The 108,789-nt window shown below is 42.1% G+C and overlaps 1 protein-coding gene across 7 annotated transcripts; it reads left to right on the top strand.

Annotated features, from left to right (window-relative positions):
- Nucleotides 1-516: 516 nt before the first annotated feature.
- On the top strand, nt 517-100,085 carry PTPN12 (protein tyrosine phosphatase non-receptor type 12). Of its 7 annotated transcripts, none has more exons than XM_084811516.1 (19): nt 517-555; nt 848-975; nt 54,519-54,627; nt 61,469-61,545; nt 63,826-63,921; nt 65,560-65,598; nt 68,829-68,900; nt 70,323-70,382; nt 76,916-77,058; nt 78,770-78,836; nt 79,165-79,242; nt 79,362-79,460; nt 84,948-85,033; nt 87,586-88,565; nt 89,971-90,048; nt 90,995-91,086; nt 92,955-92,985; nt 93,931-94,047; nt 96,144-100,085. In XM_084811516.1, the coding sequence occupies exons 2-19, from the start codon at nt 877-879 to the stop codon at nt 96,203-96,205; spliced, it is 2,385 nt and encodes a 794-aa protein (XP_084667642.1). In that variant the 5' UTR covers nt 517-555; nt 848-876; the 3' UTR covers nt 96,206-100,085. The 7 variants fall into 7 exon arrangements, with proteins under 7 accessions (XP_084667642.1, XP_084667643.1, XP_084667644.1 ...); XM_084811517.1 differs by lacking the exon at nt 517-555 and adding an exon at nt 608-719; XM_084811518.1 differs by lacking the exon at nt 517-555 and adding an exon at nt 20,342-20,501 and having other exon boundaries at nt 776-975.
- The last annotated feature ends 8,704 nt before the right edge of the window (nt 100,086-108,789 follow it).

The following is a 108,789-nucleotide window of genomic DNA, read 5'->3' on the forward strand; positions in this document are numbered from 1 at the left end:
CATGCTTGCACGCCACAAGCAAAATAATAAGATCCCAGGAGCATCCAAAGCCCCGTCAAACACAGCAGGACTTGCTTCTGAATAAATATGTTTAGGGTCATTAGAAATGTCCCATGTATCTCAGCGATTTGACAAGCAGCCCCTGTGAGGGGCGTCTCCAGCCCCCCAACACGAAACACTACTCCTCTCCTCCTCCTCCTCTTCCTCCTCCTCCTCTTCCTCCTCCAGCAGCACCAGCCAGCCAGCCAGCCAGCCAGCCAGCCTCGTACTCGGCCCTTTCTCTCCATCCTCCGAAGGCAGATCTCCCCCCCCCCCCCATCATCAACCCACGTTGGTACCTCCCAGAGCCCTCTTTATCGAGCGCAGGGAAGGTCCTATCCACGGGGAATAATGTAGGGGTGGGGAAAGGAAGTTTCTCCTGAGGTAGGGAGGGCGGGACTGACGCGTAGCTGGGCCAATCGCAGCGGGCTTCTGATACGAGAAGCCAATAGAGGAGCAGCATGCTCGGGCGTGGCCGATCAACACGTTGAAGGGAAGGGAAGGGGGCGAGCGGAGGTCACTGCGTCTGCGCTGAAAGGAAAGGGCGGGGGGGGGCCCGCGTCGTTTCGTTCTTCGAGGGCTCGGTGTTGGCGGCAGCGGCGGCGGCTGCGCGAGAGGAGCGGGAGGGGCAGGCGGCGCGGCGGGGGATGGAGCGGGCGGCCGGGCGGCGCTGAGCTGAGGCGAGCTGAGGCGGGGAAGTTGTTGTTTTCGGGGGGCTGCCTGGGGAGGCGGCTGAAGGAGGGCCAGGGCGGCGGCGAGGACGCCGGCTTGCGGGGCGGCTCCTCAGGCTGGGTCTCTCCCGCTCCAGAGAGGGAAGGAGGGAGCGGGCGGAGGAGGATGGAGCAAGAGGAGATCCTGAGGAAATTCATCCAGCGAGTCCAGGCCATGAAGGGCACCGACCACAACGGGGAGGACGACTTCGCCACCGACTTCATGGTATGCTTTGGGGGCGGTGGCTGGCTGGTGGATCCTGCCCTCGTTTGGGGAGGGGGAGGGGGAGGGGGAGGGGGGCGAGGGGGGATCGTGAAGGGGCCCCTGGGCGCTGCTGTGGAGCCCCCTGCGTATGTCCATCCTGGAATGTAGATCCCCCCCCCCGATTTCTCCATCAGGGCTGCGTGTGGAGGGAGGGAGGGAGGGAGGGAGGGAGGGGGGCTGCAAGGAAGGGCTGCATCCTTTTCCCTTTCCTCGCACAAATGCTTCTAGTATGAATCGGCCTCCTTTCTTATGGGTGTGTGCATGTGCTACTGAGGGCTCGGTGGTGTCCGTGGCATGCGAGATATTACTGCTATTGTCTGCGGCTTCCTTTTTTCTCCTCCAGAAATAAAAATGTGAAAATCCAGGGCGCTCCTGGCTCCATAAGACGTCAAGGTAGTAGAGGCTAAGCGTGGCCGGGATTTCTTTTCACCTCTTTTTAACCCTCCCCCCCCCCCAAGTTCTCTTACAATCTTGGTCCAGGGAGAGAGTGTAAAATATACGTAGCGCAGTCTGATTATCTCTCTGTCTGCAGTTGGGATGTAATGGCTACTTGGGCACTGAATTTTCAGTTCCTACCCTTGTTACCTACTGCAAAACCTCTACTTGGTTTTTATTGGGGTCAGCACTCTTGAAAGAATCTCTTTTCTTTCCTCTGCCCTTCATAATCTCCAGCTGTATCCTTTTTCTTTTATCTTTCCGCAACACTTATGGCCATTTATTTTTGGGATTATCTGTATATCCGTAGATACAGTCTGCAACCATATTTACCAGAATGAATCATTATGGCTCCGTCTTCTTGAAGAGAATTTTTACACCCCTTACTCTTTGGCTAGATGAAAATGATGGGTAACAATAATTTGGATAACAGTGCAAGTTCTTATAAGGATTGCTATAAACACTTTACAAGGCACCAGAAGTATTTAGTAAAGAAGAGTATTTGGTTAAGCAACTGGAAGTATTAACCTAGTCCTGTTGTTCAGCTAGTTTCAGAATAAAGCTTGGTTTCTGTTGAAGACCTGGTGAGCTGATGGCTTTGGAGCACTGAAATTCTGATGTAAGTGTCAAAGTAGGGGTTGCCTGATATGCAGGGAGGTGGCTACAGGATATTGCGCAAGAACAAGGGGCTGTTGAAAGTTGTTTCAGGTCTGAGGCATGGAAGAGGAAGTGGACTTTTGGAAGTGGTTTCCTCATCCCGGATGGGGAGGCATGGGAAAGAGGAATGGCTTTTCTGGCTGAAAGGATTCTATTGTTCCTGAGGTAAATAGAAAAGGATCTAGAAAAGAGGTGACAGCTTGCATGTTTCAGTGAACTTAAAATAGTTAGGTTGATGCACATTCTCCAAGGCTTTAAACTGATTCACAGTTTTGTAATATCTGCTTCTTAAAGCTGCTAATGTTAAGTAATCATAATGTGTTTAATCATAGTTCTTCTGTTCTAAAGCGTAGAATATAAATTGTGAAACAAGCATGCAAATACTAGCATTTGTTCCAGAAAGCCAAATAAATGAGATTGGGAATTGCAATCCTTTTGAAAGAATATTACTGTTCTATTAAGAACCTACCAAATTCATTATTGAAATACAGAGAATATGATCAGGCATGTGCAATTTCCAGGGATTGGGATATGTTGGGGCTGCAAAAAAGGCCAGCCCCCACCCACCCCCGGTCTGCAGGGCACATGTTGCCCAGTCCTGGTCTAGATATTAGTTTATTGTTTACTAAATGATATCAGAAAAGAGTTATTAAAGACCATAAATAATACTGTTTCTTTCTCCCCCCACCCCCCAATTCATACACCAACAAGGAGTGAAAGTGCTAAAGATTGGAGGGGAAGTTGATTACAGATGTGGTACCTTATGTTTGCTTTAGTGCTGTAAATGTACTGCAGCAAAACATAATTACATAGGTTTAGGGTGCAATCCTATGCATGCTGGCTGGGGAATGCTGGGAGTTGTAGGACTTTTTTCTGTCTAAACATGCATAGGATTGCACCCTTAGTGAGTATTGTATATTTTACTGAAACCAAGACTGTTTGTCTTTAAAGTGACCTGCCCCTGGAATTAAGTAACATTTTTTTAAGCCATCTCCTAATAACACAAGCCTTGTTCTAGATCTAGGTGTGGAGACAGAGCATGAAGGAAACAGTCCTTTATCTTTATTTATTTGATTTATATACCACCTTTCGCTTATTTGGTTTCCAGGGTGGTTCCCAACAAAGTAGCCTTATTAAGCTATGTAGGCGTCCATTTTCAGAGCCAGCAGAGGCTTTGTCTGACTAAATCTAATAGTTTATTTAGTCATAATTCTTCTTGACCTATATGCTGCCTCTTACCCTCTGGTTCAAACAATCCTTATTGAACCACTTTCCTCTAAAGACTTACAAGAAGGCCCTGCTCTCCCCTGACTGCCTGTTTGTCCCATTTGTTTTTGTTTTCTTAGGTTATTGTTTCATCTCCCCTACTTCCTTCAGAGGCTTCAGAAGGACAGTTCCTTGGCCTCTTACTTTCCCCCTTTACTAGGGGAGGTCCTCCAGATGTTTTGGCCTAGCCAGCAAAGCCAATGGTGAAGGATGATGAGAGTTTTAGGCCAAAATGTCTGGAAGGCCACAAGTCACCCACTCTGCTCAACACTCATTGATTCTTACAGCCTCTCCTACCGAGGCCCAGAGATACTTTCCTTCCTCTGCCTTTTATGCCCAAACCTGTATCTCCCAACTATTTTGCAAGCATCCTTCCCTGGATATTGCACCATCATTTAAAGTTGAACATTGTCAGATTGGTGCTCTTAATCCACAAACATTTCAGCCAAGACTCTTCCCGCTACTGCACTTTTGACATTGTTGGGACAGCTTATATCTCTTATCTGAGACATAAAATATTGACGCTGTCATTGACTTCCTAGCATACTTCTCCGTCACTATCATGCAGTTTCTAAATCTTGCTTCTGTTTCCTTCTCAACAACTCCCAAGATCAGCCTATTCCTCTTTGTACTCTGATTCAACTCTTTTTATAGAGCTTTTCTTGCTGTAGCTCCCCACTGTGGCCTGTTCAGAACACTTCTGGTAAACTTGTCTTTTAATGCTGTTGGTGTCATCCCTATCAAGTCCTCATACAGGCTTGCTGCAGGGCTTGCCCACGGTTTTTTGCTGCTCTGGGTGAATGGAAACCTTGCTGAATATCTTGTCTTGTGTTTAGCAGCAAAACAATACCACTGGGGTACTATTTTCAGTTTATTTTTCAATGTGTCACTATTACTACTTCCCCTCTACAGCTGTGATTATGCCCTGAGCAGCTGATGGAAATCAGGAGTTCATGATCTTGTCCTCTGGAATGTAGGGGGTATCATTGAGCCAATAAGCTGTAAAGCTGCCTCTGTGTACTTCCTCCAGAAATGCAGGCAGTGTCTCTCTCCAAGATATTTACATAACTGAGGTAGGTGCCCCTGAAATTTTTGTACCCCACGTTTATAGTCCTGACTTAACGACATACACAAGCTCCTGATTTCTCCCTTAACTTCTTGTACATGTTTTTCCTGCTTGGTGCAAGCTCACCTATTGTCTGCTGCATTTTGTTACTACCATCTTAGTGGGCTTTTCCACATGTAGGTGTGATCATTGCTTATGCAGAGGAATCTAATATGGGCATTCTAGGCAATGTAGACCTTACAAACTTGAGTGAACAAGAACTATTTTTAAAGTCTCATTAAAGTGAGCCACTTTTAAAGTGACCTGTGCTGTCTACCATGCAGCTCTCTTTGCCTCATAATGAAGCTTATTTTGTGAATTTCCTGTGTCTTCTACCACTTATTAATTGAAATCCCTTTCTTGTCCAGTGCCTTTTAGAAATGGGTTACTAGTTGTATCTGTATTTTTATTGATTATATTATATGGTTTTATAATTATGCTCTGTGCTGCTCTGGGTACTTTTATTAGATTAACGTTGATGATGACGATATCATTGCCCATCTAATATAGTTTTGTCCATCTTTTTGGCAGTAATTGAGTTGCTTTTGTGGTTCTCCGTGGTACTGACAGCCTTAGCCCTATACTTGTTGCATATTGTGCCAGCAGTGTACAACAGTGCCTTAAGAGTTAGATAGGCAAGAGTCGATGTAGGCAGATTTCTGCTTCTAGCTTACTATCTAAAATAGACAGTGGGGAAATGAAGGAGGGAAGAACATGGAACAGCATTTGCTAAAATTCTTGCCATTGTGTCTCCATGTACGTAAAACTGTGCTGTAGTTAGGAATGAAAGATAAGTCAAAGACCATGCAGAAATGATGGGTTCCTTCTGCTTTTCTCTTGCAGCAGGCATTTAAACACAGCATAACTTTCTCTTTATAATTTTTGTCTTACCTTTTGGGTTGTGAGTAGATGTGAGGTGGGAATCTTGGAACTTCAGCAAGGTAAGGATGGAAAGGGGGTGGTGATTAATACCTCAGTTAACCACTGTAACTGAATGATAGGGGACAGGTATAGCTGAGTGTCACATTGGCCAGTCCCCATTAAAGGATCACTTTGGCCTGATCCCCGTTAACTGATCACAATTTCACTACCCTATTTTGGGCCAGCTAAAATTTCCAGACCATTTCAAAGGCAGCCACACATATAGCACATTGTAGTAATCTAGGCAAGAGGCTACCAGAGTATGAGTAACTGTAGCTATGCTATTCTGTCCAAATAAGGCCGTACTTGGTATATCAGTTGAAGCTGATAAAAGTGCTCTGTGCCACCAAGTCCACCTGTTCCTCTAGTGACAATGCTGGTACCAAGAGCACCGTCCTCCTGCTAGTGGGAGTGGCTAAACAATGACGCTCTGTCCCTGGGTTGTTTAGCCACTCCTTCTGGCAGGAAGAGTCAAGTGGGAGTGATTGAGCAGTGTGAACTAACATGCTAGCCCATTCATGGTATGCTGTTGTGTGTGAACTGGCCCATTACGTACAGTTCTGGTCACTACACCTCAAAAAAGATAGTTTTGGTCGCCCCTTTCTGGAACAATACAATCGAGGGGCTTGAAGAAAGGGGCTTTTTACCTTAGAAAAAAGGCAAGTAATGGGAAGGCATGATAGAAGTGTATAAAATTTTGTATGGTGTGAAGAAAATTGAGATGGAGATGTTTTTCTCCCTCTCTCATAACAGGATGTGGGGTCATCCAATAAAGCTGAATGGTGGACAGGTAAGAGGAAGAACTATTTCACAATGCATAATTAAACTATGAAATAGGATGCCACAAGATGTAGTGATGCCTACCAGTATGGATGGCTTTAAAAGGGAATTAGACATTAATGGAGGATAAAGTTATCAATGGTTGCTAGACATGATGGCTATATGTATTACCTCCAGTATTGGAGGCAATATACCTCTATATACCAATATGGTGTAGTGATGAGAGTGTTGGACTGGGATCTGGGTTCTAGTCCCCACTCGGCCATGGAAGCTCACTGGGTGACTTTGGGCCAGTCAGAGACTCTCAGCCCAACCTACCTCACAGGGTTGTTGTTGTGAGAATAAAATGGAGAGGAGGAGGATTATGTACGCCGCCTTGGGTTCCTTGCAAGAGGAAAAAAGGCGGGATATAAATGCAATAAAATACCAGTTGTTGGGGAACATGAACAGGAGGGTGCTATTGCATTCATGTTCTACTTGTGGGTGTCCCATTGGCATCTGGTTGGTCACTGTGTGAGCAGAATCCTGGACTAGATAGGGCTTTGGTTTGATGCAGCACAGTGGCTGTTACATTTTTAGCATAAAGGGTAGAGAAGAGGCTCTGGGAATTGTTAGAACACATGTAGTTCAGGTGTAGAAATATGTTTTCACCAGATAAAGAGCAATGGAAAAGGAAGAGAGCATGAAGTTAACAAAGCAAAAAGTCAGCTAGTTCTTCTGATTGTCTCCAGTGTTGCTCGGTCGCCCAAGATCATGAGCAGAGATAACAAATTGTGTGTGTGTCTGGGCATAGAATAAGGCAAGGCTGGGAATTAGTGGAATGAATGGCTTGGTGGGACAATGGAACAAACAAACCATGAGTTAAAGTAACTTGGAAACTGCAGATTCAAGGGTGTGGAATGAATGGAGAATTGGGGTGGGGGAGGCAACGTTTCAGAGTCATTGCAGATCACAAGTTAGAATAGGGAGTACTTGGCTAGATAGTGAATTGTCTGGCTTGGTATAAGACATTTACATATGTTTAAGAGTGGACCTCACTGAGAGTGAGGGAGATGGTCCAGAGTCATGGGTCAAAAAGAGAAGACTTAGGGATAGGAGGCTGCTGTTTAGTGTGGTTATCAACATGAATGTTGATGTCACTGAAGAGCAAGGTAGGAATATTGTCAGAAAGCAAGAGAAGCATTGGATAAAAAATTGAAGGGGTGGGGGGTCTGATGGATGATATAGCACAACTCCACTGAGCTGCAATACTGATATACAGAATTAACTTTAAAGGTTAAGTAGTAGTGAGGGAGGAGCAATCAGGGACATGTACTGCCATGATTTTGCCAAAAGGAGGCCATCATGGGCATTAGGATGAGGACTTCGGATGTTCTAGAGATTCCCTACAAGGCATTGTCCTCTAGACGTCATTGGGTAAATCACTCAGCTGGCTCACTGAATCCAGACTTGCTTTAATGTTAATGAAAATAAACTTCTTCCACCACCTACGGAGTTACAGAGAGCAGTAGGACTCTCCCTTGATATGCTTAACATTGTATATCAAAGTGAAGACTCAGGATGAGATGTTACTCTTAGAATCCACCCAGACCAGAACACAGCAGGTAGTTAAATTAGAACATACATTTATTTATGGAACGTAATATCTAGATCATATAGTTATTTGGTAAAGAAGAATTAATAGTTCTATCTGATAACCTAACATAACCAACTCTACTTCTCAACAGCTATGCTAATAATTGTCCTTTTTCCTATACCTTTTCTTTCTCTCTCGTCCTGCTGACTCCTATAACTGTCTCTCTTCCCCTTCTTCTAACTGAAACTTATCAACTGACCCCCACCCTCCATTTGTCACTCACTCTTACCCCACCCACCACTCCATTTCACTCAGCTGCTGTCACTTATTCTTCCACTCACTATTCTGTTACAGGTCTGTTGTCGAGATACCCTCCAATGAGAGGGCAGCAAGAGTGGGTAACCTGATTTCTTTGGGGACAAGGAGCTGGAGAGAAGAGCAGATTGTGGAGTGGGAGAGAGGAAGAAATGGGCAGAGATGTGGATGTCACAAGGTGTAGCTCTGAGTTGGAGCAGTTCAGGCCAAGCGGTCACAAACGGCACCACATATGTAAATAGTCTGAATATATTACTCCAGCTAAGTTTAAAGCAAGTTAGTAGAAAAGAGAATTGCTGTTTTTCTCAGTTCTAGGTCCAAGCCAAATTAAAGCCTAATAATAGAAAGGATTCTATTCTTGATCAGGGGAGAATGCCACAAATATTTTTCCCATGTCCTTTTTAATAGATAAAATGGTTCTGTTTTTTGTTTGTTTAACCAAAGTAAAAGTATGCCCTTGACTTTCAAAAGCATGTTGCAGTTACATGTTTGCATGTCCAGAAAAGTCATGTGCCATGCTAGGCATGTGGAATGAATTGGCTCCCTGGATTATCACTATGATGTGCAAAATCATGCTATGTCTTATGCTGATCATGACATAACTACCCACATTGATACAGTTTTCATGTTTGACTCATTGGTTGCAATAGCAATATATGGTTTTCTGCTGTGTGAATGAGCTGTGGTGAGTCTAGGGCTTCCCCTCTCCACTTTCATGCCTACAAAGGGGAGATAAAAGCGTCCAGTTCTAAACAACCTACAGTTCCCCATGATATCCAAACTCAGGTTTGTTTAAACAGTAAATAGTGAGAACAAGCCATAGTTTAAACGAACCACAGTTGCAAGGTCAGATTTCATTGGGGACTGTGTTTAGTTTTAAAACAGGAAGCTGATGCTTCTGATTTCCTGTTGCATGAAAGAAGAGATCAGAGTGTATGAACTCAAGGCTTGCTGCAGGATACCATCGTTTCCTTAGAATCATACAATCATAGAATAGTAGGGTTGGAAGGGGCCTACAAGACGGTCGAGTCCAACCCCCTGCTCAATGCAGGTATCCAGGTCAGAGCATCCCTGACAGATGGCTGTCCAGTTTCATCTTGAATCCCTCCAGTGTGGGAGAGCCCACTACCTTCCTAGGTCATTAGTTCCATTGTCCTATTGCTCTAACAGTCAGGAAGTTTTCCCTGATGTTCAGCTGGAATCTGGCTTCCTGTAACTTGAGCCCATTATTCCGTGTCCTGCATTCTGGGATGATGGAGAAGAGATCCTGGCCTTCCTCTCTGTGACAGCCTTTCAAGTACTTGAAGAGCGCTATCGTATCTCCCCTCAGTCTTCTCTTCTCAAGGCTAAACATGGCCAGTTCTTTGAGTCTCTCTTCATAGGGCTTTGTTTCCAGTCCCCTGATCATCTTTGTTGCCCTCCTCTGAACCCTCTCCAGCTTGTCTGCATCCTTCTTAAAGTGTGGCGCCCAGAACTGAACACAATGCTCCAGATGAGGCCTAACCAGTGCTGAGTAGAGGGGAGCTAGTGCTTCCCGGGATTTGGAAGCTATGCTTCTATTAATGCAGCCTAAAAGAGCATTTGCCTTTTTTGCAGCCACATCACATGGTTGGCTCATATTCAGCTTGTGATCTACCACAATTCCAAGATCCTTCTCGCTTGTAGTAATGTTGAGCCAAGTATCGCCTGTCTTGTAACTGTGCTTTTGGTTTCTTTTTCCTAGATGCAGAACTTGGCATTTATCCCAATTAAATTGCATTCTGTTGTTTTCTGCCTAGCGCTCCAGCCTATTAAGATCACTTTGAATGTTCTTTCTGTCTTCCAGTGTATTAGCTGTCCCGTCATCTGCAGATTTAATCAGCATTCCCTGCACCTCCTCCTCCAAGTCATTAATAAAAATGTTGAAGAGCACTGGGCCCAGGACTGAGCCCTGCGGTACCCCGCTCATTACTTCTCCCCAGTTTGAGAAGATCCAATTGATAAGCACACCGAGTCCGATTCTGCAGCCAACTGTGGATCCACCGCATTGTTGTTTCATCTAGCCCACTTTGAGCTAGTTTGCTCATCAGGATATCATAGAGCACTTTGTCAAAAGCTTTGCTGAAGTTGAGGTATATTATGTTCACAGCATTCCCACAGTCCACAAGGGAGGTTACCTGATCAAAAAATGAGATCAGATTCGTCTGACAGGATTTGTTCTTGACAAATCCATGTTGGCTTCGAGTAATCACTGCATTGTTTTCAAGGTGCTTACAGACTGATTGCTTTATCTTCTGCTCCAGAGTTTTCCCAGGGATTGATGTCAGACTGACTGGTCTGTAGTTCCCAGGTTCCTCCTTTTTACCCTTTCTGAAGATAGGGACAACATTAGTTCTCCAGTCATCTGGCACTTCACCCGTCCTCCTTGATTTCTCAAAGATGATAGGCAGTGGTTCTGAGAGTTCTTCTGCCAGTTCCCTTATTACTCTAGGATGCTGAGTAAATTTCCTTTTTTAAAAACTCCCACCCGTCTTGGACTCCTTTTCTTGTTAGAGTCGCTTGCCATGGGACCTTACTGATCATTGTTCTGAGTTTATTAAAATCAGCTTTCCTAAAATCCAGGGTTCAGGTTTGGCTACACTTGGCTTTTGCTTCCTTTAGAACCAAGAACTCAAGTATAACATGGTCGCTTTCCCCCAGAGTTCCTGTAAATGCTACTTTATCCATTAAGTCATCTCTGTTGGTTAGGATCAAGTCAAGGAAAGCCAATGCTCTAGTTCCTTCCTATACTTTCTGTAGGAGGAAGTTATCTGCCACACGTCAGGAATTTCTTGGAGGGGCCATGTTTTGCAGAATTCATCTCCCAACAAATATTGGGGAAATTGAAGTCCCCCATTACTACTATATCATGCTTGAAAAATTGGCAATTTGCTTTTCAAAAGTTTCATCCTCTTCTGCTTGATTGGGTGGGTGGTAATAGACTCTGACCACCATGTTCCTTTTATTCTTTGCTCCATTTATTTCATCCCAGATGCTCTCGATGGGGCTACCAAGCTCATCCTCCTATATTTTTGTGCAGAGATCACCGCAGACGGTGACTGTAGCCATGAAATTAAAAGACGCTTGCTCCTTGGGAGGAAAGCTATGGCAAACCTAGACAGCATAGTAAGAAGCAGAGACATCACCTTGCCGACAAAGGTCCGTCTAATCAAAGCTATGGTTTTCCCAGTAGTAATGTATGGCTGTGAGAGCTGGACTATAAGGAAGGCTGAGCGCCGAAGAATTGATGCTTTCGAATTGTGGTGCTGGAGAAGACTCTTACGAGTCCCCTGGACTGCAAGGAGGTCAAATCAGTCCATCCTAAAGGAAATCAACCCTGACCGCTCATTGGAAGGACAGATAATGAAGCTGAAGCTCCAATATTTTGGCCACCTAATGTGAAGAGAAAACTCCCTGGAAAAGACCCTGATGCTGGGAAAGACTGAAGGCAAAAGGAGAAGGGGACGGCAGAGGATGAGATGGCTAGATAGCATCACGGATGCAATGAATATGAACTTGAGCACACTCCGGGAGAGAGCGCAGGACAGGAAGGCCTGGCGTGCTATGGTCCATGGGGTCACGAAGAGTCGGACACGACTGAACGACTGAACAACAACAATGTATTTTTCACATACAGTGCAACCCCACCTCCCTTTCCGTTCCTCTTGTTCTTTTTGAACAAGTTATATCCTTCAATTGCTGTATTCCAGTCATGGGAGTCATCCCACCAAATCTCAGTTATACCTATCAAGTCATAATTTCCCTCCTGTATTAAGGGTTCAAGTTTGTTCTGTTTGTTTCCCATAGTCTGGGCATTAGTATATAGACATCGAAGACCATGTGCTTCATAGTCTGGCTTTCTTCCTACATGTGTCTGAAGACTATTACTGGCCGCTATTAGAGCTGTTCGCTACGTTGTGGTACATGAGTCCTCGTCCATTGTTACCCCCAACTTTACATCTCCCTTCCCTGTAGGATTCAGTTTAAAGCCTTCCTGATGAAGTTCTTCATGCTGTGGCCAAACACATTCTTCCCATCCTTTGTGAGGTGCAACCCATCCCTTGCCAACAGTCCATCTTCCAGGAAGTATAGCCCGTGGCTCTAGAATCCAAATCTCTGTTGTCAGCACCACCTTCGTAGCTGGTCATTCACCTGGAGTATCTTTTTTTCCCTTTCTGTCCTAACGACTGGAAGGATGGATGAGAAAACTCTCTGGGCCCCAAAGTTCTTGGGTTTCCTTCCCAAAGCTTCAAAGTGTGATGTGATTTCTTTGTAGCTCTGCTTGGCAGTATTGTTTGTTCCCACATGGATGAGAAGAAAGGGATACCTGTCAGTGGGCTTTATAAGTGCAGGCAACCCTTCATTCACGTCTCTAATCCGTCCTCCCGGGAGACGGCATACCTGGTGAGTCCACAGGTCTTTGCGACATACTTGGGTTTCGATCCCACGCAGCAAGGAATCTCCCACTACTACTACTCTTCTGTTGTTGTTGTAGGCGTTGGTTTCATTGCTTTTGCTGGACTGACCTTCAGCCTCTTGCTCGCTCTCATGCAGGTTCCCCTGTAATTCTTCCTCTGCAGGCTGTCCTCCAGTCTCATCCTCAAGTACCTGGAAATGTTTCCATAGCTCCACTACCTCCACTGGTGCCGAGTGTCTTCTAATTATTCTGCTCCTGTCACCCTTTTCCAAGGAGTATGCCCTACTTCATTTTTCCACACTACAGCATTTTCCTCTTCTGCCTCTGCTTGCTGTTGCTCTTCTAGCTTCTGTTCTTCACTGTGCTGCTGAAGTTCCACCGTTCTGTGCAAGAACTCTTCGTGTTCTCTTATTCCCTGGAGGGTCGCCACTCGCCACTCCAGTCCTCTTACTTTTTCTTCCAACAACTTGATCAGCTTGCACTTGTTGCACGTGTGGGCCATGTTGTTCTCAGGCAAGAAAACAAACATGGCACACACCTTGCAGGTCACCACCACTGGAGAGTGTTGTCCTTCCATAGCCTCTATTCCCTTTTTGTGTCTGGCTTTCTGATTGTTCTAGAGTAGCCTGTGCCTGGTCCTCTACTCACTGGAGGTTAAAAACAGAGTCCCACTGGTATGGAAGTGTGTGTTACAAGAAAAAGAACTTTAAAAAAATTAAAAGAAAGAAATGAAGAAAAAAAAGTTAGGGGCCTTCTCCTTGACCTCCCCTGGCCAACTCCTGTTTGCTCTCCCTGTCCACTCTCTCTCTGGGAGCCTGTGTGCTTCTATAGTCCCTGGACCAGCTGGAGTAGCTTCCTCTGCTCTGCTCAGCTGGGAGGCAGGAAACAGATTGAAGCTTCCTTCCCACACAGCTGCTGGGAGTACTCAGGCCACACCCTCCCAGTTCAGTTGGAGCTCTCAGGAGCACCTGGTGAGCTCACAGCCATGCAAAAGGAATGATGACATTGACATCATCATCCAGGCTCCAAATATTGCTAATAAACAAGAAAATAAGGTAAGACTCCTTCTGAAAATAAATGCTATTCTAGTACATGTGCTGTTTGTGAATTTAGTCTCAAGCTTAAGTTCAGGAGGCATTGTTTAGGGCAAGCATATATGGGTATATATACAGGGCACATTTTCTGAAAGTAGTTGGGTGATAGTCTCTTGTTTATAAGCTGTAAAGGCTGTGTCTTGCCTGATGCCACTGATACTAGCTGGGAAATTGGAAGTTGTTAACTTAAAAGTTGGAAGTTTTTAGAAGGGGAATAAAGTTTTTAGAAAGTACAGTAAAATATGCAACAAGATTAGATGAGTGGTGCTTTTGCAGCAGAAGGGTTGGTTACAAATGTTAAAATAAGTAAATATTGAGGTGATTACCATCTGCAGTTGTCTTTTTTTCACTATTTAGAAATCTGAGGAATGAAGGGCTAATGTCCAGAGCTAAACACTAGCAGATTAACCAGTGTGATGAATTGCAGCTTGTATGAAATTTTCATTTAAGTCAGCGACAGGAAACGTGTGCTGTTATGCCCTAAAAAGAAGGCACTGTTAAGACCATTGTGTACTCTTAAGCCTAGGGCTGTAAAAGGCAAAACTTAACCAATAAGATTATTGTTGTGTTTGATGTAAACATAATTTGATATAAAACCATTACTACTCGCTGTCCTCAGTGTATATATATTTTAGGGAACTTCCTTGCCAACTGTTTCAGCAGGTGAAAACATACTGCTGACTATCATGCGCATGATAGTATATCCTTATGCCTGTATTAGCTATCATACAGTAGCTGTCAGAGAAGCCTGACGATTTTGTGGTTCCATTTTTGTACTGCCAAGAGGTCATATTAATAGGGTGTAACTAGCAAACTTGCACTGATGCTTAAGTCACCTTTCCCACTTGCTAACTTCAGCTGGCACATAGTTTCTGCAAATTCCAATTGTGGGGCATGCTGTGGATCCCTTTGCTATCGGATGATTTGGCTTAAAAGGTAGGTTGCTACCTTGTGTAAGGTCACACTTGGCCTTATGAAGTATTTTTGGATGTCATAGGTGGTTAAACCACTATCACCCCAATTCAAGCTAGTAATATCACTAGACGTCACTTCTGATAAAGCAGACCTCAACGCTTGTAAGAAACCAGTGGAGGCTGTTGGCTCCGATTTTGGTGGGGCTGTGGATCCATTCTGGGTTTCAGCCAGAACCATCCAGAACTCCAAAGGAGCTATCCAAGGTACTGAATTTCTTTTGGGGATTGGGTTCAGCACCTTGGATAGCTCCTTCAGAGTTCTGGCTGGTTCTGACTGAAACTCAGAACGGAGTCACTGCCCCATCAAAATCGAAATCACCAGTCTCCACTGTGTGAAACATTTTGTGTGTAAGCCATGCTGTTATGCAGGTGCTACTTCATACATGAAGGTCTAAGTTTTCCAAAGCTTTCTGGAACCAAGCTTGTGATACAACACAGTAGAAGGTGTAATAGGTTCCATTGCTATGCTACACAAACAGACCTCAAAGGATGGGCAGAAGCTTACTCTTATTCCATCTAGCAAATGCAACTTGCATGTCTAGTTGTCTAGAACAAAACATGTAAGATCACTGCCTACTGTGCATCTTGCAGCAGTAGGGTTTGCAGTGGATTTTCCATGGCGATGTGAAGAACACTTGGGGTACTTGTACTTACTACTTGTTTTCTGGTAACAAACTGGACAACTTGTTTTGTGAATTGCTCAGAGAGCTTCAGTTAAATGGGCGGTATAGAAATTTAATAAACCAATTGTAAAGTATTGCTGAATACTCTGCATAGCTTCCACATGTGGTGACAACCTTATCTGTTGGGAACTGATCTGTGAAGCCTTCCTTAGAAAGATCCTTTTGTTGGTAGACCTCTGGACTATATATCCTGGAAACACAGCGTCTTATGATCTTCACTTCTATGGGAAGTGGAGTTTGCTAAAGAATCACACTTCTCAGAATCTGCACTGAAGGTTTTTGGAATAAGAAGTGCTTTTATTATTGGTGGTGGTAAAGTATTAAAGTATGTATACTTCCCCATGCTCCAAACAAAGTGGCTGTAGACATTATTCAGTGACTATTTTCTATTATGAATGTACTGCATTAACATTTTTCTAGTTATTCACTGCTCTGGCAGTGACTCTGAATCTGTTGCAAGTTCCTTAACATACATTTATTGCAAGAAAGCCACTGCAAACCTTAATAGTATGTTCTAGGCTCCAATAATTGTTTTAAGAGAAGATGCTTACAAATCTACTCATGCAACAAAAAAATTGTGGAAATTGCAAGTTAGCGTACAATGATCTGGTTCGCATAACACAACTATTCATTGTGGCTTAATTTACCTGTGGGGCCTGTTGGGTGCCATTGTTGCATGGTGCCTATGGGCGCCCTGCTTGCCATGACTTGTCATGTCATACAAACCCAGATGGCAGGGGTTGTTTTGGGGTTATTTGAAGGTTGTCTAACTCTCAAACAGCCCCTGCTACCTGAGTTCTCATGACAGGATGAGCTGGGCGCCATCCAAAAATGACACTCATGCGTGCCTGGCACAATGTGACAGCCGCACAGGTAAATTAAACCATGGTGCGCTGTTGTGACATGTGATGAGGTTGAGTATCTTAACAGTAAACATGTTCTGTGATAGGGGTGTGCAACTTGGTGCCTTCCAGATATTTTGGACTCCAACTTCCATAAACCTTGACCATTGCCCATGGTGGCTGTGGCTGTGGCTTATAGGAGTTGTCCAAAACATCTGGAAGGCATCAGGTTGCCTATCCCTGTTCTATAGCCTAACATAGCCTTCCCTAACCTAGATCCTTTCAGATGCGTTGGACTGCAACTCTCATCAGCCCCAGTCAGCATGGCTTATGTTCAGGGCTGATGGCAGTTATAAGGAATAATATGCTAGACCAGCCTTCCCCAATCTGGTTTTAGCCAGATCTTTTCACCTGTAGTTTGCTTGAATTCCAGTGCAGTCCCATCCTAAAAAGGCATTTCTGTCAGCTCAGACCTGATTGGTTTACATGTGAAATTAATATGTTTTTTGCCCCAATGTGCCTCACTTTATACTTATGTACTTTAAAATGCATTTGCAATTTTATTGCCCATTTACCCAGTTTGGAGGTACCCTTTTAGAGCTCTTCACAATCCCTTTTTGTTTTCAACACCCTTAATAATTTGGTATAATCCATAAACTTGGCCATCTCTGCTCACCTGTAACTCCAAATCATTTATGAACAAGTTGGAAACACAAGTCCCAGTACAAATGTTCTTCTCCAAGTCCTGTGGAGAAGAACAGCTTCCCAGTGCCATCTTCTCAAACCTGCCTCCTGTTAAGATCAGAACCATTGCAAAACAGTACACCCCAGTCCTAATCTTGAGAGGTGATGGTTGATGGTATTGAAAACTGCTAAGAGATCTAGGAAGATCAAAAGGATTACACTCCACCATCTATCGCTTGGTGGAGGTCGTTGGCCAATGCAACTACAGCAGCCTCTCTGTCCAAAGCAGCCTCTCTGTCCAAAGGAAAAAGTGGAGTGAGGAAAAGAAATGCTAGGGTCTGCACTGTCCTAGATAGGCTCTGCTTCTTGTACATAGTGGAAATATGAAACCATGTAGTCTGCATTTGGAACAGTTTGCCACTTTGTTTGGTGGCTTTGCTAGTGAGCAATAGCCAGATGAATATGTTCTATTGTGTCTTTCATTAGTGACACTGAACAACAGGGAAAAGATGACTTTGGATAGAAGCCAGCATCATGTGAGTGGAAGTCCACTCACACAGCAGGACTTTCCCTTTTTCCTCCCTCCCAGAAATGTGCTCTGGAAGGTGCCCAACCTTCCTGAGCAGATTTTGGGGCTGGGCTGCAAAGGGGAGGGGGAATCACACCCTTCCAGGTTCGGCTGACAGAAGCAGTTCTGTAAGTGGGAAAATGGCATTGGATTCATCCTTTATCATTTTGGTTGACTGATTTCCTAACGTTGATACAAGGCATACTGTCTAAGCTGGAACTGCTGTGGTTTGATTCATGGAATTAAAGGACAGACCTTTAACTCATGGAAGGGTATTTCAGTGATTTTTAGTGAAAACTTGTTGTAATCATCACAGTTAATTATTAGAAGAACACAATATTAACTAGGGTGAATATAAAGGTTAGTCTTTAGATTGCTGAATGTTTAAAAATGTAAGCTAAGGTTACTCCACACTTGAAAGCAAGTTGCTCGATTCATTTGAACCTGGCTTCTGCGGGCTAGAAAATTGCTTGCCTCTGAAACAGCCTTTCTCAACTTGGTACCCTCCAGATGTTTTGGTCTATAACACCCATCAGCTTCAGGCAGCATGGCCAATGGTCAGGAATGATGGGAGTTGTAGTCCAAAATATCTGGGGAATACCAGGTTGGGGAAGGCAACTCTAGAACTAATTGCTGTTGCTTCAAATAACTACTCCACCAAAATGCATGTTTTCCGGCTGACAGATGATAAGCAACATAAATAACTCATGCAAATGATTCTCATTCCATTCCTCTCCAGAGAAACACAGGTTGTAACTGAATTGACTTATTAAGTTAATGGCCAAGTGCATAGTAGTGTGCCTGCTTGGCAACTTGAGAGGCAGAAAAGGGACTCCATAGAGCAGGGGTCATGTTGGATGATTTTCAGTGTGATTTCATATATGTGGTTCTGAAATACACATGCCATGTATTCCATAGTACTAAGTAGAGTATTTTGCAGAACAATGAATTGTTGACTTACACAGTCATCCATAGTAAGAAAGCTTTTGGCAAGTTTTGCTACTTCCTAGGGAGCTTTCATTATGGCTGGGAATAAGACTCCCGAACATGAGTGGAAGTTAAATGTCTAATGTGTTTGTTTATAAATTGACTGATCTCAAGTTTGCGAGAAGGATAGAGTAAACTACCACCAAAACACTGCATTTGCACTCCTTTTATGGGCTTCTTGTGACTTCTCTAGTGTATTAGTAGCCATAGCTATATTTTCACTGATTAAAAATTAATTTTACTAGCGTCGAAAAGCATGCTTTGCACTGGTAGGAGCAAACTGTACATTTAGCAGCATGTGTCTACAGGTGAAGTAGTGCAATAAGTTAAGTATTTCGTCTTCTGGAATAGCAAATAAAAATAGGTTTACTTATTTTCACATATTTTGTATTGTAAAATTTGGTAACACCAAAAATCCATAAAGGATATGGGCAACTGAAGCAGACCATCATGTTCTGTCAGGAAAAAATAATCGTGCAGAAAACAAGTTCTTCAAATCCGAAGCTGGAACAGTATTGCTCTTCTATGGATCCATGGATTCTGACCCAAATGTGTCATAACTTAAGTAACTGCCTCAGAATGGAAGAAGTGAGTGAGATTAAACTCCTGTCCCTATACTATTTGGGTAGGTTTCAGGATGGGGGTATGGTATAAAGACACCTCTTTCCTTTCTCCATCTCCAGACCCCTGCCCCCCAATACTATATTGCAGTAATGCACTGAGGTTCAAGGCTGTCAGACAGGCCCACAAGGAAACCTTTTAGTGACTGTTCTATAGCATGGGAGGGAAAGATTTCAGAGGAGGAGAATAGAAAAAAAGATGTCCTCCCCTCCCCTTCCAACTGTCACTTAGCAGCAGCCATTCCATCAAGCTGCAGCAAAGGGAGAAATGGGAAGCGGGGCCCACTCCATTGGCTCTGCTGAGAGACTCGCTCCTTTTGGCTTCTCTTCCTGCACTGTTTCTATCCCAGCTTGTTTTATAAGAGCTTTGCATAAGAACCAGTGCCTGAGTTTGCTTTTTTCCACTCCCCTATTCTTCTTTGTGTCCTGTCTTTTAGATTGTAAGCTTGAGGGCAGGGACTGTCTTATCTTTTATTGATCGTATTTGGGAGACTTTTTGGCTGAAGAGCAGGGTAAAAATGTTGTAAAAAATAGTGCTACAGTGCTCTTGGTCCAGGATGGCTGGAGCCCTGAAAAGGAGCACTCCTGTTAGAGGCTGGGGGTATACTGCAACATCTTGATCAGCTCCCCGCTTCTTAGTTAATCTTGAAAGCAATTTAATATACACGGGAGGAATCCATTGCAATGAGTATCTATTTGAAAACCAGTTTTACCATCCTAGCTTTTAAAAAGCATCAGTCACCTCTCCCTGCCTCCCGAGTGTCTAAAAACATAGATTTTGCATTTATTTTGCTCTGATCAGGTTTAATTTCCTAAGGTCAAAATACTTTGTTTTCTGCACCTCTTTCAAATGCAAAGAACAAATCAGAGTTCACATCAATTCCAGATGACTCTGCCTCAGGGCAGACTGGAAAAGAGTAAACAGAAGAGCACAATAAACCAGTACCTACTAAACTTGATCAGATAATTATGCTGACAGTGAGACAACTGGTTCTCACTGGGGTGGTAAAGGGACAGACAGGCAGCTACAGCAAGTGGGGGGGGAGTATTGGCTCTGTGACTTGCATATCCACACAGAAACCTCATGGAGAAAAACTCGTAAACAAAAGTTGCTTTTTGATGGCATGTGGCATGCTGGAGAAAAGTTTCAAAGAAGGGACTTGATGACAGATCTGGTTGTTCGGAAGGAATTTATACTTTCATCAGATGATCAGGGAAGTGGTTGTTTGCAAGCTTGTAATAAAACAAGGAATACCTTTGTATAAGGCTGGGGTCTCCAACTTGGTATCCATGGACCTTTTTCTTGGTGTCCACTAGGCTGCCTGCTCCTCCTGATCTTTATTTTATTTTTTTAGATACTTGCATTAAAAAGTTTGTTTTAACAGGGAGGGCTGATGTGCTGCAAAATGAAGTGCCAGCTTCCAGCCCCATCTTTATTTCCAAGAGTGCCCCTCGGCTCCATATGGGTCCCAGAGGCATTATTAGAAAATAAAAAGGTGGATGTCTGCAGCCCAGCACGCCCAGCCACCCAGAATAAAGAAAAAGGTAAGCTGTGATGGTAGGAAGTGTCCTGGGGGCTAGAAGGGGTGGGATGGAGTATCCTCGGGGGTGAGAGGGGTGTTTTGCCTGTAACCCATAAACAACCCAGAGTTCTGGGTTTGCGCATCCTGAAACCACCCATTCCTAGGTTAATTAAAAGCGGAAATGATGAGTGTGTGGCTTGTGCATTCCGCCCATCCACACAATTTCTGGGTTAAAAAACCTAGGAATTGCTGTCCTGATGTGCAAACCAGGTCATTGCTTGCTGTGGCCCCAAGAGGTGGTTTGATTATGGACAAGGCAGAAGTACAAGAAAAAAGCAAGAAGATATGGCACTTAACACAAGTCAGCACGAGTGGGATTTATTTGAGAATACTTACAGCTCTGGAGAGAAGCTTTTTGGGGTGTATGAGGGGGGAATCTCCAAAGCTACATTATGATTTCTAGTATAGGGCTATTGCGATATTTAAAGAAGTCTAAGTAGATTGTAGTATTGCCAGACCGTGACACTTCTTATGAATAAAACAGTAGTTGTGGAGAAAACAGCATTATTAATTTATTTTTTAGATGATTCTCCCATGTGCCACAGCATTCTCTCCTGGGTGAGAGGGAGGAAAAATACATTTTCTAAGATGGGCACCTGCTCCTTGTGATTTTTGTCAGTGCTTAACACTTTCCGAAAACTTCTACCCAATTTAATGGGGGGGGCACTTAAATTACTTAAGAGATTTTTAATCAGTTGGACCCTATGGCCCAAAGTTCTAGTGGTCTGGCAGAGGGCTTGTGTTGCATAGTTTCCCATCACCATTCCTCTGCCCTGTAAGTGAGCTAAGAGCAAACAGAAATAGTTTGTTTAAATCTCATCCAAGTCTCGACTCACTGGGTAATTTAGGGAAGGCTATTAATGTCAGCCATATCCTACCCCTCCACATTTGCAATACATAAAGATAAATAAGCCTATCTTACAGGGTGATTCTAAGGATCACTGTGAGGTTATGTGAGATACATTGAACACTTTAGAAAACACACTACACATTCCAGTATTTAGTGGAAGCAGAATAAATCATTCAAAAGAAAAGAATTACATGTAGAAGCTGCATAACTTTCAGAATCCAGATTGTTTTTGGCACAATTTTCTTAGCGAGTACCTCATGGTATATGAGGATGTGTTATGCTTGTACAAAACATGACTGCTACGTTTATCGTCTTGTGCATTGTTATATGCATGCACATGTTGGTGACTTCATTGGGACTTGAATGATCTTCACTGGGTGAAGGATTGCAACCTAAAGGTGTAATCAAGACCATTTTAAAGCTGGGATGTTTTGGATGTAATCATCTATCTATCTATCTATCTATCTATCTATCTATCTATCTATATGTCAAAAATTGTGTGTGGGTTTGTGTGTTTGTGGCTGGCTGCAGGGCCGTCTGGAACACAGGGAATAAGGGGGAGCTGCCCTGGGTGTAATCACACTGTAGGGGCCCACTGAGCCTGCCATTTGGGCCCTACAGTTGCTGCCCCTTTTACTTCACATTCTCACTTGCCAGAGTGTATGAGAGGAGTCACTGGGTTACATTATTACTTTGTTTATACTTTCCCTTACTAGCAAGTACACCCTGTCAATCATGGTGCAGGCCAGGTTTCTGATTTCAGCTATGAGTCATCCTATTGGCCTTCTTTCATTCTACTGGTCTCTCTCCCATTCACTCTGACTTCCTTCACCTTGGATTGGCTGGCTGCCGTTTGTTCCCTCCCCTTTACTCATGGTTTCTTTTCTGACTGTGCAGAGCATTTAGTTTCTCTCCCCTGTTCCTGCAATATCCAGCGAGCAAGCAAGTTAGTGTTAAATATCTTTACCCCTTTCAATGCCAGATGTATCTGTTAGTAGTGTGTGATTAACACTAATGTGAAATGTGGTGTGGTGTGTGTTCGCCTGTCTGAGGGGCTGGGATGACACAGTGGAGTGGAGATTTAGGGCTTTATTCATAAAAGAGTGAGCTGGGGGGAATTGAGAAGGCAATTGCAAAATGAAGGGCAAAATAGCAGAGTTTTACGTGTAGCTGAATTGTAGATTTTTGGGTTTGTGTGTTTGTGGCTAGCTGCAGGGCCTTCTGTAAGACAGGGGATAAGGGGGAGCTGCCCTAGGCCTAATCACACTGCAGGGGCCACCGAGCCTGCCATTTGGGCCCTACAGTTGCTGCTGCTTTTAGTTCACATTCTCACTTGCCAGAGTGTATGAGAGGAGTCACTGGGTTACATTATTACTTTGTTTATACTTTCCCTTACTAACAAGCACACCCTCTCAATCATGGTACAGGCCAGGTTTCTGATTTCAGCTATGAGTCATCCTATTGGCCATTTTTCATTCTACTGGTCTCTCTCCCATTCACTCTGACTTCCTTCACCTTGGATTGGCTGGCTGCCGTTTGTTCCCTCCCCTTTACTCATGGTTTCTTTTCTGACTGTGGAGAGCATTTAGTTTCTGTCCCTGTTCCTGCAATATCCAGCAAGGAAGCCTCTGTTGAACATCTTAATAGTGGTACGCGATTCAGTGTGAATTATATTATCGTAGTGCTTACAGATTAAGTCTCTTGCATTTTTAGTGTTTTTTATTCAATCTGCTCATTATAATTGTTGTGCTTTTTTAATCAAGTCTGGTGGATTCAACGTTTCACCTTTCTTATGGGGCCTTTCCGAGAAGCGTAAACCTACCTTAATGTGTTTCTAAAAATTGGTGCCTATGACAAAATTACATCCTGGGCAACGTCGGGTATATCACGTGTGGGTATATCAGCTAGTTAGGTGTTACACCTGGCAAATTTAGACTAGAAATATGTTCAGCACTACAAGCTCCATACTTGAGTGGGGAAACTAGTAGCGTGGGTGTAGAGGGATGTGGTGGAACCAGCAAGAACTGTAGCAGGTGCTGAACTATGCAAAGCCTGTCGGAGGACATGCTGCAGCAAGTATAAAGCCTTATGCAGTGTGGTCAGGGCTTCCTGCTTCAAAGTGGCTGTTAAAGTGGAGCTGCCATTGCAATGGGGCTAGTATGATGTCAATTATGGCTTTTGCCAGATACTCCTTCCTAAGTCTGTATGTAAGAGTGAGACTGTGGAGTTCAAGCTGATTGGTGGATCAGCCTCTGGGGAATGCTGGGAGTTGTAGGACTTTTTTTCTGTTTAAACATGCATAGGATTGCACCCTTAGTCACCATTAAACTTTCTCTGGCTCTCCTCTGTGCCCCTCTGTGCATTATTTAACTTTCAGTGGAAAGTCTGATGCCTCACTGTCACTATGTAGGTAAAACATGTATGGCTTCAGATGAAGGTTAAATAGCCCTATGTAAAGTGCTTGAGCTAATTATAACATTTTGGAGGGGCATTCGTATTAAATAGAAGTACAGAAACTGAAGAAATTGGCAAAATACAGTGGCCAGAACTTTAACTGGTACAGCCAGATGGAATCATATTATGCCGATTCTGAAGCTGTTGCACTTCTCAGCAGCACCTTGAACTGGGCTTGGAAGCAAGTAAGTGAGCAATGCAACAGTTTCAGAACTGGTGTTCAAGTTCTGGCTTTAAAGCAGGTTAGGAAACAAGTGGCCCCAAATTTATTTACTTTTTGTTTTTTACAAAACAAAATGGCATTCCACAGTGGCTACAGAGTGCTAAAAGTGTCAAATTTAGCTTCTTTGCAAGGTAAATTTCTCCATTTTAGCAGTCTGTAGCTGCTACAGAATACTAAGAGCCAATTTAGCTTACAAAGAAGCTGAATTTAACCCTTTTAGTGTTATGGAGTGGGTTGCTGCTGAATTCTAGCAGTATGCTGCTTAAAATTGTCTTTTGTAACAGTACAGCCTGTGGGGTGGGGGGATTGCAGATGTGAAAATGGCCCCTGGACCTTCTGAAGTTGTCCACCCCTACTTTAAAACTTTAAATGGGACTCAAATACTTGAAGGAGCACATAGACCTACACCAATCTGCTCATGCCTTAAGTTCTTCAGGAGAGGCTTTTCTCCATGTACTCTCATTAGAGGAGCTGCGTTACATGATCACATAGGAAAGAGCCTTCTCTGTGGTGGTAGCCTAACTGTGAAATACTCTTCCCATAGAGGTATGACTGGCACCAACACTACAGTCTTTTTGGGACCAGGTCAATACTTTATTTGGGGTCACGAAGAGTCGGACACGACTGAACAACAACAACAACAACAATACTTTATTTGCCCAGGCATTTTAATTTATTAATTTTATTTAAAACATTTGTATCCTGCCCTATATCATTAAGATCTCAATTACACAGCATAAAACAATACATTATTTAAATAGCTAAAATATATATTAAATCATTAAGCTAGCTAATACCAATTTAAAATCTAAACCAATAAAACAGTTAAAATAGTGTGCAAACTTAGGGAGTCCAATTAGCCCTCAAAGGCTTTGGTAAAAAGCCATGTTTTAACTTGTTGCTGAAATGAAACCAGTGTCTGCACCAGTCAGGCCTCCAGGGGGGGAGTGCATTCCCCAACTGGGGAGCCACAGCAGAAAAAGCCCCCTCCCACGTCCCACCGTAGTGTATATCTCTCACTGGTGGGATGCAGAGGAGAGCTCCTCCAATGGATCTCAATCCTCGGGCAGGCATATATAGGGGGAGACGCTCCCTCAAATATCGAGGTCCCAAGCCACTTAGGGTTATAAATGTTATCACTCGCACCTTGAATTCCGACCAGAAACTCATTGGCAGCCCATGTGATTCCCTTAAGACCTGTGGTATGTGATCTTTACATGATGTTCCATCACGTAAATTTAAGTCTGTTTGTTCTAATTTTGCTGCTCTTCAGTGGTGGTTATGATTATTGCTTGGTTTATCTTCTTTTGTGTGACAGATTTGGTCATTATTTATGCTATATGTCATGTACGCCACCCTGGTATCTGTAAGGATGAAGGGCAGCTTAGAAATACTTAAATAAATAAAATTAAATAATTGCACAAACTTCCAGCATCCAAACTGGAAAGAACTGAGCAATCCAAGTATGCTGGTATGGAGAAACCTATGTTAGATTGAGACACTGCATAGTAGCTGAAATGTAAGTTAAGTGAGAGTTATATTCACTTTGTTTAATAGCAGTAATGTATGGTACCTTCTCTGAAAAAACTTGCATTGTATTGGATGTAACTAGGCAGTATTGAAAGTATATTATCTTTTCCATTGGAGGTAGTGTGTTCATAGCCCTTTCTGATTTACTGAGCAGACATAATTAGGCCCAACGTGTTAATCTTCCACTAATCAAGTGGAAGATTAACACTGCAGTCCTATGCATGTCTACTTAGAAACAAGTCCCACTGAGTTCAGTGGGGCTTTGTCTCAGGTAAGTGGGTATAGGATTGCACCCTCTGAGTTATATTAAACTATTTTCTCACAATTAGCTTACACTAACTTATGGTAGCATTATTCATATTACATGTACTTGTGACATCACAGATGAACCATGAATGAGTGTCACTATGATATTTGTAGAAAGCCAGTGTGGTGTACTTGTTAGGGTATTGAACTAGGCCTGAGGAGGTAAAAAAGGTAAAGGTGACCCCAACCAGTCGTGTCCGACTCTAGGGTGCGGTGCTCATCCCCGTTTCTAAGCCGAAGAGCCAGCGTTGTCCGAAGACACTTCTGTGGTCATGTGGCCGGCATGACTGAACACCGAGGTGCACGGAATGCTGTTACCTTTCCCACTGAGGCGGTACCTATTTATCTACTTGCAATTTCTTGCTTTCGAACTGCTAGGTTGGCAGAAGCTGGGACTGAAGACGGGAGCTCACTCCGTCACGCGGCACTCGGGTCTCGAACCGCTGACCTGCCGACCTTCCAGTCTGCAGTACAGACTGCAGTGGCCCCATAGGCCTGAGGAGACCTTAGTTCAAATCACTACTCATCCATGAAGTGCAGTAGGTAACATTACAGCAATTATGTTTTGGCCTAACCTACTTCACAGGGTTGTTGGGAAGTCATTATGGCAAGGGGAAGAGCCATGTATGTCACCCTGATGAAGGCTGTTGATAAAAAGGTCATAAACAAACTAGACATGCAAACATTTTTTCTGTCTTGCTGGGTGAAACATATTTTTCATTCAGACTTCAGTTCAGACATCTGATTTTAAATGGGAAATGGGACTAGCCACCTAATTTGTTGTACAACTCAAGTAAAATGCAGCACCATGCATTTAATATTTTTTCAGATCCTCTGTGGAAAGCATTTTCTTCCAGTTTGCTTCTCAAGATCCTGAACTAATGACACTTTCTGAACATATCATGAAAAGGTTTTCTTAAAGATGACAGCAGAATGGATGGTTATCAGTTCAGCAATGTTCAGTTCTATACTCAATTGCATGGTGTATGTGTACGTGGCAAAAACTTCACTTGTATCCAGCCATGTAGTCTATTTAGTGTGATACTGTATAGTAGTAGTGTTCTAAAAGACCACTAGTTCCACTAGTTTTACTAAAGTAGTAAAAACATGTTCATGGAAGTGTTTGCTTATATCTCTTTTTCCACTTTGGGTTTAAGTTTCAGTAACTTGGCTTTCTTTTACTCAAACTTTCAGTTTTATGAACTATATCTAGGGTTGGAACACTGATCTATTGGCTACAGTCAAATGGTCAAATATTCCATGAAGCCAAGAGTTTCACTGTATAGTGGCACCTTACATTTATTTCATTGTCATCCTTCGTTAGCAGGGGCAGGAGTGAGGGGTGCTTGCCTTGTCACTGTCAGGGGCAAAGCTCATAGCACAGCAAAGTCTCTCCTGCTGGCCACTGTATAACTACAGACATTTCCAAACAGAAACACAAGTTGTCATCAGTGGTAAATGTCATTGCTCCGGTTTCCCCATGACTCGTTTTGCTTGATGGAGGAACCAGGAAGGTCCCTCCATGTGGTCTGTTGCTTTGTAAAACTTCTATGAGAGATTAGATTTGAGTCTAGAAAAGCAGTGGCGGTTGAAAGAAGTGAAGGTATTGATTGAAATAAGGCATGAGATACTGCTGCGAGTGAGACCTGGGATAAAAGCCAGAGTTGAATTTTTTGCATCTTATAGAAACCTTACCTAACCTTAAATTGAATGATAACTTAATTGTTTCACAAAAATAGCTAAAAATTACAAATATCAGAGCTGTTGATTAAAGTGTTATCTTTTTCTAAGAAAGTGAATGTTTTATAGCAACTTGACCATTATTTGACAGGTGAATCTGAATTGTATTAACTTGTACAGATTTCCCTTTACCCTTTTGCAGTGCTCAGAAAACAACACTTTGCCTGATAAAGCCAAGCTGTGAACTCTCTTCTGGCTTAATTTTTATATAGGGATGTTGCTGAAGTTTGCAGTTGCTTGGTTGGGAATGTGTATTAGTTTAGGACTAGATCCTGTTTTTTATATGTATTGAGCAGTACCCAGTGCGACAAATGTTGACATAAATTACATTGTGTTAGTGTAAGGGACCTCCAGAGCAATATCAATAGTTTTACCTGGCATGGCGAGATTCCTCAGAAAACCATCATGCCAGCTAGTGCTGTTGGTGTTGCGCTAGAGGGCTCTTAGGCTAGTGCAACATAAGTTTTGTTAGCCTTGTATCACGTTGGATATTGCCTAATATGAATAGTGTCACTTTCTTGTAAGTACTTCTCAAGTTCAGAATGTAAAACAAGTCTGCATATGTGCAACCAGTGAGTTTTCAACTGTTCCTCAAATTTTTATCTATTTTATCTAATTCCTGGGCACCAGTCACAGTTCAGACAGATGTGCTGTGCAGGAGTCCCCAGACCTTGAGTTTAACGGCTTGAGGGAACTGTGCCGTCCCTGAGCCCACAGGTTACAATTGGGAACGCAAGTGTTGGAAAGCTCTCTGATATGAGTCTGCTGAAGGTTAGGCAGATTTCCTCTATGTGTTCTCTGTAAGCTTCTCTTCTTGTCCTAGTAGGGAGAGGTGAAAACAGGGACTAGGGCGGGGCTCTAACCAGAGTATATAAAGGGTCCCTGCTAAAGCATCATCTCATTTGGGTCTGGGTGTTTCCTCGAACTTGGTCAGAAAAGCTTGAGTGGGGAAGAGAGGATAAGCCTTTGGAGACACCTGCACAATGCTACTATGTTTAACTTGTATCTAGAGCAGAGATAGACAACCTGGTGCCCTCCAGAAGTTTTGGACCACCATTCGCATAAGCTCCAGACAGCATGACCAATGGTCACGAATTATAGGACTTGTTGTCCAAACACCTTGAGGGCATCAGATTGTCTACTCCAGTCTAGGATTTAAATGAAAAGCAAATGAAGTTTGAGGAGCAGTTACAAGATTGCTGTACAAAGGCTTTCATTTTTTTCAACAAGTAAAAGAAAAACTAAATACTGTTACAGTATGAGCTGGGAGAGGACTCATGGAAAACAGATATACTGACTCTCACAAACCTTGTAAATAATGAGCTGATTCTGAAATAATCCAAGGGGTTTCTCCATCATTTTAGGTCCTTTTTATTATTCATTTATGAAATGTATTACCTTTCCTTAAGAAATAATCCCAAAATGGGGTACAGACCAACTCCTTCCTTTAGAAGAAGGAAGTGCCAGAACAGTTTATATACTGTTTACCAGTAGAGCAGGGGTAGGCAACAAGCAGGCCCACATATGCCCCCCCCCCCCGGTGAATTTCTCATGGTGGTGATTTTTCCACCCAACTTGTTTCTGTGGGAAATTACTAGTTTTTGTTGCCATGGTACATATTCAGTGGCAATTGTGGGGGTGGGGTCTGGCCCCCAGTGGGTTCTGGGGAAGCAGTGTGGCCCCCCTGGTGACTGGCTCTGCCCACCTCTGAAGTAGAGTGTAGGGTTTTTTTTTTAACCTTGAAGGTTGACTATTATACCTCTAATACTAAACTAACTTATTTCCACTAGATCTTGCTGTATGAGTATTAAAGTTACACATTTTGCTCCTCCTTTGAAATGTAGTTCAAGCCACCTTCTTATTAGCAGCTGACTTTTTATTTTTTTATCTCCTATATGTAGAACTTTAATGCACGAGGCTTGGAACGTGTATCTCAAACACACAGCTGTGGTATTTCTGCATTTGTCAAGTTAGTCAGCATCCTCATCTAGCATTACCACTCCAAAAATCATTAAATAAAAGAACTGCCACACCCCCTAAAAGAGTTCCGCAGTTGCTAAGATCTCCGCCAACCCATCTTACTCAGAACAAGTCTTCTGGCAGCTGTGCAGGGAGGCAGAGAAATTGTCTCACTTGGCTATAAGGATTGTTAACACACCACTGAAAGCTTTATGAGAATTTAGAGGGCTACATTGATATAGGGCTAAATTGACAAATGGACTGAACTGGGGCGGGTGTGTGTGCGGGATGGGCTTCTTGCCAGTGCTCATTTGACACTGTACCCGGCTCCTTTCATCCCATCTCATCACATTCAACAAAGTGTCCCTATGTTTCTCCATGTCCTTTGGGTGAATTGCCAGTGCATTGCTGTGTAAATGCCTCCTGTATTTCTTGTGGCAGACTCCATTTTTGGAATCCTACCTATTCAGTGTATAGTACCACCGCATACATTAGTGGACTCTGATAGATGTGTTATAGCAGGGCTGTGCAATCTTTTTGGGTGGGGATGCTGCATTGGCCCCCGTGGTACACTTTGCACATACCAGTTCATGCGCATGGTTGCTGAAGTGCTGGTTGGGGAGGCTTTAACCTCATCCCTCTGCAATGATCAGGATTGCTGATATTGCTCAGGATTACTGGGGGACGGGGAGGTTAAAGCCTCTCTTTTCCCCACCCCATTGATCCTGTTGGGAAACAGTGTACATGAGGGGAGCCATCCCCACATGCCCTATTTCCTTGCAGAATTGGGCTCCTGGCTGCCTGCCAGTCAGCTTTTTGGAGTTTTATTCTGTCAGGAAATAGGGCATGTGGAGATGATTACTTTCCTTGTGTGCCATATCTGCAGGTGGTAGTGGTGGTGATCCAACTCCTCCAAACAGCTAAATACAGTATACTCCAAGGCACATTTTAATTTTTTTAAACTGTTTTTTATTTGAATTTCCATTATAATTAGGCTGACCATATTTCCTTGAGACAAAAACGGGATATTGGGATGACAAAAACGGGACAGGGTTATGTAATATTCCGTATTCATGAAAAACAATCTAAACTCGCCGCAAAAGAACATGGAAAGGGGCGTAAATGAATTAACACTATTCATGTTAAAATATTTATTCATATTTTATATGTATATTTATGACTGGTTTTTTGTATACACAAAAAACAGTCATAAATATACATATATAAAATACTTATAAAATATCACATGAGAAGTAAACAAATCTGTATGGCATACCACACTGAACACTCTAATGCAGGACTGCAGTGGCCAGACTGCAAAAAATCATAAACATACACCAAAAAGAAAAAAAGAAATGAACACCCCAATTGTTATCACAAGCCGGTATATGCTAATGTCCCACCGGAGAGTTCCGCTGTAATAAAAAAATAGCTAACAGCCTGTTGAACCGAAATATGAGTCCGAAAAGTCCATATCAAACTGACTGTAGGGCAGAAAGAATCTCTATGGGCGGAATGATGGTAGAAATAACAGTAAGACTCACACTCCTGGCTCCCACAAGCTGAATGGGGCTTAGCGACCACCTCTTGAATTCCCCGCCACTGCAGACAAGGGGGCGGCGTCTGATGGTTGCTAGCTCAACAAGCTTGGCCCTGACTGGATAAAGTAAATGGAACTTCCTCTTTCGTCACACTAGTAGTTTTACTGCATGCGTTGATTAGCATAGAACCTTATGATAAACGCGTTTAGTTTTTTACAAAAAATTAAAAACGGGACAAAATTGACATATTAAAACGACAGGATGGTTGGGAAACATGAAAAAAAACGGTACTGTCCCATTTAAAACGGTACGTATGGTCAGCCTAATTATAATGCATGTACATTATCTGTCTGTACAACTTTGTTCAGCAAATGAAAAATAAATTGTACAATAATTTACAAGTATCCATGTTACTCTATTAACAATCATAAGATGTACAGATTTTGTTCTTAAGAAGAAATATATAACCTAAACTAAACTTTTGCTGAGTTTTTTAATGTTTGAAAACATGCATTACAATTTGTTAATATATATGCCTTCTGATTTGTTATTTTAATCATGTATAGTACCTTTTTGTGTTCTATGATAATCAAAGAGTTTTGTAGTGAGAGGGAAAAACACTCCATTGTTTCTCTGCATTTGTATAAACAATAACACTGTACCGTTCTTCCATAAAACTGTCCTTTTTTCTTTGTCCTTTTGCTAATTTAATATTTGTTCATTTTTCTAATAACGCAATCCGCCATACTCTGTTGTACCATTCTTTAAGTAAGATTCCTTTTAGATATTTCATTTGTTGGCTATCAACAATCTAGCTGCAGTTGTTAGAAACCTTTTAAGTGTTTTATGTAATAAATCCTCATTATTACCTTGAAATATTCCCAGTAATGCTAATTCTGGTATTTTTGATATGCTTTGTCCTCTTATTTTACTAGAAAAAAAGTCCTCCAAGGGGAGCAATCCTATCTAGATAGGCGGCCACCTCCGAACTCGGAGGCGACCACCTATCCAAAGCAGGGCAGGAGAAGCATGGAGAGAATCATTCCCTCTGTGCTTCTCCTGCCCTGCTTTTTTGGCTAGATGCCAGAGGATGGAGCGGGGAAGGATGTGTTGTACAGGCATTTATGCTCTCCCTGCCCCAGAATGCCCCCAGCCACGCCCCTTTTCGGCCTCTCCACACTCCTTTTGTGAGTGCAGAGCACGGGGCTCTGAGGCAGCACGGAAGTGGGGGGAGGTCAGTTCTCCGGGAACTGACCTCAGAGGGTGGGCTCTGAGGTTGGTTCCTGGAAAACAACATACCCTATGGCCATCTAGCTGCTGTCTAGCGGCCATAGGATTGCTTCCTAAGGCACATAATAAAACAAAGATAGCTGCACTCGTCCATGAGATTTTTTTTTCCTGATGGATCAGTGCAGCAATACTTTTTTAAAAATGTACTTTGTAGAATACCATATTTAGTAGTTCAGGGCAGAAACTACTTTTAGAGGAAAATTTGGTACCACCTGAAGAGGGACTTTGAATTTTCAGGGTTTCATTTCTTCCCACCACTAGATAATGCTGTACAATTTGGCTTCACTTGACTTTTTTAACCATGTGCACCACCTGAAATTAATATCTGGCTTTGCTAATATCAAGACTGTTATGTTTCTTTTTTGCTTCTGGACTCTGCCTACCCAGGAACCTGTGTGTTTAACCCTAGACAAGAGGCAAAACTGAGTTACAGCCAGCTTTTTTAGAAATGGGGGTCAGCTATTGCTTCTTTGTCCTAGAATGCAAGGTGTCATCTGATACGTGCAACACCTCCTAGTGACTAATTCATTCAGTTTGCAGTCTCCATCTTGAGTCGGAGTCTTAAGTTGCAGACCTCATGGCCACAACATCTTGCCTAATCTTTATACTTTTTTTTGTTCTCTCTGCCGCCGCCCCTGCTTTTTGTACTGTCCAGTCTGATGAAGACTTCTGGAGAACTTGAAAGCTTGCACACTCTTTTGTGGCATTGTGGTTGGTCCTACTGAAGATATTTCCCATCTGTGGATTTTGGTCATACATGGGCACTTACATGCAGAAGCACCATCAGCATTCTTCCTTAGTATGATGAAATTAAATTTCTATTGCTGTGGTTGCAGTTTTTTGAAATATTCTCTACTGTAAAAAGCCAGGTGATAAGTTTTTTTTTTCCTTCTGTTTAGGAGATCACTTGGGAAGGACATCACTCCCTCTATCAGTTTAGAAGTGAAATGGGATTAAGACAGAAATAATGTAGTGGTTTCTACATATGTGGGGGGATCTAGGTATGAGGAAGTATATAAATCATTTTAACTAAGCAAAACAAAGCAATTTTAAAAGCCCAACAAAAGTATTATGAGCTCCCAGGAGCTACAGGATTTTGAAGATATAGAGATGAATTTTTCTAGCATTTTCTTAACTAGAGAGGGGAAACTTCCACATTTTGCCTCAACGTTGGGAACCCCTGCTTTGCTGTTACCTATTGTGGGGGTGAGGGGATGCGGCTGCCTAATCATAGGACAATAAAATCTTGGATTTCTCCATAGTTTTCAAGGGAGAAAGTATAAACAGGAGTCCCTAACCTTTTTGCATCCTTGGGGACAGTCAACAAATGGGGATTCCATGGATGGGTGGATGAGGCCAGTTGCAAAATGGCTGCTGTGGGGCCAAAATTTCAGACAAAAAGTCAGTCAAAATTTACTATTGCAAAAAACCACCCACTTCACAGAAAGGGAAACTAATGAGTCTAAAAGATGAGTAACTTGCCCAAAAACCTGTGTGCAAGCTGGAGGTGGGATCTGAGGCCCAAAACACAATACCACTCCTTTGAAACCACAGTTCTGTGTTCCAACAGGACACCTGTGTCACAGATTGTAAATTCTTGAGGCCTAAAAAACAAGAAGCTGAGTACAAGCCAGCCCCCAACCTCCCAGTAAACAAAACGTGTGTGGAGACACACACACACACACACACACACTTCCTCCCCTCCCCCTTATCTGACCTTCCCTTCTCTTTCTTCCTGTGGGGACTCTCCGCTCCCCTCCCCCATTAGTCTCTCTTCTTCCCTGGGTCTTCCTTCCCCTCCTCACTTACTACCCTTTTCTGCTTCTTTTAAAAATGGGGTGGCTGAGCTGGGTGGTGTGATCTTAAGCTTGCTGGCAGAGGCTCCAAGCCCCCTGCCGCCTCTTCCTTTATTTAGAGTGCCTTTGGGGCCATGTGGGATCCACATTCTGGGGATAGGAAGAGGGCAGGTGTCTGGAGCCTCTGCCATTTCTTAGCCTGAGAGCATATCTATACCAGGCTAAAATTCCACAACTTTACCGGGGCCTTTTGGGCTCCCTTTACATGTGCTTCCCTTTCCCACCCTTTCCCCCTTATCTGTGTTCTATATGTTTCATTATACTGTCACTAGATGGCGCTGTGGTCTAGCTCCTCTTGTGGGATTTCCTGTTTGTCCTGTAATTTGATACTTGTTATCTTCGATCTTTAAAAACATGGGATAAAGCTCACTTAGCATGGGAGAGGCCCTGGAGGTTGACAGTGTCATGTAAAGGACCCACAAACTTCTGTGAGTAACCAATCTCGGTAGCAGGTAAAAGCCCTGTGCCTCTGAGGATGCCAGGGAATGCCTTTTGCAGGTGCCAATTTTGCTGTGGGTCCCCACTTTTACTTTCTATTCCCCTTGGCATTACTTAGTGCTAGACAATGAGAGAAATGAATGAAGGGATCAAAAAGCTTTCCCTTAAGATAAAAGCTAAGGTGCTCAGCGATTTACTTATGTGCCAAAAAGAATGAAGGTACAATTAAAGGCACCTGGGCTTAACTTCCACACCATGTAAGCAGTAAATGCATTGTACGGTCTTGCATATTATACTCACTTACAACTTCGCCTCCATGTGCCTTCACTTTCCTGTAGCCTTTCAACTGCAGTTCTCTTCCTTGGAGGAACACTGATGCTTTGGACACTGAAGGCAGTTGTCACCTAGCTGCATATTGACTCTGCTTTCCCTATATACTTTCATTTGTGGGAGAGAATGGCATATATTAGTAGTGATATGCTGTATGGGGTGGTGGCAGGGTGGGGAGAGGGGAGATCAATAGATTGAGGATACAGAGAGGGCTACAGGATGGGAGTCGGATAGGCATTTGGTCTGTTTGCAGCACCATGAAGTGGCCCGAGTCAGCAAGAGGAAAGGGGAGTGATATATCTATGACTGTGGAACATGTTTACCACTTACATGGTGTGGAGGTTAAGGCCAATGCCTTAAGTTGCAATTTCCATGCTTTTTGGCACATGAGTAAATCCACAAGCATCTTAACTTTTGTCTTAAGTGAAAGCTTTTTGATCCCTGAATTTCTTTAAAAGATCTTTGCTGAATTAACTATTGTGGGTAGGGAGCAAGTTCAACTTCACTGCAGCGCTGTAATTTTTCCAAAGTCCATCCCTGTTTGTTTATGGGCTCTTTCTTCCCCCATCCCAAGGATGCCATTCTATCCTTTCTCAGTCTACTTACTTGTTGCTACAGCACTGGCTACAAGCTGGCTCCTTGTTCTTCTGGTAGCCATATTTGTTGTGAGAAGAGATTTCCTCTGGGAAAAGAACAATCAGGCACTGAGCAATGGTTACAAGATTTGCCTTTATTTAAAACAGTGGGGAGTTTAAAAGCTGATAACTTCACAAAGACAAAACAGCTTATCACAGAAATTGGAAGGGCAAGACCTTTGCAATGTCCTCACATTTTTGATGCATTTAAAGTGGAGGGGGGGAATGTCTGTTATTGGGGTGTGTGAAAATGGTCAAAAATAGCAGAAATTTGCACAAGAGGGGAAATTCTTTAAGCTGTTGTATCTCTGGCATATCCTATCTGTCTGAAAGTTGTCCAGCATATGGAACCACATAGATACACTGTGCCAAATTCCAGAAAGTAGTCTTCAGTACCACTAATTCATTTAGATACCTTTTAGATTGTTCTAGGCATTCCATTTTTATAATGGTGGAATGCAATTTGAGCTATCTAGCTTAACTGTGGAGGCACTTCCGTAATATTTCCTTTGTACTTAAAATCTATTTTTTATGGAGGAAGCAGTATGGTTACCTGCAAATCAGTCACCCACTATAACTTACTGCTTAAGTTTGCTGCTGCTGTGCTCAGTATTAAAATAACAAGGTATTATTTTGTTAACTACAGTGAACTGAAAAGATTTCCCCAGCCCTGGTAGTTTGCATGTTAACAGTATTGGAGAGTTCTCATTTATGTAAGCATATTTGTACTGGCATATTTTGTACTGGCATATTTACTGTGTTGCAAATATGCTGTAAACCTCTAGTACTTTTTTTTCTACACAGGGTTGCGATCCTTAGTTTGAATATGGTATCAGTGTCTGCACAGTCTGTGGGAGAGTCCTAGTTGTGCTGGAGTTCTAATTGTTTTAAAGATTGGGAACATTTTCAGTCAAATAACTTCCATCTTGCAAATCATAAGCTAGCTGATCCATGTTAAAATAGTAACACAATGATTAGCACTTCGAAGGCTTTTTTTAAAATACTAAAACAGCACTAGGGAGGAATAGTTTACTTAAATAAGGCAAAGGAATTTCATTGAATAGCCTGTTCTGTGTATCTACTACTTACTACTACTACATGGCTGTTGCTCCACTAGATTTATTTTCATACCAGTGTTAAACTGTGGGATGAGAGCAGCCAACTTTTTCCCAGCACCAGTGTAGTAAACAGAATTCCATGTTACTGACACATCCCATTGATGTGGAATTTGGACTCCATTTGGATACAGAAGTTGCAGCTGAGTAATCATACATGTGTTCTTGTTTTTAAAAGTATCTAAATCTTTCTGTGAAACAGTCAGGGCAATTTACTGCAGAACTACCTTCACCAATAAAGCACTATCTATAAAAAGAGAACTGTATAGCAATAAAACATTAAAAAGACCCAAGAGCGTGTAAAGCTTTTAACTTTGCACCTAAATACTAGTAACACGGCGGCCTGATGGGCCTCCTTGGGAAACTGGTTCCAAAATGGCGGCACCACCGTGGAGGATGCCCTTCTGGAAGCCCCATTAGATTTTACTTCATGCAGAGAAGGACCCCAGTCTCTGTGGCAGACAGTAAAGAGCCAGGGGGGAGACATTCCCACAGATATGCTGGGCAAAGGCCATTTAGGGCTATAAAGTTCATAACCAGCACCTTGTACCTGGTGTGATAAGAAAGGTAGATGGTGTGTATTGTGTCTAATACATTTCCTGCTACCAATCCTTATATATAATTGAACTGCCACATTCTGCACTAGCTGCAGCTTCTGGAGTACATGCACCCCATATAGAGTGCATTACAGTCGTCTATATACAGAGGTTACCAGTGCAGTGATGGAAACACCAGATCCTAAAAAGGCCTAGAATATCACTGATCTTCAAAGATCTAACTATGTTTGCTGTCAAAAGCTGTAGGTATTGTCCAGCTTTGGATTTTGGATTAGTCAGATCGTGAAACTTTTTATAAGGTGCAGAATGTGTACAGCACAGTTGCAAATGGCTTAAGCATACTTAAATAGCTGGGTATCCCTGCAGTAAACATGGAAGTGGCAACAGGGTGTGTGTTTTGGTTTCCCAATTTAAAAAACAAAGTGGACTAAAACCTGAGGGTGGCAACAGGGCCTCAAAGGGTATTTGCACAGAAAATCAGTGCAATTTGTAGTGTTCTACCCACCAGCTATTGGCTGCAGTCCAGCACAAACTGTGGGATAAACAGGGTTTTAGTTTGTCTTTTAGCAGTTTCCTCTGACCCCCACCGAAGATCCAGCTGCTGTCAGGAGTGCCCTGGCGGCCTCTTTCAGTAGACTCCAGTAGCCAACTCAAGACACAGATGGAAGGTTTCTTTTCAAGGCTTTAATCCTTTTACAACTTAATGACTCTTTCAGATGCTAATCACCAGCGACTAAGCAAGGAGCAGCAGAGTGGCCTATGCGCTGAGTAGGCAGTTGATCCCCGTTCGAAAGAGTCACTTGAAGACCCTGAACTTATGGACTAGGGAGAGATCCTCCCTCTTTCCCTTGGGTCCACGGGAGGCGGCCGTTGCTTGCGCGCCAAACGGGCGCTACGCCTCCTTTCCGTGCCCTCCATCGCTTTGCGTCTGCGTTGAGCCAGCAAGCCCCCCCCCCCCGCACTTTCTCACTGCCAGGGTCACTATCTCAGGAATGCCGGCAGGAGGAATCTCTGCCAGCTGCTGTGCCTGTGAGGGATGAGCTGGCTCCTTTCCCACGGATTGCTGATCCTCCTCAGAATCAGAACTGCTCTGGGGTTCCATCGGCTCAGTTTCCACCCTGACAGCTGCTTTTAAAACTTTCTGCATTTTAAAAGGCAGTTTCAAGCTGGGTAGGGTGTATAAACTGCTGAAAAGCAAATGCAGGAAGAAAGCATCAGTTAGCTGAAATCTAGCAATTAACATTGGTAGTCTTATATTTGTAACTGTTTGGGCTGTTGATTGTTTGTCTTGGGAAAGTTCTTGGATCATAAATACTACTTGTAAAAAATACTCCATAAGAGAATTTGGTTCATAAGATGTATCTGTATGCTGTTAGTGGCCTGGTTCACACATAATACTAACCCATGGTATGGATTGTTGAATTCTGGGTGGTCGTGATGTGTGAACCATGGTTTGTTAACAATGAACAACTCAGAAAGAGAACCCGTGGTTTGTTGTTGGGTTAAGAACTCTAGGTTGTTTAAACCATTACTTGTCATCACGTGTGGACCCAGAACCATGGGTTGATTCACCAGCCTACAGAGGTGGCAGGAAGAGTGGTAAAAAATAAACACCAGGTACTCTACATGCTAGTAGTACAGTGCCACAAAGGCGTTTCGGATACAGAAAGGCGTTTCGGATACAGGGAGGGCATGGGCAATAGATGGAGGAAACAACACAGGGATTAAGGAAACAAACAACACAGGGATTGAGACAACAAACCATGGTTTATTCGATCGTCTGCCAGACAAATCCTGGGTGGGGCAACAAGCCATGGGTTAAATAAACCATGGGTTAGTGTTATGTGAGAACCAGGCCAGTGTCTCTTTTAAAACAACAACCCAGAGTTACTTTCAGTTAAACATCTGGTTCACATGTAATGACAACCCAGAGTATTGGTTGAATCATGGGTTGTTTTTGAATCATGAGTTGTTGTATGCGAACCCTGCACTATGGTTTAACTATGGGTTGTTAACCAAGAACAACCCAGGAAGAGAGCCCATGGTTTGTTGCTGGGTTGTGAAATTGGGTTGTTCGTGGTTAATAACCCAGAGATAAACCATACCGTAGGGTTCACACATAATCATAACCCACAATTCAGTGACAACCCATATTCAACCCATACTCTGGGTTGTCATTACATATGAACCAGGTTAATATGACAAACCAGCAAAAATTGAAAATGGATGCATAATATATTAGAAAAGTGGCTTATCTCTGGAAAATGTATAGGTGCTATTGAGCTAGTTTTGGATCCTCTGCCTGTTGTATCTTGACAGGATAGAGTGGTATTTACTTAGTGCATTTCTTAATATTTAATCCAGTAATTTGTAGGAGTACTCCTGTGACGATAGTAACTTTCAAAGTGGCAGGCTATTCATTTGCAGTACTGAGTATGTGGTTTCTAGCATAACACTACTTTGGAAGATGGTCCATCTGGCAAGTTGAATTGTAAGTAGACAACTTAGAGGGAAATGGCCCTTCCCCTCTGTCGTCTCATCCCCCCGATTCTTCTGAACAGCTGCAGAAAGATGTTGGTGTACTTGAGCTGCATTGGATAAGAGAAGAGCAGAACTCATAGATTTTGAGGAAGGAATATCAGGAAAAGAGAAGGAGAGTCCCAACCCACCTTCAACAAAAGTTTGAAATCATCACATTTGGCTGCTGCTACAGAGGTGGAAACCATTTCCAGGCCTCTTCTTACTTTGAGTAATCAAAGGAATGCTCCCAAAATATCCTGAGGGGTCCTTCTCCCAAATGTTTGGTGTGGCTTTCATTCTTTTTACAATAGGAATAATTATAATAATATCCATTATGTAAAGCCCATCTATTCCTGGTAGTGCTAAAAGCTTCTGTGTTCTCTGAACACAGTATTGGCATCCAGATGAAACTTACTACAATTGGATTGAATAGAGTTGGCTAGAGTTAGACAGATATTCCAAATGTGAATCATTACAGCATGGCATTCCTCTTTAATACTCAGTATTAAACTAGTTGTGAGGGTTACTAAAGCTGAAGTCTCAGTACAAACTTCTTTTTTTTACTACTTGCTCAAACTCTATTGAGCTCTAATCACAGATGGGTCTTTTGTAGAAAGTACATTCCTCAGCTCCTAAGCAATAGGCTAAATAGGAAGGGTGCACATTTTCACCATGTTCTGTCCAGTTAAGAGAGAGTTGTGTGTTTTTTAAAAAAGATTTTCTTCTGTTGCTCATGCATTGAGGTCACACTATTATGACCTCAATAATAGGGTATTGTACTGATATATTTAGTCTTGCAGTGCAAATGAAATCTACTATGTTGCTAGATCAGATGTTCTTAATTGCTGTGCTACCAAGGAACAAGTCTGTTTAGAGTACCCTCTATGATAGTGGTCCATCCTAAAGGAAATCAACCCTGAGTGCTCATTGGAAGGACAGATACTGAAGCTGAAGCTCAAATATTTTGGCCACCTAATGCGAAGAGAAAACTCCCTGGAAAAGACCCTGATGCTGGGAAAGACTGAAGGCAAAAGGAGAAGGGGACGGCAGAGGATGAGATGGCTAGATAGCATCACAGATGCAATGAATATGAACTTGAGCACGCTCCGGGAGAGAGCGCAGGACAGGAAGGCCTGGCGTGCTATGGTCCATGGGGTCACGAAGAGTCGGACACGACTGAACGACTGAACAACAACAACTATGATAGTGGTGGTTATCTATAGGGGATGACTGAACAAGTAATATTGATATAAGCAGTGACATTTGTTTCATAGGTGACCTGTACATATTTGTAAATTGTGACGCTGGAAGATTGCATTACTTTGACTAATCTTTTAGCTTAGAGTGCACTTTGACTTAGAGTGCACTTCTATACTACTAATTCAAAGCAAGTTATTGTAACCACTCCTATACCACTAATTTAGAAGCTGTACCCTGTTCTCTCCCCACCCTCACAAACAGAAGCAAAAGAACAGCATGGAGGATCGGGTGCCTTTTGGTGCTGCCTTTGCAACCATCTGTAGGCGCCTGGCCCTTAAGATGGAGGCTGTGGCAGGGTAAGGCATCAGTCCTAGTAGGAACTGCTTGACCATCCTGGGCTTTTAAAAGAAACTTCAAATTTTTCTAATACTGAAAACTCTGGAAAAGGCATTGAAGAAAATACAAACCTAAAAAAGGTAATCCTTGAAACGCTGAGGTTTTTTTTTAGATACCTGAAAATATTGTAGTAGCAGTGCTTACAAGCTTAGATAATACTGCTAAGTTCTTTCATTATGTGTTTTGGCTCCTCTGTAGCTTTCTACAGTGTTTTCTCAGAGGATGTCTGGGCTGATGTGACCTGCTAGAGCCTAAATAACTTATCACTTGTCAAGGAGCTACCAACACTGAATTGTCCTCAGTTTCCCTAAATGGCCATGATTCTAACAGATGAATGTTGTTCAGCACAATGTTGTTATAACTTATTGGGCTTGACAGGTCATGCTGGGATAATTTTCATAACTGGAAGATTAGTCCTGTGGCATCTTGAAGACAAATTCATTATGGCATAAGCTTTCAATATTTATTGCAGTGTGTACTCTATGAAAGCATAAAACATCTTTTTGTAGACAGTGGCCTGATTTGAATGAATGCTAAGCCAGAATTTGTTGTTAACCTGCACAGTTAGGAACATGCCCATGAAAAATGCTGGATTCAAGCACTCCCCTTTCCTACTCCTGCTCAGCCAGGAGGAGGAATAAACCAGAATTTAGTTCCACTTCAGCAGATTCCCCCAGATGAGCCATAATCCCCAGATCCTCAGCTTTCATTAAAAAAAAAAGCAGGTCTCTAGCCATTGTACAACCCAAGATATGAGGCAAAATATGCACCAACTATACTACTCATTCATTTTGTGAGAAAATAGCCTGCTCCCACCCATCAGTGTGTTTGGCCAATAAATTAAGGTATAGAAATTTATTGATATACCTATTGTCTTGAGACGGAGCTTCCTAGTTCATTTTTAAGCTCCCCAATTTTTGAGTCTTTCCTGTTAGGAAGTGTTTGCTGGCCCATAAAAAAGGAAACGATGAAAAAAATATTAATCAGGTTTTTAGTTGTAGCTGTGATTGGGCACTACTATGTCTATCCAAAAATGAAAGGCAGAAGCAAAGATAGGAATTCATGAACTTTTAAACTCAGTTTTTTAAAAAATCCCCCTTGAGAAATATTTTAAAAATTACTCTGCCAATGCATGCGGATAAAGTCCATTATTGTACCCATGCTGCAGGGGTTGGGAATGTGGCAGAGTGTGTGTGGGTTAAAGTAGCCCTGCAAAGTAACCCAATGTTGTTATACCCATTTTGCTGGGGAGAGGGGGAGTTAAGAGTAGTACATGACAGCCATGTCATGTAGTTCAGTGTTTTTATAAAATCTCCTGGTGTGTTGGGTTTTTTAAATTTTATTTTAGGGAAATGCAGATTGGGGAGACTGTGAAGTTTAAGAGAGCCTACAAGTTTTTAGTTACCTTTCTTTCTGGAGACCTAGATAGGGCCTCTCCCTCTTAGTGCAGGCCTTGAAGCCGAGGCAGTGTGACACATGGCCTCTCAGAAGTTAGTGCTTTCTAATGCATCTATAATAAAAGAGGATGTATATCTCTGTCTGTCCTGCTGTCCATCAGCACCATAGGGCCAAGACCATGAAACCTAGACACCTGAAACTTGGCATCCATACTAAGGGGACCCTAGGGGTGTGCATCTTGGTTTTGGTGTTTTAAATTGCATTAAGTGCTTTCATTTAATTTAACTGTATCCACGTGGTTGAACCTGCAGTAACATCTTCAGCTGACTTTCCTAACTAGTACACAGCTTTGGTATCCATACAGTTTGAAGCCATGGGAGATTATAGGCTGAAGGGATATGGTTGTACCCCTGCCCCCCTTTGTGGGGCAGCCTCCTCTCAGGGGAATGCAGTGGACACATGCCTCCCTTAGGGGGCTGAAGGGGTGCACTATAGCAGGGACTTTGCCTAGGGTTGCCAGAGGGTGTGCCTTCATTCAGATAGGACGGGCACAATGGGTTTAACTCTGACTGCTGTGTAAGTTTTCTTGAAGGCTTTGCTGCATCAAACTAAGGGGTATTCCCAGGGCTGAATTAAGACATGCTGAGGCCCTAAGCCATGTCAAGTTTCAGAGGCCCCCATACTATAAAAAATAAAGAGAAAAACTTGTGAATGTCCCCACATGAAATATATACAGCATACTAATTTTTGTCTAGAAGCTTTTGAATAACCACTTTGATTTCTCAAATGAACTGTTCCACCATTGACTCTCTGAGGGACCTTTCTGTGCCAAGAATTTCACCCTCAGTTGAGACACTTTCAGAAGTTATCTTCATTGTTAGAATTATTATTTTTTGCTTAGCCAGTGATACTGTAAAGGTAGTCTTTAAAATGGTCTTCATATTAGATGACTAGGCCTCTGCCCCCCTGTGGCATTGTAGTGGGTGAGTTGCGTGCTGGTAGTTGTAAGAGGCATGCAAGGGAGCTGGGGGAAAAGGTGAAGCCAGAGTTGTTGGGAGTGTGGCCTGATGGATTAGTTTTCAGATTGCTAAGCTCCTGAAATAAAGAAACTTTAAGTCCTTATTTCTAGTAGTTTGTAATCCCTTCAACACAACACCGTCCTGAGATCACTGAGGCTGGCTACAGGCCTGTGTGATGGTATATGGAGGGGTGTGGGTAGGAAAGTGGCGAGGAGGGGATTAGTGGAGGTGATGCCTGGTGTGTAATGGGACTTTAGAACGTGTTGGCAGGCTGCCTTCCATTGTCCCCTCTGAGGTCTGAGGTGAGGTTGGGTAATGTCAGGGTGGAAACTGAGCTGATAGAACCCCAGAGCAGTTCTGATTCTGAGGAGGATCAGCAATCCGTGGGAGAGGAGCCAGCTCATCCCTCACAGGCACAGCAGCTGGCAGAGATTCCTCCTGCTGGCATTCCTGAGATAGATAGTGACCTTGGCAGTGAGAGAGTGTGGGAGGGGGGCTTGCTAGATGCTCGACCCAGACGCAAGGAGCGACAAGATAGAGGGCACGGAAAGGAGGCGTAGTGCCCATTTGGTGCGCAAGCAATAGCCGCGTCCCGTGGACCCAAGGGAAAGAGGGAGGATCTCTCCCTAGCCCATAAGTTCAGGGTTTTCAAGTGATTCTCCTTCAAACGGGGACCAGCTGCCTACCCGGAGCATAAGCTACTCTGCTGTTCATTGCTTAGTCACTGGTGATTAGCATCTGAAAGAGTAATTAAGTTGTAAAAGGATTAAAGCCTTGATCCTTTCGTCTGTGTCTTGAGTTGGCTATTGGAGTGTACTGAAAGAGGCGCTAGGGCGCTCCTGACAGGTAACCTGTGGATGATGTGAGTTGTCCAGCAGCTCTAGAAGGGAAGTTGATGGGATTGGGATGGGGAGGTCAGGGTTCATAAATTTTGGAGAGGATTTTATATGAAAATGATAAAAAGCCAAAGTGATTTCAATTATAATAAATATTAGTTATCTCCAAGTATTTAGAGGCCCTTCATAAGATGAGGCCCTAAGCCATGGCTTACTTGGCTTGTTCCTAAATCTGGCACTGGCTCTTCCAACCCATTTATAGCTGGGTCCATTTGCTAGTTGTAGTAATAACACTGTTGTGAAGGTACCTTTGTTTATCTGGAGAAGAAAGCCTAGAGGTGGACTGCAAGCTTAGCATATCAACTCACCTCCCATATTAACCACACCCAAGGGCCATGACAGGGGTGAAGGGAGACAGAGAAGGGTTTCAGCCATGGGTGTAAAGATCTTGTCCAGACACCAGGTCTGTCCTCTGAGGAAAAAAATGGGTAGACCTGGTATATAAATATATCAGAGATAAATTTCTCAGGTACCCAGGCCTTGTTGCTGCTCAGTCACCAGATGTACCAGAAATGGCAGACCTGTTCTGTGACACTGTCAGGGCTTTTAAAAAAATGTATGACCAGATGAAAAATGTGCAGTTCCAAAAGAACATCTGTGCAGTCCCAAATGAGTCATGCAAAAGTTGTATTACATTAACTGATGTCAAAAATGGTTGAGAACATTGTGAAAAATAGTGTAGTCGAGACTCTTCTAAAACCTGAAATCCTGATCACATGTACCCATTTCTCTCTGTCTCCCCGACAAAGAACTCACCACAGAACGTTCACCAATATTTCCAACATGAAGGAAATATTTCTAGTACAGGTGGACCCTTTTCTTGACAAGTCAGGTAAAAATGCCCATGTTATGATGAGAGTGGTTATCCCAGAAAATAAGACTGCTGTACTGTGTTTATGGATCTGTTTTTTCTCTTATTGTCAGTGTTTTTTTATATCTTTAATTCCAAATAATTATTGGTGTTCATGACTCGTGTGAAGCTTGAATATAACACTCTTCTCAACTAGTGCTGTCAAATTTCCAGGGTTTTCTGCCACTCTGTGTAGACTTCTAAATGTCATAGAATGTAAGAATAAAGCATACACAAAAGGAAAATGCATAGGTGTTTTACCGCAAACCAAGAATTATGGTTTAAAATTGGGGTAGGGGTGGGCAGACTTCAGGCTTGCAGAATCTACTTTTATCCCCCCCCCCGCCCCCACAGAGGACCCCAAGATCACCAACTGGAGCCTGTTGCAAAAGACATTTAGAATTAAAGACTTGTGAGCCCAGGAATCTACTCTGTGTGCCAGAAGTGAATGGAACTCAGAAGTCCACGCAAAAATCCACTCCTGCTTAGCCCAAGCTTTCTTCATGTCAGCAGTATAATTTAGGGTGGCAGGAGGAGGGCGAGTCATTTGGTTGCTGCTATTGTTAAACAATTGGGAGTCAGAAATCCTTGCCAATCTACTGCATATCACTTGGAGATCTACCAGTAGATCCAGATCTACTTTCTACTCACCCTGGTTTAAAAGAAACTCTAGTCAGTTGCTAAACAAACCAACCTCAAACCCTGGACTGTTTTTCTGATTTGTTTAACAAATGAAAGTTTATTTTAAATCACAATTCCCTGTTTACATGTAATGACAAACGAGGAATCTGCTGAAGTAAAAATAAATTCTGGTGTATTTTGCATTCTGCTTGGGTGGGAGGATGAGAGGGGAGGGAAGAGTGTGCAAGCCTGGCACTTCACATGGGCTCATTCCTGCTAATGGATGTAATGCTAAATTAGGGTTTGGCTTTATGTGCAAACCGGCCCACTTTCAAAACGGGAACCCGTTTAGAGGAGTAAGTTATTTCAACACTTTTCATGCCCATGTAGCCCTGTCTGCCACTACATAAGTAGGTGTAGTGGTTGTACATATACATTAAAGTTGGATTAGAAATGTAAACTGAAAATAGTCAGTGCCTCAGTTGTTTTGCATCCTACTTTGTACCAGAAATACAAAGCAGCTATGGGACTGTGCTAAGAAGGGTTGGGTCGATTCTTAGTGGCTCCCGGTGTTGTGGGAGAAAGCTGGCTCAGTCCAGGGACAGTCAGAGGGAGCTGAGGTTGCAAGGGTAGATTTAGCATCCATCCAAAGCGTGTTCTCAAGTATATTTTTTACTTCCATATGTATAGTTGCCATTCACTCTTGGGTGTGGGAAGTAAAGCACTACATTTGTGGACAATGACAGAGATCCCATGGGGGATTTACTGTCCACCTCTGTGCGGATGTATTCTACTCCTCTAGGGGTTGGTGCAAGGTACAAGCCCTGTCTCCAGACACCCGTTGTCATGACAGGCAGGGTATATTCTATTACTATAACATGTTCTATGTAGAAGTGCTAAGGGCAGAGTTTGAAGCTAGCTTGACTGGGAACTGTATTTTGCTATTTCTCTCAAGTAGCTCAGTTTCCCGTTTAAGTACTGGTAATGCATAGAACTACTTAACGGAATCTACAGAAGAATGGTATACCTATTTTCTCAGCACCTCTCAATTGACACAAGGTTTCATTTTGTTGCAGCTCTTTAGTGCCAGAACATCTTTAAATATTACCCTTGAACTGAAGTTTATCGAACATACAAACTTTCATACCAATAAAAAACGGAAAATGAGGAAAAGTAATCGGAGTGCTTTTCAGCTGCCAGAGTGTTACAGGCCTAAAACTTCTCTTTAGGCACTGCATACTCAAACAAATTGCAGGGGATTACATGAAATAAACTCTTCAGTCGTAATTGTGGATTTTTGTCAGCTAGCATTTGCAGTTAGTAAGAGCTTGTTCAAATGTAATCCAAACGGAAACTTTTTTAATGTAACGATTGAAAAATAAAGTACTAGAAATTAATCCAGGCTTCTTACATTCTGTAGCTTTGAATATGTAAAAAAAAAAAAAAAAGGCCTTTCACATTTCTGTATCCAAGGAAACAAAAAGAATGCAAAGGCACCCAAATACTAAACATATCTTAAGTAGATGCTTTTATAACTAGCTTTGTATTTGGAGTTTTTTTTTTAGGGGGGAGAACAACAGCATATGACACTGCTGTGAAACATTTAAGGGCATTACATGGCCTCTTTTAAAATCGCTATGAATGAGTCCTTAACTAGTGTCCCAACAAACACTTGTGTAGTGTGCCTTGCACAGTAACTTCAGTTGATATATTGTGCAGAAAGCATTGGCTCTTCAGTTGCTTGTATAGCCTGTGTATATAGAGTGCTAGTATGGTATACTGGAATAGTGTTTGATTCCAGTTCAGCCTTGAAGTTCACTGAGTGATTAGGGCCAATCCCACTCTTGAGTCCAATCTACCCCATGGACTGTTAGGTCCATGGGCTGTTAGCCTTGGTAGCCTCATCGAGAACATCTGGGTTAAAATAAATGCAGCAAAGAATAAAAGGTACATGGTGGTCAGAGTCTACTACCGGCCACCCAATCAAGGAGAAGACGAGGATGAAACTTTTGAAAAGCAAATTGCCAATGTTTCAAGGAAGCATAATATAGGAGTAATGGAGGACTTCAATTTCCCCAATATTTGTTGGGAGACAAATTCTGCAAAACATGGCCCCTCTGGGGAATTTCTGACCTGTGTTGGGGAAAACTTCCTCCTACAGAAAGTAGAGGAAGGAACTAGAGGATCGGCTGTCCTTGACTTGATCCTAACCAACAGAGATGACTTAGTGGATAAAGTAGCACTTACAGGAACTCTGGGGGAAAGGCAACCATGTTATACTTGAGTTAATGGTTCTAAAGGAAGCAAAAGCTGAGTGTAGCCAAATGCGTACCCTGGATTTTAGGAAAGTTGATTTTAATAAACTCAGAACAATGATCAGTAAGGTCCCATGGCAAGCAATTCTAACAAGAAAAGGCGTCCAAGATGGGTGGGAGTTTTTAAAAAAGGCAATTCTCAAGGCACAATTACAAACAATTCCAACAAGAAAAAAAGGTGGAAGACAACAGAAGTAGCCAATGTGGCTTCACAAAAAGCTTAGAGATGACCTGAAAACAAAAGAGGACACGTATAGGAAGTGGAAAGAAGGCCAAGCAACAAAGGAAGAGTACAGGCAGGTAGCCCAGAATTGCAGGGATGGCATCAGGAAGGCTAAAGCTGAGAACGAGCTGAGGTTAGCGAGGGAAGCTAAAAGCAACAAAAAAGCTTTCTCCAGCTATGTGCAGAGTAAGAGACAGAGGGAAGAAATGGTGGTTCAGCTATTAAATAAGGATGGCAAAATGATAACAGATGACAAGGAAAAGGCAGAAGTGCTCAATTCCTTCTTTGGCTCAGTCTTCTCCCAAAAGAGGGTCTATGAGCGCCCTGGCAAAGGTGAAGTACAGGCTGAAGGGGCAGAATTGCAGCTTGAGATAGATGGAAAAAATTGAGAATAGCCTGTGGAGGGGGATTTCCCCTGGGGTTTCATTGGTGATGAGAGACAAGGGAGGAGTTTAAGTTGAGAGAGTGAGAGTTATTATACTTAGATCCTTGAAACTATGAGAGTTACAAGGAGTCATTGTTAGTGCTCAAAGAAAGGATTGTTGCTGCATTGTTCCTCTCAACACAGTACAGTATAAGAGTATACAGCAGCTGTTCAAAGAAATATACCTTTTAGTGAAGCAGCAGGGTGGCTTTGTGTAAGTTTTTGTAGTATAGATTAGTCTTTTGGAATAAATGGCCTGAATCGTTCTGCTAGCATCTACTGTGTGCTTCCTCTACTGATGGAGGGTCAGGAAGTGGACAAAACAATAGGTAAAGAAAAATGCTAAGTATGAGTGAGCATTTTTAACCAGGAACTGATAGATTCTAGAAACATCTGTCTACATAACCATGGCAAACTTCTAATGAGCTTGGAATTCAGTTTTGTAGTTTCAGTTTGTTAAAAAAAAGTTGTGGGATTCTTTTCTTGCTATTATCAGCCAATAAGTTTATGTACATTTTCTTAAGCTATATTGAGAGTATCTCCTAACTGAATTGTAAGCTGGAGGGCAAGAATGCTTCCAAAAAAGCAAAAGTATTACTGGACAACATGCCCTTTTAGGACATTTGAATCTCTGTGTTAGACTTTTTAGACCTGCATTATGACAGCCTTTGATTTGGTAGATAAGGATCATCTGAAGGTCAAGTTATCTGATAGTAGGTAAGCAACTATTGATTTGTATTAATTTTTATTTAAGGCACTGAAATTAGAAAAACGAGTAAGTCAGGAATGCTTATTGGCCCCTTCTTCTTAATTTCTAAACTCAATGTGAACTGCTTTATTTTGGGATAAAATTTAAGAAAAGCTCCTGGAATGGGCACTTAATAGTAGTGAGTTACAGACCACTGAAATAGTGCAGGAAATTTTGAATTTCATGTGCGGAAGGGCCAGTGGAGATAATTAGTAACACTGACTCAAAAAAGCCTTTTTAAAAGGAAGGTCATTATAAAAGCTATGGTGCTGAAATTTATGGGTGGGTTTTGAGATTATTGATCCATTTTACCATCTAGTACATCTGCAACAGTGTTGAGAGTAGAGGTAGGATCTCTTTAATAAGGTTCCTATAGCACAAATTGCTTATTGAACCAAAATACAACCAAAAGGGAAAGATGGGTTACCAAGGAAGCGTTATCTGGAGCAAAGGGCCTATATTCAGGCCATCAATTTGGTAAAGTATCATGTTGGACTTTGGATGGTGATACAGTGGGGTAAAAATAAGATAATAGATAGATAATTAGAGATGGAGTAGCTTAGATCTGTCCCTTGGATCTTAAATGTCCGAAATTATTGTGGTGCTGGGTTCCCTCCCCTCTGCCACACTCTGTTAGATCCTTCTGCCCATTGACAGGGAATTCCAACAGGAATGCTGGGATTTTAAGTTCTTCAAAGAGCGTGTCACACAAGATGGTGCACTCTCTCTGTCTCTGAAGCTACAAGTCCTAGAATTTTTTGGACAAGCATTCTGTCTTTGTTCCGGAGGAATGTTTCTTGTTTGGATCCAGCAAATCTTACTCCTCTTCTGGTAGGTTCCAGCAAATCTTACAAGATTTGGAAGCCCCATAGAAATAGAGGGAAACAAGTTTGCATAAACATCCTCAAGCATGATGTAGAATTTACCTTCAATTTCTCCCACCCCTCAGATTATGGGCTTGCAGCCCAACCTGCTCCATGCCCAACCTGCTCCATGCCCAACCTGCTCCCCGCCCCAGATCCCACTGAAGTGTACTCATTCATTTTCAAAACCTGCCCCGCACTCCCAGGCTTATGCTGAGGGCAGAGCTCATCTCAAGTGAACAAACTAAACATCCCAATTGACAATTGTGAAGGAACAGAACAGTCTTATAACTCTAGTTTGGATGTTAAAGGATTAATTATTTCTCCATATTTGCTGGAACCAAAAAGTCAAAAGTTCAGGCAGTTGCTGGTAGGTCTGCAGAGCAAGGGAGGGGTTAGGAGATTCAGCTACAGGTCAGGAGCCTTGGTCAGCTCTTGGATGCAGAAGTATTTGCTCTAAGAAAAAGATAGGCTTCAGTTTGCAAAATGCAGAGACTTTTGCAGAAATGTTTGCAAAGAGCTCATCAGAAGAAATTTGAGGCAAAAGCGAACCTTCCTGATTGGTCAAGAGTTACAAGAGTAGCTTGAGTACCAGCTAGCTTTAACTTATATAAAATGTTGAGGCCAAAAAGAGTTAGTAGAGCCAGTGTGGTGTAGTGGCAAGAGTGTTGGACTAGGAGCTGGGAGATCCGGGTTCTAGTCCCCACTCGGCCATGGAAACTCACTGGGTGACTTTGGGCCAGTCACAGACTCTCAGCCCAACCCACCTCACAGGGTTGTTGTTGTGAGGATAAAATGGAGAGGAGGAGGATAATGTAAGCCGCCTTGGGTTCCTTGCAAGGGAAAAAAGGTGGGGTATAAATGCAATAAATAATAATAATAATAGAAGTAGTAGAATGTAGAGGAAGACCGAAGGAGGGAGGACGATTGGAAGGAAAGAAGAATCGGAATGAAAAAGAAAAGCAGAGAGCTGCTTAGGAGAAGCTGAAAAGCTGAGAACTCTTATCAGTAAGCTATTGCTGGAAAGAACTTAGAGAAAATAGGGACACAGTCTAGTTAGGAATTAGCTGGCTTTGTTTATTCTGGTTATTTTCTTACCTTTTGTTCTTACGGTTTTGTTTTGTGTATGTGGTGTGCTGTAATTATTCAAACCTTTTTTCCTTTTAATAATATTTTTTCATTACATTTAAAAATAATGTCCTTTAAACCTTGCGATCTCCTTCCTTGATGGATTACCCACCATATGCCTAGAAGCGAAACTTCACACTATCTAAAGGTATTTACAAGAGACAGAAGGTTTTTAAGGATGTTTGGTGGAGGCAGCTGGAGCAAATAGAGAATTCCAGCTGGTAGCAGTGGAAAGGTACCAGGAAGGGAAGGGCAAACTGGATTGGAGCACTCTATTTGGCCTGGTCTCCCTTCCACTCATGAGCCAGGGTGTAGCTGATCGCCTGACAATGATCACATGCATATTTGTGGCCAAAAAGCAACTGGAAGACAGTGCACAACATCTGTTGTATTGCCCATTATATATGGCTCCATGAGTAGAGATGTGAAGGCCTGAAAAATAACAACCCCGGGATGGGGGATGGGACAGAAAACCCCTTAAAAAAAAACCACTCGATTTTGTCCTGTTTTTTTCCCTAGGGTTTTTTTTTTTAATTTTGGGGGGAAAAGATCACCCCTCAAATTTTTCTGTTTCCCCCCTAATATTTTCCAAGCCTTCACACTTCCGCCCATGGGGATAGGTTCCTGTCAAGGGATGCAAACTCTGGATCCTACGGGCAGCCTAGGTGGCCAAGTATATTGTATTGAAGAACTGGGAGTCCGCCACTACACCACATACAGAACAATGGACAGAGGACCTCTTGGACTTGGCTGTAAAAGAGAAAGTAGCACTTAGCATCCGAGAGGCAAGCAAAACATGCCTAAATATTTGGAACTGTTCTTGGAACTGTTTGATGGTTAGCCTAGATCTCTGAGGGAATATGAAGGCTATTATCTGGAAGTCACCTTCCCTGTACCCTTCACGTCTTTCCCTCCCCCTCTTTGCCTTTGTCTTTTGTCTCTTGTGTATTTGATTTGTTTTTGTAATTCTGTATATGTAGCTGAATATTCATTTCCTGTATTAAAAAACCTTTAATACATAAAAAAAAATGAGTAGGATTCGGGCTGGCAATTATTTTGGGGTGATTGTTACATTCATAACATGCTTGTGTGCAGTTGCAGCTGATTAAACTTATAAGTTTCTGAACTCTGATGTTATATTTTGTGAGAGAGGCCATCAGTTGTAGATGTGGCAAATTTTATGGATCATATGCATGCTGGGTTTATGAGATACACATTTTGTGACAACTAGTGGTTTAATATCTTCAGTTGTGCAGTGCAGAACTGTTCTTTGGGAAACTCTCCAAAAGTTTTTTATCCACCTAATGCAAAGTTTGGCTTTTGATGCTATTTCCATTATTGTATGCAGTAGAATTTCAGCAGCTGATTACATAGCTGTGTGACAACTTTGAGACCAGGAAGTATATTATTGTTCCTGTTAAAAATATCTCTACTGTCATATGTGTCAACAGTCACTATCTCTCAAACAACTTCTGTACTACAGTGAATAAGCAGAAGAACTATGAGGCACTGGAATAGTGTAGCTTTCAAATCTGAGTAAGACATGGCATACAAGTTTTTTTTGTTCTTAATCTGCTTTTTACTATTGGTCTAAAAGTGGACTGAATTAGTTTGTCCAGACTTCAGGCTGCCTGTTATACTAACAATTGACAAAATGAAAATCAGTCTCTCACTACATCATATTCTTGGGAAAGGGTGCACTTGCATATTTATTTCATTAACATTTGTAGCAAAGACTACCTTCAATTATTCTGAAATATTTTTTCCATATTTTTTTTCTAAATGTACAATAACTTCTGTTTCTGTTCTTTTTATCTTTTCGAGTTCAGTTATCCTCTTGGCAGGTAGGGTAATGAAAACACATACTCAGAATTCAGGAACAGGAGTTCTGTGGCATTTTAAAGACCAATGAATATATTGTTGCATATACTTTTGTGAGTTAGAACCTACATCATCAGTTGCATCTGATGAAATGGGCTTCAGTTGGTCCATGAAAGCTCATCCCCATTATGTTAGTCTACTACAGGACTTAATTCCCCTCTGGAGTTCAACAGTAATCAAAGCAGGGCGGGCATCCAGTGCATATCTACTCAGAACTAAGTCCCATTGAACTGAGTGGGACTTATTCTCTAGTAAGTATGTAGAAGATTGGAGCCTAACTTACTCTAATACTACTAAAACAAAATGTTACACCTTCATTTTCTTCTCATACTGGGAGCCCTCCTATAGCTGTTGCAGTACAAATAGTTTGTGCCACAACTGCTGTAGAGCTGGACAATTCATCCCACTTCTTTGCTACAGTAACTTGTCATTAATGTAGGAAATGAATGCTGCACACTCCCTTCAAGTGTGTGTAAAACTTTCCAGGCTGTGGATAGTATCTTGATGGTATAATGAGTTCCATTGCTTGGCATGGACTCTTCAGGTAAGGATAGTTGTGCAGAGTAATAGTATTAGAGAGGAATAGTTAAACATATTCTTATAAAGAGACTTCACTGGAAAAGCATTTGGAGCAGCTGAAAAGATAACTTAATCCAGAACATTTTAATTACAGAGACTGAGGAGGCTATCAACAAAATATAGAACAGAAAAGATCTATCCAACAGTCACTGGAGAAAAAGAAGAAAATGTAAAAAAGAACAGATACAAAGATATACTGCCATGTAAGTCTGACTCTTCTTTTTACCAGACATACTAATAACATTTATTAAGATATCTTGCTAGTTAGCATTTACAGTCTCTTGAATAGGTAAATTAGATAGTAATTATTTGCTGAAAGGGGTATTTTTTAAGATGCTTCATATGCCAAAGTGAATGTTTCTTTGCGTGTCACCCTCCCAGTTTCTATTTAAAAACTATTGCTATGGCTAAAAATCTGTTAATGACTTTGACCTCCAAGCCAGTGTAGCAAGAGCATTTCTGAATCATCAAATATGTACAATTATTCAAACTGCAAACTTTCTTAAACAATTTGTTAGGCTGTATCTTACTAGAAAAACAGGTAAAAGCAGGAATGAACCTGGAAAAACAGGCAGAACTGTTCATATATAATATATATGAAGCTCTGAGAACAGCTTGTGTGAAGTTACAGCCTTTAATGCATTAAAATCTTTGAGAGTCCCTAGGAATATTAGTCTTAATACTGTAAAATGATCATAGAATCATAGAATACTAGGGTTGGAAGGGGCCTACAAGACCATCAAGTCCAGCCCCCTGCTCAACGCAGGAATCCATGTCAGAGCGTCCCTGACAGATGGCTGTCCAGCCTCATCTTGAACGCCTCCAGTGTAGGAGAGCCCACTACTTCCCTAAGTCATTGGTTCCATTGTCCTATTGCTCTAACAGTCAGGATGTTTTTCCTGATGTTCAGCAGAGTCTGGCCTCCTGTAACTTGAGACCGTGATTCCATGTCCTGCATTCTGGGATGATCGAGAAGAGATCCTGGCCTTCCTCTCTGTGACAACCTTTCAAGTACTTGAAGAGCGCTATCCTATCTCCTCTCACTCTTCTCTTCTCAAGGCTAAACATGGCCAGTTCTTTCAGTCTCTCTTCATAGGGCTTTGTTTCCAGTCCCCTGATCATCTTTGTTGCCCTCCTCTGAACCCTGTCCAGCTTGTCTGCATCCTTCTTAAAGTGTGGTGCCCAGAACTGGAGACAGTGCCCCAGATGAGGCCTAACCAGTGCTGAGTAGAGGGGAGCTAGTACTTCCAGGGTTTTGGAAGCTGTGTTTCTATTAATGCAGCCCAAAAGAGCATTTACCTTTTTTGCAGCCACATCACATTGTTGGCTCATATTCAGCTTGTGATTTACAACAATTCCAAGATCCTTCTCGCTTGTAGTGTTGTTGAGCCACGTATTGCGCATCTTGTGCATTTGGTTTCTTTTTCCTGGGTGCAGAACTTGGCATTTATCCCTATTAAATGTAATTCTGTTGTTTTCTGCCCAGCGCTCCAGTCTATCCAGATCACTTTGAATTTTGTTTCTGTCTTCCAGGGTATTAGCTATCCCGCCCAATTTTGTGTCATCTGTAGATTTGATCAGCATTCCCTGCACCTCCTCCTCCAAGTCATTAATAAAAATGTTGAAGAGCACCGGGTCCAGGACTGAGCCCTGCGGTACCCCGCTCGTTACCTCTCCCCAGTTTGAGAAGATCTCATTGATAAGCGCTCTTTGAGTCCGATTCTGCAGCCAAATGTGGATCCACTGGATTGTTGTTTCATCTAGCCCACTTTGAACTAGTTTGCTCATCAGGATATCATGAGGCACTTTGCTGAAAGCTTTGCTGAAGTCGAGGTATATGATGTCCACAGCATTCCCACAGTCCACAAGGGAGGTTACTTGATCCAAAAATGAGATCAGATTCGTCTGGCAGGATTTGTTCTTGTCAAATCCATGTTGGCTTTGAGTAATCACTGCATTGTTTTCAAGGTGCTTCCAGATGGATTGCTTTATCATCTGCTTCAGAATTTTCCCTGGGATTGATGTCAGACTGACTCGTCTGTAGTTCCCAGGTTCCTCCTTTTTACCCTTTCTGAAGACAGGGACAGCATTAACCCTCCTTGAGTCATCTGGCACTTCTGTCCTCCATGATTTCTCAAAGATAATAGACAGTGGTTCTGAAAGTTCTTCTGCCTGTTCCTTTATTACTCTAGGGTGCAGTTCATCTGGCCCAGGAGATTTAAACTCATTCAAAGTAATGAGGTGTTCCTTGACCATATGCCTATCGATCTCAAGCTGCAATCCTGCCCCTTCCACCTGTACTTCACCTTTGCCAGGGCGCTCATAGACCCTCTTTTGGGAGAAGACTGAGCCAAAGAAGGAATTGGGCACTTCTGCCTTTTCCTTGTCATCTGTTATCATTTTGCCATCCTTATTTAATAGCTGAACCACCTTTTCTTTCCTCTGTCTTTTACTATGCACGTAGCTGGAGAAAGCCTTTTTGCTGCTTTTAGCTTCCCTCGCTAACCTCAGCTCATTCTCAGCTTTAGTCTTCCTGACGCCATCCCTGCAATTCTGTGCTACCTGCCTGTACTTTTCCTTTGTTGCTTGTCCTTCCTTCCACTTCCTATATGTGTCCTTTTTTGTTTTCAGGTCATCTCTAAGCTTTTTGTGAAGCCACATTGGCTACTTCTGTTGTCTTCCACCTTTTTTTCTTGTTGTAATTGTTTGTAATTGTGCCTTGAGAATTGCCTTTTTTAAAAACTCCCACCCATCTTGGACTCCTTTTCTTGTTAGAGTCGCTTGCCATGGGACCTTACTGATCATTGTTCTGAGTTTATTAAAATCGGCTTTCTTAAAATCCAGGGTACAGGTTTGGGTACACTTGGCTTTTGCTTCCTTCAGAACCATGAACACGAGTATAACATGGTCGCTTTCCCCCAGAGTTCCTGTAACTGCTACTTTCTCCGCTAAGTCATCTCTGTTGGTTAGGATCAAGTCAAGGATAGCTGATCCTCTAGTTCCTTCCTCTACTTTCTGTAGGAGGAAGTTATCCGCAACACAAGCCAGGAATTTCCCGAAGGGGCCATGTTTTGCAGAATTTGTCTCCCAACAAATATCGGGGAAATTGAAGTCCCATCCCCCATTATTACTACATCATGCTTCCTTGAAACATTGGCAATTTGCTTTTCAGAAGTTTCATTCTCGTCTTCTCCTTGATTGGGTGGCCGGTAGTAGACTCCGACCACCATGTTCCTTTTATTCTTTGCTCCATTAATTTTATCCCAGATGCTCTCGATGGGGCTACCAAGCTCATCCTCCTGTACTTCTGTGCAGGGATATGTATTTTTCACATATAGTGCAACCCCACCTCCCTTTCAGTTCCTCCTTTTTGAACAAGCTATATCCTTCAATTGCTGTATTCCAGTCATGAGGGATATCCCACCAAGTCCAGTTATGCCTATCAAGTCATAATTTCCCTCCTATATTAAGAGTTCAAATTTGTTCTGTTTGTTTCCCATAATCTGGGCATTGGTATATAGCCATCGAAGACCATGTGCTTCATGGCCTGGCTTTCTTCCTACATGTTTGTGAAGACTATTATTGGGCGCTATTAGAGCTGTTCTCTACATTGCAGTGCATGACCCTTCATCCATTGTTACCCCCAACTTTACATCTCCCTTCCCTGTAGGATTCAGTTTAAAGCCCTCCTGATAAAGTTCTTTATGCTGTGGCCAAACACATTCTTCCCAGCCTTTGTGAGGTGCAACCCATCCCTTGCCAACAGTCCATCTTCCAGGAAGTAAAGCGCGTGGTCCCAGAATCCAAATCTCTCTCATCGGCACCACCTTTGTAGCCAGTCATTCACCTGGAGTATTTTTCTTTCCCTTTCTAGCCCTCGTCTAACGACTGGAAGGATAGATGAAAAAACTCTCTGGGCCCCAAAGTTCTTCAGTTTCCTTCCCAAAGCTTCAAAGTGTGATATGATTTCTTCATAGCTCTGCTTGGCAGTATCATTTGTTCCCACATGGATGAGAAGAAAGGGATACCTGTCAGTGGGCTTTATGAGTGCAGGCAACCCTTCATTCACGTCTCTAATCTGTCTTCCCCGGAGACGGTATACCTGGCGAGTCCATGGGTCTTCGCGACATACTTGGGTTTCTATCCCATGCAGCAAGGAGTCTCCCACTACTACTCCTCTTCTCTTCTTCTTGTTGGTTTCATCACCTCTGCTTTGCTGACCTTCAGCCTCTTGCTCGCTCTCATGCAGGTTCCCCTGTAATTCTTCCTCTGCAGGCTGTCTTCCAGTCTCATCCTCAAGTACCTGGAAACGGTTCCCTAGTTCCACTGCCTCCACTGGTGCCGAGTGTCTTCTAGTTCTTCTGCTCCTGTCACCCTTTTCCAAGGTGTATACTTCATTTTTCCTCACCTCAGGAGTTTCCTCTTCTGTCTCAGCTTGCTATTGCTCTTCTAAGTCCTATACTTCACTTTGCTGCTGTAATTCCACCGTTCCGTCCAAGAACTCTTCGTGTTTTCTTATTCCCTGGAGGGTTGACACTCACTGCTCCAGTGCTCTTACTTTTTCTTCCAGCAGTGTGATCAACTTGCACTTGTTGCACATGTAGGCCGTGTTGTTCTCAGGCAAGAAAACAAACATGGCACACACCTTGCAGGTCACCACCACTGGAGAGTCTTGTCCTTCCATAGCCTCTTTTCCCTTCTTATGTCTAGCTTTCTGGATGTTCTAGAGTAGCCTGTGCCTGGTCCTCTACTCACTGGAGGTTAAAAACAGAGTCCCACTGGTATGGAAGTGTGTGTAACAAGGCAAAAAAATTAAAAAGAATAAAAAGTTTAAATAAATAAAAGTTAGGGGCCTCTCCATTGACCTCCCTTGCTGAACTCCCCTGGCCAACTCCTGTTTGCTCCCCCTGTCTGCTTGCTCTGATCGCTTGCTCTCTGGGAGCTTGCTTGCTTCTGTAGTCCCTGGACCAGCTGGAGCAGCTTCCTCTGCTCTGCTCTGCTCAGCTGGGAGGCGGGAAACAGACTGAAGCTTCCTGCCCACACAGCTGCTGGGAGTACTCAGGCCATACACCCCCAGTTCATTTGGAGCTCCCAGGAGCACCTGGTGAGCTCACAGCCACTCAGAAGGAAAAGGACAGCCCCCAATAAGTATAGATGTTGAAGTTCTGAAAATCTGGTCTGTTGGTATATATTTCTAATTGAAGGTTTTGGTGGAAACAGGGCTGGACAATTTTTTTCTTATTAAAAGCAGGTCATAGACTTTGACCTATTTTGGCTAAGAAAGTCTGGACTCTTAGGTCTTCCTCTGATCTGGATGGGCTTCTGACCCCTGGGTTCAGCTTGCCCGGAAGTGAAAACTGAGAACAGGGATCTGAACAGCAGCACCAAAGCTTGCTAAAGGCTGGTGCCAGAGGGATGCCAACAATACAATTGCTGGTTACTCAGTGTCTCTAGGGTGATACAACCTTTCTCGCCAAACACAGCCTTTCTTGTCAAGCATTCTGAACTATCTGTCAGTGTTTTTTTCTTATATTGGAAATGAAGAGGTTTCTTAGCAATTTTTTTTGGTCAAGATCTCGATTGTTGTCTTGGTATAATTGGGATATCTATCACTTATGGATCTTATGGGAATCGGTCTCCTCTAACTTCTTATTTCATTACAAGTTAAATAGGGATATTAGGATAACATTAAATTTCAGATAATCTGTTATGCCTTGAAACAAATATTGCCAAAGACTGCTTACAAGATTATCTAGAGTCTTCAAAACATAGAACATTAACCTTGATCATAAGATTGAAATTCTTTTAAAGAAAAAATAAAACTCAGAGATGACTATGACAACCACACAGAATAGAACCATTGGCAATGGGCTTTTGAACTGCCTTCAGCATACTTTAAATTTAATATTGAACAGCAAGTAATCAACTATTTATAGTGTTTGTCTGCAAAAACTAAATTGCTAGCCCTTATGATTCAGAGATTCTGCTTCAGAAGAGCACATGACTTCTTAAAATACTTTTGCAAACAGAATATATTAATGTTCCACAGTTTTAACGATTTTGAATTAGCAACATATATACAAATAAATCTCATGAGAAGGAGATCTGGTGTAAAACTAAAGAACTGGATTCTCACCACAAATGTTTCTTCTCCTGTATTCAGACACATTCTGGACGACTTCCTTGGCCATCCTGAGACACATAGTTTTTGTACGTTATGTTTAAAGTTGCCTGTGAGCCCCTAGTTTTGTTCCTCATTCCTGTGAACTTAGTTTATTTCTAACTTTAACATCTGTTTGGGAAGATTATGACTGGGCTTTCAGAGGAGGGGGTAGTCCCATCACCCCAGCCTGGAAACTGCTTTATCTTAATCCCCAGAAACCAGTAAATTAAATACAGCTGCTTTAAAACCATCCATTGGTTGGCAATATATGTTCTAGTTGCCACTGCACTATAAAACTCAGATCTGATGCATCTACCCAGAAATTTCCATTCAGAGGTTCACAAGTAATTTCCTTTGTAACATAAACGGTCTCTAATAAAATACATGGAATTGTGTCCTGTAGCATATGTCAATTAATTACATAGAGATATGTGGAGGATTAAGTAGTACTAAGATGGCACCACCACCCCATTCCGTGTACAGAAGCTGACCAGAGTTGCAGTTGAATCTTACTTCAACCCTGGTGGCGGGACGGTGTCCTTCACTGCACTTGAGGCTAGCTTAGGGGGCAGATGGCATGCTGCGTGGCACTCACAATTTTGTCCTCCAAAAGAGGGGAATGGCTGGGGTGGGGGGCAGTCAGAAGCAAAAGCCAGGGGGCTGCTACTGATGCCCCCTACGCCTTCCAGAATCTGTTGTCTGAGACAGCCGCCTCAGTCAGTCTAATGGTAGGGCTGGCCTTTTGGTGGGGGTGGATTTCAAGAGAGAGGAGGCATCTTGCACAAGTGGCTAATCGCTATTTGCCTTAGAGAATGTTGCAACTTTGTGGAGAACACCTGTTAACATGCAAAGTAATTCTTCCTAAAACTGCTATATTTTAGTTGACCACAGCAGAGTTAAACTGACTTTAAAAACTCCCCCGCAAGATTCAGACTACATCAATGCAAATTTTATTAAGGTATGTATGAACATAACTTTATTCTATAATGCTAATCTTAATTTTAAATCTTATTACATTTTCTTGATGGAAAACCAAAGTGAAGCCAGAGTATTGTATATGATTGTGTTGTGGCTGTGTTGAACCTGAGGTGATACCCCAAACCACAATCACAGATTTGCAGGGCTATAAAAGACAGTGCTTCTAATTACAGTATTATACAATAAAAAACAAAGTTTTGCTTCACACAGTGGAGCTATTCGCAGGACACAACAGCCCATCATGGGTTATTTAACCCATGGTGAGGCTGCGGTGCCTGTGTAGTATGTGTGGCTGCCATTTTGATTATGCAACCCCTGCTTGGGGGTTGTTGGTTCATGCAGACCCAGTGAGTGTGGGTTATGCAAATGTCAGATTACTCTCACATAACATTAAAGCAAACCATGGGTTATGCAAGGATTGTTTAACCCTGGCATAACCCACACTTATCGGGTTTGCTTGACATGACAACCCCTGAGTGGGGATTGCTTAAATTAAATAACCCACAGTGAGCTGCAGTGTGCTGTCTGAACCGGGTCAATGTATTAGTATGAATGTGGGTAAGGGGAGGACCTCATTGGCAGGATTCCCAATAAAAAAGGATCATAGTTAACCGCATTCAGTAGATGTTCTTTAAGGCTTGTACTTAACTGACTGAATGGATGCGCATAACATCTCTATAGTGAAGTCCAAGTGAATTGTAGAACACCTTTGTTCCTGTCTTCTTCATAGATCACACACTAATCATGACTGTATTGTTTGTTTATTATTGGTATTTATATCCCACCCTTCAGAAGTATTCCCACGGCAGCTTACATAAATAGTAATATAAAAATTCAATATAAAATAATAGAACTCATACAGTAAAACAGCATCACAACTAAAAGAAACAATTTAAAAGAGCAGCATAAAACCAATAATTGGGAATAAACATTCACAGTTGAAGAGGGTGGGAAAACAGAAAGGTCTTTCGTGTCAAAATGATAAGAGTTGAAGCCAAGCAGGTTTCCCTGGGGAGAGCATTCCGCTTGGTCACAGCTCATTCCACAAGTGGGGTGCTCCTACAATTACCACCTGTCACCTTCCAATGGCAGGAGTATTTGGAGAAGCATCTCAAAAGGTTTTCTTGGTACAGGAGCAGACTCGATGCTGAGATAGGTATCCCTTCAGATTCCTTGGTTCCATGAAGAGATTTAAAGATAAGCATCAACACTTTGAATTGGGTCCAGATATGGACCAAGAGCCAGTGCAGCTCTCTAAACACCAGTAATGTAGGTTTCCAGCACTTGGTCCCAGTCAGTACCCTCAAAAAGGTACTTTTTTGAACCATCTTTGAAAGCAGCCTCACATACAATACATTACAGTAGTGTAATCTGGAGGTTACCAGAATATGGATGACTGACGGTATATAATGGCCTTGATGTGACATTGCCAAAGACTGTTCACAAATGTATATGCCAGTGACTCATTTGCAGATATGGAAATTTCCACTTGTCTCTGAAATCCATAGGGGGTCTGAACAGGGACCAGCAGTGTGCCCTCTGCAGCCCCTGCCCCAGGTGCTACCCTGTTGGCAAAAATGACAGCAGGCAGTGACGTGGGTAGGTGATGGTAGACTGTGGCACTGGGATAGACAGTGCTGGAAGGAGCAGTAGCTGGCCTCCCCTTAATCACCCTAACTGTGGCTTAACAGAGTCCTATAGCCTTTGAGTGAAATTGTCAAATGAAAGGAGGGGAAAGTAGTAGGACACCTAAAAAAAAAAAAGGACTGGCCGACTTACAGTAGGAAGATAAGAGCAGTATGAAATGGCACAGGTTAGAGAAAACTACATTACATTGTGTATCCCAAATGCAAAGGGTGGTTAAGAATGCTTACTGTATTGTTTAGTGTGTACACCGGCGTGGGATCTTAATGATATAGGGCAGGACACAAATGTTTTAAATAAAATAAATAAATAAATAAAATAGTCACTTGAGCTGTTGCAGTGAACTTTTATATTGGGATTTCTTGTTTACTTACGTAGTGTGGAATAAAATTGGTATACATCCTGTAAAGTTTCTCTTGAGCTCTGTTGATTTGTGAATGGAACAGTATTTTTCTGTTGTGTTCTTCCTTGGTTTGGAAAGATAAACATGTTGAGATTTTTGTATGTATTTTGAAAATGCAGATATTTACAAACACATTCATAGTAGAACAGTCAGCCTAAGAACAGTCTCATGACACATTCTGTTATTACATTCAGTTGTATGTTGAAATTTTAGGGAGTACATGGGCCAAAAGCATATGTTGCTACCCAGGGACCACTAGCAAATACAGTAATAGATTTCTGGAGGATGATATGGGAGTACAATGTTGTGGTAAGTATCTTACCCTCAGTATTGATTTCATTCTGTGATTTTTTTTGTAATCGATATTTCACAATTTATGAGTTTACAGACATGATGGTATGTGTATGACAGCCTTGCTGACAGCACCAGTGTCCTTTTCTGAGAAAGATGTTGGCCACACACTTGGAACTGGACTCATGCTGACTTGTGCTATCTTTATTGACAGGGCTTTCATTGACAAATTAAGGCTGCAATCCTGTGCATGTTTCAACAGAAAAAACTCCTACAACTCCCAGGATTCCCCAGCCAGCATAGCTGGCTGGGGAATACTGGAAGTTGTAGGAATCTTCTCTGTCGAAACATGCATAGGATTGTGCCCTAAGTGAATTATCTTCTAAGAATGTATAATCAGTTGATGCTGTTGGTCCACTCTTCAAAACAGCTGTGTTGGCATGTTTCCATATGTCTGTGTTCACTGGCTTGGCCCTCTGCTTTGAGACTCCTGTAGACCGTTGGAACATCAGCACAGTTTCATAATCCTATTCACCCCTTTCACCAGATGAGCCTAAACCTGGAGCTACAGGGATAGGCAAGGTAATGTGCCTCTGCCTCCCCACTTCAGCTTGGTGCTGGCAATGGTAGGCAGAAATGCCTGGGCTTCCCTTTGCTCCTGGTGGGTGCACAGGGTGTCTGTCAGGCACAAAAGGAGAGCAAGCCTCTGCCCCATTCGCTAGCTCTGAGCTGTTGGGGGGCAAGGGTTTATTTTATGCTCCTCTGTCCTGGTCTAAGCTTAGCGTTGGGAAAAAAGGAGCATAGTTTCTCTGGACCTCATGCTGCATTAGAGATGAAAGATGAGATCAGGGAAAACACCCTGTATCTTGTGCAAGGGGGGGGGGGGTCCTGGTGACAACAGATTTTTGGTTGACCAGCAAGGGCAGCCAAAATTTATGGACTCCTTAACACCAGATGCTGGATAAACACAACCATGTTGATCCAAGGTCTGCCTCTCATGCCAGCGTACAAAAAGACAAATGGGCTGACAGCGGGTTGTCACATTTGAAATAATGTGATTCTCAAATTCACATGTTGCCAACTTAACTCATCATGTACTCTTGCAGTTTACAATACTTGGTTTTTAATTACTGATTTTGCAAAGTGTATGTTTTTATATTGAACAATTAACACTATATCACTTGCATATAGTGAACAGAGCCAATCACTGAGTGGGGATTTCCCATCTCTCCCTTTCTATTACAACTTCTGGTGTGCCCCCCCCCCCTTTACCAGGTGCCCTCCTGATTTATATGGAATGTGGTGCTGAGGACTGCAGCAGAAAGGGGGCAGCTGGCAAAACCTAGGAAACCACCATTGCATGAGTGGAACTACCTTTCACCCACATAATGGTACTTTTGGATCCAAACCTATTTATATGGGCTTCCATTTTTGGAAGTAGAGGGTATTATAAGGTTATACTGTTTATGCTTGACAATCAAATTACACATGTTAGATGCACACAGAAAATGCAGTGTTTGGCAAGCTGTTACATGTAAAGTCCTAGGCCATTTTACTCTTACAGTAGTGGTAAATCAACAAATGACTGTGCATGTGCAAACATTTAATAATACAAGGATTTTTTAAACTTTGTACAGTTACATTTCTTTGTTCCAGATTATTGTAATGGCTTGTCGAGAGTTTGAAATGGGAAGGGTATGTATGAATAATACTGGCTTGTTTATTGCTCTTGTCAAATATAATAAAGGAGTTAATGGAGTTAAATGGAGATTTCTAGTTGTAGATTTGTTCAGTGAAGCAAATCTTTGTACAGGCCACTAATTTTACTTAAGGAATTTCTACGGAAATCTCAAGCCCCCATATGACATCATATAAAACTTCATCTATTGATGCTGTTTAATGTAAACTCTAATGGAAAAAAACTTCCACCATTCTCATAAAGTGCAGAATTGGAAGGTGTTGTAAAAAAATGATTTTGAAACAGAATTTCACAGTGAATATGTATGCTAAATGTGCTGGCAAGAGGGTGAATCGCAATACTTCTTATGAAGCTTCATGGTCATAAAAGAAAACACATGTAAACCCTAAGAAAAAAACAGAGGCCTTCAGAGGTAGATTTCTAACTAAAATGTCTTCAAGACGATTAGCAATAATAATCTTGCCCATTTAAATCCAGCTCTGTATATATATATTCATAGAATCATAGAATAGTAAGGTTGGAAGGGGCCTATAAGACCATCGAGTCCAACCCCCTGCTCAATGCAGGACTCCCAAGTCAGAGCATCCCTGACAGATGGCTGTCCAGCCTCATCTTGAATGCCTCCAGTGTGGGAGAGCCCACTACCTCCCTAGGTCATTGATTTCATTGTCATATTGCTCTAACGGTCAGGACGTTTTTCCTGAAGTTCAGCCAGAATCTGGCGTCCTGTAACTTGAGCCCATTATTCCGTGGCCTGCATTCTGGGATGATTGAGAAGAGATCCTGGCCTTCCTCTGTGACAACCTTTCAAGTACTTGAAGAGCACTATCCTATCTCCTCTCACTCTTCTCTTCTCAAGGCTAAACATGGCCAGTTCTTTCAGTCTCTCTTCATAGGGCTTTGTTTCCAGTCCCCTGATCATCTTTGTTGCCCTCCTCTGAACCCTGTCCAGCTTGTCTGCATCCTTCTTAAAGTACGTTGCCCAGAACTGGACACAGTACTCCAGATGAGGCCTAACCAGTGCTGAGTAGAGGAGAACTAGTACTTCCTGGGATTTGGAAGCTATGCTTCTATTAATGCAGCCCAAAAGAGCATTTGCCTTTTTTGCAGCCACATCACATTGTTGGCTCATATTCAGCTTGTGATCTACCACAATGCCAAGATCCTTCTCGCTTGTAGTGTTGTTGAGCCACGTATTGCGCATCTTGTGCATTTGGTTTCTTTTTCCTAGGTGCAGAACTTGGCATTTATCCCTATTAAATGTAATTCTGTTGTTTTCTGCCCAGCGCTCCAGTCTATCCAGATCACTTTGAATTTTGTTTCTGTCTTCCAGGGTATTAGCTATCCCACCCAATTTTGTGTCATCTGCAGATTTGATCAGCATTCCCTGCACCTCCTCCTCCAAGTCATTAATAAAAATGTTGAAGAGCAGGACTGAGGCCTGCGGTACCCTGCTCGTTACCTCTCCCCAGTTGGAGAAGGTCCCATTGATAAGCACTCTTTGAGTCCGATTCTGTAGCCAACTGTGGATCCACCGCATTGTTGTTTCATCTAGCCCACTTTGAGCTAGTTTGCTCATCAGGATATCATGGGGCACTTTGTTGAAAGCTTTGCTGAAGTCGAGGTATATGATGTCCACAGCATTCCCACAGTCCACAAGGGAGGTGACTTGATCCAAAAATGAGATCACATCCGTCTGGCAGGATTTGTTCTTGTCAAATCCATGTTGGCTTTGAGTAATCACTGCATTGTTTTCAAGGTGCTTCCAGATGGATTGCTTTATCATCTGCTCCAGAATTTTCCCAGGGATTGATGTCAGACTGACTCGTCTGTAGTTCCCAGGTTCCTCCTTTTTGCAGATAGGGACAACATTAGCCCTCCTCCAATCATCTGGCACTTCACCCGTTGTCCATGATTTCTCAAAGGTAACAGACAGTGGCTCTGACAGCTCTTCTGCCAGTTCCTTTATTACTTTAGGGTGCAGTTCATCTGGCCCTGGAGATTTGAACTCACTCAAAGTAATAGGTGTTCCTTGACCATATGCCTGTCAGTCTCAAGCTGCAATCCTGCCCCTTCAGCCTGTACTTCACCTTTGCCAGGGGGGGTCAAAGACCCTCTTTTGGGAGAAGACTGAGCCAAAGTAGGAATTGAGCACTTCTGCCTTTTCCTTGTCATCTGTTATCATTTTGCCATCCTTATTTAATAGCTGAACCACCTTTTCTTTCCTCTGTCTTTTACTCTGCATGTAGCTGAAGAAAGCCTTTCTGTTGCTTTTAGCTTCCCTCGCTAACCTCAGCTCATTCTCAGCTTTAGCCTTCCTGACACCATCCCTGCAATTCTGTGCTACTTGCCTGTATCCTTTGTTGCTTGTCCTTCCTTCCACTTCCTATATGTGTCCTTTTTTGTTTTCAGGTCATCTCTAAGCTTTTTGTGAAGCCACATTGGTTTCTTCTGTTGTCTTCCACCTTTTTTTCTTGTAATTGTTTGTAATTGTGCCTTGAGAATTGCCTTTTTAAAAACTCCCACCCATCTTGGACTCCTTTTCTCGTTAGTCGCTTGCCATGGGACCTTACTGATCATTGTTCTGAGTTTATTAAAATCGGCTTTCCTAAAATCCAGGGTACAGGTTTGGGTACACTTGGCTTTTGCTTCCTTTAGAGCCAAGAACTCGAATATAACATGGTTGCTTTCCCCCAGAGTTCCTGTAAGTGCTACTTTCTCCACTAAGTCATCTCTGTTGGCTAGGATCAAGTCAAGGATAGCCGATCCTCTAGTTCCTCTACTTTCTGTAGGAGGAAATTATCAGCAACACAAGTCAGGAATCTCTTGGAGGGGCCATGTTTTGCAGAATTCATCTCCCAACAAATATTGGGGAAATTGAAGTCTCCCATTGCTACTACATCTTGCTTCCTTGAAACGTTGGCTGTTTGCTTTTCAAAAGTTTCATCCTCATCTTCTCCTTGATTGGGTGGCTGATAGTAGACTCCAACCACCATGCTCCTTTTATTCTTTGCTCCATTAATTTTATCCCAGATGCTCTCGATGGGGCTACCAAGCTCATCCTCCTGTATTTCTGTGCAGGGATATGTATTTTTCACATATAGTGCAACCCCACCTCCCTTTCAGTTCTTCCTTTTAAAACAAGTTATATCCTTCAATTGCTGTGTTCCAGTCATTCATAAACTTTGATTTTAAAATTGTATTTTATTTTATTTTTTGGTAATAGAAAAAATGTGAACGTTACTGGCCTCTGTATGGGGAAGAAGGCATTTCTTTTGGACCATTTCATATTTCTTGTGTAAGTATTTTATGAATGCTGACTTATTACAGTTTGCCCAGGTTTGGATGCAACATTAAACTGGGGTTATTCGAAAATGGAAGCAAATGCTTTTGATATCTTCCTTGCAGCTGTGCTGGAAGAGGAGGGGAGAGTGTGAGCCCAAGGTTTGTTCATGTAATGATAACCATAGTTTGGTGTTAAGTCTGAACAAGACTAGTGAATGATTAAACGAACAACTTAGTTGTCTAATATTGTTATTAAACAAAATGGAGAAGAGTAGCAAGATTGGCAGTAATATGTTACCAGTGCTGTGGAACCTTTGAACTAGTGAACTAACTACTTTCTTAGTTGTACTGAAGTCTGAAGTTTATGAGGAATGTAAGAAAGTCATGGTAGGACATGCGTACCAAAACCTGAATGATTTGTGCCATCACTGTAGAACAAAACTGGCCTGTTATAGAGTGGGATTCTGTATCTAAGGAGCCACTGAAATATGAATAGTGGCAGAGGAATAAAGTAACACATTAGGGAAAAAAGCTGAGGCAGTTAAGCACAACTATGCAGGAAGAAGATATCTGAAAGATTTAGTGTTGTGAACAGTAACTCTTGGTTGAATACAAAGGTGCACTTCTGCACACAAAAAGTGTCTTCCAGTTGCAGAACACCCGCTTTATACTTTCTTTAGATATAATTTCACACCTCACACAATGCTGTCATAATTGTTCTCCTTGTGCAAGATCTCACACAAGTTGCACGACCAGAAACTTGAAGACTTTATTTATTCAACACATTTAGGTCCCGCTTTTCAGAAATATGCCCTCACAAAGTGGCTTACAAATAATAAACAGGTTGGGCACAAGGACAGATAAATATACAGAAACAGCACTATCAGAATTGAGGAAATTAAGCCATGTTTGAGGTTGTTGAGAATGGAACCCATATGTTAACTCCCTATTCAGGAAAGGCCAGATCAAACAAATAAGGGAGTTCCATAACTGAGGAGCCACCAGTGAGAAAGCTCTGCTCCTTATACTTACCAACTTGTATTGAATCTACCTAGTATAGCACTGTGTGAACTGTTTCCAAGCTCTGGCGCAAGCATTTGTGGAACAGCGCTAGCAGTTCTTTTCCGCCTGTGGAAGGCTATTGGATCTAACCCGCTATTTTAAAGGAACTGTAGCCCACAAGGGAGCACTCTAACATGGTGGCAGTGCAGATGTAATGTTTCTCATCTATTTCCCACTCTAAGCCATGGTTAATATTACATCTGCACAAAGCCTCAGTTCTTTTTACTTAAAACAAGGTAAGCAAATCCAAATTCATTTTCCATATTTTTATGAATGGAGTGATTCTGATTTCTGCTTCTTTAGATTTACTTGAATGAGTGAACAGAATTTTGTGACGTTTCCAAGTATTCACAAATATTTCTTTTTTATTTAGGAAGCTGAGCAAGTTAGAACAGACTACTATATTAGAACTCTGCTGTTTGAATTTCAGAATGTGAGTAGATAAAAGCTCTGCCCTCCAGGCAGGCTAAATGTGACAGAATCATTACTTTGATTTCTCCTGCAAAGCAAATCACTTTGCTCATTTTTGACAGTACATTAATGGGGTACAGGAATGGCTTTCAGTATGTGATAACTGGCAGATGTCTGTTTTTAAATCCATAAAATTGTTTAGTTTGGGGTAATGCAGTGATGAGGAGCAATTGCCCTCGGCAAATAGCTGGCAAGGGATTGAACCTTATCCTACTCCTCTTGCTGCCACCTACCCAGCCACCCATATTCTCCATTATCACAGTGCTTTTAGACCTACACTATCCCTTTTCAGGTAGAGGAAAGTTTTGTGTTGCTCTCACCTGGAGAAAGAGCACTGTGTCAGTGCTGTGTTCCTGGAAGGAGCAGCACAGGTTTATCTCACTTACCTCTACAGTTACGGCTAGGATTGGCTGCTGGGACGGATATTCTATAACTGGAATATAGCAGTTCTTCGCCAGGGAAAGCAACCGAGCTATGGTATCTATCTGGCATGTAAAATGTGGAACCAAAAATTTGGGCAGCTATCACAGCATTGGGGCAGGAAGCCAGAATAGCCACTGTGGCAACAGTGGGAATAAAAAGCATTGGCAGGCTGCAGGGACTACTGAGCAAACCATTGGGTAGGCAAGGTTGATGCCTACAGCTGTCAACCCTCGCAAAAACCTGGCATCCAAAAGACACAAATGGACTTCCTCAGCCATCTGGCTGCTACTGACTAATTGTGACTTTCAGATGGCACTCCCTCACTTGCTAATTTGTGGGATTTAAGTGCTGCTTAATGTACCGTGAGGCACCCTAATGCCCCTTTCAGATTGATCAGTTTTCTTCAGCTTTTTAAAAAAACTGAATGAGTCATGTCTTGGGATCTGGGCTGAATTATGCTGCTTTTGTTAGCAGATTTAGTTGCTCCACCTTACATAGTTTTGTAAGCAAGTTTCTAGCCCTACTTATTTATTTCATTTCATTTCATTTCTTTACCGCCCAATAGCTGAAGCTCTCTGGGCGGTTCACAAAAATTAAAACCAAACAGCACACAATAAAACAATTTAAAATATATAGAACATTAAAACCACAATATAACAATACAACCACAATAAAACCTAGCAGCAGTGCAGGAGTTTAAAATACAGACTTAAAACAGCAAAGCTAAAAGTTTAGGAAGCTAAAATGCTAAAATGCCTGGGAAAATAAAAAGGTCTTCACCTGGCGCCGAAAGGAATACAATGTAGGTGCCAGGCGAACCTCACTAGGAAGCTCATTCCAGAGCCGGGGTGCCACAGCAGAAAAAGCCCTCCTCCTGGTAGCCACCCGCCTCACTTCCTTGGGCAGGGGCTCATGGAGAAGGGTCGCTGAGGATGATCTTAAGGTCCGGGCAGGCACATATGGGAGGAGGCGATCCTTCAGATAACCTGGCCCCAAGCTGTTAAGGGCTTTAAATGTTAATACCAGCACTTTGAATCAGGCCCGGAAATGGACTGGCAGCCAGTGCAGCTGAAAAAGTACTGGCGTAATATGAGCTCGCAGGCCAGTCCCTGTTAACAATCTTGCTGCCCTATTTTGGACCAGCTGAAGTTTCCGGACTGTTTTCAAAGGCAGCCCCACGTATAACGCATTGCAGTAATCCAGACGAGAAATTATCAGAGCATGGATAACTGTAGCTAGGCTATCTCTGTCCAGATAAGGGCGTAGTTGGTATACCAGCCTAAGCTGATAAAAAGTGCTCCGTGCCACTGAGTTCACCTGTGCTTCAAGTGACAGTTCTGGATCCAAGAGCACCCCCAAACTACGAACGTGATCCTTTAGGGGGAGTGCAACCCCCTCCAGAACAGGTTGAATATCACCTAGCTGGGCAGATGAACCACCCACTAACAGTACCTCTGTCTTGTCTGGATTGAGTTTCAGTTTATTGGCCCTCATCCAGTCCATTACCATGCCCAGGCATTGTTTCAGAACAGCCACTGCCTCACCTGGGTTTGATAAGAAAGACAGGCAAAGCTGGGTGTCATCTGCATATTGATGGCACCTCAGCCCACACTGCCGGATAACCTCCCCCAGCGGTTTCATGTAGATGTTAAACAGCATAGGGGATAAAATAGAGCCCTGTGGAACCCCATGGCACAATTGCCATGGCACAGAGCAATAATCCCCCAGCACCACCTTCTGGAATCAGCCCTCCAAGTAGGAGTGGAACCACTGCAGTGCAGTGCCTCCAACTCCCAACCCAGGCAACCTATCCAGAAGGATACCATGGCTGATGGTACTGAAAGCCGCTGAGAGGTCCAGGAGAATCAACAGGGTCACACTCCCCCTGTCCCTCTCCTGGCAGAGGTCATCCCACAGGGCGACCAAGGTAGTTTCTGTTCCAAAACCAGGCCTGAAGCCCAATTGAAATGGATCTAGATAATCCGTTTCATTCAACAGTGCCTGGAGCTGTCCTACAACCACCCGCTCAAGCACCTTGCCCAGGAAGGGGATGTTGGCCACTGGCCTATAATTGTTAACATCCTCTGGGTCCAGGTTAGGCTTTTTCAGGAGTGGTCTAATTACCACCTCTTTTAAAGCAGCAGGCACCACTCCCTCTCTCAAGGAGGAATTTACAACCTCTTGGACCCAGCCGGGCATCCCCTCCTTGTTTGATTTAATAAGCCATGAAGGGCAAGGGTCAAGCACACAAGTGGTCGATCGGACTTGGCCAAGCACCTTGTCCACATCCTCAGGCCTCAGTAACTGAAACTCATCCAATAAAACTGGACCAGACGGTGCTCTGAACGCCTCTACCAATGGAACTGCATTAATCGTGGTGTCCAATTCATGACGAATCTGAGCAACTTTATCTTCAAAGTGCCTTGCAAACTTATCACAGCATGCCACCAAGGGTTCCGCCGTCTCTCTCCCTGGCCCAGAATGTAACAGGCCGTGAACCACTCGGAAAATCTCCACTGGACGACACTGAGAAGATGCAATGCTGGTGGAAAAGAACTTTTGAAATTAAAGCTGTGATTCTTGGGAAGCCAAATTCTGCACCTTAATTCTACAAATCTGAGTGTTCCTCCCAGTATCCATCTGCAGTTTGTTGTGATTATTCTGTTTTACAGTGTCCTGCATAAAAGTGTAGGATGGCATGCATGAGCTGGAATATATTTGTCAAGGCTCAGAGGAGAGTGTGTCTTTCCCATTAGTTTAATATGTGTTGGTCACTGGCTTCTATACAGTGTATGCCTCAATTTTTATGTGAATCAAACTTGGCTGTTTTCATTATTTTAATGATTTTATTTTAATTTTAGCTATGTTTGTGCTAACTTTTCCCCTTGTATTAATGTACAAGGGGAAAAGTTAGCTATGTACCACAGTATCCTTCCAGATAGGCTATCTGGGCTGGGAGTTGGAGGTACTGCACTGCAGTGGCTCTGCTCCTGCATGGATGGCTGATTCCAGAAGGGATTATTGAGGGATTATTGCTCTGTCCCTTGGTAGTTATGTCATGGGGTGCCACAGGGCTCTATTTCATTCCCCATGCTGTTCAACATCTACATGAAACTGCTTGGGGAGGTTATCTGGAGATATGGACTGAGGTGTCACCAATAGGCAGATGACACCCAGCTCTTGTCATCAAATCCAGGTGGGGCAATGGGCGTTCTGAACCAGTGCCTGGGTGCAGTAATGGACTGGATGAGGGCCAGTAAACTGAAACTCAATCCAGACAAGATGGAGGTATGGAGGTACCGTTTGTCAGGAGACTCCAATAGCCAACTCAAGACACAGACGAAAGGATTCTTTTCAAAGCTTTAATCCTTTTACACCTTAATGACTCTTTCAGATGCTAATCACCAGCGACTAAAGCAAGGAACAGCAGAGTGGCCTAAGCTTCGAATAGGCAGTTGTAGGCAGTTGATCCCCGTTTGAAAGAGAGTCACTTGAAGACCCAGAACTTATGGGCTAGGGAGAGATCCTCCCTCTTTCCCTTGGGTCCATGGGAGGCGGCCGTTGCTTGCGCACCAAACGGGCACTACGCCTCCTTTCCGCGCCCTCCATTGCTTGTTGCTCTCTGCGTCTGCGTCGAGGATCTAGCAAGCCTCGTTCCCGCACTTTCTTACTGCTAGGATCACTATCTCAGGAATGCTGGCAGGAGGAATCTCTGCCAGCTGCTGTGCCTGTGAGGGATGAGCTGGCTCCTCTCCCTCGGATTGCTGTTCCTCCTCAGAATCAGAACTGCTCGGGGGCTCTATGGGCTCAGTTTCCACCCTGACACCGTTAGTGGGTGGTTTGTCTGCCCAGCTAAGTGATATTTTGGAGGGGGGTTGCACTCCCCCTAAAGGATCAGGTTTGTAGTTTGGGGTGCTCTTGGATCCAGAGCTGTCACTCAAGGCACAGGTGGACTTGGTGGCATAGAGCACCTTTTATCAGCTTAGCTGGTATACCAACTACATCCCTCTCTGGACAGAGATAGCCTAGCTACAGTTATCCATGCTTTGATAACCTCTTGTTTGTATTACTGTACTGCATTATACATGGGGCTGCCTTTGAAATGGTCTGGAAACTTCAACTGGTCCAAAATAGGGCAGTGAGACTATAACAGGGACTGGCCAATGTGATCATATTATACCGGTACACTTTCGTCTGCACTGGCTGCCAGTCAATTTCTGGGCCTGATTCAAAGTGCTGGTACTGACTTTCAAAGCCCTAAACATCCTGGGGCCCGGCTACCTGTAGGATCGTCTTCTCCCATATATACCTGCCTGGACCCTAAGATCAGGTTTAGCAGGCCTCCTCTGGGAGCCCGTGCCAAAAGAAGTGAGTTGGATGGCTACTAGGAGGAGGGCCTTTTCTGTGGTGGCATGCCAGTTGTGGAATGAGCTTCTCAGAGAGGTTCGCCTGGCACCTATGTTGTGCTCATTTCAGCGCCTTTTTATTCTCCCAGGCCTTTTTAGTATTTTAGTTTGTTTTTATCTGGTACTGTATTTTAAATGTCTTGCTGCTAGCTTCTGTTTTATTGTTTTATTCTTATATTGTAGTTTTAAACTTCTAAACTTTTATATTGTTTTTATCATTTCATATTTTATTGTTTTAATTGTTGTGAACTGCCCAGAGAGCTTCGGCTATTGGGTAGTATAAAAATGTAAGAAATTTTTAAAAATTGTGTGTGTGTGTATAAATTGTTAAATGGTACATTTAAACATTACTAGTGAGAAATTTCATTATTAAAATTTTAAAATCCTGAGAAAAGAATTATAGACTCATAGATCTATTCCAAATATGCTAACAGTGATGTGGTGTGGTTGCTACTTGAAATGTACCACATGGGCATATCTTGATATGATTAACCATTTGTGCAAAGCAGCTACCACAGAATTTCAATATATTTTTTATATTTCTAAATATTTCTTCCATGTTAGTGGTATTTATTTTACAACATTTTTATTCTGCCTTTTTTTTGAGTACTTGATCCATTCCCCAAAGGGACATGGTTTTTAAAATGCAGTTTCCGTCCGCTGCAAGGAGACATCCATCATGGGTTGACTCCTCCCACTGCCCAGGAAAGGCAAGAAACATAACCAGGCTTTTTGTGATTTTCCTGGCCTCTGTGGCTCCTCCCAGCCAGTTTGTTCCTTGCCTCTGCCCAGGACAGAGCTAGTTTTTATTTCTCTTTCAACAAACTGTCTACTCAGGCCTCTTATCTTCGTCTCCTTTTCTATTCTTTATCTCTACAAATGTTGGCAATTTTCTTCTCTCTTCTTCCAGTTTTTCTCTTCTACACTTTAAAAACAAAACAGAGACCCCTCCACCCCCAAGTCTGCGCATGTCACGGCACACTCCACCGTAGCTGCAGTTGCCTTCATGGTTTTTCCTCTACTGACGCATCTTTAGTGGAGATCTGTAGGGCAGCTATTTTGTCCTCAGATCACACGTTTGTTAGGCATTATAAACTGAAAAAATATGCTCGGCTGAAGCAGCCTTGTGGTGCAGAATATAACAGCAACTTCGCCCTCAAAGTTAGGTTCAGCCTGCTTTGGGGCCCATCCTATGGGAATAGTAGCTTTTGTATATCCCATGGTGGATGTTTCCTCCCGCTGGATGGGAATGGAAAGTTGGATACTTAACTTTCCTATTCAGTGTGCAGAAGACATCCATACCTCTCACCTTGTGTCAGGCTGAGCACTCTTGTTACTATGTTACTCCAAAAAGTGCGTGCTGATTCCTAAGAGACAGGTTTTTTGTTCAGTCTCTTTAGTTGTGTCTACATTTTCTTCCTTTTTTGTTTCTGGCTCCTCAATCACTACTCTGTCTAAAGCTCTGCTTGAAAAGAACTGTCTAGGAGGAGCCACAGAGGCCAGGGCTAATGCAAAAAGCCTGTTCACATGTTCCTTGCCTGTCCTGGGCAGTGGGAGGAGTTAACCCATAATGGATAACTCCTGCGCACCGAATTGGAATGGAACTTCATGGTAAGCACTCAGCTTTCCAATCTTCAGATGTGTAACCTTTTCTGTTTTACTTTAGGAAACGCGTCGGGTATATCAGTTTCATTATGTCAATTGGCCTGACCATGACGTTCCTTCATCTTTTGATTCTATTCTGGACATGATCAGTTTAATGAGAGAATACCAGGAGCATGAAGATGTTCCTATTTGTATACACTGCAGGTACAAATTAAAATGTCAATGTGATGGTTATTGCAGGAGTTTAAATAGAAAGTATTTCTTGGCTAACTCCTTCCCCCACCCCTTTCTCAACAACCCTTTATGCTTCCTTTGCATATATAATTTTTGTACTTCCGTGTGGTCAACTGCTGAATTAAATACAGTTTATGGAGTCATAAGCATAGATCTTGAGGGTATAGCAGCAGGATCTTATCTGTATTAACGTGAACACAAATATTTGTAAAATTGATGGACGGTGGATCTGTTTGACATTTCCATTGGTGTAATGCTACATGCTACATAGCATTATGGAAGATGCATATTTTGGAATACACACTGAATCACGTGAACTCTGTTGCAAGAGGAAATGTTCAAGCAGCAACTTTTCATGTAATGTGTCACTATGACTTGCTCCACATGAGGCTTTTAGTGCAAAAGCTGGAAGCTCATTAAAGTGGTACAAAGCTTCCTGCAACTAGTTTGTGCCGAAGACTCATGCTATCCAACTTCCTAGCCATTGTCCCACTCCCACCCCATTATTGGAGCTTTTATCTTACTATGACACAAATTCACCATGAAATTAGTGAATTACTTCTAGCAGAACTAAGCCAGACTAGTTTATTTTCCTCTTTTGGGCACTCTCTCCTCTTTTGGCACATTACCTCACATTTTGGGGGTATATGGATGCTATTATGCAAATTGCAGTTTACAGAATGGAAAAAGGGGAAACCAAAACCCAAGCCCACGGTGTTGGGAGGAAGAATGTATGCTAGTAGAGGGGGACAAACTAAATGTGACAAGTGCACCTTCACTGTAATATAAAGAAAAATGCTACTTCTGTTTCTAGACATGTTTAGAACAGAGCATATAATCAATTCATTCAAAACTGTTGCTGTCCCTCCCTGAGGACTTGGGATAGGGTGAAATCGAAATCAAAACCAAAAATTTGTCATTGGCTGTGTGATATCGGCATCATGGCCTCTGGAAAAGTCCTGTTGCTTCTAATATAGAAGAAGCTACATTGTACTTTAGAGTGTGTTTAGTACAAAGTATATTTTATCTTATAACTGTCATGCCTTCAACTTCCCTTCTTTGCCTCCACTCATGTTAATTATTTTGTGAAAATGAATCTCTCAACAGTTAACAGCACTCTTGCAAAAGTAAATTGCCCACAGTTCTTGGCAAAGGAAAAAGGATGATGATGAAATCAGGCTTGAAACAGGTTTATGTTAGTTAAATGTAATAAAATACAGACTTCTGTGAGTGGTGGCTTTGAAAACATTTTGGATGCCATATATTGAAACTACTAGACACAAATGAATTTTGTTCTCAACTTCCCTTTATGCTTGGCAGTTGGTGAAATAAAATGGGAAGAATCACAGGATGCCAGTTAAATGGAGTAATTTGGATTCATTTTTATGTACTATATAGTTAGTGTATTCGATGTGGAATAGACAAAATTCTGACCATGTTGGTAAAAATGCTGTTGATTGGAAACTTAACATTTTTGCTATAAATACATGAACTTACTTATTAAACAGGAACTTTTAAAAACTCTTCTATTAAGTGATGATAGCAATTCAGAATTGTTTAAATGTTGTCTATAAAATATCTTCTAAAGAATGCTTCCTCTTAAGTCTTTGACGTGCGTGAACCGAAATGTGAAGTTTTAAACCTACTTTTCAGTAACTGTGTTCATCTTTTTTCTCTATAGTGCAGGGTGTGGAAGAACGGGAGCCATCTGTGCCATAGATTATACATGGAATTTGTTGAAAGCTGGGGTAAGGAGGATTTATAGCAACCTAAATGCTGAAAAACTAGGTCATCTTATGTCAGTGATTAAAGTAGAGTTTTATAGGGGGGGATAATGGAGTTGTACTCCGTGTGCAAAATTGAAAATAATTTGAAAATGAGATTTTAGTTAGCCAATACCCTTTTTCATTTACATTTCGTGAGATTTTTGGAATTTCTAATTGTTTAAGTGCACAGTTAGAATAAAAACATTTTGGCAAGTGCAGATACTAAAAATTGAAGCATTTTGTGGTTTTTTTACATAGTACTTTGTTTCACATACTTCCATGGAAAACCTTCTTCTCCTTTCTATCACAGAAAATACCAGAGGAGTTCAATGTATTTAGTTTAATACAAGAAATGAGGACACAAAGACATTCTGCAGTGCAGACTAAGGTAATATTGCCTTTCCTTGCACACTGCATGGCTGTGGCATGATTACTTTGGTGAAATAGCCTCTTAGAAACTATGTATATATCTGTATGTTAATCTTTGTCTTCGTTGTGCACACACAGGAACAGTATGAACTCGTTCATCGAGCCATAGCACAGTTGTTTGAAAAGCAACTGGAAAAATATGAGAGTTGTGCAAACTGGAAAATTGCAGATGGACTGGTATGTTTTTTTTTAATGATTTTTAATGTATTTTACAATTGTAGCATTTCCTGCAGTTGAATTACTTTTGCTTTATTTGTCTTCCCTTTTATGGTGATTATGTATTAAAATTCATGCTTGTTTGTATGAGTTTGTTGTCCCTTGGACTTGCTCTCAATAGGATCACTTGATTTCTACAAACGTTACTCTAGGGAATTCTGTTGAAGCAAAGAACCTAAAGCCTGGGTATTGGGATACTGTGACTGCTGTTTTATTGTTCCAGCATTGGTTACATGGCTAGGACATAATCTCTTCTCTCCCGCACTAGGGTGTGAGCAGAGAGGGCACCAGGGGCAAGATTGTAGTGGAGATGTTTTCACTCCTGTCTGCACCCCCTCATATCATGATAAATCACAATCTGATGAGTTCTGGATTTTTCTGGAGCAGCTTTTTTCCACAAGGACAGGGGTGAAATTTTAACTCAAGAAGATACCCCCCCCCCCGCCCCAAGAGGAGATAGGAGGCCATCACTATAAATCTGTCATAATCCAAACTAACACAGAATATAAAAATAAACTGAAAGCTACTTTTTGAAGTATTTCTGGTCAAAATGCAATGTCATGCATGCAGACTTCTGCTTGCACAATGGGACTTTCTCCTCCTCTTCTCCCTATCCCCATCTCCTGCATACCACCGCTGTGTGAGGGGGTGCAGTGAGAAGTGGCATCTGAAAGCCTTTGTACATGTGCAGTGTTCAGAGCATGTCCCTTTGGATCTTGGCCTGTGACAATTAGTGTGATGTGACACAAGAGACTCTCCCGACAAATTACGATTTTGATATTTGCACAACTAACAGTAGATAAAACTCCAAGCATTTGGACCACGCAGCCTGGTGATTCTGGAGCTGAACTAAGTTATGTAATGTATCATTAGAAATTAGCCTTGACACTGTGTATATTTTGAATGGCAATTATGTTCCCCTTTGGCACTTTTGCGTAAGGTCTGTAACCTAGTGTGGCACTGGGTACCGGAATATCTGGCTTCTGCAAGAATGGTTGCTTCGATGCCAGTTTTCAATTGGAAACCAAGGAACTGTTTTAGACAAGTAGCAGTGGTCCAAATAGGATTGAACTAGAGTAAGGTGTATAATGGCCTAAGTATCATTGAGGAGTAAATACTTTCTTGTTTACCCTGTTCTGCCAGTGCTTCCTCAATTTCCTTAGACACATTTCATTTCTAGATAGCAACAACTTTAAAGGATGTTGCACAATAACCTGTCTAAATGACTGACTAATCTAGGCAAAGTAACCACAAGCAGACAAAGCCTTAATCTTCCCTCTAAAACTATTTGGCTTAGAGCTGCCACATTAAAGGGCTCCAACAGGCTTCTGAGGTTTTCCATTCTGGGAGCTAAACATTGAATGCATGAGGGAAGGAAGCTGCTTGAGCTTTAGTCATCAGTGGGCATGTTGATGTCATGCTGGGGCCAGCAGATGCAGTTTAATCTTAGAAACCTTAAATCCCCTCACCGGCTTGCCAGTGGCTAGTGTCCTTCATCTGAGTTCTCCATGAACTGCAGAGAACATGAGCAAGGGGTCTGTCTCATCCTGCTGGCTCTGCAGAAGTCGTGTGGGAGACTCAGGCTGCTTCTGCCTCTGCAGGCTGCTTCTGCAAAGGCACTACTAGAAAAGAAAGAAAACCTAACAGTTGTGTATATGCCTGCAGGACAATATGTGTTGAAGGGGCAAAGGTTTCACATGCGAGGTTCAGGAGAAGGCAAAAAGAGGCAAGAGAGACTTGCTGATTTCTTGCTGCCTCTAAAACCCTACAGGTAAAACAAGACCCTTCCCATTCCCCAAATTCTGTTACGTGCCTGAAAGCCAGCATGGAGGGGAGCAGGTCCTTTCCCCTCCTTATCATTTTTTGCAATTTGCTGAGAACATTGGGAAGAAGGGGCTGATGGTGACTACAATAGCTGATTGTAAACCCAGTAAACCCAGCAAGAATCTGTGGATCCCTGCTTAAGTGGCATTTTCTGTTGCCACTTTTGTCTTTAAGAACTGAAGAACAGGATTGAGGCCACTTTTAGATTACATCCTAATTTGTAATTATTCATGCATTCCCTTGGTTTGCCCTCTGACAGTTAAGGCATCCATTCTAGTAGGGATGAAATATAAGGTGGAATTGCAGTAATTGTCCAGAGGGGCCTCTTCTTTATTAAACTAGAAAGCATCACCCAGTTTGCACATCATAGTCATGAATGAGTGGGTGGGCGTGAGCTTGCTGTTGCCTGCCCACTCCTGCTGAGCTAAACAACCCAGGGAAGCTCCATCCCTGGCTTGTTTAGCATGATGTCCAAGCATGGAATTGTGGCTTGTTTGGGGGGGAACAACTCAGACTTTAAAGCCAGGTTTTGTTCTTGCTCACTCCTGCTCGTTCATGACTTTCCAGCAATCCATGGGCAGTTGTGATGTGTGAACTGGGTCAGTATGTTCAGAGGAGTTCTAATGAGTAGTATCCCATGTAGAATACGAGACCAACCCTCTAAAAACCTCACATCTTAAGAGTGTTACATAAATGTTTATGCAAGAGTTTTACTAAATGACACGTTTTCTACAGTGAAATTTCCTGACTAGATCACGATGTATTTTATATTTATTTTTATTTATTGCATTTATACCCCGCCTTTATTCCTCTTGCAAGGAACCCAAGGCGGCTTACATTATCCTCCTCCTCTCCATTTTATCCTCACAACAACAACCCTGTGAGGTGGGTTGGGCTGAGAGTCTGTGATTGGCCCAAAGTCACCCAGTGAGCTTCCATGGCCAAGTGGGGAGTAGAACCCGGATCTCCTGGCTCCCCGTCTGTCACTCTCACCACTACACTACACTGGGAACTTTTAACATGCTAGCCACTTTCCTGGGTGTTCGTAGGGCTGAAACATGGCTACCAGTAAATCTAAATGTCTGTTAGGATTTAGGCTGAGTTCTACCTAGTGTGCTAACAACTAGGCAGTACTCATCCCCATTGCACAGCATACGGTATTGGCATCGTGCTAGAGGTTGATTACGCTAGCTCTGTGTCAATTGCGTAAGTGCAGCGGTTCCTTTGGATACTGCCAAACTATTGGATACTGCCCCTAGTTGTCTACTTTGTTAGCAGAAAATAATTCATTTCAGATTCTCAAAATGTGAGTGGACAAAGCTGCAGCCTTAAAAAAAAAGAAAGATCCTGTTTCTCTGTTCTAAGTAAAGCCCAGCTATAGTAGCGTAGAGCTAGACTTCTCAAAGTGGTGCCACTGGACCAGTTTCTTCATCAGCCTCCTTCTGGTACATAGGCATATGTACTCAGCTTTTTGAAAATTATTAGACCAAGCTCTGGTGGGCTACATAATGTCTTCTGCATCAAAGCATTTTTTTCCTTAAATGTAGCTACTGAAATACAATAGAAGAACATTTGTCTAGACAAATGAACAATAAGTTGGCTGAATGCAATCTGATTTACTGAGGCAAGGGGTTTTCCTAGTAACTACCATCTGTTCTTTCCCACAGTGGATGAGCTCATCTTCACAATATCCATGATAAATGCCTGCAAAAGGGGGGGCGGGGGTTAATTGCCAGAAGCCAATACCTTAATCCACATGTTCAGTAGCCATAACATTTGGTTCATTAATTGGGTACGTGATGTGGAATGGATTGGGCTGCTCCATTGATACCTTAATGCAAAAGAGAATGTAACCGATAATGCGGGGAGCATGAGTAAATCTTTGTCCTTGAGCAGTTAAATAAAAAGCACTTCAACTATAAGTGCAATTTTGTTAGCGCTCTGTAATGGCAATGAAGTATTTGTACACTAGGGCAATATGTCGAATTGGGTGGGTGTATATGATGCATGTGGCTGGTTCAGTAGATCATTGCTTTTAATCTTATTTAATGATTTAAGCTCCCTGGCCTTACATTCATAGATCTTGAGCAGTCTGCCCTTGGCTCTGTTCTTTCCTTAACCCCTCCTTGCTCTAAAAAAGCTGATCTGTGATCACTTCCCTTATATCCTTCCCCCAGTTTGGTCAATTATTTGAGCAACCTTTTTTGGCCAATTTATATATTGCAGCATATTACTATTTAATCCTTCTCTGTCTACCTTTTGTTGCTTTTTGAAAACCCTGTCTATTCCTTTTTATCTTTGCCCAGCAGGCTTAAATCTGTCAGTATTTAATATCGTATACAGCATCTAAATGTTGAAAATCTTGTTTCCCCACCTCATTTCCCCTTTATAAAAGATCTTATTTAATTTGGTTTAGAGCGATATTATTTAAAGATCCCTGAGCAGTTGCTGCCCTTGTGGCTGCAAATGACTAAATATGTGATAAAACACTTATCCAAATCTGTTGGCTGGCTTGATACTCTCTGTTTTTAGTAGCTTGAACAAATATGATCACCTTCACTATTTGGTGTTCTCGCCCCTTTTCTGCACCATGTTGGGCGCAGACAGCAATGTATCGACCTATGCAAGCACACAGTAGAAAAGCAGGTATGGGGTGGAGGCTATGGTTTGTAGGGAAAGGACCATCAGAAAATAGAGCAGAGCTGAGAGACACCTTTCCTGGGATCCTGGTGGATCTTTCCTGAGGATGGCACTAAGGTGTGGGGAAAATCCTGAGGTTGATGATGAAAGCCTTGAAAAAGGCTGCAGGTGGGTCATCACTTCAGCTAAAGTGGGGACTTTGGTAGTCATAGCAGGTGTTCTGGGGAAAGAGGGTTTTACAAGACTTGGTGGGAGAACCCCAGGTTCTTTGGCTTAAAGTGATTTAACTGCAGGAACAAGAGCCAACAGACACAACCAAGACAACTGGGCTTATCATGCAACCAAGGAGAATATGTTTTCAGACCTTGGGAAGCCAGGACAACTCTTTGACTGGGTGTATTCATGTCTATTTCCTGAATACTGTGCCAAAGCTAATTGTGAGGCATGAATTTGATGCTGCTTTGAGGAATTCATATTTTTGAAACTCTTCCTAAATATGCAACCGAATGCACAGGATCTCATGACAAGATGTTTGCTAAGTATTTTCCATTCAGCTGAAGATGTAAGCCCTTTAGACTCATCTTTATGTCAGGCTGAAGGCCTTAAAGTGACAGTATCATGTTATGCCAAATACTGGGATGAAATGTGTTTTACACAAAGTCTTCTGCTGGGTCTCGTGCAACAATTTGCAGAACAGCAGCACTGTCAGAATTTCTTCTGCTGGAGTATCTCTGGATCCAACTCATACTCAAATGAGAGTCTGAAGTACAAATGTGTGGTAGCTTTTAACTTTGGATTCCAACATATAATCATGTTAGAAAAAAGTCCCTGCTAAAAGTGAATCCTGTGCCATTATAGTATTCATGCTTAAGTTACATTTTCCATTCTCATTCCCTTTCTACAACTTCATTTTTGGTTGTGTTTTCTGTAGATGTAGCTCTTAATCTTTGAATAAAACTCTTTGGAATTTAATTTTCTTAACAGAATGAAGTTAGCACGGAGAACATTGTCAGTACTGGCGACCTTGAGAAACAAGATTCTCCCCCACCAAAGCCACCTCGAACTCGCAGGTATCCCTGAAGCAAGGAACTGTTTTGGTCTTCATAGGAAATATTTTTGCATGGATTCATTTGATTTCCACCACTACATATGCTCTTTTCAGGCATTTTTCTCCCCACGCAATGGGAAAGGTCGGGACACACACTAGCTACTTCTGCCCCCATTGCTAGCCCCTCCACCCTCAACGTGTTGGAGGGCAAAGGTCTAGCAGGCAGCCTGCTGAACTCATCTAGGCTTCCTGTGTGATTTAGAACCCTGAATGCGCAGGGTTCTAAATCGCACAGGGAGCCTATATGAATGCAGCAGGTGCTTTGGTGCAGATGTTTGCCCAGGCTACACCTGAGACAATGAGGACAGACATTGCAGAGGCGTTTGCTAGATTCTACACAGCCAAGCGAAACATACCTTTCTGAATACCTGAGTGAATGTCAAGATTATAGTTACCCTTGTTAATGGACCTCTAATAAACAGTCCCTTCTATGTGTACATGCAGTAAACTGAAACAAAAAGCAACTACGGCTTAAGTCAGATACTTATCTATGCTATAGCAGTCTTTGTGGTGGAAGAAGAGGCATGCCCCTACTCCCATCAAAACCAAGACCTTTCTGTGCAAAAGCCTGATTTGCATAATCAGAAACACCACCCCCCTTCTAAGGGGAAGGTGGTGTGAACCAGGCTGCCCATATCATCGATTGGATCCAGAGGCTTCCTTCCACGAGAGGAAGGGACCTTCTGTGCTGGAAGGACTCCACTCACAGAGGGCTCCCTCCTCCTGATTTTTGGGGATATTCCCTGCACACCACAGCTCATCCCATTCAGCAGGGTATCTTTACTCTGTGTAGCATTTTCAGAGGGCTGGAGGGGCTAACTTCACCCCAGCCAATCCTCACAACCAGGAACAGATACTGTACAAGAGTCTTTTTTTCTGCCCCAAGCTCTTTCTGCTGCTTCTGGCTTCTAGGATGATTCAGATATTTCAAGGACTGCTTGTAACCCTCTGGTTTCAAGTCCTCTTCCAGAAGGGTTCTCTTAGACTGAAAGGCTTGCTCCTTTCTCAGTCTGTGCTCTGCTGACTTCCACCCAACTAACCTCTGCCTAACCTTTAAAAAAAAAATGCCATCCAGAACCTCTTAGTGTCTGCCCAATGATGTTCTTTATAGGCCTTGTAAGTACCAATCAAATTTGTTGAGTCCCTTGACCAATCCAAATTGTACTCCAGTTGGTACCTTACAAAGGCAGCTTCTCCCCCTAGTCATTTTCCAGCTGTCAGCTTGAAGCTTCCCTCTATGGCAACTGTAACCAAGGCAGTACAATTGTTTTATGCCTAATACACAATCGCAAGCCAGACTTTGGGCTTACTTGGTTGCATTATAACCTCACTCACATAATTATAAACATGACAAGATATAAACAACACAAAACACAAACAGATATAAATACAGTGTTTCGTCACAGCATTTCTTCTACACATGCTCTTATTTCAGGGGCATGTGTGTTTTGTTTAGAGAGGACTAATATGAAACCTAGAATAGTTTATTTTTATTATTGCATTTATATACTGTCTTTCTGCCAGTAGACTGAAGGGAGTTGGCCACTTAAAATAATGGCATACAATCTAATATCCATGATACGAAAAGAAAAAGGAATGGAGAGGAAAAGAAATTATAAACAAATTCAGGTACCATTCCTACATAGTACATTTTCTTTCCATATAACTAGCACTTTGTGACAACTATGTACTTTATATAGCTTAACATCGCTTGACTACTGATAGTGACTGAAAGTATAGGCTTTTTATAAACTTCATCACACATTTTTAAAAGTGAAGACTGCGATAAATTATTTGGTTTGTAGAGGCTAGTTTTCTAGTTAGCATTCCTTAATGTTTTCCTTGAATGCGCATGTCCATTATGACTCCATGAAAAATACTGCAGAAAGCTTAAGATGCTGAGATGTTGTAAGGCCTTTTGTCAGATCTTCTGATTATTCAGACTTCCATGAATGTATATCCTGCCCTTCCCAAAAGAACATCAGAATGGCATTCAAATATTTCCTGAAACTTATTAGAAACTGGTGCCATCTTAGGTTCTGTGAGCTTGACACTGCTGCCCCTCCAACACATTTTAATTCTGCCACAAGAGGGCAGGACTTTCCGGCTGATTGCTTGTCAAACTAAAATTACTGTAGGCTTCATTGTAGAATATAACCTGGAAGTAATTGTCTCTAGTGATTTCCCAGAGGCAATAACAGGATGCCATCTTTTTTTCTTCATGTGTTAAATGCTTCTTTAGTCCTTTAATGTGTTTTAAGTTTGGCTTTTGTTCAAACACTTGGTGTAAAAGTTAAGAATGTTGAATGCTAATTGTTGGGATTTCCCGCAAAACTGTACCTGGCCTTGAATCTTGGTAATTGCAACTCTGATGGATAAAATATGCCTGTTATTAATTATGACTGTAATCTGTAACAGTTCTTTTCCAGATTATTACTATTGTGGATAAGTAACTTGTTTAATAAGCATATATAATATTTATGGAATACTCACTCACACAATGATTTTCTTTAGCTGCCTTGTAGAAGGAGACGTTAAAGAAGAAATTCTGCAGCCTCCAGAGCCTCACCCAGTACCACCCATTTTAACACCATCACCTCCATCAGCCTATCCAACTGTCACAACTGTTTGGCAGGACAACGATAGATACCATCCAAAGCCTGTTTTACACATGGTTTCTTCAGAACACCCAACAGACCTCAATGAAAACTACAATAAATCAGCAGAACATCAAGGAAAGAATGAAGTCTCTGAAGGTGTAGAGAAAAAGCTGGAGCGCAACTTGAGTTTTGAAATTAAAAAGGTACCTCTTCAGGAGGGACCAAGGAGCTTTGATGGGAACACCATCTTGAATCGGGGACATGCAATTAAAATTAAAACTGGCTCATCTTGTGCAGTGGATAAGACCTCTAAACCACAGGAGCAAGGTTCAGGTGATGCATCAACAGATTCTTTACAAAACTCTTGTATAGAATGCAGTGTGCAGCCACTTAATAAAGCTGAAATAACTTCACTGGAAGGAGGTCAGTGTCTGGTAGATTCTGATGCTTTGCAAAGACCAGACTGTTTGCCTCTCAAAGAGAAGGGACATGCCATGTGGTCATTGCAAGGGACTAAAAATGCACAGCCAACATCAATACCAGAGGATACATCTTCAGCTGTTTTATGCCATGCTGTTAAAAATCTATCTGTTGTACCAAACACACCATCTCAAATGGATTCCTCTTCCAACGAATCGGCAGATCATTATCACAGTGGCATGATTTCAGTTAGAGCGCCCCTTTGTTTTACAAATCCTCTGCATTCTGATGATTCTGATACAGATGAAAGAAACTCTGATGAATCCATGACACAAAGCATGTCTAATGTTTCAACTGCGAGTGCCACAGTTTCTGTGGCTGCTAGTACAGAAAATGTTTCTGCTAGAAAAGTATTGCCAATGTCTATTGCAAGACAGGATAATCCAATCATAATACTTGCTAAAGCTGTTAAAGGTAAGCTGTACTAGATTTCACCTACATAATTCAGAAAAACTAAATTCATAGTGTTGGATCCAAGGTTGTGCAAGTGAAAAGTTGCTCCTGCATGGGAGTTTCAAATTCCCGATCAGCCATGAAGCTCTTCGTGTGAGCTGGTGGCTGTTGTCTTGGAAGGAACTGCTTTTGTGATCTCTGCTGTACATTTCACTCCCCCGTAGTCACATTGACCTCAGTGGGTCTTACCCGATGCATCTGGACTATGTGTTTCCTGGGTGATCTCAAAACTCTTGTATCAGGGATGAAGGACTTCCAGCTCACAGTCCAAATGCAGCCCACAGAGTTCTTCCCCATGCCTCATCCCCTCTCCCAGCAGGGAGAAGCTCTTATCCCTGATCAGCAGCTCATCAGAAATAAGAGCTTTGCTCTGCAGGGGAGCAGGGCAGAGCCTGAGGATGCTGCTGCTGCATGATTCAATCCTGCTTATTTTTGAGCAGACAGAAAGAGCTTTATCTTGCTTATTTGTGAGTAGACATGCAGAAGTCATAGCCTGTTTATTTCTGAGTAGGCTTAAAATTGGTAATCACATTTTGGTCTCTCCCACTCTGCCTTTGGCCGTACCTACTGCCTATGGCCCCACCCACAGGTGGAATGCAGCCTCTGAGACCTTTCCCTGATCGCAATTTGGCACTTAGGCTGAAAAAGGTTCCCTATTCTGTATATGTACATACAGAATGGGGAACCTTTCTGTATATACATTTGACCTGCAATATGCAGCTGGAAGCCAAGAGTGGAAGATTTTGACCGTACCTGACGCTAAGGTCTGCACGGATGTATGTGCTAGGTATTTTCAGCAAAGCTGTGGAAACTATTTGGTTTTGATAACCTTGACAGCACAATACTATACATGTCTACTCAGAAGTAAGTCCGGTTGAGTTCAATAAGATATATTCCTAGTGTCTGTAGGACTGTAGCCTGAGATATTTCATCTGCTCTTACTGATGTTTCCATGCAGTTTCTTGGAAAAACAGCCTTCCTTATAATGGCTGGATCCATAACTAAAGATTAGCTTGGTTAAGGGTCTGCATCCTGTCATCTAAATGAAAAAGCGCTCATCTGTTCTTTTGTTCTGCCACTTGCTTCTCCTGTAAGTTGGCATATTGTCAAGTGAATTAGTATCTAATAGTAGATGGGGTCTAAATACATTGTGGGCTGCCAACCATTTTGTGGTTATTGTGCAAAGCCAGTATGTTTATGCCCAACTGTGAAAAGAATATTCCATTAAACATTTATTTAAAATTATTTCAACCTTTATTTTGTTCTAGGCACTCCTTAAACAATGCCTTACAATTCAAGTCTTTGGTTTTCCAAAAGGTTTTTTTAATGGTGATGCATCCTCATTGATAATTTTGCATGACTTTAGATGCAGGTGCTACTGAAGACTCTTCTCCTCCTTTACCAGAAAGAACTCCAGAATCTCTTGTGCTTGCAAGTGAGCAGAGTGAGTACCACCTTACTGGCTTCTCAAAAATCATGGATCAGACTTGTATATTAAAATGGGTACCTTCTCTGTGGTAGCCCCCACTCTGTGGAAGTCTCTCTCTAGGGAACTCCGCCATGCTCCTTTTAATGAGCTTCCGCCACGCACTGAAAACTTGGTTATTCAGGCAGGCATTTGGGATGGGTTAGGGTATTTTTAAGTAATGTTTTAATGCATAATTTTACTGTTTTAAATTGTACCATTGTACATTGCCCAGAGTGGCCGGGTGACCGGCCAGATGGGCGATTAAGAAATTTTGAGCTAATCAGAAGCTGGATAATCCGTATAGCAACACACACATTATTGAGGTGGCTGCATCATTACTTTGGCTTCCATGGGTAGTATCCAGTAGGGGCTGTGCACATGCGGCCAGCCCGTGGCCCGTGTGTGGCTCTGATATAGTGCTTCCAGGGGCAAGCCGCAACACAAATAAAAACGTTTGTTTCTGGAAGGGGTGCAGTTTGCACCTTCCCGAAACCAGCATTTTCATTCTTGTTAGGACTTGCCCCCAGAAATCCTATATTGCAGCCACGTGCAGACCTGGGCTGGCTACACACACTCATGGCCCCTATTGGATACTACCCTGTATCAGGCTTGTAATTACTCTGGTTGCCTATGGCAAATTGCTTCTTGCTGCTTCAGCAGATAGAACCATACATACACGCACCATTGCACTGCCCTGTGCTTATGCAGGACTATACCTGGAATACAGAGTTGTCCCATTCTCTGTTTTACCGGCCCCATAAATGTTAGATTGGAAAACAGACTCCCTATATATAGCCTCCATATTGCAACTCTGTATTTTTAAGAAGACATGGTTCCTAATTTTACTTGAAAAACTTGTTTTGCTTAGTTGGGTACAATAGCATGTCTACTGAGTATTTTATTTTAAAATGCTTTTCCATAGTCACAACTTTGCCCAAAGCTATTAACCTTCCACGATCTGCTGAATGGAGTTTGTTACAAGATCAGAAAACTTCTGAACAACCAGAATGTACAGTAAGTATGAGAGAGTTCAAAGGAGGGAGAGCAACATTCACAATATAGTAATAAAATAACTTTAATGTCCTTTGGGAATATGCTTTATGGATTTAGACCCTTCAACTAAGTGCAAAATAGTTTGCTCATTCTCTTGTGTGGCAGCTTCCAGGCTATCCCTTGACTTCTGAATCCAGTCGAAATTGCTTGTGCTTGCTTAAGAATCTTTACACACTGAAGGAGTCACTCCTCCTTATATGAGCCTATGGGCCAGTTTGCACAATCAAATAAGGTGGGCTGCAGCGCGAGAGTGTAGCCATTATGAATATTCAAGCTGTGGCTTGTCGTGTTGTCCAAACCTGGGCAGTGGGGGTAGTACAAGGGTTAAACAACCTTCTCATACATAACCTGTGGCCTGTTCTAGGGGTGTGCAAGGGTTGTTTAACCCTCACACAAACCCCACTGCCCAGGGTTGGACGACATGACAAGCTGTGGCTTGAATATTCCAAAACCATCTGGCATATGCTGCAGCTCACCACGGCTTAAACAAGCCATGTTGAGCCACCATGACTTTGTGAACCACAGTCGCACAGTATGTGACTGTGTGTCCCAGTATGTCAGTTGCAGCTTTTGCGGGAGTGGGGTGCTATTCATGTTGGAAATAAGATGAGCATGAGAGACTGGGCAGAACAGAGTCTGTTACCTTCCCTACTTTTCGTATTCATTAACCTGGGGTGGGGGGTTCCTTTGCTAACTCTGCAGATCTTATTTGTTTGAAGTATTTTTATGCTGCTTCTCAGCCAAAATGGCACCCAGGATAGCTTACATATAATCAATTAAACAAGACAGTCCCTGCCCACAAGGCTTACAATCTAAAAATACAAAAGGAAAAAAGAATGGGGAAGGAAGGGGGGGGAATAATTCTTCTAGCAGGGCTGCTGGAATAGCCCTGCTCTCCATCTCATCTCCCTCAGCTGAGCCTGCTGGAATGGCTGGTGGTGGTTATAGTTAAGGGAGGAGGAGCATTCATGAGGGAAGAAATATCTATTTTCTAGTAGTAGCGCAAAGCCTTGTTTAGGAAAGAATCTGAATGTGTCTGCGTATAAGGGTGTATATAGACGAAGTTAGTTCTCCTGTTTTGAACTATAGCAGAAAATGTCCTATAGTGTATCAAATCATGGTTTTAGTGTTTTTCATGGAGTTATGGGGCGGTATTGAAATACGAATTTAGGTTCCTTGAGCATTTTGACTGAAAAGGTGAGATGTGAGAGATGGGGACTGATGAATGATGGCATAAATAGTTGCTGTATACCCTAATAGTCCATCATACTTATATGAACTAGACCAGAGATGGATAACTCATAGCTCAAGCTACTTTGTGTAGTATATGGGCTTTATTTTTTTATTACATTTCTATACTGCCCAATAGCCAACGTGCTCTGAAGAATCCCATGTTCTGTTAAAAATGCCTAGACTTTATGATTGCAAAGAAGCGTGAAATGTAGCAGCAGAAATACTAAAGGAAGAACCAAAACGTATTATTTCAGAGTTTCAAAGTACACAAGGATTTCTGAAAAGCTGTTCATTTAGAACAGAAATTGAATATTGAATATCATGTACAACATGACAACCAGATGCAATTGGGCATCTGACATGTGGATGAAAATATTAGCCAATTACTCCCACGGCTCTTAATTGTGGATGTCGACCTGTATGCTCAATACATTATCCACCTCTGGACTAGTCTGTCACTCACAGGAAATCAGCAGGAAGAATTACTACTTTTTATTTCTTTATGCATATATACTATTATCTTGGGTCAGATGACAATTTTTAGCTCATTCAATAAAAATCTTTGTATCAACTTTAAAAATATTTTGTGTTAACAGGGATTGAAAGTGGCTGGGCTTACACAGCTTGGTAAGCAATTAATTTTTAATTTAAGAGACTGGAGAATTTTCTTACTAATTAAATGAGATGTCAAGCTACTTCAATATGCTGGGTGTTACGTTGGCCTTAAGTACAATAGGTGAAATCCACCTCCCCACCCTTGGTGCAGGAGTGAAAAGTGCTTCTTCCACTTGTGGATGCAGGGGGGTGGGCATGTGGTTTGACTCTTGACCAGTATTTTTTTAAAAATATAAATAGTGGCTGGCTGTGTAAGGTACCAGTTAGATTATGCTAGCTTGGAATGTTGTGAATAATGTGGCAGAGGAGCGTCAGGCAGATCCTTTCAGGATCGGAATATGGGAGAGTGGCTTCCGCACTGAACGTGGTTTACCAGACAGTTACTGAACTAGGATGGTAATATACTGATATTCAAACTGAATTTTGCTATTCAAGAAATGAGGCCTTCTAGAGGTGCCTTGATCCAGAGGCTTCTTATGCACACACCTACCTTTCAGTGCAAGCACTTGCCTTTTCCTTGCAATATTGCTAATTCCCACTTATGCATGACAATGGCCATGATGTTGCAGGAAATGAAAAGCCCTTGCTTGTTCAAACTTAGAGTATTTTATTTGCCTCCCAACATGAGGCTTGAAGTGCTCAGAATGCATTGGTAGTCATGAAGCCAGAAGTGTTGTTTTGAAAAAGAGAAGCATTTCATAACTTAAGGAGCAAATTAGGTAGACAGGTGACATGAGTTGGCAACGCAGGATTGTATCTCTCTGTTTGGTAGTGAAACAAAATTGCTTTTTAGTTTTATAATGTGAGGTGTGTTTTTTTTCTTTTCTTGGAGTGCAGTAAACTATAGGAAGCTCTCTAAGCCAAACTGTTTAGAACAAATCTAGGTATTAACAAAAATTTTGTTTTGTCAGCTGGAGAGCTGTAATTGTAAAAACTCAGTTCTGCATCTCTTTTCAGATCATCCTGAGATGGGAGACAAATCACAGATCGATAGTATACCTCAGCTTCCTCTTTCCAGTCCTCTTGCTAAAAGAAGTCCAACATCAGAAGTTCCTGTTGAGACTGCAGATATTGGTAAACTGTGACTTACATTTGATATGCTTAATGCAAACTTCTTTGCTTGTGTATTGCATAGGTGTAAACATATGGGGTTGTATTCAACCTTGACGGTCAGCCAGTGGAACAGAAGCCACTGGCGGAATGGATTTCTCCTCCCCCTTGCAGTCCCGCTGCGTGCCCCCCAAATCTACTCGAGGGTTGGGAGCCTTCTAGAACAGGTTAGGGGGTGTGGGAGATGTGACATTGGATTTAGCCCATAGATATTAATGTTCTGTAACTCTTATAATATATGATATTATGGCTTATAATATATATGATATACATTAGTTTACTTCAGGGTTAATGCTCAGGAGAAGCTACACATTATTTGTACCTTGACCCCAGGCTCTCCACACCATTCCCTACCGGATGCTCCTACTTCCCTTCTACTATTAGAGCCCCCACCCAGGAAGGTGCTCCATGCATGCATGTGTGCGTGACTGGGACTGGGAAGGGAGAGAAAAAGAGCAGACCTGGGGGCTGGGAGGAAAAAGAAATCGTGAGATAAAGGGGTGAGAGGGAGAGAGAGCTAGGGACTGGAGGGAGGGCGAAATAGTGAAAGAGCAAGACTAGAGGTGGGAGAAACTGCAAAGTAAAGAGATGGGAAGAGAGAGAAATGGTGAGGCAAGGGCCTGGGAATGGGGGGAGGGAGGGAGGGAGAGAGAGAGAGAAAGAGAGAACAATGCATAAAGGTCAGTGTGGGTGGAAGAAGATTGGGCCAGGAAACAACTATTTCCTTCTCTTCCTGCCTGCCCAACTGCTGATCAGCGGCAGGTTCAGGAACAGGATGGAGAACCTGGCATCTTATCATTTTTCAGGGTTTTTTAATTAATTTTTTTCCCAAGGGGGCAGGGAGTGGAAAGGTTCATGGGCAGGTCCTTGCAGTTGCATTGTGGTGCTTTGGGACCCCTGAAATAAAGGTTAATTCACTGAAGATAGCAAGAGTATACTTGGAAAAATTGCAGCATAGAATTGGAATAACTGAAGTACTCTAGAGAAATTCTTTTTTACTCATTTAGTGCCACAAACATTTCACAAGCTTTTAGATGTGTTCAGCAATATTAACCTGGATGAGGTTCAGCAGGAAACATAACATTAAATATAGACACAGAAGCAGCACATAGCACACCTATTTGATTTTTAAAATGACTCATTTGGGGTCTCCAACATGGCACCGTGGCACCTGCGGGCACTTCCAATGTGCCCACGAAGGGTGACTGCAAGCTGCTTTTTTATCTGTTTCTTTCAAAACAAACGCATATAGATTTATATGACATGCATACAACTTTATAGGAATTATACATAGGCTTCAACAAAAGTGGACCAAATATCCAAACAAGTATCCATTTGAAGGTGGCATCTATTTGCATCTGTTCAAATATTGAAAGAGTTGTAAGCTCCTCAAACCATTGCATTATAGGAGGTGAATGTTTATCCTTCCAGTGTTGTAATATCAGTTTTTTTAGCTGTTAAAAGGGTGCAGTGAATCCATTTACACTGACCATTTGTTAATTTCTATGAAACAGGTAAATTATTTAAAAGGGCATGTACATCAGTGAGTATTAAAAACTCTTCCAGTACAAAATTTACCTGTTATAACTTTCCCCCCAAAAGAAGCAACTACTGGACATTGCCAAAATATATGTTTAAAAGAAGCATTAGCTGTACTGCACTACCAACAATTAGCCGAATTGGACAATCCCTTATTAAAGAAACCCTGCAGTCTCCAATAGACAGGAAGCAAACATTTTTGCTGAATAAGATGCAGCCTAAGATCCATGGACATGACAGGTAGACACTAAACTGGCAATCCACTGATTAGGCACTTCGTGGTGGTTCCCACAGCAATTTCTCAAATTCCCAAGTGTGCCCACAGGTCCAAAAATATTGGGGACCCCTGCCCCAGAACATAGCTGCTCTTGCTGTTTTGAGAATGGTACTCCATCCTAGAAGACCTGTGTGTTAAATAGGTTTGCTTCAGTGGCTTTTAACTGGTAATATATCTGAATGCTTTTCTAATTTTGTTTTTTCAAAATCTAAATACACACTTTAATAGACTTTTACCCTTTCAGGTTTTGGCAACCGCTGTGGAAAACCAAGAGGACCAAGAGAGCCACCTTCAGAATGGACATGATGCAAGAACAAATGGACGCTTATTAAATTATACTGGAATATCCAAGTTCCACTGAACTAGATAAATAGTATTCTACTCTTTATTTTTGGGGGACTAGCAGTGTACATACAACTACACAATGGTACACTCTTGTATACATCCACACAAACATTACACATTCACAACAGTGGATTCTAGTATTGCAATCTAACTTTTTGCTGGGGCCATCAATCTGCCTTATTACACTTAGGAGAAAGTATTACATATGGTTTATTTTGTTACTTCAAGTATTATTGCCTTAATGTCTTTTAACCCTGTTACACACTGTTTATAGACATGTTAATATGGTGAAACTTTTGAAAAAATGAGTTTATGGACAACTTTTTTGCTAACATTCAATTACCATGTACACTTTATTTTGTATATGTACAGGGCAAGCAGGTATATAATTTGATAAAGCTGCAATCATAAAGTATTAACAGAAGGTGTAAGAAATCTCTGCATGACCTAAATTTTTGTGTACCTTGTAAATTATTTGCCCTAATGTTTTAGTAAATAGTTTGTTTTTTTAAAAAATGTTGGGCGCACATCCAGAATTGCAGGATAGCAGAGATGAAGATTGTAATACATTTTGTAAATTGTAAGCAAAAGGTTATTTTTATATTATATACTGTTTAACTGTCAGTCCTAATTTGTCCTGGTTTTCATCTAGTCATGGAGAGTCCATAAGTGCCTTGAAATATCAGATTTTTAGCATGAGTATGTTCACTGATTGAGATTAACACATCAACATATTTGAACTGCCAGTAAAAAATAAGAGAACAATTTAACTCACTCTTTAGTTATCCTTTGTAGTGCATTTGTTAAAATTTGTAGAACTTTCTGAAAGAAAGCATTACTAAGTGACATCAGGTTTAATGTTACAGTATACTAATAAGTCTGTATTTGTGCAAGCATTTCAGGGCCACATTGGTAAAGGGACCAATGAGACAGCTTCCATTGTGCTAGTGAAAAGTAGTTTTTTCCTCATTCAGCAGGTGTGTACGTAAAACTCTGAAGGTTCTCAAAGCCCTTGCAGTAATACTGTATCATGACAATATACAATGTCCAGGTTAATTCTCATAAGAATCCACTACAAATATGCTTTTGTTTCTGTAATAGAGAATCTTTAAATTAAAGAGAGAACTCTTCCTGTAGTGGCGTTTCATGTATATCACACAGAAGGTAGCATAGCTGATGCTCTTCTACAGTTATTATAAATTCAGTGTAAAAATAGAGCATATATAAAAGCTTTTGTATATTCTGTTTTTAAAATCCTGTTTTAACACAAATATATATAAAGGAACGGGTTTCATCTCTTTGGTTCATAAAGATATTAAATGCCATAGTAGAACTTTTGGGAATTAAAAGTATTGGCTTTTTGAGCTGTTAATATGCCCCAATCAGACTGCTGAGGCAATACAGTAGGACTCTATTTTGAACTTAAAATCCACTACTCATCAGAGCAGTGATCTATTTAGTCCAGTATTTAGTCTTTTGACAGTGGTTACCAACACACTTCAAAGAACATGAACAACAGGCCAGGAGTCTGTAAGTGCGCTCACTCAGCAAGTAGCCCTTTCCCACACAAGCTTAAAGTTGAAGGGTAGGGGACTGTCCCTCATGTGGTGCTTCAATGGTGCTTGAAACACTTTAAATTCAGGGTGGTGTCATAAGACATGACCCATCCCCAAACCAGGCATGGAACAATCAGGAAGATCAAATACTGACTGGCTGCCAAGGCCAGCAGAAATATGTGGACCCTTATGCTGCTATGCTTTCTCAGGAGACATCTTTATATACATCTAAAACCTTCTGTTCAGAGCATAAGCCCTTCTGGAACACAGGTGACGAGTAAATTTAGTTCAAATATGCTAAGGGAAATTTTCTGCTGCAACCCAGGCTTTGATGTCAGCAGTGATGTGGGTTTTTCGGAAAAAAATTTACACTGGAAAATTTTTAAATGCAAATTATGTTAATTTGCATAGGGTCATTTGCATTGGGAAACTTTCAGTTTGCATCCGAAAATTTTCTGAAGCCCTAGAGAGATCTAATTTAGCATGTTTATTTTACTTTTATTTAGTAAACAACAAAGCTAAAAAAAGTACCCTATATTAATTTTTGGCCCAATACAGCAAAAATATTTGACCTGAAATGGTTTGCGGGGAGGGGAGGAATTAAAGCACATTTAATGTGATTTAAATGTTATATTATGTAGAATTTTTATTGGAATACTTCTAAAAATGTAAACAGCATGTACTTCCCTTACATTGTTTAAATGCAAGGAAAACCCCCCACAGGTACTGAAAACTGTTGACATGCTAATTAATTTTAACAAAGAACTCTGCATGATATGCAGACAACCACTCATGTATCTCAACATATTTCAACTCTCTTCTTCATCTGAGGTGGTTGGGGCACATTCAGTTTCGCGGTCACTACTTACTAGTTTTCATTTCACTCAGACACATGTATTTCATTGACAAATATGTATTCTCTCACACACTTGCTAGGGGTTATCAGGTGAAAAATATTAATTGCAACTTTGAGACTGCCAAACTTGACTAATTCTGTATTTGCAATTGGCATATATTCATTTTTACTAATGAACTTATGAAATGGAAAATTTTCCATGGAAAAATGAAGTACTGGAAAGTTTACCACCAGAAACTAACATATTTATGGCAATATACAGGAGTGCAGCATACATAATTTTAAGAATGTTAGTTGAGGTAGTGGAAAATCCTCATAAGGTGCGGAAGAGGGAGAAAAAAATCAATTCTCTCGTAAGCTTTACTGAGAAAGTGAAACAAAAGGCAATTCAAAGGCTGTCCCAGAGAATGGAATGGGGGGGAGGGGGGCAGAGTAAGGTGAGATGACAGTACACCAGAGGCGGCTGCATAGCAATGCTGCCAGCTCTCATAGGGAATCACACTGAGTTTAGAAATCTAAGGCAATTATATTCTTAAGAGAAACAAAACTAGGCTAACAACTGGAAGGAAGAGTTGCAGATGAATAAAGAGAAGGATGAACAACTAACCTTGACCAGAGGAGGGTGTTTGACTCCACCTGGATGTGTTGAAGTACTAACTGAGAAGTTTTAAGAATTTTGTGCTTTCGATATCCAATTAATAAGTGGACAGTGTCTTGACGGAATTAGAAATCAAATTAATATTTTCATTAGGGATTTTTTTTACGGTAAAAGGTAAGATATAGGCAGTGAAATGGCATATATCGTTCCCAGGCAATAGGTACATGCACTGAAGAGTTTGGCAAGTAACAAGAGCAGCTCAGCTGGGAGTCCAGGAATTCCCAGGCCAGAATAAAAAGGGCAGGCAATTCCTTACCCATTTCAATAAAGGGTGCCAGCAGGAACTGCAAATACATGTCCACGAAGTCTTCACAGGCAATTTCAAAGATATTAGAAAGGAAAATCAAGGAGTGGTATGAGTTTTCAAGAATTAATTTTCTAAACCATCTGTATTATCATTCAGGTAGTCTCATCAAACGCAATATGGAAGTCTCTTAAGGCTACTGCTGTCCTTGCAATGTAAGGATTTTAAGGATTACATTTCATGCTTCCTTAAAATTTATGCTGGAAAAAAGAGCAAATAAAAATCAATTCCAAGACCTTTAAAACTGAAAGAAGAGCAAAGAGATGTCTAGGTTGTGGAGGAAGAACAAAATGATACAGTTCAGGCAACTGCAGTGGATGCCCTAGCAGATGAGTTCAATGGTCATGGAACAAAGTCCTATTCAGTAGGAGAATTAATGTAGCTAAATGATTAAGTTTATATACAGGATTACTGCTGTAAAGTAGTAGGCATTATTTTTTAAAAGAAACGGGAGCACTCTCAAGGTATGCCTTTGTGAAAAAGCTGCAGGATTTGCAGTGTTTATCACAAGGAAGGCATCGGCTCCAAACATAGATGTATAGTGCAATTCTTTCATTACTTGTTGCTATCAGCAGAAATGGGTGTAATGTCACATCCATAAATAAATACAAAACAATTTCATCAGGCCTCACTTCCATCTGTTTTCCTAACTATAATTTTGCATTAGCCTTATACAGTAATGCAACGGATATTTTACAGGAAACAGCCAACTGGTAAGATAAAGTATGGGAAATACTCATACAATATTAACAATATACTCTTCATTCTCTAGATCTTAGCTTGTCACTACTATGCTCACTCTTGTTCTTGGGGAACTTGTTGAACAAGTTTGCATTGTTGATGCATTCCTATCCTAGTCACACCTCCAAGTTTAATATGCTGTGCTTGTTATCTTCCTCTTCTTGACTTCTTCAGTACATTTCCCCTTCCAGGCTTTTATTTGCTTGCAAATTATTCTACTTTAAACACAGAAATAGGCAAAAGGTCTTCAGATTAAGTTTCTCATTTACTTGAATCCTAACATCAAACAGCTCCATAAGGGGCATCATGTTAGAAACCTCAAACCTGCATATATACTTAAGAGATAAAGAGGAATACAGAGACTTTGGGACAGAGGTGGCCTGAATGCTGAACAAGCAGATAGAACAGGCAACAGTATGGCAGACTGCTTTATTATAGTTATTTTAAAGTAAAATAGAAAATATGTTTTATCAATAGTTTGGCTATTGTAAGCAAGCGTAGAAGTTCAATTTTCTTGATCACAAGAGTATTGTATGTGTCATACTAATTTTATATATTTGAGACTAGAATTTCTACTTTTTTCATTCTCAAGAACCACTGGACTACAAGAGATGAGACAAAACAGCATTGCTACCTTCCCCAAAGACAATTAATTTTTAAAGTAACTTGATATGGTCTAAGCAGAAATCCAACACCCTGATTTGAGCACTTCCTTTGAAAGTAAAGTTAGCTCATTCTTGATTACTTTGTCAAATATGCAAATAACAGAAGAGTCTTGTGGCACTTTAAAGATTAATAAATTTAATCTGGTGTAAGCTTCATGGATGTTGTCCTGTCCATTTAATCAGATGTGTGAAGTGTTACCTTCAGATTGGTATTCTTATATATGCCTACGGATGTGCGCGCGCGTGTATAAACAGTGTGATCACAGGGAATTGAAATGCGGAAAGTACCAACAGTAATAATTACCTTAACAGCTGCCATTCACAAAAGTTGTTGGGTGACAACACAGACATAATTACAATGAACTGTACCTCAACTATTTCACATTGATGTGTATCTTTGAAATTACAGAATGGCTACATTAAGATCATAGAATCATACAATAGTAGGGTTGGAAAGGGGCCTACAAGACCACCGAGTCCAACCCCCTGCTAAATGCAGGAATCCAAGTCAGAGCATCCCTGAAAGATGGCTGTCCAGCTTCACCTTGAATGCCTCCAGTGTGGGAGAGCCCACTCCCTCCCTAGGTCATTGGTTCCATTCTCGTATTGCTCTAACAGTCAGGAAGTTTTTTCTGATGTTCAGCCGGAATCTGGCTTCCTGTAACTTGAGCCCATGATTCCGTGTCCTCCACTCTGGGATGATCGAGAAGAGATCCTGGCCTTCCTCTCTGGGACAACCTTTTCAAGGACTTGAAGGGCGCTATCCCATCTCCCCTCAGTCTTCTCAAGGCTAAACATGCCCAGTTCTTTTAGTCTCTCCTCATAGTGCTTTGTTTCCAGTCCCCTGATCATCTTTGTTGTCCTCCTCTGAACCCTCTCCAGCTTGTCTGCATCCTTCTTAAAGTGCAGTGCCCAGAACTGGACACAGTGCTCCAGATGAGGCCTAACCAGTGCTGAGTAGAGGGGAACTAGTACTTCATGTGATTTGGAAGCTGTGTTTCTATTAATACAGCCCAAAAGAGCATTTCCTTTTTTGCGGCCACATCACATTGTTGGCTCATATTCAGCTTGTGATCAACAACAATTCCAAGATCCTTCTCGCTTGTACTACTGTTGAGCCAAGTATCCCCCATCTTGCAACTGTGCATTTGGTTTCTTTTTTGTAGGTGAAGAACTTGGCATTTATCCCTGTTAAATTTCATTCTGTTGTTTTCTGCCCAGCGCTCCAGCCTATCCAGATCACTTTGAATTCTGTTTCTGTCTTCCAGGGTATTAGCTCTCCCGCCCAATTTTGTCATCTGCAGATTTGATCAGCATTCCCTACACCTCCTCCTCCAAGTCATTAATAAAAATGTTGAAGAGCACTGGGCCCAGGACTGAGCCCTGTGGTACACCACTTGTTACCTCTCCCCAGTTGGAGAAGATCCCATTGATAAGCACTCTTTGAGTCCGATTCTGTAGCCAACTGTGGATCCACCTGGTTGTTGTTTCATCTAGCCCACTTTGAGCTAGTTTGCTCATCAGGATATCATGGGGCACTTGCTGAAAGCTTTGCCGAAGTCGAGGTATATTAAGTCCACAGCATTCCCACAGTCCACAAGGGAGGTGACTTGATCCAAAAATGAGATAAGATTCGTCTGGCAGGATTTGTTTTTGACAAATCCATGTTGGCTTTGAGTAATCACTGCATTGTTTTCAAGGTGCTTACAGACTGATTGCTTTATCATCTGCTCCAGAATTTTCCCAGGACTTGCTATCAGACTGACTGGTCTGTATTTCCCAGGTTCCTCCTTTTTGCAGATAGGGACAACATTAGCTCTCCTCCAACCATCTGGCACTTCACCCATCCTCCATGATTTCTCGAAGATAACAGACAGTGGTTCTGATAGTTCTTCTGCCAGTTCCTTTATTACTCTAGGGTGCAGTTCATCTGGCCCTGGAGATTTGAAATCATTCAAAGTAATTAGGTGTTTCTTGACCATATGTCTATCAATCTCAAGCCGCAATCCTGCCCCTTCAGCCTGTACTTTGCCTTTGCCAGGGGGCTCATAGACCCTCTTTTGGGAGAAGACTGAGCCAAAGTAGGAATTGAGCATTTCTGCCTTTTCCTTATCATCTGTTATCATTTTGCCATCCTTATTTAATAGCTGAACCACCATTTCTTTCCTCTGTCTTTTACTATGAACATATCTGAAGAACGCCTTTCTGTTGCTTTTAACATCCCTGGCTAACCTCAGCTCATTCTCAGCTTTAGCCTTCCTGACACCATCCCTGCAATTCTGTGCTACCTGCCTGTACTCTTCCTTTGTAGCTTTGCCTTCCATCTACTCCCTATATGTGTGCTTTTCTGTTTTCAGGTCATCTCTAAGCTTTTTGTGAAGCCACATTGGCTTCTTCTGTTGTCTTCCACCTTTGCTTGTTGGAATTGTTTGTTTTGTTTGTGCTTTGTTTGTGCTTTGAGAATTTCCTTTTTTAAAAGCTCCCACCTATCTTGGACTCCTTTTCTTGTTAGAGTCTCTTGCCATGGGACCTTACTGATCATTGTTCTGAGTTTATTAAAATCAGCTTTCCTAAAATCCAGGGTACGGGTTTGGCTACACTCGGCTTTTGCTTCCTTTAGAGCCAAGAACTCAAGCATAACATGGTCACTTTCCCCCAGAGTTCCCATAACTGCTACTTTATCCGCTAAGTCATCTCTGTTGGTTAGAATCAAGTCAAGGATAGCCGATCCTCTAGTTCCTTCCTCTACTTTCTGTAGGAGGAAATTATCTGCCACACAAGTCAGGAATCTCTTGGAGGGGCCATGTTTTGCAGAATTTGTCTCCTGACAAATATCGGGGAAATTGAAGTCCCCCATTACTGCCACATCATGCTTCCTTGAAACATTGGCTATTTGCTTTTCAAAAGTTTCATCCTCATCTTCTCCTTGATTGGGTGGCCGGTAGTAGACTCCGACCACCATGTTCCTTTTATTCTTTGCTCCATTTATTTTATCCCAGATGCTCTCGATGGGGTTACCAAGTTCATCCTCCTGTATTATTGACAGTCTCCTGGGAGGTAGACAGATATCAACCTGGGATGCTGAAGTACAATTCATCAAGAGATTCAAATCTAATTCTTGTGGTTTGAACAAGGCAAAGGTGTTTTTTTTAAAAAGTTATACTACATATGTTCCATTGCAATTATGTCAGTTTTACAGTCAACAATGTTTTGTTCTTCCAATAAGTAATGAGTGTCTGCTGAACTCAAACTGGCAGCTGAATTCAGCTTTGTTGCATATTCTCACGCCACTTTTACTGCAGCTCTTCCCAGTTTATTCTAAATAATATGTCTTATTCTAAATAAGATGTCTTTAAATGGAAAAAAAATCTCTTAACTTTAATCTCTTTGTTTTTCGGTGTCCTATTAACTGCTATTAACAGCTAATTGTTTACTTGTTCTGGTACAGCAATTGTAATCTAAACCTATCAATATTGCTGAACTGTTTAATAGTATGTGATGGTTTGATAGCAGGTTACATAAATACAATGGTACTGGCAAATCAAGATACATCTTGGCATTGTGAGGTGTAAGTGTGAATTATTTAACTTCTTAAGGTGCAATCCTATGTATGTTAAGACAGAAAAAAGTCACAACATAAGAGCCATGCTGGATTAGACAAAGGGTCCTTCTAGTCCAGCAGTCTGTTCACACAGCAGCCAACCAGCACCTCATGGGAAACACACAAGCAGGAGTGCAACATCACCCTCCCACCCATGTTCCCCAACAACTGCTGGTACATAGGCATACTGCCTTTGAGACTGGAGGTAGCATATAGCCATCAGGACTAGTAGCCATTGATAGCCTTCTCCTCCAAGAATTCGTCTAACCCCCTTTTAAAGCCACCCAATTTGGTGGCCATCACTATGTCTTGTGGTAGCCAATTCCATAGTTTTAACTATGCACTTTGTGAATAAGTACTTCCTTTTATAATTTCCCATCAATCAGCTTCATGAGATGACCCAAGGTTCTAGTATTGTGAGAGGGAGAAAATTTATTTTATTTATTTATTTATTAAATTTATTAATCGCCCATCTGACTGGTCACCCAGCCACTCTGGGCGATGTACAACCCCCATAAAACAATGTAAAACAATAAAATTTTACCATTTTTTTTTTTTAAATACCCTAACCCACCCCAAATGCCTGCCTGAACAACCACGTTTTTAATGCACGACGGAAGCTCATTAAAGAGGGGGCATGACGGAGTTCCCGAGGGAGGGAGTTCCACAGAGTGTCTCCCTATCCTCTTTCTCCACACCATGCATAGTTTTGTACACCTCTTTCATGTCTCCCCTTACTCAAATTTTCTCCAAGCGAAACAATCCCAGCTGTTGTAACCTTCCCTCATAGTGGAGTTGCTCCAGCCCCTTGATCATTTTAGTGGCCCATTTCTGCACTTTTTCCAACTCTACAATATCCTTTAGCTGTGGTGACAAGAACTGTACGCAGTATTCAAAGTATGGTTGCACCATCGATTTGTATAAGGGCAGTATGATTTGGCAGTTTTATTTTCAATTCCTTTTGTAATTATGCCTAGCATGGAATTTGCCCTTTTCACAGCCGCTGCACACTGTGTTGGCATTTTCATCGAACTGTCCACCACAACCCCAAGATCTCTTTCTTAGTTTGCCATGTTGGTGTTCATTCTCCCAGTTTGGAGAGATCCTTTTGGAGCTCCTTGCAATCCTTTTTTGTTTTAACCACTCTAATTAATTCGGGTGCTGGCTGGGGAATGCTGGATGTAGGACTTTTTTCTGTCTAAACATGCATAGGACTGCACCATTAAGCTACCCTTTAACTTAGGTTAGGAAAAGTATTTCCCCCATCTCTACAACTGCTGACTTGCATAGTTTAATGTTCAGAGTTGCCTTTCAGTTTAGGTAGTTTATAGATTAAGGAAGATGTTTAGCAGTACAGCCTTTCACGAAGGATCAACTACTATTTGCAGACAGAAGTGGCTACCCATTTTCAAGATGTAGTGCAAGTCAAATTCACCGTGTTGAAGTAGATATATCCCAGTTTACTTGTGTACCCTAGTCTTGGTTATGCACCGTGACCTGGTTCACATGTAATAACAAACCATCCGTTAAACAAGCCATGCATTGTTGTGCATGAGTGGGAGAGAACGAGCTGCTTCCTGCGTGCCCACCACTTCCGCTTTTACTGATTGGCTCCTTTGTAGGTTATTGAGTGTGACATCCGAACCCAGACGGATGAGTTGTTTAGAGGCTAAACAACCTAGCAGTTAACCCATGGTTTGTTGTTGGGTTAACCACTTGTTTTAGCCCCTAAACACTGCATTAGTCCAGGTTCAGATGTCATGTTCAGCAACCTATGAAGGAACCAACTGTAGGCTTTTGACTAAAAGCATGCCTGCTCTTTCCCCAACAGCCCATGGTTAGTTTAATCAATGGGCTGTCTACATGAGAACAGGCTCAGTGAAGTGCAACAGTACCAACCTGACTTCTTCACAAACTCAGAGTAGCTATTGATGGGTGTTAATGTTAGCATATATTCTTTTTGTACATTTGAGGCTCTCCCCATGCATCAAAATACATATCCAAAGTACATGCTTCTGATAATTTATAATATGCTTAAACAGAAGGGTGAGCTCCTCTTTAACGCGATGTTAAATCCAAGCACATTGTTGAAAATGTATTACCACGACATGGCTCAGTAAATGTGTATCTGGAACATCTCCCTGGTATCTCTACTTATGGAATCAGGTAGCCCCAGCCATGGACAGGCTCCTCCTACCTCTTGGGATGTACTCCTTAGTTAGGCTGAAGGCTGGAAAATTATTTGAAATACTGAGGAGAAAACTATTTACACAGCTTAAATAGTATTTCAGGCACCTGAACACTACAGCTAAGCCATCATTATCTACTGGATGTGACTATCAAGAATATTCTTTGGGCAGAATCCTATTTGGATAGTCTCCAGCCTTCGAAATCAGAGGATGCCAACTATCCTATGCAGGGCAGCTAGAGCATGGAGGGGATCCTCTCCTCCATGCTCCAGCTGCCCTGCTTTTTTGCCTATCTGAGCACGGCTTCAAGGAGGGAAGTGGTTTAGAGATCCGATAGGAAGCTGCATAAAGCAGCTTCTGCAGCCTCCTCCCCTCCCTGCCCCCGAGACCACCCCCCTTTGCCCGTGCTCCATTTCTGAGCGTGGAAATGGAGCTGGCATGGAGAGAACCATGCCTGCTATGAAGGGGTGGGGAGCGTGGTTTCTGGGCCCTGGCTGCAACCTTGGTTCCGAGAAACTGAACAATCCTATGGCCCTCTAGACAGTGTTGAGTGGTCATAGGATTGGTTCCTAAATGTTTTTTTTTTTTTACTTTTTGCTGATACAAGTGTTTTCTTCTGTCAGAATTTCCAGTCCTTAAAACCAAATGCAAAGTTCAACAGACGTTACTGCTTTACTAAAATATATACTTGAAACTTCACCATCCCTCCTATTTTTGGTAAACTTTTCCTGAGGGAACTACTGAAAGCCATGCCCCCACCATAATGGGAAGCCTACATTTCTTTCCTGGTATACACAATACCGTAATAACTGAACTAGAGCAGGAAAATCTCTGGGTAGTTCTAGGGGCAGACATAGGATTATATACCATACACAGAAAGTACACATATTCTGCATTAATCCAGAATTAAGTATAATCTCCACATTCTGCAGCATATTGACTAGGAGAAATTAAATTCCTACTTGATCCCCTATTATTTAGCCACTGTTACTGCAAGAAAAGGGGGCAACTAATCGAGCTGTAGAGCGCAATCGTACATTTAGACAGAAGAAAAGTCCTACAACTCCCAGCAGTTAGCGATCTTCAGTATGCAACTAGTTTGAATTAGTGCGGCTGTTAAACAATTAAATTTCACAGCACAATCTTATGCATATTTACTCAACAGTGAATTCCACAGTGTTTAACAGGTCTTTCTCCCTGGTAAGCGTTCACAGGATTGCAGTCTATTACCTGTATGAGTGTTAGTTGAATAACCATAACTTTACACATAAATAACACTTCTAATAAAAAGAGTTTCTTGACGGATGATGCATGCATCACAGTAGGCACCATCTTAGAAGAGGCATTCTCTCGTGGAGAGGCACGTGCGTGTGAGTGTGGAATGCGTCTTCTAAGATGGCTACCGCTCGCAGCTTTGTAAATTTTTGTAGCAAGGGTGCAATCCTATGCACGTTTAGACAGAAAAAAAGCCCTACAACTCCCAGTATGCCCCACCCAGTAATGCATGCTGGGAGTTGCAGGACTCTTTTTCTGTCTAAACGTACACAAGGTTGAGCCTTAGGCCTGTTTTTTCTTTCATAGTCCACAGCCCGATTAATCGGGAACACCCCTCGATTAATCGAAGTTGGATTAATCGACTAAAGAGCCTTCTTTAGTCGATTAATCCAACTCATCACACGCCCCGCCCTAGTTCGAATACTTCCCAGCGTTCGCGGGATAAACCCGAAGCGCGCTGCGCTCTGCTCCGCTCAGCCTCGCTCCGGACTTCTCTACACCGGCAAATAAGTCGCCTGTGATCGGCACCGAAGCAACTTAATCACCGGGCCGGAGGAGAAGGGAGGAACCGGATCCCTCACGGCTCTCGGCGAAGGAAGGGAGACATACGACCTTCTTCTTCTTCTCCCTCGCCGGCAGCCCCCTTCCTCCACGCCCCGCGCTCCCTAGCCGGCCAGCCGCCTCTGTAGGGTCGCCGTCC

The sequence above is a fragment of the Heloderma suspectum genome, chromosome 7, assembly GCF_057233095.1.
Source record: "Heloderma suspectum isolate Gila_16-S chromosome 7, 16-S_ref, whole genome shotgun sequence".
Classification (NCBI taxonomy): Eukaryota; Metazoa; Chordata; class Lepidosauria; order Squamata; family Helodermatidae; genus Heloderma; species Heloderma suspectum.

Coding starts and splice junctions, on each gene's coding strand:
- PTPN12 (XM_084811514.1), top strand. CDS start 13,233: ATGAAGAAAAAAAAGTTAGGGGCCTTCTCCTTGACCTCCCCTGGCCAA. Junction 79,461..84,947: donor GGAAAATTGCAGATGGACTG/GTATGTTTTTTT, acceptor TTTTCTTAACAG/AATGAAGTTAGCACGGAGAA. Junction 91,087..92,954: donor CTGAACAACCAGAATGTACA/GTAAGTATGAGA, acceptor TTGTGTTAACAG/GGATTGAAAGTGGCTGGGCT.